This window comes from Notothenia rossii (assembly GCF_949606895.1).
Source record: "Notothenia rossii genome assembly, chromosome: 4".
Taxonomy (NCBI): Eukaryota; Metazoa; Chordata; class Actinopteri; order Perciformes; family Nototheniidae; genus Notothenia; species Notothenia rossii.
In genome coordinates, this window is record NC_136902.1 from 65619518 (window position 1) to 65763696 (window position 144179).

At 41.0% G+C, this 144179-nt stretch overlaps 5 protein-coding genes across 7 annotated transcripts; 3 read left to right on the forward strand and 2 right to left on the reverse strand.

Annotated features, from left to right (window-relative positions):
• Positions 1 to 602: 602 nt before the first annotated feature.
• On the forward strand, positions 603 to 5438 carry LOC307038235 (uncharacterized protein). Of its 2 annotated transcripts, XM_079679593.1 has the most exons (7): positions 603 to 872; positions 978 to 1002; positions 1288 to 1537; positions 1642 to 1794; positions 4092 to 4243; positions 4341 to 4373; positions 4728 to 5438. In XM_079679593.1, the coding sequence occupies exons 3-6, from the start codon at positions 1522 to 1524 to the stop codon at positions 4344 to 4346; spliced, it is 327 nt and encodes a 108-aa protein (XP_079535719.1). In that variant the 5' UTR covers positions 603 to 872; positions 978 to 1002; positions 1288 to 1521; the 3' UTR covers positions 4347 to 4373; positions 4728 to 5438. The 2 variants fall into 2 exon arrangements, with proteins under 2 accessions (XP_079535719.1, XP_079535718.1); XM_079679592.1 differs by lacking the exon at positions 4341 to 4373 and having other exon boundaries at positions 607 to 872.
• A 186-nt stretch (positions 5439 to 5624) lies between these two features.
• Positions 5625 to 15907, reverse strand: sdhdb (succinate dehydrogenase complex, subunit D, integral membrane protein b). The gene is made up of 4 exons (XM_079679594.1): positions 15778 to 15907; positions 14601 to 14711; positions 10960 to 11110; positions 5625 to 6987 (listed from the first exon to the last, which is right to left on the reverse strand). The coding sequence occupies exons 1-4, from the start codon at positions 15824 to 15826 to the stop codon at positions 6822 to 6824; spliced, it is 477 nt and encodes a 158-aa protein (XP_079535720.1). The 5' UTR covers positions 15827 to 15907; the 3' UTR covers positions 5625 to 6821.
• A 2506-nt stretch (positions 15908 to 18413) lies between these two features.
• On the forward strand, positions 18414 to 20154 carry timm8b (translocase of inner mitochondrial membrane 8 homolog B (yeast)). The gene is made up of 2 exons (XM_079678031.1): positions 18414 to 18710; positions 19588 to 20154. The coding sequence occupies exons 1-2, from the start codon at positions 18609 to 18611 to the stop codon at positions 19753 to 19755; spliced, it is 270 nt and encodes an 89-aa protein (XP_079534157.1). The 5' UTR covers positions 18414 to 18608; the 3' UTR covers positions 19756 to 20154.
• A 1690-nt stretch (positions 20155 to 21844) lies between these two features.
• il4i1 (interleukin 4 induced 1) lies at positions 21845 to 37922 on the reverse strand (the record flags this gene model as incomplete). Its single annotated transcript, XM_079673805.1, has 8 exons — positions 21845 to 22610; positions 27073 to 27209; positions 27298 to 27366; positions 27479 to 27680; positions 36718 to 36830; positions 36960 to 37174; positions 37551 to 37635; positions 37878 to 37922. The coding sequence occupies 8 exons, from the start codon at positions 37920 to 37922 to the stop codon at positions 21845 to 21847; spliced, it is 1632 nt and encodes a 543-aa protein (XP_079529931.1).
• A 2393-nt stretch (positions 37923 to 40315) lies between these two features.
• Positions 40316 to 92617, forward strand: snx19b (sorting nexin 19b). 2 transcript variants are annotated; one of them, XR_013807427.1, is made up of 15 exons: positions 40316 to 41121; positions 42561 to 42810; positions 42903 to 43097; positions 44009 to 45175; positions 46177 to 46375; positions 46521 to 46621; positions 46726 to 46845; positions 46959 to 47080; positions 49743 to 49836; positions 49934 to 50093; positions 53475 to 53604; positions 71885 to 72069; positions 72482 to 72569; positions 73575 to 73798; positions 87279 to 92617. XR_013807427.1 is itself a non-coding variant. In XM_079677288.1 (15 exons), the coding sequence occupies exons 2-15, from the start codon at positions 41084 to 41086 to the stop codon at positions 73696 to 73698; spliced, it is 2973 nt and encodes a 990-aa protein (XP_079533414.1). In that variant the 5' UTR covers positions 40334 to 40439; positions 40816 to 41083; the 3' UTR covers positions 73699 to 77728. The 2 variants fall into 2 exon arrangements, 1 of the variants encoding a protein (XP_079533414.1); XM_079677288.1 differs by lacking the exon at positions 87279 to 92617 and having other exon boundaries at positions 40334 to 40439; positions 40816 to 41121; positions 73575 to 77728.
• The last annotated feature ends 51562 nt before the right edge of the window (positions 92618 to 144179 follow it).

Below are 144179 nucleotides of genomic sequence, written 5' to 3' on the forward strand. Positions count from 1 at the left end.
AGGCACGAAACACATTACCAGTAGAAATACATTGCTTTTCGTGCTGTGCAACACGAAAAAAAGGAGAAAATCGTGTTGGTGAACACGAATCAATAAATTAAAAATCGTGTTGGTGAACACCAAATGCCATGAGACTGGGTTGGGTCACCACAATACGTTATACTTGCACTGCTTACCGTTTTTATACTTTATATATCTTAGCATATTCATACACACTGTTCAGACTGCTCACAGGCTGCTGTGTATACCTAGTGTATTCATACCCCTCACTGTTTATTCATCATTCACTTCATTCTATCTTTTATTCTGTAGATTGTGTACATTACTTTTCACTTTACTGCTTGTTGCACTCCTGGTTAGAAGCTAAACTGCATTTCGTTATCTCAGTACCTGTAATCTGTGCAATAACAATAGAGTTGAATCTAATCTTGAGCATGAACAAATGTATTTACTTAGGATATTTGACATTAACAATTAAACACATGTGTGCATTCTTTATAAATGCAAACCGAGTCAAGCCGACTCCGGAGGTGGCGGAATGCACCTTAAAGTGGTTTGCAATCCGCCAAAAAACTGAGAGAAGAAGAAGAAGAAGGCAAAGAAGAAGGCAAAGAAGAAGAAGAAGAAGAAGAAGCCGACTCGGAGCTGTCCGACTTCAGGCGAGCTTTTTGAGACCTCCCCCGGCTGCGATCGGCTATTCTCGTCTACTTTCGAGGCGAGCCGCAACGCGTCTCAAACAAGCCTAGTGACTCGGAAGACATGTGCTACCAAACAAACGTTCTCGACATAAACACCCCATGTCTCGAGGACACAGCTCGGGAGCAGTTTGTTCAACACCTCCAGAGCTGCAGGGTGCGGCGAGTCTGACTCAGGTGACGTGCTGATATGTTGAGGGGGCTTTAGCTCGACGTTTTGGCAGGAAGGAATTATTTTATTTGACAATTTTTTTTATGTCTGTTTTTCTTCTTTATCTACAGGGGGTTATACACAAAGTCTTCAAAGGTTTGTTACGCTTTCAGTACACACATAGGCTACAAGTATGCCAGTGATTACAATTATGAATGTGTTGATGTATTTATCATGCTGGAAAAGGTAGAACAAATGTTATTAACTGAAGTGACTTCATCTATAAAAAGCAGTAAATCTGTTCTGAAGAATTGTTTTGAAACAACATTTGGAGAAGTTGTTTGATTAAATGTTTCCGCTCTCTTATTTATCTTGCACTTACATCTTAAACCACCATGTGTAGAAAAGAAAACACAATTGTAACATTTTTTTTTTACCAAGTCTTCCCGATGGCGTCCTGTGACTACTCCCACGTTACTTTTGTGAATATCTGTGATGATGCCTTCTACTTTCAAGGTAACTGTGATTGTATTCTTTCTCAGTAGGTACTTGCTACTTTTATATGGTTTAAAATATTTGAACTATCATTTTTGATATAATCACTATCATTTTTATGTTTCTAAGTAAATCCTGAAATATATTTTTCTGTTCCCCTTTTCTATTTCAACCACAAAAATGACAGAAACACCAGGTGAGAAAATTGTTGTGTAGTTTTTTTTGTTGAACACAGTCCACATTGCATTCCTTTTCAACTGTAAGATGTTGCTGCTGTTATAACATGTTTTTCTCTCAAAGAGATGGGTGAAGATTTGACTGAAGATGGTTTTGCAAAGTCACCGGCGGAACCCGAGATACGCTGGGTCCGAAGCAAGTCCAACCAATTCCTGCAATTTCATGAAAGTCAGTTTGAAGTGAAAAACTTAGACGAGACTGAGCTAAAGAAGCCTGGTAAGATGCAACCAACAAACCAACATATTGTACTTTAATCCAACCTTTATAAACATGGATCCATTTTCATTTACAACTGCACAAATATCAACGTAGCATCTATATGGACACTTACAGCATTTAGAAACAAGTACCTTTCAGCACACGGCAATTCCAAGTGCTTGAAAAATTAAAATAAAAGACATCTAAGAATAAACACATCATAAAATGGCATTTAAAAACAGGCATTAAAAAGCAAAGATAATAAAATAAACACAACAGGTATAGAATACATGAATAAAAACCATGCTGCAGTGTGGATAGAAATAGCTCACTCATTTAAAAGTATTAAGAGTTGCAGTGGACCTGCAGGATTCAGGGAGTTTGTTCCAGATAGTCGGGGCATAGAAGCTAAACGCTGCTTCTCCATGTTTAGTTTTTACTCTTGGAACAGAGAGTGAATATTTGTGGGCTCCTACTGGCTAACAGGACTCATGGGAATACAGTGAATACAATGAGGATATACTGCTAACCGGGACCAGCTGTGAAGAGCTGAACCCTCCTCGAATTAGATGTCAGTAACATTCCTGCGGTCAGCCATAAAAGACAACAAATGTATGCCAGATGTCTTACATTAGATCAAACACCCTTATACGAAACGCAATGTGTGCAGAAGAAGCTTTATTCACACAAGACCGAATGCATATAACACAATCTGTTTCCAGTCTACATTTATATTTATATTGTGTGAGTGGTGCAGGAATGAGTCCTAAAACCTGGAAATGAGTTAGCATTTGACCACTTTAAGAACAGCGGTTGTGAAAAGGTGACTGAATGATATCGTCTTTGACCTCAAGGGATGCGACTGTGATGTAGTTTGAATCATAGGGTTAGCTTTTTACTTCTGCCGTTTGCAATTATGCTGTGAAAAATCACAAAGTAGTGTTAATATGTGGGATTATCCTGCTGAACAAAATGTTTCATAAATGCGCGTTAGCCACAGATCCTTTTTCCTACAACATGCCTTTTTGTCTAGGGAGCCCTTGTGTTGCTATCTTCAGGGTCTGTTTTATTCTGACTCAATATACCATGTACATGTACTGTATATCGTTTAATTATTTATGCATTTTACTTGCACTATTTTATTTCTTTTGATGTTTTAAGTATATTGTACTTGTTGAGATTAAAGGCAGTGTTCGGGGAGTGAGTTCCAGAGAGACCATAGTTGCAAGAGTGGAGCAGAGAAGGAGAGTGATCGCTGGAGACGGGATATCTTTTTGAGATGGAAGAAGGCAGTTTTGATGATGTGCTTAATATGGTTTTCAAGAGGTTGCTATCGAAAATGACTCAGAGGTTGCGGATGTGTGGGGAGGGAGACGGAGTGGAAATATCGAGGGCGATGGAGAGGTTATGATTGTTTTTGGTGAGGGATTTGGGAGCGACGATGAGCATGTCTGATTTATCACAAGCCGAGTTTGAGGAAGTTATTTTACATCCAGGATTTTATTTCAGTGAGGCAGTTGGTGGTGATGGATTTTGTTGAAATGTAGAGTTGGACATCGTCGGCTTAGCAGTAGAAAGCCTATAAAAAACACAATACATTAGGTCATACTGTGAAGGTATTCTCAAATATGTCAATTAGGGATGTCCCGATCACCTTTTTTTGCTTTTTTGACAATTTGCCGATACCGATTTTTCCCGATCCGATCTTTATGCAATGCATTAAGAGAAAAAAAAGAAAAAAAGCATTCAAGTTGTCCCTTAAAGTTATTTTTTTAATTTAAATTGGATATTCTATCCAACATGGATATAGCTTCTTTTTTTCACAGCAGCATTGGATCAGTTCAGTTGTGCAGCGTTGGATCAAAACAAAAATAAAGCTTATCAGTACTCGTTAGCTTACTGCTACAATTAGACACTGCGCCCACTCTGTTGCCAGATTTGAGAGAAATAAGCAACCAGGTCTATGAAAACAAGCCCCAAAGAAGCAACACATACATGATGTTGTGTAATTTGAAACCAAAACTAAGGCCTCACGATGACTTTAAGACTTGAACATGGTCATTTCTGTTTTGTAACATTGAATAAAAAAAATAAAAAAGTATTACAAATAAATAAATAAAAGATCCCGATCCCCGATTTTTTTCTCCCAATTCCGATCTTTTGAAAATCATGTGATCGGCTCCGATCCCCGATCACGTGATCAGATCGGGACATCTCTAATGTCAATCCTTGTGTTTCTATAACAACGATCCTCCATCATTCACAGTGTGCTGCTGTTTCCTCTTGCTTCTTGCCCTCCCTCCTTTACTTTTTAGACTGCCAATTCAAAATCCAGAATTACAATGACATGGAGACTGATGGGAGACAAAAAGGAAGGCCAATCATGCTGTATGCGAGTATCGGTTCTGTTAAAATGGTGGTGTGCTGCAAGCAGGATGGTATTTCTTCTGAAAAAATTGGTAATATGGTAAGAGTATTCACAAATAATTTACAGTTATTTACAATGTGTGGTGAAGATCCACTCTCTTCCTTGACTGTGATCAGGTTTCATTTGTTGTTTCCAGGGATGAAAAAAGTTCTTAGATCTGTTACTCACAGTAAGTAAAAGTAGCAATACTAAAGTGTAAAAATGCTCTGTTATAAGTAAAAGTCCAGCATTTGAAATCAAACAAGTACATAAATATTGGCTTAGGAATATTCTTAAAGTAAAAAAAGTAAAATTACTTTAAAAATGACTGCTGCCTTTGTTGGTAGTGTTTCAAATGGTAAGGCGGTGACAAAAAAGGAATTTCCGTCAAGAAAAACAGGAATACTGGGAGAGTCATTGACTTACAAATGATAATTTCCCTTAACATTTATCCCATACTCCTTCAGCTTTTCATTCTGTCAACTCTATTCAACTAACTGAATGCATAACTAAATCCGGTTTGCTATGTCTCTTTCAATTGAAGGATCTTCCAAAGAAGATTGATGAAAGTACCAGCGACAAATTGTTCTACATGGAAGAAAGCCAAGCATCTCACATGTACAAGTTTCGGTCCTCCAAGTTCCCGAATAAATACCTGGGATTTGCGTGCGATACAAACCTTAACTTGAATAAACTGGTCCTAAAGACGATCGAGGAACAGGATAATAAGTGTGAGTGGCATGTGTGTCGCGATCCCTAAATGTAATCATAAAAAATCCACCCTGATTGTCTCCTTAAGGGTGAATGGCTTTGGGGACTAACTGCAGTAATTGTTTTTCCTATGTGCGGTTACATACACTTTACCTTGTTTTTGAGAACTTAATAATTTAACAACAGCTTATCTTTTAAGCATAAGGGACCCACAAGTCTTATAGTATCAAACCACAAAGGCATAATAAATCATGATAAACATTGTTTTTAATATCAATCAAAAATAATTTGGGAAATTCTGAAATTGTATTTGAACATGTATTTTCTTAGTCTTATATTAAGACATGTTTCTTATTGAATAACTGCATTCTTTTATTTCAAAACATTTGAAATCTGTTTTTATATCATAATGGCATTTCCCCCCAAAGACACGCATTTGGTTTGTTGCATTATATTAATAGCTTGAGTTTATTGATGTACTATTGAACAGTTTGGTTGATGCATCAGTGTACTGTAATGGACTAAATAAATGATGTACCTTTGATACGACCAGCTTTTTTACTGCATTAGTTTCTGCCGGAGTATAAATTGAATGTATTGTAATTAATGTGTATGATTACAATATCAAATGAAGTATGTTTTTTCAGAATGTTTTATAATATGGTTACATACCTTTTGTACTCTACTGTCATTGTATATATTGTTAGGTCATAAAATGTCAAAATATGAAAACATCTGTAAAGCAAACTTTATTTTGCTGAGGCAGGAACAGTGCATTTTTCTTGCCATATCGCATTTTGTTCGTATAATCTGAAAAGTCGAAAAAAAATTGAACAGAAATTACAAATGGACAATTTGGAAGAATCAAACAGACCAAGACAAAACGTGTAAGCTCTCAGAAACATTTACTGCGTGAGCATTGAGACAACCAAATGAAGTTCAAACCGGTTTTAAAGCCAACAACCGGCGACACCCATACAAGCAGTACTAAAGATTATTGCTGGAATAAATGAAGGAGTTTGATTAGTCAGCCATATTGAATCTTATATAGGCTCACATTGATGAAGGAACACTGAAATTAGGTTTCTATTTTTCCCCCCAAGAGGTAATAAATAAATACAACTGCCATCAATACATTTGTATGAAATATTTTGAAGTTCGACATGTTTTTATTTTGTCTTCCGTTCTTGCCTATCTTTAATGAACCTTCAACAGGGCAGCAGTTAGCTAATGGAAGCAAAGGCAGTCTGCTCTAAAAAAAACAAACAGCTGGAGATCTGCAAACAGCGGTCTGTCATCAGCATACAGTGAAACTCGAGTACTCGAGGTGAGGGAAAGGCTAAGAGTGTAGCAACAAAAGAAACAGTAGGTGGATCTTCCTCGTGGGGGGGTTAGTGTGGAGGGCGCGCGGATCTGCTATGCTATCCCTGATGAGTTTGAGCAAAAGGTAGTATGTACACATTGTGAATGAAACAAAATACATTGAGCAACATACAAGACCCGAACAGACAGCACTTTTGTGTAAGACTTAATTGAAGTTGTAGCAGTTTATGCATGTACCCAGTAAATATAACGATTACATGCGAGGAAACTGGTAGCTCCTATTTGTAGAGTTGGACATGTTGTTGCTTATGATGAAAATCTACAGGGGAACGTTGCTAGAAGTCCACATTGAACAAACAAATCTGAATATCTCCCACATTTTAGAAAAGAAAATGGATGCCAGTTGTTGACCGAAAACTTAAAACAGAGACCAAGCCTGAATTGATCGACGTTAATTACAGTTACATACCTGTGAATCACTGTTATATTGTCAACATGATATATTTATAAGAATTTACATAGAACACCTTCAATCTTTTACAATCAGCCAGGACAAGATTTCTCTTCTCCCGGTGTCTCGGTCTTCCAAGCTTCCACAGTTAACTCATTTGCTCCAGAGCAGGGCGATGGCTTTGCAGAGGCCCACGTCGTTGTAGTTGAAGTAGCAGAGACCGGCGAAGGTGACCGTGGACAGGACGAAGAGGCCGGCGTTGGTCATCTTGATCTTTGCGTCCCCATGAACGTAGTCTGTTAATACCTGCCCGATACCCCTAGAGACAAACACAAGCAAACGCAGAAAAGTTTTAGTAGGCAAAACACCTTTTATAACATTACGTAAGTTTGTTGATAGCTAATTACTTTAGCCATCTGCTTTTGGAGATTGCATTTAGCTTCAATTGCATTTCGCTTTATATATAAATGTGCTGTTAATATGTGGAGATGGTCCTTGACAAAACGTCTAAGTGTCAAACTTGTGTTTGACAGGTTTGCAATATTGCAAAAATCAGATTGAAAAATGGCGCTGGCTTTTTGCAGAGGGAGCCCTAGCGATGCCAACTACTGGGACGGAATATAACAAAATGTTTGCTTAGGTGTTAGCCTTTGACCTAGATCATCATTCTTTAATCTCTGTTTCTCGTCTCTCATGGCTCAGGCATGAACCCTTTAGAGTTGCTGTTATCTCTCTCACATAGAGGCAGCGCTGTCTCTTTCTATTGACAGTTAAATCATAAGCTCACAAAAGATTTATTGTCCAAGGAAACATGGGCCCAGGAGTTCAAAACTTTAAATCTCAATCAGATTTTGAAATCCCATTTTTTGTGATCCAGGATCAGACAAATCGGCCAGATTTTGTCCCTGTAGTTCAAAGCAATTCAGGATAGGATCACCCTGATCCAGACTACGACTTTTCAAGATTACTAGATCCTGAATATCAGTGCTTTAATCCTACCGATCGCCATCCAGTGGATATGAAAAAGAATACAAGGAAGACAAGAGGCCACATTGCAGAGACATCTATAATGTCTAATTATATTTTTAAATTTGAAAGGTGATGAAAGATGATGGACTTTTTTTTTGTTGAAGATATTTTTACTTTAATCTAAATTACATTTGTGATTGACAATCTTTGTTGTGATACTTTTATGAGCATAAACATTTATGTCATCAACATTTGGTTGAACAAAATAGGCCACCACAAACGTGAGCAAAAATGGAAAAATAAAATTTATTTCCCATGAAGGCTAAAAATGGTGTATTATTTCAGTTAACAAACTTTGCCATCTTATTTATATTGAAACATATTTTAAAATAAAATGTACAGTACATTTTGCTCTGGTAATCCACTGCAAATCCGCCCCTCTGGTGGGATCAGGATAATCCAGTTTTTTGGGATCAAACTGATGTTTGAACTACCCGTTTTGAAGATTTGATCCAGATTAAAGCTTGGATTGGATTTCCTGATCTGATATCAAAGTGATCCTATTCCTGTTTTGTGGTTTTCAACTACCCAAAATCCAAATCTGATCTGATCAGATAGGGATTAAAAGTTTTGAACTCCTGGGCCCTGGAGGTCCAGCATATCAGATATCCAAGTCCCTTAAGTTTTGCAGAAACAGTTGTATTGCCCTGCTTGTTTAGTCTTAGTATGAAGAAATTGTATTTATTATTTCTGAACTAGTTAAAATCTCTGACTAGGGGAAAGATTCTTCAGAATTGGTTTGGGAAACCTCTGTGTCACCTCGTGGCTGCAGCAAATATCTTTGTCAAATCTCCCCGGCTGTAACTTAAAATAAACCTTCAGCTGTTTGCCATCAAGTTGCAGCTCTCCCGTGTTCCATTGTGTTATGACTCCATTGCTCCAGACGTTTTCCATTACAAGGGCAACCATAATGCTGATGTGGCCCGCCATGTAATTGAGTTTGACTCCCCTGGTCTATACTTATGAGACTTCATCCTCCATTGCTACGGCACGTCAGAGATGCAATTCAATACAATAGCTAATTTAAGACACTTTGTTGTTGCCGTTAGGAACAGATAAATGTACACAGTTTAGAGTAAATTAAGGGTAAATTGATATAAGCTACAGATGTAAAATGTGTTGTCTCAACAGCGTTATCTTCAACTTCCACCAGATAATGGTCCAAGTAGCAGAGCTTGGTAATTCAATGTTTTGAGCCCAATGCACCTTGGGATTTATAATTGATGCTTTATGTACAAAGGCTTTCCCGTCAAAGATTTTATTTTAATTATTTTAATAAATAACAGATTTGATATGAGAGCTTGGTTGATGAATTGGCCAGGCCTCTACCTCCTTAGATGAAATAGCCTAATGTCTAATTAAAGGCATTCAGTTCCAACATTCCTTAGTGCTGTATAATCCCGTCAGGCACAGCCTACATGTACTAGCCAAAAAAGAAGAACCTTTCCAACCTTCCCATGCTTCATCCCGGGCCTTCAACAATGCCCATGGCAGCATCAGGTTAACTGGTTTTGGACACAGAGGACTTGGCAGGACCCTTGGAGGAACACATTGCTTGACTTATCACTACTCATGACTGGGATTTGTGGCCTACACCTGCCAGGCTGTTAAGTCGGCGCTCAAACTGACGGAAGAACAGACCGCTGCGACGCTAAGCTAAAGCCACCCTCTCAAGTCTGCAAACAAAGCCAGGCCTAATCGAGGCTGAATTAATAGCTGCTGACAGCCGAGGCAGGATGGCTGAACCCCCCCTCAACAAAGCCCCATGGCATAACGTTTGCATTTTGTCCTGTGAGGGTCAGTGAGCAAGCTAATTCTATGACCTGGGTGGAGACGTTTGGGAAATAAGTTTGTGGAGGGTTCAAAGAAACTTTCATTCCAACTCCCCATACGGTCTATTTGTGTTAAATCCCAATCTGCTGGTGTATGACCACAGAGGTGAGGAGGGCTGTGACCGGGATGCTGACAAGTCTAATTAATACCCCATTAGCATTCGACTACAATTCCCTGTGAACCTCGAGACGAAGGGATTTACCCGTCACCTTTTCCCAGGATAAGGGAAGTCTATGATCCGCTCAGTGACTGGTCCCTCTGGAGGCTTCAACTGTTTAATGTCAAAAAACACCCTTTCAGCCCTCAAAATAACTACTTTAAAATAGGGCTGCTCGATTATTGCAAAAATCATAATCTCCATTTACTTTGAAAACATCAATTTATTAGAGAAAAAAAAATGTGAACAGTATTTTTTTAACAGTTTATTACCATGAACTTTAAGTATAATTTAACTGAAAAAAATAAATAAATAAATGTTATTTGAATAATAAAAAAAAAAGTAATAATAATAATAAAAAAATAATCGTTTTATTTCAATTACGTTGTTTTCGTAATCGTTGCAAGGCGTAATCGTAATTGCGATTAAAATACGATTAATTAAAATGTATTACCAAAAACTAAACATTATAATCTTCATGTAGGATGTAGCACCTGATAAGTTGGTAACAGGCAGTCAATAGAGCAATTACATTTTACAGAGATATACAAGACTGGCCAAACCCAAACTTTGGTGTGTAATTGCCAAGTCAGCAGGAAGTGAAACTATATCATTTCAAAGTTTTGGTCTAGAAGCATCGACGTGTAAAGAGAAGTAGATACTTCTTAAAGAATCGCTCAGTGTGCGTGAAGCCAACACGTCTCGACTCTCGAGAACAAAAATACTGGGATGTTGATGGAATCTTCCCTGGATATTCTGAAGGCCATAGAGCATGCTCTCTCGTCCATCTTATCCTTAATGAGATAATGCAGGCGTTTATAGCAGCAACAAGGTCAGAGTGAAAAACATGACTCACACAAGGTAAAAAATAAGATAAAATAGAACAGAATTTAAATAATAATAACAAAATGAAGCCCGCCTCCGAGCCGCTGCTTCACACCCAATCTTGGCACAGTCAAATAAATGAATGAAGAAAAATAACTCAATTTGGCATTTAGCACATTTTTAAGACTTTAAGGACCTTATTATTTAAATAAAGGCTCATTTGAGTACTAACGTTTGGCCACTACAAAAATGTGCTTCAACGCCTGGCTCACTTATCAGGGGCTTAGTTAGAAATGGAGAGTATGGTGTTCTATTCAATATGTTACACTTTAGGACAAAACTTTGACGCTTTTAAAACTGCAATATGGTTATTAATGAAAGCAATTGCCAACTTTCATCCTCACAAATAATGCCACCAAGGTTTGGGTTAGTGTTTGCCTGTCTCACCAGTGCCCATGCAGGGTCAGGGCAGCAGCCAGGGAGTAGTCGACGGCAGGACAGGGGCTGAAATAGGCTGCGGGTCCCAGGGCCAGCAGCAGGATGCTCACCACTCGCTCTCCTGTCCAGTGCAGAGAGGCGGCTTTGGAGCCAGAGCCCGCTGTAGAGGGAAACAAACAGCAGACCTCAGTATCTGTGGCTAAAAGGTAAAAACAGTAGAAGGAGTGTACCAAAGAAACTTGTTATATTACATTTGTTGGTGTAGTTCAGGGGTCGGCAACCCCTGGCACGCGTGCCAGCATTGGCACGCGGCACCGTAACCAGTGGCACACTAGGAATAAGTGGAATAAGTGTGCAAAATATTGAAATTGTATTTTCCGATCCTGAACGAGACCGCCGCCAGAGCGCGTCTCCCCGTTACCTGCAGAAGGAAGCCATGCATGCAACGCAGCCCCGCTCTCTTTATATCCAGGTGACTTTCTGCCGCTTTCCTCCGTGGTGCAGTGCTGATCGTTTCACCACAGAGGAATAAAGCACTTCACTAATTGCAGTACCCATAAGGAGCTGTACAAATGCTGCAGTTTTTTCGTGGCTGTGTATTTAGTTGAAAGCCCAGTGGCGATCTGCTCATCTGTTATCGAAATAATACGCTACAAAGGGGCGGACTGGCCATCTGTGTGTTGAACTTTCTTGTCGGCTCCCAGACCGTAGTCGAGGAGGGCAGAATCAACAAGCTTCAGGTTCAATAACCAACTTTAACTTAAATGACTGGAGAGAGGCGAGCTCTTCTTGGGAGGCCGTTGCATTTATTTAGCTGTTCTTCTGTTTCACAAAATACATCACAGACCTCTGTTTTTCCGCTTCCTCATTTCACTTCCATGAGCCTAATATCATAGAATGTGTGCTCTGGAGAATCACAGAACGGACGATCGTCCTTATTATTATGCCGTTTAAACCAATTATTTAAAGGTGTTTGTTAAATTCGGCATCATGTAAGTTGCGCTGACAGGTCCACACACTGCTTCCCCGCCCTCCTGCTGATAGTTCACGAGCGTCCAACACCTCAACCCCACCCCCCTCCGGTTGATAATTCTCGATCGTTGACACCTATGGTTGGCACGCTGATAACAATTCTTTTTTTTAAATGGCACTTCATATCAAAAAGGTTGCCGACCCCTGGTGTAGTTTATATCAAATAAAAATAAAGCACATAATCCAAAGAATGTGACACTTGATTCTTGATGCTGCAAACACAATTTGGATAGTCTTCAAAAGGTTTTGTAATAACTTGGTAACAATTGTAGTGTTCTGAATTCAAAAAATGTAGGGATGCTCGTGCCTATATGACACACGATAGCCATTTCCTTCAACGTTTCAATAACGCTTCAGTGTAAAGAAGTTATCAACCCAGTTTAAAAAATGTATTTCCTTAAAATAAACCTGGTGTATTAAATTAACAAAGTCTTGGTAAACACGATTAAGAATCGGGCGAAGCTGAGCGACACTTTGGTATTTGACAGATGGATTTCTCTGAACTTCTGTCTGACCTCCTAACCCGAATAGTGGGTAAGAGTGTTAAAACCGGTTAGCAAGAATCAGTCCTTGCATGAACCAGGTGTCAGATTACTACCACCACTCGAGTATTTAGGGTGCTATAAATGAACCACAAAACACCAGACCTACATCAGAAAGGCTGTCAGCCACCTGCTTTCAGGTCAAACCTTTTATATATAGTCTATGGTAAAACCAGAAAAACTGCACCGTGCTAGTTTAGAGAGACATAAACACATCACTATTAAGCAGTGGTCGTCAACTGGGCCGAGTGCCAAATCCACCCTGAAGAATAATAATGAATTCAAAAACTGCAATGACACTGGATCACAGAAAATACTAAATGAATACATATGGTGCCCTGCTGTGTGTTCATTCTATCAATCAATGTTTATTTATATAGCCCAATATCACAAATGTTACATTTGTCTCAGTGGACTTCACAGTTTGTACAGAATATCAGTATGACAATATGACACCCTCTGTCCTTAGACCAGGGGTGCCCAGACTTTTTTGGCTGGTGAGCTACTTTTGAAATGACCAGCTCACCAAGGTCTACCAACCAAAAATAAAATCCCAAATTGCAAGGGTTGCTGAATAACACGTTTTATTTATACATGGGATAACTACAATAGGGCTGCAACAAACGACTAATTTGATAATCGATGAAAACAGAATAGCTGAAACTTTAACAAAATAAAGAGTAACTCCGTTACCTCTAATCATTAACCCATGTTTGTATCATTGAGTTAACTCCGTGTGTTTTTAGCATACATAACACCTGACGTGGAAATGTTACTCGTGGATGGGGCTACAGAGCTGCTAGAAAGACAGTGGAACCCGGTGCATTCCTCCGTCTGAATGTGGTGCACTTTGGCTAAATGTTTAGACAAATTGCTCGTGTTACCGCCCTTACATGCTAAACACTCTTGGCAAGGAGCATTGTCCACCTCAAGACGGGTAACATTTAACCACACCTTGGAGCGCTTCTCTCCGCCAAACTCCTGAATTAAGTGGCAGGGAGGCCAAGGGAGGAGGGAACAAAACCTGTTTTTTCTATTTTAACGGAGCTGGATTTTTTTTTTTATGAATGACTCGCGATCTACCAGCATGGCCCCCGCGGTCGACGTACTGGGCACCTCTGCCTTAGACCCTCACACGTGTTCCTTCACATGTGCATTTTAGTCAGTCTGTTTAAACCAGTAGTTAAACCAAGTTAGACACCTTTACTTGTTCAGTGGTATTAATATTGGTCCATTCTCTGCATGTATCATAATGTGCTGGACTCTGACTATTTTATCAGATAACCTTTGGACAAAGCATTACTTGGTTAAATGAATTCTCATTTACAAGGTTGACAAAGTTTCGATTCAACAAGTGGTCATTTCTGTTTATTTTATGTAGGGCTGGGCAAGTTAACGTGTTGTTATTATCGCATGATTCATTAAAAAAAAAAAATTCCGCGCATTAACAGTTTTCTTTTTATTGCTATTATTATTTTGAAAGTCCGTTGCTCACTGGCTCTGAATACATACAGAGAAACCATGGGTCCCAAGAGGGGTGGGATGCTGATCAGTATTGGCTTAGGATGGGCGTCATCACGTGTCTCAACCAATGAGAGCATTTGGAGCGGGCCTTAGACTGCTGCAGCGCTCACATGAACCCGATCATGGTGAAAATTGAGAAAGGTAGCAAACTCTTACATGGACATTTTAAATCTTATCCAGACGGCGGAGTTGATAGAGCCAGAGTTATTTGTAACCACTGAAAGTTGAATTGCATTACCACTGGACTCTGAGGGTAACTTTTTTCTCTAAAACAAACTAGATAAAACGTTAATGCCCTGGCATTGGCAAATAACTTTGGTTTTATATTGGATTTGTTTACATTAATTCATGTTACAGTTGAGATTTACAAAAAAATACTACTTTTGAATTCATCATCGAATTTTGCGCATAACAATGTGATGAATCGCAGAAAACCAGTACTAATTTGATGTTCTTGGTTTGCGATATATAACGAGGTTTACCTCAGTTGTGTATTAAACTCCCGGTCTATTCTTTATGTTTTACTTCATATATCCATCTGTCAACACTGACCGTTCAGAGCCTGTGACGCATGGATCCTTGCTGTCAGCTGGTGGGGCTGCTCCTGGTAGTTGTGTGGTACAACCAGCGGCCTGGCCAGCAGAGTGCCTTGGTAGAACAGAGCTGAAGAGAAAAGACCACTTTTTATTTTATCAAATGGACAAAAATATGGAAATCTAACCACAGCATAAACTGTAGACCAATAAATCATGATACACAGCTATAAAGTATTTCATTTACTGCATTTCTCCTCAGCACACAACACATCTTTTAAGATAAAAACAACTATTATAACATAATTAACTGTTCTGTCCATTTACTAGAATAATGAAAAACGAACAAAAATGACTAAGTCATGTACATCTATGTTAAATAAATTATTATATTAACCTAATTTTGTTCTGACTTCCACACAATTTTTCACCCAAGTCACTCTAGCAGCATTAAAACTGATTTAGGGTCAAAACGATATAGTTATAAAATGTTTGCTTTAAGTTTCTGAAATAATGTTTGTCAATGTGTTTCCATTAGAGATAGGTTCAAATAAAAATAAACACAGAACGTGGTAAAAAGGAAACTGGCTTCCAAAAAAAAAATGTTTCACACTTGGTAACAAGAAAGTCAACGGAGGGCGGTGGCGAGCAGTCTTAACCTCAGATGAACTTTTAGTTATGTAGAATAAGTAATATACTCAAAGCTTTTTTGTTTATCTTATATATGCCGAATTGAAAACGGAGTCGTGTTATCTTATCAAAGGTTTGTCGGAAAGTTTTACCTTGTATGTAAGTGGATCAATAAGCGTGTTAACTTATAGTTAGTACAACTTTAAGTAGGGTTTGGCGTGCAGGTCTGCGTAATAACGTCATGGACATCTGATGTCATCATGGTCTTCAATTCCCCCTCAGTGCACAATACTGTTTAAGACATTGTCATAGCCAATAACTGGCGCTAACCAGAGATGTGAAGAAGAATACACTTAACATTACAATAAAGGCGTGCTTTGTAACTTATGGCTTGACTTGAAAATAACAATATTAGCCAGACATGGTGTGTTCGTACCATAGGTTCGTACATAGCTACTGTTCGACCTCCCGTCTGTCAAATCGCCCTGCTATCAGACTACTACACTATAGTAAGCATATATGTTTAAAAAAGGATGGACACAGCGAAAACAGACAGAAGTACTCACGTTTGACTCCTCTGCGAAACACAGAACTCAACCTGACAATAGCCGCCATGATGATGAACCAACCAAGGTCATCACAGTTACCCGGATGTAGTTGTTGATTCGCCAGGAAAAGATGTTAGAGGACTGAGGTGATCATGGACACGTCCTTTTTTTCAGAAGATCATGCAGCACTGGGGCCCCTGATTCAAATCAAACTTAGTCTTTAGGCCCTAAAGTTTGATTATGTAAACCCTAAAATTTAGGGTTTACATAATCCCAAAAGTCTCACATGATATAATGGTTTAAAGGGGTGTAAATACAGTCCGCTCTGTGCAAAACTACAAAATTAGTTTTATGTTTGAAATCCTGTCAAGCACAAAAAACAAAACAAGTTCAAATAATGATCAAAAAGAAAGGGAAATAAATGTAATTATTCACCGACTTAATTTCTACAATGTGTTTTTTAATATTGGATTCTGTTTGGTTTTATAAATGCATTCATTTATAATATCGAATCAAATCAAAGTTTTTTTTATATAGCCCAATATCACAACACACGTCCGTCTCAGTGGACTTTACCAAAACAAACAACAACATTGTAAACAATAAAATTACTGGAAAATAATGAAATGACAAGAAAGAGTGTAAAATACAAATATAAAAAAGTGAATTAAGATACAACAGAAAATACAATACAAATACATTAAAATAATACAATCAAATATAGTAAGTCATAATACAATTTCTCATGTAAATACATTAATTAAATCCTACCTAGAAGTGTATTCATCCATGCTTTACCTCAAAGGTGTTGTCTGACATGGACTGAGCATCACAACGGTTTTGAGTTGACACTTTTTATCTCCAACTTTGATACAATATATAATCGAGTATACAGCAAGTGAGCACCCATTGGAAAAATATAAATGATTCAAATAAAGTAATGACAAATATTCTAAATTCTAAAGATTGCTTGTGAGATATGTACAGGGGCGGTCATGGGGAGGTTAACAGGGGCCAGTGCCCCCCTAACCCTGACCTGTAGCCCCTCTCCAAGTGACAGGTTCACAATATTAAGATTTATTTGCTATAGTGCTAACTCAGCATTCTAGTCTGACCCCTTAGAGCAGTACACTTTAAGTTTAGTAACTTAAAGTTACCAAAACAAATACTGTAAATAAAAAATATAGCTACTGAAATAATGTCTTTACTGAAACAAAGAACTTTAACTTAAAGTTACTGAAATACATAACTGTATAGAATCAAATACAAATTACTGTATTTTATGTTCATTTTATGCAATTACTTTATACTGTCTTTGTCTTTTTAACTCGCATTTATTGTGCCCCTCTCATAAAATAACTGGCCCCAGTCTGGCCACCCAAGTATAATTGGTCTAATTTGTAAAGATTTGACCCGAATGAAAAATCTGTGAAGGAGTAGGTTGATTTCATATCAAACCTTTATTTATCCAGATTGTCCCTTGAGATCATAGATCTCTTTTTCAAGGGAAGGTTGATTGAGAAAATGCTTCTGGTCACAGTTTCTTTCCTCAGAGGCGGATCCTGTTCGTTATAAAACATCTTTGCATGCGTCACTTCCTGCTGATTTTTCACGCAGATTTACAAATGACTCAGAGGGTTATGGCTAGAAAGGATCCGTCTAGTGTAAATATGACGTCACGTTCTCGTTGTAACTCTCGTTGTAATCGGAGCGGCTCGGAAACACATCTACAGCAGTAACATGATGCAACATACACATTAATGCAGCAACAATATTAATGGAGAAACATCAGACATAATAGTAAAACACTGCAAGGGAACATTTTATTGAACCAGGAGCTATCTTGGGACTTTTAGTGCGACAACGTTGACTTGCCTGTGAATAAAAAATAAACCATAGTGTTGGTGATCTACAGTGTTTTCATTCTTCTTTGAACACCAGCAAGACCGCTAACACCCTATTTCAACAATCACACTCCCTGTAATTGACATAATTAATAGATAGTTTAGCTTCTCATCATCATTTGCTGTGGCCCACTGATGTTAACGATCGTAACTGAAAGGCTGCCTACCAAACGTAAACATTCAGCCATGTGACATTCAGCGAAACTCTCGCGAGAGTTTTACACAAGACGGATCCTTTCTAGCCATAACCCGCCATATTGGAGAACTCACGACGGCAACCCAGGAAGGACACTTGACACCTTGGCTTTTGGCAAAGCTGAAAAATAAAACGAGAGAGAGATGAGTTATTGTTATTACAACGTGACTTCACTGTTATTTAACAACTCTTGTTATAGGGTTCTTTTATTTGGGGTTAAGTACTTTGTCAGAATAAGTGAGAAATGGATGTAACTTCTGTTAGACAGCCATATGCAATACATGTTTGCATACATTCACAGTAAATATTTATTCAGTATGATAGCTGTCCAACAGAAGTTAAATTAATTTCACACTTATTCTGACAATGTACTTAACCCCAAATAAAAGAACCCAATAAAAAGAGTTGTTAAATAATAGTGAAGTCACGTTGTAATAACAATAACTCATCTCTTTCTCGTTTTATTTTTCAGCTTTGCCAAAAGCCACTGTGTCAAGTGTCCTTCCTGGGTTGCCGTCGTGAGTTCTCCAATATGGCGAACCATCTCGCACATGCGCAGTACCGATCGGGCAGGGGGACGGATCGGGTAGTGACAGGCGCCACTCTGTGTAGCGCATCCCATGGTTTGTAGATCAGTGGTGTCAGACACGCAGCAGCGCTCACTTGCGGTGAAACCGAAGGTCACCTCTTCTCAGAAGCTTCTTGTCAACAGGAATACAGACCTCGTCCTGTAACTATTTGAAAACGCAATGGACAATTTTGAAAATTTCAATGCGTCGGACAAAGCTGAGGCGGCGGAGCTGCAGCGTATGATCGCGATAGAGCAGCAGAAGGCGCAGTTCCAGGCCCAGGTGTGTATGCTAACCATGCTAACCAGTTCATCTGTGACGGGGAGGCCACATGCATCAGGGCAACTCTCTGTTAGGAAAAGTACTTCTCTTAACACGTATTACAATTCAAGGTTTCCTTTCTTCGGGTCCCATCGCTTAGCAAGCGTCAAATATTAAAGATAATATCATTTCAAAATGACTAGAGTAATAGAGTTTTGAAATTCAGTTTGACATGGGTGAACGAATGAATGAACGGCTAACACAACTGTAAAGCTACTGTAAGGACCACAGTAAGAACATGTCTGCTTTGAATATGACTGAATATACATTACATTGTTATGTTATCAAGTGATTTACAACCAGTCAAAGAGCCAGCATAGCCTAATTTTGCAATGAATTATCCCTGCTTAAACCATATCCCACACAGTAAGACTATTCTAAAATGATATTTTTTTGATACCTAATGTAATAGCTATTTTTATATATTTACATAGCTCAAAGAATTCACCAAAAAGGCAAACACACCAGAGTTTGTTTCATACGGGCTAGGTGTTAAGCCCCCCTTTAACAAATAATAATAATGACCCAGTAAAAAATCTGGTCTGCCATAATGTCTTCTTGATGCCTTAAGTGCTGTTCAAAGTAGTGATGGTACACAACAAGAGCATCCTTCTGAACTCTTTGTATCAGACTAACTCGCTCCTGAATAACAATCTGCATACACGTAGCCAAAGCGTAAGGGAGCAATTTGTCTTGACTGAGGTCACTTTGACATTTTGACTGAAGGCTATGGGGATCAAACCACTGAACCTCCAATTGGTAGACCCTCCCCTGAGCCACAGCTGCCCCCCTTATAGTTCATATCAGCTGTTGAACTACTTTTTTATATTTCTTTCAGGTGCACACCTTCACTGACGTCTGCTGGGACAAGTGTGTGGACAGTCCAGGCTCCAAGCTGGACAACCGGACGGAGACGTGCCTGGTGAGCTGTGTGGAGCGATTCATTGACACCACCCTGACCATCACCAACCGCTTCACACAGATGGTGCAGAAGGGTGCTCATTAATAATGGACTTAAGATGCCAGTCGGACTGTCTAATGACATCAATAAAATATTTAGTGTTTCAAACATTCTTATGGAAGATAATGTGAAGAAGACATGTTTTTTACTGCATATTCTTTCGAATGCTGCTTCTGGAAGATTACATGGAAACTGAATGGCTGTAGCTGCAAGATGTACCCGTTTGAAATGAGGTCATGTCGTGTGACATGTTTATGGTCCTTATGTCATTAACGAAATTGAACAGATTTCAGTGTTCCAATCGAAACTGTGTTAACAGATCTTGGTTCAGTGTCAAGTTGGATTTTTCACTTCAGAGGAGCAAAAGTAATATCATTGTACAAGGATATAAAACGTATGAGATGTTTTTCTTTTTTCAGAAATAAACACCCACAACAACATTGATTTCATATACATGTTTATTAAATGATAAATAAATTGTGAAATGCATCAAGGCACTCATGAATATTGCATGTTGGAGTTACCCTGACAGAATACAACTATAAGTACATGTTGCTAATTAATACAGTAAAGTATATAATGCTTTATAATACAAAGAAAAACAACATGGGCCAGTACGATATGAAAAGTACCCAACAGTATGCAGTCTAGAATCTCTTGCTGCTGCAGTACTTGTGCATTAGATGTCGGCTTTGTTAGATTTACTGTTAAAAGAATACCAAATATTGACAGAAAAAAAGTTATGTCATATGGCTTTGTTATTGTTGCAATAAAACTTCATCTAATATCATAAAACACAGTATATAATTACTCACATTTAGCAACAGTAAGTTATGAAACACATTAATGCATGCGTTAAATAGCTAAACATTACACTGTTTGTTTTGTAACCTTGTGTTAGTGTTATACCCTCTTAAAGGGTTGACAAAGGGCCCGTGTCATGCATAGCAACACAGTGGGTTAGAAACGTGTTAGCATAAAACAAAAAGCATAATTACCATTTGAGCAGATCTTTAAGTGTATTTATTCAGTAGAAAACCATTGCTGTATGAATTTACACAACAACTTGTTTTAACTATTATCTGAAGCCTTCATGGGAAATCGATCTAATATCTAATCAATAGTCTGTTTATATTTTTCCATGATATTAACATATAATCTACACAATTGGACTGTCATGTTATACCTATAAGATATCTCAGAAGTCATCCGCTTTATCTTGGATATGTACACATTTTCTCAAAGCACATTTCATTTAAAGTACTTTATTCAAAAAAATGTTTTAATTTCCTCAGCCTAAAGTAAAACAAAGTAACTGAAATACAGTATACAAAGTAGCTTAAATGAAAGAAAACATTTAAAAAAATTGATTATTGTTAAGGTTTTCCAGAAAAAATGCAAATTTTGCTATTTCAATTAATTAGAAAATAAATAAACAAATGAATCCTTGACTCACCGTTCAAACAACATGCCAAACATCTGCTCTTTGACTTTTGTGCATTTAAAACTATTTGTTTCGGGGGGAAATTGAACATTTCACTGACTTTTTTTATTTTGATATTTGAGTTAGACAATTTAAAAGTTGACTGAAAACAGAGTTAACTTTCAGCTCTAATTCAGTAATAAAATGATTAAATATTCTCTAAAACACAACATAGATAGACCATGCATTAGTAAAGCCCCACCAAACTCAGATGGCCATAGTTATTATTTTTAGATAATACAATAATAAACTTAACATATACATAACTTAAGGGACCCAAAGAACATACTTATTTTAACCAAAACCATGCTATATTTCGAAACCTGCTTCAATCTAACCAAGTAGTTTTGTTTCAAATCCCAACATTCACCACTAAAAATGCAGTTCCACCACGTTCCGTTAGTTGCAGTCTAAAGCCTTGTACAGGATAACAATGTAACCGTATTCATGCAAATGTTGGACTTTCCAATAGAAAGACCTTATACTGCTGATCAAAAGATGTACCTCAAATGTACCTGACATCATATCAGGTGGATACACACTTATACATCAGTGTTTACAAGTTATACTGCTTAACCAACACAACAGGCACATCCTATAGGATTGATCATTAAGGAAGAAATGTAAGCTAAATATATGCTACACATAAAACTAAACTGTTAGGCCATTGATATTTCTAGCTGCCCTGAGTGCAGACTTCATGGCAGTCTCTATCCAGCCATGCGGCACAGCTGTGTGTTCTCCTGCAAAGTGCACGCGGCCCTCACTCTGGAACAGTTCTCTGGCGTAGTGTCCCTGGTAGGGTGTGAACAAAGCGAAGGCTCCCAAACTGTAAGGATCCAAGCCCCACTTCTTCACCAGCCCCCCTGTCCACAGAGGCCTGATGTCCTCTCCGTGGATCTTCACCAGGTCTTCCAAGACCACAGCCATGAGATCCTCCTCGCTCATCCCTTGGAAGAGGGTGGAGTCGTCGGAGCAGGTGTAGGACGCCAGGAGGGCCCCTGCGGCGGTGCCGGGGAAGCTGTGGCTGGGGTAGTAGATGAAGCGAGAAGGCTGGTCCGTGACACTCTTCCCTCCTCTGATGCCCTCTTTCTCCCAGAAGCGCTCCCTGAAGCTGAGGACCACCTTGGTGGAGCTGGTGTAATGAACCGAGCGCAGGGCCTCCGTCTTGTCCCCGGAGAGAGGAGGCTGGAAGTCAATGAAGATGGCAGCCTTTGCTGTGGTGGTAACTAGGACATAGTCCGCTGTCATGCTGATCAGGGAACCTGTGTTGCCCCGGTCCTGGTACGTTACTGTCACGTTACTGCCGCCTGTTTGATTGATCAGCTTGACCTTGGAGTTCAGCAGGACCGTGGCATTTAACACCCGTTGGAAAGCCTGCGGCAGGTGTTCAAAACCATCTGTCACTTCAAAGTACCTGGGAAACATAAATATGTTTAATCACAGTTCATCATTAAAGCTGCAATAATACATATTTTAATTCATGAAATGCCCTCTCTGAAGAACCAGCACCTTACCGTGGTAGAGAGGTTTGTGTGCCCTGATGAACCTGGGGGCTGTGTTGTCTGGAACCTTGTGTTCCTGGTAGGGTCTCCCATGGCAAATTGGTCTCAGGCAAGGGGCCAGACTAAGATTGGTTCAAATACCTCATGAAAGAAGACACAAGGAGTGAGGATACCCGGCCCGGAGGAAGCTCGGGGTGCCCTTCTGGAGCCAGGCCCAGAAGGAGGACTCGTCGGCGAGCGTCTGGTGGCCGGGCTTGCCACGGAGCCCGGCCACCAGACACGAAAAGGCACAGCCCGAAAAGGCAACGTGGGCAACACCTCCGCTTCTCCGTCCCGCGGGCCCACCACCTACGGGAAACAGCGATGGGGTCGGGTGCGCTGCCAGAAGGGTGGCAGTGAAGGCAGAGGGTCTCGACGGACCAGACCCGGGCGACAGAAGCTGGCTTTTGGGGACGTGGAACGTCACCTCTCTGGGGGGGAAAGAGTCGGAGCTTGTGCGGGAGGTGGAGCGTTACCAGGGCGTATGTTTTGGACACTCGGGTAAAGAGAGGGGCGGAGTTGTCAACTGATCACCATCTGGTGGTGAGTTGGGTCGAGTGGCGGGGGAAGCCTCTGGATAGACCTGGTAAGCCCAAACGTGTAGTTCGGGTGAACTGGGAACGTCTGGAGGAGGCCCAAGTTCGGAGGCCTTCAACTCGCACCTCCGGCGGAGATTTTCGGGCATTCCTGTGGAGGTTGGGGACATTGAACCAGAGTGGTCGTTGTTCAAAGCCTCTATTGCTGAAGCCGCGGCGGGGAGCTGTGTTCTCAAGGTCCTAGGTGCCTCAAGGGGCGTTAACCCTCGAACCTCCTGGTGGACACCGGTGGTCAGGGAAGCCGTCCGACTGAAGAAGGAGGCCTTCAGGGATTTGTTATCCCGGGGGACTCCCGATGCAGTTGCAAGGTACCGACAGGCCCGAAGGGCAGCAGCCTCAGCCGTGGCCGAGGCAAAGCAGCGGGTGTGGGAGAAGTTCGGAGAAGACATGGAAAAGGACTTTCGGGCGGCACCAAAGTTGTTCTGGAAAACTGTCCGACACCTCAGGAGGGGGAAGCAGGGAACCATCAAAGCTGCGTACAGTAACGATGGGACGTTGTTGACCTCAACTGATGGAGTGTTAGGGCGTTGGAAGGAGCACTTTTAGGAACTCCTGAACCCGACAACTCCGCCCTCTATGTTAGAGGCAGAGCTGGAGTATGACGGGGGATCGACACCAATCTCCCGGGGGAGGTCACTGAGGTCGTCAAACAACTTCACAGTGGCAAAGCCCCGAGGGTGGATGACATCCGCCCAGAAATGCTGAAGGCTCTGGGTGTTGAGGGACTGTCATGGTTGACACGTCTCATCAACGTTGCGTCGGAAACAGTACCGAAGGAGTGGCAGACCGGGGTGGTGGTTCCCCTTTTTAAAAAGGGGGATCAGAGGGTGTGTGCCAATTACAGAGGCATCACACTACTCAGCCTTCCCGGGAAAGTTTACTCTAAGGTACTCGAAAGGAGGGTAAGGCCGATTGTCGAACCTCAGATTGAGGAGGAACAATGCGGATTCCGTCCTGGTCGTGGAACGACGGATCAGCTTTTTACTCTCGCAAGGATCCTGGAGGGGTCCTGGGAGTATGCTTATCCAGTTTACATATGTTTTGTAGACTTGGAGAAGGCGTATGACCGGGTTCCCAGGGAGTCACTGTGGGAGGTGCTGCGGGAGTATGGGGTGAGGGGGTCTCTACTCAGGGCCATCCAATCTCTGTACTCCCAAAGCGAGAGCTGTGTCCGGGTCCCCGGCAGTAAGTCAGACCCATTTTAGTTGAGGGTTGGCCTCCGCCAAGGCTGCGCTTTGTCACCAATCCTGTTTGTAATATACATGGATCGGATTTCGAGGCGTAGTCGTGGGGGAGGGGGTCTACAGTTCGGTGGACTAAGAATTGCACCACTGCTTTTTGCAGATGATGTGGTTCTGATGGCTTCATCGGTCTGCGACCTTCAGCACTCACTGGATCGGTTCACAACCGAGTGTGTAGCGGCTGGGATGAGGATCAGCACCTCCAAATCTGAGGCCATGGTTCTCAGCAGGAAACCGATGGAATGTCCACTTCAAGTAGGGAATGAGTCCTTGCCCCAAGTGAAGGAGTTCAAGTATCTCGGGGTCTTGTTCTCGAGTGAGGGAACAATGGAGCGTGAGATGGGTCGGAGAATCGGAGCAGCGGGAGCGGTACTGCAGTCGCTTTACCGCACCGTTGTGACGAAAAGGGAGCTGAGCCAGAAGGCAAAGCTCTCTGTCCACCGCGCCATTTTCCTTCCTACCCTCACCTATGGTCATGAAGGATGGGTCATGACCGAAAGAAAGAGATCGCGGGTACAAGCGGCCGAGATGGGTTTTCTCCGCAGGGTGGCTGGTGTCTCCCTTAGGGATAAGGTGAGAAGTTCGGTCATCCGGGAGGGACTCGGAGTTGAACCGCTCCTCCTTCGCGTCGAAAGGAGCCAGTTGAGGTGGTTCGGGCACCTAGTTAGGATGCCACCTGGGCGCCTCCCTAGGGAGGTGTTCCAGGCATGTCCAGCTGGGAAGAGACCAAGGGGTAGACCTAGGACCAGGAGGAGGGATTATATCTCTTCGCTGGCCTGGGAGCGCGTTGGGATCCCCCAGTCAAAGCTGGTTGATGTGGCCAGGGAAAAGAACGTTTGGGGCTCGCTGCTGGAACTTCTACCTCCGCGACCCGACCACGGATAAGCGGGAGAAGATGGATGGATGGATGGATGGAAATGCCCTCATAATGACAACTCACAGAAAGTTATCACCTGATTCTAAAGGTGTCCTCAGGTCTGGGGAAAAGTATAGCTTACTCCAGCAGAGGAGAGAAGTAACTAAGTAGATTTACTCAAGTACTGTACTTACAGTAAGTAACATTTTGAGATATTTGTGCTTTACTTGAGTATTTCCATGTTATGCTACTTTGTACTTCTGCTCCTATACAACTCAGAGGTAAATCAAGTACTTTTACTGCAATAAATCTATTTAACACCTTTAGTTACTTCGCAGATTTTGATCAATGATTTGAAAGATATTCACCACTTAAATCAGACTTTAGTTCCACCTGGAGTAAATTCACAAGCTACCCTGCAGTATACAAAGTCATTAAAAGTAGCATCCCCTTTACCAGCTTTGATAACACTTTAATGATCAATAATTATAATCAAAACATTTAATATATATTACTCTGAAATAGGCCAATAAGATGAATCTAATGAGTACTTTTACTTTTGGTCCTCCCTTAGGTTGTGTTTGGGTCTCCCGTGACCCGTTTCAAGTTAATTATATAATAACTACGCTCTAGTTTTTTTTTTACAGCTATATAAACACTACAAAACTGATTTTGACAATTTTAGCCAAGTCTGAAGGTCTCTAAAAAAAAGTGTATAATTTGGTGTTCGGGTCTGGGAAGACCCAGCAGCATTGTTGTCGGTGACCCGAGGTCAAATTTGGCCCAATCAAGATTCATCTTTGACTTTAGACACCCCACCCCATCATCCACTGTAACAATAATTTTTCGCAACATGCTCCTGGTCTCCCATCCCTCTGGCCCCCTTCCCCCCACGGGAACTCGACCTTTCTCAAAGAATATGTACACTTACACTTGAACCTGAACACACACATGCACGTGTGCAATATGTGGTGTAATGTGTTTTGGGTCCATCCAATTAAATTACAACAGGATTGTATGGTTATGAATGCATAATAAGTTTGTTATGATGTAGTTAAAACAATATTGGATGATAGTCATTATCTTTTTGCGTTTTGGACTGAAATAAATCCTGGGTAAAAATTGGCCCGCGAACACCATGAACGGTAACAGCTTTTGAACACAACACAAGGGTTAAGTATATTTTGATGCTGATACTTTTGTACTTTTACTTGAGCAACATTTTGAAAGCAGGACTTTTACTTGTAACAGAGTATTCCTACACTCTGGTACTTCTACTTTTACTGAAGTTCAATATCTGATTACTTCTCCCACCTCTGTATTCCAGCACATTGTATTGTTTATACATTACACTTTTGCTGTTACTGTTTAGTTTGGTTCATTTATTTCCAATCAGCTTAAACTCACTATAAAGCAAAGCAGTAAAAAAGCAGAGGGGAGGTGCATATTGAGATGATAATTCATTGTATACAAGTATAATATAATATACAAGTTCATACCTAAAAGGGGATAGTATATAAATGGCATCCTTGAGAGACCCTTAAAAAAGCTATTCCGGCTCCTGCTGAGATGCTCTACTACGTCTAACAACCACCGGTGAGCCGATGCTGAGTCTGAAAACTGTAACATTATTAATTCTCACTCAGTGTTGTCATTGATGTCGGACTGTATGTACAGCATCTCTATGAGTGATGTGTAGAAGAGGCTGTTTTCATTCAGGATGTCCCCGATCATCCTCAAGGCTCCACGACTCAGGTTGCCCTCCTTCACCAGATATTCCTGTCAGCAATGGAAAATGTCTCATGTGATTTTTCATTCAGATTTAAACTGTGGCATATGTGACAATGTCAAAATGAATCATCTTTACCTTTGTTGTGTAGGAATCATATTTATCCAACATGGCACTGCAGCCAATGGCATTGAGGTCATGCTTAACCTATGCACGGATTTAAATAGTGAAAAAAATACATTGATGTCGTCGTGCAATTAAAAAACAAATGTGTCCAAAGGTATTAACGATGACTTTAAGGGTTGGGATGTGTACAAACCTTCCAGAGTGTCTCGCTGAAGAGTTGAGCAGCGGACTTCCCCCTCTCACTTTCTTTCAAGCTATAGTTGAGTACACCAGGGTTGTTGTCCACAGCAGTAGTCTTCTGCAGCACTCCATTGATCAAATAGTAGGTGTTGATGTCGTCTTGGATGAAGGGGTTAAGTGAAATTTGTAATTTGGAGACAAAGGAAAGCAGGATTCTGTGGAATAGATACTTCATATTAAATATGTTGTACTTGTAAGACAATTTTAACATTATTATTTTGTGGCAAGATCAGTTGTAGATGAAGTACATAGAACATATAGTTATTTGTGCGCCATTTTTAAAGCTTTTACTTGGATGCGTGTATACAGTGGGGAACGTGGATTCCACAGAAGGTTTTCAGAGGTTGTTGCACAAAAACGTCATGATAAAATCTTTCCATTCATCATATTCCAGAGTAGCTATCAGGAAATTATAAATAACCATGAATTAGATATTGGCAGATGTTAAGTAAATCTAGTTAATTCAAAATAATTTCAATTTTCTTCTTGAGAACTTATAGTCTAGCAGGAAGGGCCCTCAGATTCTGAGATACCCCTACCCGAGGTAGAACAAATGACATCAATGATTTTTCTTATTGATAGGACTCACTATTCTCTCATTTATCAGAAAAACAGAAAAAGAAATCCCCTAAAACATATGCCATTACTGAATTGTCTAGGGTACTATTGAACACTAACCAGTAGTTGTATGGAAATATCTGGTACAGTTCTATTGCAAATGAGATTTCTTTAGACATAGGCCTACCTCTTCTCTGATACAGTCAAATTCCGAATGGGGGATAAGTGGCACAATAGCCTATAAGTTAAGAATGCTCACTCTGATGGTCATTATATTTGGAGAGGGAAATACCAGGTGGCTGAACTACATCACCAAATAGTTAGAATAAGAGTAACCCAATACAATCAAGTGTATTAGTTCTAAATTACAACCCTCTAAAACATAGGTGTAAATAGTACAGGTTGTATTGAAACTGGAACCTTAATTCAAAGTACAGTATACAAATCATCAAATAATCCTGTGAGAGGTCAAGTATATAGATACTAGAATATAATGTTAAATGTCAGGTTCCTCAGAAACGTTGAATGGCCCCATCTCCGACAATCCACCCCCTACCAACAGGACTCCATAACAAGGGTTTGGGTTCGGCTGTGACACCATATCGCTGTCTGAAACATTGCTCTTTACATGTTGTTGAAATGCATCCTCTGTTGGCGGCAGATTTTCAGAGGCTTCATCTGTTGTTGATGCAATTATGAACCTCAGTTCATCCAATTTTGTGCACATCAGTCCAATTTCCTTTTTTTCATATAGCAGAAGCGCAAATTCTCTTGCGACTGGCAAAGACTCTTCCAAGCTGGCAAAGCGTCCAAAATGGGCCAGATCTTTGAGCTCACTGAGATGGGTCTTGAGTTTGGTGAATGCTGTTGTCTTTCCTATTCTGTACAAACTACTTGTTGTGCCACAGCAAGTGAGTGCATGACATGCTGGTAGACATCATTGTAGTTGCCGCCCAGCTTCAGGACCATCTCCAACTAAACGGCCTCTTTGAGAAATTCCAGTCCGGTTTTCGTTCCGCCCGCAGCACTGAAATAGCTCTGGTCAGGGTCACAAACAACCTGCTGATGCTGTTGTCTTTCCTATTCTGTACTACTTGTTGTGCCACAGCCAGTGAGTGCACGACATGCTGGTAGACAGTTAGAAATGTCTTTTCCAATTTTCTCACATATGATGTTGATGGGGACATATCTCTCTCTCATTCCATGGCCTGCATGCATGTACACTAGAGATGAACCAAACATTTCTTTGCTTGCATAATATATGAGCAGTACTTCCACACCTGTGTCATCAGACCTCACAATGATGCGGGAATATGACTCTGCAAGATGTATGGTATGGAGCACCATCCTTGTGTCTGCCTCTTCCTGATCTGATGTCAAACTGCTGACTCCTGCTGTGCAGATGCTCTTCACCTCCTCCCCTTCGTCAAATCCTGAGTGCAGTCTCTGTGGGGCAGCAGTGGCAATGTAGTTGCTCACAAACATGCACAGTGCAGTCTTGTTTCCACTACTCCTCAAGTACTTCCTGTAGTTTGAGACATTTGTTTTAGCTTTAGGTTATAACACTTTTGTTATTCTTCAGAGATGGGTCCTCATTACAGATCTGCACTTTTGCCAAAACATTTGTTTTTAGGCCTTTCTTAAAGGCTTCAGTGGTCTGTGGAATCCTCAGGTGGTCTGGGAGGGAATTCCACAGGTGAGGAGCAGCTGCACAGAAAGCCCGATCCCCCATTGTGCGGAGTTTGGTCCTGGGGGGGCGAAGCAGATGGTTTGTTGTGGAGCGGAGGTTGCGTGTGGAGGTTTGTGATGTGAGAAGTTCCTTCAGGTATGAAGGAGCGTTCCCGTGGATGCACTGATGGGCAAGCAGTGAGATCTTCTATTCAATCCTGAATGAGACAGGAAGCCAGTGGAGGGAATGAAGGACGGGTGTGATGTGGTTGTACTTTCTCACCCTCATCAGGATCCTAGCAGCACTGTTCTGTACGTATTGGAGCTTCTGAAGGCTCCCGCTAGGAGTCCCGATGAGGAGAGCGTTACAATAGTCAAGCTTTGAGGAAACGAAGGCATGGACCAGTTGTTCAGCATCTGACAGGAGTTTTGCAATGTTCCTGAGGTGGTAGTAGGAGGATTTGCACAGGTGTTTGATGTGGGTGTCAAAGGTCAGATGTCGGTCAAATCTTACACCCAGGTTGGTAACTGATGTGGAGAGTGTTACGATTCCAGGCACTTAGTATGTAGGACCCAAATGCAGACAGGGAGGCAGAGGTAAAGTATTGTGAGATACTTTATTTTTCCATGATTTAGCAAAAAAAAAGAACAAAAAGGTAATCACCAAAACTCCAGTCGAGATGACAAAAAAAACAGAGGACAAAAAAGGAAGGCGCTCACGCAGTGAGGAATCAAAAACCAAAGAGTTCCAAAAGCATAGACCTGACATGACAATAGACAAGACAAACTGACATTGAACACTGGGAGACAGGGGAATTTAAACACAGGGTAACAAGGCACAGGTGGGAACAATCAGGGGCGGGGCTGACACTGATGGGCACAGGAGACACACGAGGAGTGACAGGTGAAAACAATCAGGGAATTAGAAACACCAGGGAACTAATGACAGACATGAAAAACACAGGGAAAAGGACCAGAAAATAACCCAGGAGGAAAAACATGACCGCAAACACCCACACCTAGACAGACAACACTAAAACCCGTGACATAAACCTGGGGGTGTGACAGAACCCCCCCTCAAGGGACGGATGCCAGACGTCCCAAACAACAAAGTCCAGCAGGGTGGGTGGAGGGGGTCCGGAGGACGGGTGGAGGGCGGACGGCCCGGGGGCAAGGCAGAGTTCAAAAAGGGGGTCTCGGGCGGACGGCCCGGGGGCAAGGCAGAGTTCAAAAAGGGTAACTCGGGCGGACGGCCCAGGGGCAAGGCAGAGACCATGGATGGGGTCTCGGGGGGACGTTCCCGAGGGCAAGGCAGAGTTCAAAAAGGGGAACTCGGGCGGACGGCCCGGGGGCAAGGCAGAGTTCAAAAAGGGGAACTCGGGTGGATGGCCAGGGGGCAAGGCAGAGTTCAAAAAGGGGGTCTCGGGCGGACGGCCCGGGGGCAAGGCAGAGTTCGAGGAGGGGCGAAGACCACAGCTCTCAGGGGACCGGGCAGGAGCCGGTGTTGATCGGACAGGAACCGGAGCCGGTGGAACGGGTGTTGGCAAGATTCTCCACGGAAGAGGACAAGGAGTTGGCAGGACCCACGGCGAGACAGGTGATGTCGAGGCCTCCAACGAAACAGGACACGGGGTTGGCAGGGCCCCCGGTAGAAGAGTAGTCGGTGGGACCCCCAAAGGGACAGGACACAGAGCCGGCAGGACCCCTGGCAGGAGAGCAGTCGGCGCGACCTCCAACGGCACAGGACACAGGGCCGGCAGGACCCCCGGCAGAAGAGTAGTCGGCGGGGTCTCCAACGGCACAGGACATAGGGCTGGCAGGACCCCCTGCAGAAGAGTAGTCGGCGGGGCCTCCAGTGGCACAGGACATAGGGATGGCGGGACCTCCAACGGCACAGGACACAGGGCCGGCAGGACCCCGGGCAGAAGAGTAGTCGGCGGGGTCTCCAACGGCACAGGACATAGGGCTGGCAGGACCCCCAGCGGAACCTGGGAGAGTAGGGACTTGAGTGGAGACTCGAGAGGAAACTTGAGAGTTGACTTGAGAGATGGCTTGAGAGGGATCTTGAGTGGAAACTTGAACGGGACTTGAGAGGAAACTCGATAGGGAACTCGACAGTAGACTCGAGATGTGACTCGAGAGGGGACTTGAGAGGGGACTCGAGAAGTGACTCGAGAGGTGACTTGAGAAGTGTCTTGAATGGGAACTCGAGAGGTGACTCGAGAGGGGACTTGAGAAGAGGCTTGAGAGGGGACTCGAGAGGGGACTCGAGAGGGAACTCGAGAGGAGACTCGAGAGGGAACTCGAGAGGTGACTTGAGAGGGAACTCGAGAGGGAACTCGAGAGGTGACTCGAGAGGTGACTTGAGAGAGAACTCGAGAGGTGACTTGAAAGGGAACTCGAGAGGGAACTCGAGAGGGAACTCGAGAGGTGACTCGAGAGGGGACTTGAGAAGAGGCTTGAGAAGAGGCTTGAGAGGGGACTCGAGAGGGGACTCGAGAGGGAACTCGAGAGGAGACTCGAGAGGGGACAAGAGAGGGGACTCGAGAGGGAACTCGAGAGGTGAATCGAGAGGGAACTCGAGAGGGTACTCGAGAGGTGACTTGAAAGGGAACTCGAGAGGGAACTCGAGAGGGAACTCGAGAGGTGACTCGAGAGGGGACTTGAGAAGAGATTTGAGAGGGGACTCGAGAGGGAAATCGAGAGGTGACTCGAGAGGTGACTTGAGAGAGAACTCGAGAGTTGACTTGAGAGGGAACTCGAGAGGGAACTCGAGAGGTGACTCGAGAGGAGACTTGAAAGGTGACTCGAGAGGGGACTTGAGAAGAGATTTGAGAGGGGACTCGAGAGGTGACTCGAGAGGTGACTCGAGAGGGGACTTGAGAGGGAACTCGAATGGTGACTTGAGAGTTGACTTGAGAGGTGACTTGAGAGGGTACTTGAGAAGAGACTTAAGAGGAGACTTGAGACGGTTGGTTCACCAACAGAACACGAGGGGCTGGAGTCGGCTGGAGAGCCAACAGGAGACGAGGTGCTGGAGTAGGCCGGTACGCCGACAGGACTCGGGAGCTGGCGTCGGCTGAACAGCCAACAGGAGACGAGGTGCTGGAGTCGGCCGGTATGTCGACGGGACTCGGGGAGCTGGCGTCGGCTGAACAGCCAACTGGAGACGAGGAGCTGGAGTCGGCCGGTATGCTGACAGGACTCGGGGAGCTGGCGTTGGCCGGTAAGCCAGTCCTGGAGCCGAAACTAGAGTCGGAACCATGGGTACTGGGGCTGCTACTGAATTCAGAACCATGGCTGTAAGGTCCGGTTCTGGAGCCGGAAACATGGCTGTAAAGTCCGGTTCTGGAGCCGGAAACATGACTGCTGGGGCCGGCACTGGAGCCGGGACCATGGCTGTAAGGTCCGGTTCTGGAGCCGGAAACATGGCTGTAAGGTCCGGTTCTGGAGCCGGAAACATGGCTGTAAGGTCCGGAGCTGAAGCAGGGGCCATGGCTGCTGGGGCTGGCACTGGAGCCGGAACCATGGCTGCTGGGCGCGGAACGGAAGCCTGGACCCTGGCTGTGTAAGCCAGGTAATGGAGTATGGAAGCATGGATGCGTGGGCTGGTACTGGTGCACGGATCCATGGCCTTGTGGGCCGGTTCTGGAGCAGGGAACATGGCTGCTGGGGCCGGCACTGGAGCCGGAACCATGACTGCTGAGCAAGGAACCGGAACACAGGTCCATGGCTGTGTGGGATGGTACTGGAGCACGGAACCATGGCTGCTGGGTCCGGCGCTGGAGCCGGAACCATGGCTGTTGGGCGCGGAACCCTGGCCTTGCGTCTCTTAGGAGTTTTTTGGAGGCTTCGTGGACCCCCAAACGCCAGACCAGACCCCAAGAAAGGGTCAGAAAATGAGGACTGGCACTCAGGGCTACGTGAAAAAATCCTAAGCCACTCGGGCAACAAGCTCCAGAGCCGGGGCTTGCGACCAACCTCCTGACATGCCTCCTTCAACGCAGCCTCTCTACCCCGTCTAGATGAGGCGCCTTTCCACATATAAAAAATATACTCCAGAGAATATCCAAGACGTTCCGCCTGTAGCTTCAAAAGGTCTGCTGGGTCCATTTTTTTGAGTTACGATTCCAGGCACTTAGTATGTAGGACCCAAATGCAGACAGGGAGGTAGAGGTAAAGTATTGTGAGATACTTTATTTTTCCACGATTTAGCAAAAAAAAATGAACAAAAAGGTAATCACCAAAACTCGAGATGTCGAGATGACAAAAAAAACAGAGAACAAAAATGAAGGCGCTCACGCAGTGAGGAATCAAAAACCAAAGATTTCCAAAATCATAGACCTGACATAGACAAGACGAACTTACACTGAACACTGGGAGACAGGGGGATTTAAACACATGGTAACAAGGCACAGGTGGGAACAATCAGGGGCGGGGCTGAAACTGATGGGCACAGGAGACACATGAGGAGTGACAGGTGAAAACAATCAGGGAATGGGACACACCAGGGAACTAACGACAGACATGAAAAACACAGGGAAAAGGACCAGACAATAACCCAGGAGGAAAAACATGACCGCAAACACCCAAACCTAGACAGACAACACTAAAACCTGTGACATAAACCTGGGGGTGTGACAGAGAGGGGTATGTTTTGGCCAGGAAAGGTGATGTGGGTTATGGGGGATGACTGGACCTGGTTTGGTGTGCCAACTAAAATAGCTTCTGTTTTGGAGCTATTTAGCTGCAGGAAGTTTTGTTGCATCCAAGCCTTTATCTCCTCAATGCAGGTGTTAAAGGATGTTGATGGGAACGGTGATGATGATGGTGACAGTGAGGAAGCATGTGGGATAGGGTCTGTCTTTATATATAGCTGCATGCCATGGAATGATATTCCATGCTGGCTAATGACACGGCCAAGGGGCAGAGTGTACAGGGTGAACAGAGTGCGCCCGAGAACAGACCCTTGAGGGACACCACGGGTGACAGGGTGTGTCTGGGACCTCGAACCTCCCAAGGAGACGTACTCTATTCTTCCAGACAGGTAGGACTGGAACCAGCTCAGGGCGGAGTCAGAGAGTCCGATGGTGTATTGGAGGCGCTGAAGGAGGATGTTATGGCTGACAGTGTCGAATGCTGCAGTCAGATCCAGGAGGATGAGGAGAGATGGGGAACCAGGTTCAGACGCCATCAGCAGGTTGTTTTTGACCCTGACCAGAGCTGTTTCAGTGCTGTGGGCGGAACGGAAAACGGAATGGAATTTCTCAAAGAAGCCGTTTAGTTGGAGATGGTCCTGAAGCTGGGCGGCAACTACAATGATGTTTACCAGCATGTCATGCACTCACTGGCTGTGGCACAACAAGTAGTTTGTACAGAATAGGAAAGACAAAAGCATTCACCAAACTCAAGACCCATCTCAGCGAGCTCAAAGATCTGGCCCATTGTGGACTCTCTGCCAGCTTGGAAGAGTCTTTGCCAGTCGCAAGAGAATTTGCGCTTCTGCTATATGGAAAAAAGGAAATTGGACTGATGTGCACAAAATTGGATGAACTGAGGTTCATAATTGCATCAACAACAGATGCAGCCTCGGAAAATCTGCCGCCAACAGAGGATGCATTTCAACAACATGTAAAGAGCAATGTTTCAGACAGCGATATGGTGTCACAGGCCGAACCCAAACTCTTTTATGGAGTCCTGTTGGCAAGGGGTGGATTGTCAGAGATGGGGCCATTCAACCAGTGCTATTTACAAAACCCCCAGCACCTACAGAAGTGAGAGACATTACTCACTTTTGATGATTTATATACTGTACTTTGAATTAAGGTTCCAGTTTCAATACAACCTGTACTATTTGCACCTATGTTTTAGAGGGTTGTAATTTAGAACTAATACACTTGATTGTATTGGGTTACTCTTATTCTGACTATTTGGTGATGTAGTTCAGCCACCTGGTATTTCCCTCTCCAAATATAATGACCATCAGACTAAGCTTTCTTAACTTATAGGCTATTGTGCCACTTCTCCCCCATTTAAAATTTGACTGTCTCAGAGAAGAGGTACTGTAGGCCTATGTCTAAAGAAATCTCATTTGCAATAGAAATGTATCAGATATTTTCATACAACTACTGGTTAGTGTTCAATAGCACCCTAGACAATTCAGTAATGGTATATTTTTTAGGGATTTCTGTTTTTCTGATAAAAAGAGAAAAGTGATGGAGTCCTATGTTCCTATCACCAAAAAGTACAATTTCTGTCTAAACTAAAGCTAAGTTTACAGGACTATAATTCAGTATTGTCTTAGTTAAATAATTGTCTGACTAGTTGGTGATGTAGGACAGACACCTGGTTCATACCTCAGCAAATCTGAAGAAGAAAAGAGTGGTCATTCTCAAGTTATGGGCTTTTTTGTCACCTTTCCCATATTCGGCCTGGTCTAATTTGGCTCTTTTTCAGGGATTGGGGTAGTTCTAAAGAACAACCCAAAAAACATTTTTTCCCCCAAAATAAAATTTGACAACAATCAATTTCATTAATGGGAGACCCTAAAGATAAGAAACATCATTGTTGTCATTTGTTCTAACTCGGGTAGTGGTATCTCAAAAACTAAAGCCTTTTTTGTGGACTTGCTGCTGGACTATTAACCTTTGTGTGGTGGGCTTAAATTGAACCATAAAAAAAGTTACTCAAAGAAAAATTATACAAACATTTAATATAACATATTTTTTTACGTAAAGTATAAATTTATCATAGTTGACACTTGCTTGGTATTTTTCTGTAGCAGAGAGTAATTGCAAATATGAATTACATACTGTATGTTATCTATACATTGTTGGGGATAGTGGGTTAGGGTTAGGGTTATGTCTTTTGCTGATGAAACAAAGTGCCTTCAACATTATTATGTCACTATCAAGTTATGGCGTGCCAGACAGTTGTAAGACACGCCCCGGTCATCACTGTACTCACTTATGAAAGCTGGGGATCCTCATGGCGCCAATCTCTGCATACCAGCCCTCTCTATTATTCCTGAAGGTCTCCACACGTCCTCCAATACGGTTACTGGCTTCTATTATGGTCACCTTTTGGTCCACATAAACAACTATTGAATACACATCTTCTCAACCCATATTCCAGGTATCGTCTCCAGGCTATCCCCTCGGAAAAATGTAAGTTATCCGTATCATTTCCAGCAAAGGTCTTTGTTTTACCTTATGTCCGGCATCTTCTAAGATCTTTGCAGCAGTCAGTCCAGCGATGCCCCCGCCAACGATTGCTATGTGACGAGGTGTCTTAGTGGGAGGCAGACCTTTATCCACAATGTCCAGAAGCTCACTGTAGTCTGTGTCTTGTAGGCACTCATACAGAGGGTCTCCAAAGATCCCACTCACAGCGAACACCACAAGCCCGATGAGAACCAGAGGAACTGATGGAACAATAAACCGTGAATTCAAGTGAATTCCAAAAATCATGAGGCAAATTCAGAAATGGAACAATACTTCCATGCTGTAAAAGTCAGAATTGAACAGCTTGCACTGAAAAAAGAAACAAAGCGTCCAACTTCCAGTTTCCTTTCCTTAATCCTGAGCTCACAAACACAACACACAGCGCAGCTCTAGCAGAACTAAGGATGTATGACCAATCATTGATTCCTATTGCACCTTCACAATAATCCACCTGTTTGGCAAAACATCTCACTTTCAAGATGCAGATTCAATGATTAAATCCATACCAAATAATAATTGTAAAATATATGCAATACACTATTAATGTAATGTAATAGCAGTTTAATTAGTACTTACATAATTTGCACAGTGCCATGTGAGGGATCATCTTGAGAATGGTACTCCACTTCTTCCTTCTGATACTGACACTATTAGAGGAACCCTAACAATGACGACATGTTACAAGTTAAGTAGACAAATGTTCAGGAAGTACTGTCAAAGCAATTACTAGATACAAATATCATAGTAGTACTGTAAATGTGTTCATTTGAAACTGTTTTTTTTCTTGGAAAATTATAGATTCTTAGAATTTGGTTCAAAAGCGACCAATATCATGCACAAATAATCTTAAATGGGTGAGAAATTCTCCTAGTTCAGACAGGACTATCTCTGTGTTCCACTCACCTTTGACAAAGGTAATGTCTTGTAGGTTGTCATAAGCCTATGCATGACTGAGGAGAAATGACTGAGTCCCTGCTAAAACTCAACTTTCTAGTCTTTGTCTCTCCATCCATAAAAAGCCTGGAAAACCCGGACGCGTGGTATGTGTGAAATCCCACACAATGTAATTCTAATGAGGGACTGAGTGGCTCCTCAGGTCTTCCAGAAAAATGTTCCCACACCGGCTCAAGAGTCAACCACACTGAACAAATCAGATTAGTGAGGGTATACTAGTCACTAGCATACCTCATTTCCTCCATCTTCACTTAATATCTGACCTGAAAGTGAAAATGTACTGGTATCTAAAAATGTGAAACTTAATTTAAACTTAAAAACGTATTTTTTTTTGCTATTACAGATAATGCATTCAAATAGATTTAACTTCTTACATAGTCTTTTTGCCAGATTAAAGCACTCATCTAACTTAATCTTAATCTGTCAGCAGAGAGTGGCAAATAAACAGCTTTTATAGGCTGTAGGAAAAAAAGCAAAACCAGGAAGAAAAAAAAAAGAAGCCAAGTTTTATTTTCCAGACAGAAGCAGCCTACATTGAAATGGTTTTGTGTTCAAAGCACGCAGGCAGAACAACTACTGTTATGGGAATTGAAAGTGACAAAAGTAAAAGAATGAGAACATATTTTATTCAAATGGACAAAAACAAGCAAATAGATATAAGACATAAAAGTCCAGTTGAAGCCTCGCAGACACCTATCCTAATGAAGATTGTGCTGTCATCATATTTCAGATAGTTTGTCATTAGGATTTACAGGATACTTATTTCCCCTTATATTTACAGTTTAAATGTAACTTCATCAGTTTATGCTGCTCTACACACTGCAGGTATAACATATCATTAATGTTTAGGGACTTAATCCCTCATTTTCTGCATCATCATCAGAGGCTTGGTCCATTAGGGTGGTCTTAGTTTTTTTCTGCATATGTGACTGATTTATTCTTTCATACTCTTTATGTTATTTATTGAATGCCATACCAAGGGGGCTCAGTTACAGGTAAAAGTCGTGCAATCAAAATGTTCCTCAAGTAAAAGTACACAAGTATTAGTCAAAATACGTAAAGTACCAAAAGTAAAAGTACTCATTATGCAAATTGGCCCATTTCAGAATAATATATTATATTTATGGATGCATTAATGTGGTTATCAAAGCTGGTAAAAGATGATGAAAGCCTTTATGACCTGATTTTTTTTCAAAACTGACTTGTACAGTGATGTGTGTGTGTATGACCATTTTCTTACCATTGAACAACATATCACATGAACCTCAGCCGCCAACAAAGCATCATGGGAGCTGTAGTTGTTGAATGTCAACACAACTATCTGTCATTTATCTTTTTAAACGGACATAGGTCATCATTTTAGTTTCAATTTTTTCTTTTGTTTATCTTTAAACCTAATCTTTCGAGTTTCTAAAGCACTGCGGTTGGTTTGGAGCAACGGGGAGGCTTTTTTCATTCTAACATACGCATACAGTACATGCCAACCTTTCCAAATCCAAAAGAGGTAGGTTTGCGCGCGGCAAATGTGCACGCCCAAATTAGGTAATCAGAAGAAATGGAACCCCATAATTACATGTATAAACCATGTATTTAACATATATTGCATAATTCTATGCATTTTTCAGAAAAAGTGGTAGTTTGGTAAACAGTGACTCAACGACATGTTTGGTCTGTAAAATGCCCGAAAAGTAAAAGAATGGGGGATAAATATCCCAAAGTCTCCACATTTTATTATATTTTTAATGTGTTTGTGGTCCTCTTCCAGTTGAGACACTGTAGATGAAGGATGTGTCAGGATGTAGAACTCTTGTGTGAACATTGGATAAAGCCAGGTTCATATTCTTGTTTTATGTTGTTGATATATTAGAGTCAAAGTTTTGCACCATCTTTGTGTTGCGCCATAAATCAGAAAATACTGCATTAAAAAAGTAATTTCCTGCATTTTTCAACTGATAAAGTGAGATATAGATAATGTACAGGCTTTCAGATTGCAGTAGCTCACTAAACAGAGACATTAATTACATGTTTGGTGTTGAAAATGTCAGAAAAAGTGAAAGAATGGGAGATAAATATCCCCAAATCTCAAAATTGTATTATATTTTGTGTGTGTTTGTGGTCCTCTTTCAGTTGAGACACTGTAGGATGCTTCCGGAAATGACCAAACACTGGATGTCTTCCAGTCGCCAACATGTGTTTTCGAGACATTAGGCGTGTTTGAGACAAGCGAGACCTGCGCAATTTCGATCAACGTCTTGCTCGTGCGTTGCATGATGGTTAGTCATTTTTGGCGACTTGCTCTGGAGGCTCGCTCACATGAGACGTTGAAATCTCGCGGGACAAAGATGCCTGCGGCCTTGAGAGCGAAGCGCGGCGAGGCGGCGCAGTTCCTCTCCACGGGCTGCGGAGGCGAAATGCTTGATGGGAAACGACTCGCTGGTATCTCGAGCTGAGCGCTCATTGGTGGTTTTTACCCCGTGCTGCTGATGAAACTCTCCAATTGGCTCGGCAAAAGTTTGTTGTTGTGTGGTGTCAGTTTTACGTCGCCACTTCCATTCACATTTTTCATCATTGTTCCACAATGTTTATCATCATGAAATTAATATCTATATATGTTATCCTATACTTGCACTGCTTACCGTTTTCATACTTTATATATCTTAGCATATTCATACACACAGTTCATACTGCTCACAGGCTGCTGTGTATATTCATACCCCTCACTGTTTATTCATCATTCAATTCATTCTATATTTTATTCTGTAGATTGTGTACATTACTTTTCACACTACTGCTTGTTGCACTCCTGGTTGGAAGCTAAACTGCATTTCGTTGTCTCAATACCTGTAATATGTGCAATATATGTGCACGTTGTTTGTTTCTCTTTCAGAAACACAGAAGACTGTTTGTATGATGCGATCACAGACACGCTGCAAACGGTGTCCGCCAAAAGTCGAGTCCAGTGTCTATGGAGTGTCATTTTTATTTGTTATAGTTTGGGAAGGTTTGAAAATCGGTAGGGAAAGCCAGCCAAGTCGGTAGGCGGTAGAAACATGTCAAAAGCGGTAGACTACCGCCCAAATCGGTAGGGTTGGCAGGTCTGCATACGTCATGATACGGGAAGTAAACAAACCAGAGAAGCAGTTGTCATCACGCTCATGAGACCTCACATCCCGTGCCATGACAGCTCGTGCAGGTTTGTTATTATTTATTTTATTGATAGCTATGGACAGATTTATCTCGGAAAGGATGACGCTTCATTACGCAGGACTTTGCACTGTGCCTGCGATGTGCTCTGCAAAGTTGTAACGTTAGCTAGCTGGGTCCTAGCCAAACGCAAGACAAACATGTACAAATTTAAGGTAGTCATGATTATTGGCAAGAAGGCACACTTTACACGACATTACTACAGACCTCAAACAAATGCTCAGAATGTTTTCTTCGTTTCGGCATGCATTCAGCACACCAAAAAGCCACAGTTTTATTTGATTTTGATTTATAACGCCCCGCCTTACATCGAGTCCTGTTCCACTAGTAATGAATTAACACCAGCGTAAAAGTGAAAGGTGTAGACGGAGCAGGATTACAACGTCAAATTAATCGCAACATAGATATCATTTGGAAATATATTGTTCCATTTCGAAACATCTGTGTGCAGTTACGTTCATCTATTGCATATAATGGAGCCACATCTCTTAAAAAACATGTTTTCCCGACGTATACGCCATGCCAGAAACCCCGAGTAAATGGTCAAATATGTAAGTGGAGTTTGGTGGCGCGTTTTATCAACCAACATGATAGCGATAGGACTATACTAATTCAGACACGTTAGGTAAATGGTGGCGTTATAATAAATGATAAATACAGTCTAAAAATAATAAATGTGTGCCAAATACAGGTTGTGCTAATGTATAGTCAAGCTAATACACATTAGCTGCCGAGACAGCTATCATCAATATATTTGCACAATTTTTTTATTTTTAGCTTTGCAAAGGCTGTCCATTTAAATTAGTTATTTATGATCAATGAGGCCAACCGAATGTCTGGTAAGTGTGCAGCACGAGGTATTGATAAGAAATTCGCGTAAAATGAAAAATCAACTTTTATTACAATTTATAAAACACATTCATAATAAAGACTATTTCAATTTACACAGTACACATTCGGGTAGAAAATTAGCCTAGTAGCAGCAGCAGCAGCAGCAGTATTTATAACATAAAGTGTAACATGTAGAATGTAGTGTGGTAGAAGCTAGATAACAGAGATACTTACAGAGTCTTGTTACAGCATTTCACTTGTCAAACAAAGAAGAAAGCCAGTAATAACTGGCAATATTTACATTTAAATAGGTACATATTGCATAACAGTGATGTCTTAGTCTTTAATAAAACTATCAAGCATGAGTAGTAGTTGGTTTCTGTGGTTTAAGGAAAATAACTTAAAACCTGCCATTTGTAGGCAACACTGTTCTCATAATTCATGAAAAACTAGTTTGAGGAAAAGGGGTCAGTAGAAATTACTTGATGTCACTCTCTTTAGCCTAATTTAACTTCTTCAGATTCTGTTTTTAATATTATACATAATCTGTATTCTTTATTTTTTTTGACATGTTGCTCTGGCATGAATGATCTCCAGATCTCCCATTGAGGGTGTCAAACCGGACAGTAACCCCCGCAGTGCCATGGCTGAGGTGTTAGGACATAGGAGCTTGTTGGGCTTTGGTGTTGTGTTGGCATGGCTGGTGCTGTTCCACCTGCTGGTCAACATCTGGCTGCTGTGCGTGTTCACCAGCCTGCTGGTGGTGCTCGGGGGCTGGCTCGGGTCACAGGCCGTCCTGGAGTCCAACAGTGTGGTTCACCTGGAGAGGTTCATCACCATGGAACGGGTAAATGTGAATTTGACTTCCCATGTTTTGGGCAACGGTGTATTATCACTCCAGTATTACATAATTTACACTTTGTCCTCGCTAAATCATAGGTTCCACCAACTGTGGAGGATGAGCACAAATTGGACAAGGAGATTCACAAAACTGTGAGGAAAATCATCAGGGACTTTGTCACCTCCTGGTACTCCACTGTGTCCTCTGAGAGTGGGTTCGAAACAGAGGTTCAAGAGGCTATGATCTCTATGGCCATGGAACTGAAAATACGTGCTAGACAGCTCGACAGGAAGGTAATTTGATTCAAGACATCATTGTTGGAAAAAAACCGATTAGGTAGATTTTGATAAATGTTTAGGAGGTTAACATGCTGTCGATACTGTCAATGTATGAATAGAGTTAGGTATTCAGGGTTTTATGTGGCTTCCCTGCGGATACACCACTAGTTATGTGTATTTCATATCAATTTTAAATAATCAACGCGTTTTAATCAGATGCACAAGGCCACATCTGTCTGTTCTGACTATGATCATATTTAATCGTGATTACAGCTTTTTGCGTCTGTGTGGACATTAGCTTTTATTAGCTCATCGAAACATTTAATGTTTCTCTTTCAGTCTTATTTAAAATATTTTAAGATGCCTGGGGAGCTGATTATTTAAAAGAAAACTTAGTGTCAACAGTTCCTTTTAGTATCGGCTTAGTTGGAAACATTACAGTAATTATAATTTCAACATTTTAAACTACCTATTTATTTGCATCAGCAAAACACCATTTATACTTTCTTACATCCACCTTATATTGCTTTTTTTTTGTAAACGCATTTGATATTATAACACATTGAACCATGTTCTTTAAAATGAAATTAGAGGAAAGGAAAGAAATACCTAAACACATTAATTTGTATCAACTACAGAAGTCTAATCATTGACAGTGTATTGCTAAACGCCATGTCTTCTGCTTATTATATTTATATAAACATGTATATATATATACAGTAGTGTGTATATATATATATTATGATATTTATAAAAATAGTTCTATCATGCAACAAAGAGTTTTTTGCAGCTATCAGACAAAGAATATATCATGTGTATATCATATATGCTGTATATTGCACAATAATGGTAACAGATAACAGAAACTGTTACCAGATTAACTAGATAAAATTATACTGGTTTTATATTCTTTTGGATGACTTCAGGAGCTGACCCAGAGGATCCTGGATCTGTTTGGCTGCCACCTGCAGGACTACATCAGAGCCAAAGAGCTGCTTACCGAAACGCCTCGGACAGCAAAGTACAGCGGTGAGAGCGAGCAGCTGTGGAAAGCGTATTCCATGGTTACCATGCCTCATCTCGCCTTGAGAAGTGACGCGATGGAAGTCAACTACACCAGAGCGGTCACAGATTTGTTGCTGCATGTTTTGGTTCCTCCTCCTCACTTAGAGACCCGTACCGGCCGCTTCGTTGTTGGAGAACTAATCACCTGCAACGTTATGCTCCCTCTCATTGCCAAACTGTCGGACCCGGACTGGTTAAACTTTCTCGTGATCGGCATATTCAACAACTCCTGCAAACCACAGGAGCCAATTAAATCAGAGCTACTTGCTTCATCCCCATCTCTACCACCACCGCCTGCTGAATCCGAGCTTGCTCCACCGCAAGAGACCACATACGTTCCCAAGAAGAATAATGAAGTTTCTGTGACTGAAGCTGTCAAAGATGCAGAGATGGCCTCGCCTGAGCAGGCAGCCTATGATGTGATTGACTCCGAGGAGATGAACGAGAATATAACTGAAGAAGAAGAACCCACTCTACCCTTTTTGAGGCGTTTCACGAGAGGAACCAAGTCAAACCCATTTTACCAGGAGAACGACTCTGACCTGGACTCTCCTTCCGCTGACTATAAGCAAAGTTCCATTGATTCCCTAGTCATGATCAGCCCAGAGGACAACAGTAATGGTGGGGACCTGGAGGATGTTTGCCCCAGTCCAGTGGATGGTTCTTGTCCTAAAGTCTTGGTGAATTCTGAACCGGTGGGGCATCCTTATGATCTGTCGTCAGGTAGGATGGCAGAGGGGACTCCTGGTAATGGTAGACTTCAGGACGTGGACAAGGAGGGCATTTCTCCTTTAGTAAATCCAGCCAGAGAGTTTCTTCTGGGACTAGAGACCCCTGGGTTGGGGAATCCCAATGAGCTGACTGTCAGTCCGTTACAGGGCTCCTCCCCTATACAGTCCTTCAGTTTTGAGCCCCTCAGCAGCCCTGATGGACCGATCATGATCCAGAACCTTCGCATCACTGGCACCATCACAGCCAAAGAGCACCGCGGCACCGGATCACACCCCTACACCCTTTACACTATCAAAGTAAGAAGAATCTAGTTCTGCTTCTTCATCATTTTTTCATTATTCTGGGGATTTTGTCATGCAGCTTTTCCATGGTGGCATTAAGCTGATGTAACGTCCAAAGGTTACGACTGAAAGACTAATTCAAAGTTGCAAATGAAGAATTGTTAAACATGTGAAGTTAGCCTTTGGAGATTTCTGCACAAGCAGCACAAATGCTTTTATAAACAGCATCTCAGCACCAGGGTTCCTTGATTCACTTCATACAGTATTGCTTTTAGGATATTCAATCGGCCAACATTTGTTGGTGGAAATGTACAAACAACACAGCAATGCACCAGCTTAGGCCTCGAAGAATAATTGTGATATATGCCCAAGGTCTGTATGATCCAATCATTTGTCCAAAAATCAAAAGATATTTACATTAGAAAAAAAGAAGAAGAGAAAAGCAACAAGTCCGCAAAATTCCTAAAATTATAATCAATTATCAAAACAGATCCCAATTAACTTTCTACCAATCAACTTACCAATAATCAGATTTATCAATGTTAATCATATTCCGTGTAGGAAATAACAAAGCAGAGACTAGCCACCATTTATTGTTCATTTGGTTTTATATTATCTCCAATGTTTAACAGAAGGGAAAGAAAGGTTGTGTTCACTTTAAACTGTGTTTTCTCAGAGCTGAAATATATCTTTCACTCTAAACTACAATTACATAATTGAGTCTCAAAGAATTTGAATATGAAATGTATCAAATGTAAAAAAAAGGATTTATAAAATATGAAAAAAGGAACCATTTTATGTTTGGATATTGATCCCATTTCTACATTTTAATATATTTGTATATTGCATTAAAATTGTGATATTGGATAACTATTGAATATTGGTACGTGTACTTAAACTCCTGACAGTAATTGTCAGGAGTTTAAATATACAAATCTCTTTCTTTTACCAAAACATGGGTTGACCCCAATATAATGTATGTGACAAGTCTTATACTCTGTTGTCTTGGTTTTCAGTATGAGACAGCAATGTGCTGTGAGAACCCAGAAGGGGTCCAGCCGGGCTCTGAGGAGGCTGAAGTCCCCCCCTCAGGCTGTGACAATCCATCGCCCATTCAGCAGGTGGCCTATCACATGGTCAATAGACGATACAGCGAGTTCCTCAACCTGCAAACACGGCTGGAAGAGAAAACTGAAGTACGGAAACTCATCAAAGGTAGGAAGGATCTGGATAGTTTTACGCAAAAAAAAAATCTAACCATGGCTTACAAACAAACCTGGTTCAAATCTTGGCCGCTGCTGAAATTCAGTTTAATAAATGTTTGGTACTTGAGCTAGCATCCAGGATTGTTATCTTTCAGGTGTGAAAGGTCCAAAGAAAGTCTTTCCAGACATGCCGTTTGGAAACATGGACAGTGACAAGATAGAGGCCAGGAAAGGACTTCTGGAGACCTTTCTTAAGGTTGGAGGATTGGTATTTTATACCATTTGAATGTATTTTTACACCAAATGTACAATGTCATTTTGTTTTAAAGTTGTAGAAAAACATTCTATCATCTTTTTCAGCAACTTTGTTCCATCCCTGAAATCGCCAACAGTGTGGAGATGCAGGAGTTTCTGGCTCTCAATACAGACGCCAGGATTGCCTTTGTCAAGAAACCTTTTATTGTGTCACGCATAGACAAGGTTTGATCCTGAATAGATTTGTTATGGTACTTTTCTTCAAGTCATAAAGACCAATATACACATGATCATTTGTTTTAATGCTTGTTCATTGTTCATGGGTTTTGTGTGTTTAGATTGTGGTGAATGCCATCGTGGACACTCTGAAGACAGCGTTTCCTCGTTCTGAACCTCAGAGCCCGACAGAGGATAACGAGTCAGAGATGGATGGAGGGAAAATGAGTACAGACAAAAAGAGGTATGACTACAGAGACTAACTTTTATCCACATTCCTAAAAATAACCCAGAAAATTCGGTCGGAGTGGCTCGAGTTTTTGCCGATTCGCCCCTGCTTTACCTCTTCTCCATAAACTTTGAGTCAGCTTTTGATCCCGATAGCAATTCTGCCAGTTCTGTCATGTGTTTTAAAAACAATATTATCATTTGACAGAACCTCAATATCTAATAAGTTGATGTTCTGATCCTGCAGAAAATATCACATGAACTTCCTCAGCAGATGGATTTTGCCCAGTTAAGGAAATTAAATGTCTTATTGTTTTTATCAAGCACTTAAAGACTTCTTGTCCAGACAACAGAATTATGTTTTTAACCTCAAGTTCTGACCATTTCACTGGATGGGAAGCCTGTGAGGGGTCATGTCCCACATGGAGGGGTCTAGGACGGGACTACTCAGTGTAAAACTTCCTCTGGCAGGTGAAAAGAAGCAGGGTTTTTCTTGAAGCAGAGTGTTTAGTTTAGTTTTTGTTTACTATTTGTTTATAGTGTCGTGGACAGTGACTGTCACAAAAAACAGTAAATGGAGCAGCTTTAGCAAGCATTGCTAATTTCCAGCTGTTGTCCCCGGCCAGATGATAATAGACACCCTTAAAATCGCAATACATCAACCGCATTTGTTATAAAAAAAGGACAAGTAGATGCAGGCGAACGGATAAAAGATAACAATAAAATGCAAACAACACATGCTACTACATACAGTGGGGCAAAAAAGTATTTAGTCAGCCACCAATTGTGCAAGTTCTCCCACTTAAAAAGATGAGAGAGGCCTGTAATTTTCATCCTAGGTATACCTCAACTATGAGAGACAAAATGAGATTTTGTTTTCCAGAAAATCACATTCTGATTTTTAAAGAAATTATTTGCAAATTATTTGCAAATTATGGTGGAAAATAAGTATTTGGTCAATAACAAAAGTTCATCTCAATACTTTGTTATATACCCTTTGTTGGCAATGACAGAGGTCAAACATTTTCTGTAAGTCTTCACAAGGTTTTCACACACTGTTGCTGGTATTTTGGCCCATTCCTCCATGCAGATCTCCTCTAGAGCAGTGATGTTTTGGGGCTGTCGCTGGGCAACACGGACTTTCAACTCCCTCCAAAGATTTTCTATGGGGTTGAGATCTGGAGACTGGCTAGGCCACTCCAGGACCTTGAAAAGCTTCTTACGAAGCCACTCCTTCGTTGCCCGGGCGGTGTGTTTGGGATCATTGTCATGCTGAAAGACCCAGCCATGTTTCATCTTCAATGCCCTTGCTGATGGAAGGAGGTTGTCACTCAAAATCTCACGATACATGGCCCCATTCATTCTTTCCTTTACACGGATCAGTCGTCCTGGTCCCTTTGCAGAAAAACAGCCCCAAAGCATGATGTTTCCACCCCCATGTTTCACAGTAGGTATGGTGTTCTTTGGATGCAACTCAGCATTCTTTCTCCTCCAAACACGTCTAGTTGAGTTTTTACCAAAAAGTTATATTTTGGTTTCATCTGACCATATGACATTCTCCCAATCCTCTTCTGGATAATCTAAATGTTCTCTAGCAAACTTCAGACGGGCCTGGACATGTACTGGCTTAAGCAGGGGGACACGTCTGGCACTGCAGGATTTGAGTCCCTGGCGGCGTAGTGTGTTACTGATGGTAGCCTTTCTACTTTGGTCCCAGCTCTCTGCAGGTCATTGACTAGGTCCAGCTCTCTGCAGGTCATTGACTAGGTCCCCCCGTGTGGTTCTGGGATTTTTGCTCACCGTTCTTGTGATCATTTTGACCCCACGGGGTGAGATCTTGCGTGGAGCCCCAGATCGAGAGAGATTATCAGTGGTCTTGTATGTCTTCCATTTTCTAATAATTGCTCCCACAGTTGATTTCTTCACACCAAGCTGCTTACCTATTGTAGATTCAGTCTTCCCAGCCTGGTGCAGTTCTACAATTTTGTTTCTGATGTCCTTTGACAGCTCTTTGGTCTTGGCTATAGTGGAGTTTGGAGTGTGACTGTTTGAGGTTGTGGACAGGTGTCTTTTATACTGATAACAAGTTAAAACAGGTGCCATTAATACAGTTAACAAGTGGAGGACAGAGGAGGCTCTTAAAGAAGAAGTTACAGGTCTGTGAGAGCCAGAAATCTTGTTTGTTTGTAGGTGACCAAATACTTATTTTACCGAGGAATTGACCAATTAATTCATTAAAAATCAGACAATGTGATTTCCTGGATTCTTTCCCCCCATTTTGTCTCTCATAGTTGAAGTGTACCTAGGATGAAAATTATAGGCCTCTCTCATCTTTTTAAGTGGGAGAACTTGCACAATTGGTGGCTGACTTTTGCCCCACTGTACATGTCACATATAGCACATCACAATCACATAACAGAAACGAGGGGCAACATGCATGATCACAATATCTAACACACACGCCACATCCAACACAGACTAGTGTGTGTAGGTGTAGTTCTCACTGAACCATGTGTTCACCGTGTTATGTATTCCAACTTATGGCGTGTTCTATCATACTTTACATGATGCCTGTTTCAGTGTGAACTCATGCAGTCATATTACATGTTTAATTATTGCACAAATGACAAACAAAATATTTGATTTATGTGCATATTAATGTGTCTGTATGATCCCAGGTCTCGTCTGAAGTTCTCCAGTAAAAGCATCCCCTTTATGAACGGCTCAGACATTCGACCTCCGCTCTTGTTCAGTTGGGACCAAATTAGCACAGTAAGTAGTGTAACTAGCATGCACCTATTTGACATTTAGGTAATCAAATTCCTTTTTGGCTTATTCATTTAATACTTTCTCCTCTCTGCTCTCAAAGGTGTTTAGCGGGATGTCTTTTGGAGACTTGCAAGCGTTTATCACTGATCAAGAAAAACTGTCTGTCAGAATCGAATCAGAGAGGGAGGGCAGTCCTGTGAGACGAGAATTCGGAGGTGATATTTGTGACCGCATGAGAAGGAATCACAGTCAGGAACCTGGTAAGAAAGGAGCTTTCACTGTGATTGATCTCAAGTTCAGTCAGGTTGCTAGTTGGCACTCCATGTGTCAAATCGGCTGTTGGTATTTTTAAAGAGATCAAGGACAGACCTGAAAAGACAAACAAAACTAGACACCCTATCATCACAGTCACACCCAAACAATAATTACAATAAAAAATAAAGGGGTTCTACTTAAATCTATTAAATCAAACATTTTATTATCTAATATTAATTTTCTTATCTAATTCTACTAGTCATTAGAAAAAAGAGTTTTATTGCCAGGCTTATGGGTTTGGTTGTGCAAGTGCGTGTGTGTATCGGTTTGTCCATCCACGGATAATCTTGCATACCACTCGTCCCATCAGCCTAATATCTTTTGTGAGAATGCATGACCGTACGCTCAAGGAGATCTTGTGGTTGTGAAGGTTATCATTTGTGGTTGTCAATCACAAATGATTGACAACTGCTTCAGTAACAAAAGGAATATCAGACCATTGGCTAGGCTTAGAAAAAACTCTTACCTAGTCGTTTACTTTTACATTTTGGCCTTTGTCTTGGCTCAAAAACTGTCATTACTTGAAAAGTCTGACCTTGAACCGGATCTTTTCCAGATTAATTCAATACCCGAAATGTAAGAATTCACTTAAATAAGGCACGATACAAGTTGAATAAATCCCTGCTTTCTAATCTTCAGTGGGGAAAGGAAGACGCACCTGGCGGTTATCTGCACTCTACTGAGTGCAGATAACGCAATCATCATGTCCTTTTCCTGTGTCTGCTTAACTCTACCGGTTTCAATATAGTATCTCACCACGATTACAGCAGGAATAACTGATTGAAACTGGCTTGTTCCATATTCACAAATCAGACTCTTCAGACTGGGTTCATATTTTGAAAGCCCTTGTCATGCTGGTATAGCTTAAGAGACAAAAAGCAATGAATGTGTCTTAGTGTTTTATTTTTCCTTTCTCAAAAGCCTCCATTAAACACCAAACACTGACATGGGTTAAAACTAAATGGTAAAAGTATAGAACGCCAAACAGTTCACAGCGTCTTTCAATAAGTGACATTAAGATTTTAAATCAACATTTAAATACTCCACATTTGAAAGCTACACTGTCAATTATGACTTACCACTTTTTAGTGGTTCAGTTGACTAATTCCTTGTTTTGGTGTTAGTCAACAAAGATTTATTGAGTCTCAAATCATTTGATCGATTAGTCAACTGAGAAATTGTTTGGACAAGGACAGCACTAATATTATTACACTTTTTGTAAATATATATTCCGGTGGTGACTGTATTGTTCCCCTCTCCTGTGATCAAAACATTACCCTCTGAGTGGAAGGAATGTCCAAAAGTCAAATTCTATTGAGAAAAGGACAGGTGTTATAATTTCTAAACCCTGCTCTACCGCTTGTCGCTCAAATGGGAGGCTATTGTAACAGGCTATTACTGTTTGTTAGACACAAAGATTTGGGTGATGACATCAAATCTAAACCTTTATTCAAAAAAATCTCCATAGAAGCTTTGAATACAAAAAATGGGTACTGTGTACAGCCCTTAAAAAAGCACTACACCTACATGTAGGGACAAGTCAAATAGAACCCCATGTTCAGTTCACCCTGAAGTCTACAGCGCTTCATGCAACTTTCCAGGTTTGCGGGTTGGTGTGTCTCTAAACTAAAGGATGCCTCTCCATACCAGTGGGGGATCGGGTTTTTCAGGACATTCACACCACGTACCCTGAAAATCTCTCAGACTATTCATGTTTGATTCTTTAAACCAACAGGAAACATTAAAGAAGTACCTTGCTATTTCACATTGCCCTCCTATAACATTATGACATAAAAAGCAGCAGAACAAGATATATTTTATTTTTTTAATTACACACATAATTTTTTTCCTTATGAAGTGAACCCCTGCCCATTGTTAGCCCTAACCGTATCCCTTAAGGTCAGCTGTCCTTAACTAGATTGTATCTCACCATCCACCATATTGCATCACGTATCATCACTACTATTCCATCTTTCTCCATCACAGGGAATCTCCATAGGAAAAATGCATGATATCATTAACGTCATATGGGAACTATCTTTGCATTGCTAGACATTGGAATTCAAAACATTCAGCGTTTAATTAAATCCAAATTGCATTTCTTCCTTGTTAGCCATCTGGTCATTGTGATTTTGAAGGACAGATTATTTTTCCAGACAGTCAAGGTGAATGAGAAGTGAATAAGCGCGTGGTCCTGACCAGACTCTGAAATGTTCCACTATAAAAGTTACTGGACTGACAGTTTATTGAGAACTAATTGGATGCTTTCACATCAGATGTATAGATGTCTGAATACCTCAATGTTTCAACTAGTGCATTTTCAGTATGTTGAATCTCTAAAAAAAAAAAAAAAACTTATTCCGTACTAAAATATTCCAAAACTACAGTTCTTTTTTTGGACTAAATTGTAAAACTCATATACCATGCACTCAAGCTTGAATGGAATTAACTTCTGTACAGTTAGGTCACTTTTATAACGCAAAATACGGATTAATGCCTGGAAGTAATACAAATACAAATGTTCACATTTAGAAATACAATGACAGAAATCTTGTTATATAACATTAAGTGTCCTAACGTGAGCATTTAACTGGAGAAGTTTCATTTTGATATATATTAGATCAATCTTAAAACTACATATTCCGCAGACGGCAATCCTCCTTCACGTCGAAAGGAGCCAGTTTAGGTGGTTCGGGCACCTAGTTAGGATGCCACCTGGGCGCCTCCCTAGGGAGGTGTTCCAGGCACGTCCAGCTGGGAAGAGACCAAGGGGTAGACCTAAGACCAGATGGAGGGTTTATATCTCTTCGCCGGCCTGGGAGCGCCTTGGGATCCCCCAGTCAGAGCTGGTTGATGTGGCCAGGAAAAAGAAAGCTTGGGGCTCTCTGCTGGAACTGCTACCTCCGCGACCCGACCACGGATAAGCGGGAGAAGATGGATGGATGGCAATAGAAACACATGATACATCTATATTTAATGAAGAGTGGTTGAGTGCAATAATTACTCTTAGCAGAACCAGCAGCTTCTCAGTGTGACCACATGAGGGCAGTGTTACTAAATATATGAAGCTTATGATATTACTGGTCCTTCATGTTCATCAGGTGCAAACAGAATCAAAATACCTCTTTAAACAGATTACTTATGTTAGGTCTGAGATATACATACATGTCCCTCCATCTGTCTACCAAGTGCTGCTTTTGCATGCTAAACCGACATACAGTATGTTGAGTATGATATTTGAATGTAGAAAAATTATCTTTGTCTATAACAAAGTCATTCTCTTGTAATATTGAGTTTCCAAATTTGTCTTGCATTTTGTGGTGTAGCCTCTGAGATGGAGCTGGCTGAGGTGGCTCTGAACATCCTGTGTCTGCTGATGAAGGAGCAGTGGAGGTGGTTGTGCACCGAAAACATTCAGAGGACCATCAGGCTGCTGTTCGGGACCCTTATCAACAGGTGACGTGATACATTTGTTGTAGAATGCCACAAAAAGTTACTATAAGTAAGGTTTTTACATTAGGGAGAGATACAGAGACACAAAACCATTTTTAAAGCTTGGATAAGTAACATTGTAGAAGCCAGCAAGAGTAAGTTTGATTTGAAAAAATCCAAACAATACAGCCTTATGTTTCCAACTTTTTTCCAAAGAAAGTTGCAATGAGCACAGGTTCCAGTATTCTTGCAAGAAAATAGCAACACTGACTATATTCAATAACTATATGACATATAGACTTTAGAAAGTAAAGAACAGTTAAGATATGTTTGGCAATGCAAGATGTTGATTTTTGATGGTATCCTAATCTTAAATTATCATCCCCTACACAATAGGGATGTCGCAAGAACCGATACTTGGGCAAATCAATACCAAAATAAAAAAAATGTAACTTCCTAATGGGATCAGGTCTTGAGACCAACGGTATCGTATTGTCCAGCCTAAACTCACTATCCACTATCTTTCCTGATAAATCGACATTGTTAAAAACAAATTTGTTGAATTTGGCAGGACCAGAGCTAGTTAACGTTAGCTGTTAGCTGTTAACTGTTAGCTGCTAGCTGTTAGCTGATAGCAGCCGGCAGTAGCTCTATTGTGTAAAACTCTGTTTTAGGTGAAGGTTAATTATAAAGTCATTAAGATGTGTTCAAATAGAATTTTGTGAAATTTTGTTTTTAGTTAATCTTGTTCAAGAAGATATTTTCACGGCAATAAATAATAGATTCAATAGAGGGAACTATGACCTTTTAACTTCCCAGCAAAATAAACAGGATACAAACGGTAATATGTAAGTGTGTGGTGAAATACAGTGATTTATCGGAAATGTTTCTTATGGTGGTATTTAATTGGTTATCGAGAATCATGGAATTTCACTGGTATTGGAAGCAACTAATACTGTAAATGTTTGGTATTGTGACAACCCCATTTTTTGGACTTCGCAGGTCTTTTAAAAACACTTTGGTTGAGTCATAATGACACTTTTATGGCTATCCACTTGTACATTTTGTTAATCCTAATGATAATGGATATTATTTATGTAATATTGCTGGGACACAACTTTACTTGGAAAATGCAGACAATTTCCCCATCCTCATTGACTTATTATAAGCAGATACTGGTACCAATTTGAAACCTACTAATATAGATCTTTCCAAGTGAACCTGGCTGACGCTGCCACAACAATGCAAATCATTTTTCTCTCCCTTTAACAGCAGTAGCCTCTGGTTGACTCTGTCTTCTTAAAGTACTTTTACGAGGTTCTATGCTACGAGCTTTCGGCTGCTAAGAAGTGATGGAAATGTAGACGTAGTGGGACTTTGTGGACTCAGCCATTTCAGGACATGAGAACAAATGGTTCCTAGTGGAGATTCCACAGAGAGGACTGTTTATGAGCTGGATAGGGGACTCTGGCTCATGTACAGTCGTTAGTCAAGAGAGTTGATATTCAGGCTTGGCCACGAGTCTTTGCAGTGGTCCGTGTTTTAAAAGGAGCATTACTTGCCATGCACTGTATTAACCACTTTACAGAAACGAAAGAATCCGAGAACTTTGCTCTTGCTAAACAGTATGTGGTATTTTTATTATTACACTTGTTGTTTAATAGTTTATGTGCATACGTGCATGAATGCTCACCTATTTGGCACTATAAAGAATGCCTGACAGCAACTTCCAAAACATTTGTCGCAGATAGGTATAGCTCTGACTGCCAGTAAACTGAACATGCAGACAATGTTCTCGGGTTCTAGTGTTTATGGTGTCAGTGCTGTGACCTCACGTTCCCCGGAGTGTCAGTACCGAAATATCGTTTCTTCACATTGATACTGGGCCCTCTATTTTAAGAAGTTCCACCAGCCAAGTATGAAAGGCCTTTTGTTTGGTCTTGTCTATATGAGGCTGCTGTCTGTCAACATTGCAGTGAGAGCTCTCAGTGTGGCAGGTATCTCCTCTCATCGACTGGTTTCTCTGTGAGAAGGAGACAAGATGCTCTGGACGGCCCTTTACAGAAACACTACCTATGCCATTGTGTCACTAAAATAGCTCTGTTCATGTATCATTTTTCAACAAAGTTTAAAACAAATGCGGTATTATATGGTAAGAACATGAAGAGTACAACATTAAATGTAATAGAAAAGCAGCATTTGCTTGTTTTAAATCTAAAACAATACAAAAAACGGCCATTGAAGCAACAATGGACACCTTCCGTTTCAGTCCCGTGATATCATTGGGCTCCAAATAACTTTTTGCCATTTACTTTATTTGGAAAGACACTCCTGTTGGCATACGCTAAATGAACTACCTTGTACAAACAACCTAGTTTGACAACCTAAAAGTTGTAAAATGTGCTTAAAGCCAAATCCAAAGCTGTTTTCAGTTTCCAATCGTCTGACAAAACAGAGACCGGACGTGATGCTGTCGTGAGGGTTTGGTTTGGAGGCGGGGTTTAAGGAAAACGTAAGTGACCATGCTCTATGGGCCCAATGATGACAGAATATTTCCGGAAGGTCCAGGGAAGTATTTTCAGGCCATTTTGTAACTCACATAGTAATGAACTGGCCTCCAACACTGTATTCAGTTCTCTTTATACATCCGTGGTCTCGACCCACAACCTTTGGGCTTAAGCCATGATTTACTGATGCTTACTAGAAAATATGCCTTTTTATTTTGGGATTTCCTCCATTTGATTAAGACATACAACATATTTTGGGTCCAATTCAAGAAGAATTTTAGCCTCTAACAAAAAAATGTTTTAGCCATGCCAGCGTGACTTCGAGGGTGAGAATAATGCCTGGCCAGTTGATCTATCACTCTGGTCCAGACTGCTATATCAATGGATTGCTTTGGAGTCTGTCACAGACACTCATGACTCCCAGTGGAAGAATCCAAATGACTTTGTCGATTCCCTGGAATTTAATTTGGGAACAGGCCCGCCCCTCCCTACACGCAGATCACGCAGACTGCGGAGGGGGCCTCATCTTGCGGAGGGAGCCTCATCTGATGCGCAAATGCGGCGCGCTTATGCGCAAATACGGTGCAATTAAGCGCACCACAGTTTGGGCGCTCACAGTTTGCGCACGTGCTACGCTAGCACCCCCGTCGACGCTCGCGACACAGAGGGCCTCATCACATAACTTTGAGTGGGGCCACAAGTTGGCCAGGGCCAGCCCTGTCTGGGAACATCAACAGCTCAAAAATGTAATTTGTAACACTACAGATTCACACTCTGATACTAGTCACCTCGGTGGTGAAACAGAACAACACAAGTAGCAACCACCTGAATTTTTATTCTAACATGGAATCCAACAGCACTGAAGACTTTTGGTTAGAGAGCCTTCATTGTTTCAGTTTTGATCAGTGATTTCTTTTAATAAATTGATCCACACAATAGGATCCATACAAATCTTAATGTTTTTTAGTGGGACTAGCAGTTTATTTCAAGTGCTGGGAAGTTTATATTTGTTCGTAATACAATCTGACAGTTGTTTGGTGGGAGACAAGAAGAAGAAGCTGCAGAGAGAAACCATATCTCTGTGTGTGTGTGTGTGTGTGTGTGTGTGTGTGTGTGTGTGTGTGTGTGTGTGTGTGTGTGTGTGTGTGTGTGTGTGTGTGTGTGTGTGTGTGTGTGTGTGTGTGTGTGTGTGTGTGTGTGTGTGTGTGTGTGTGTGTGTGTGTGTGTGTGTGTGTGTGTGTGTGTGTGTGTGTGTGTGTGTGTGTGTGTGTGTGTGTGTGTGTGTGTGTGTGTGTGTGTGTGTGTGTGTGTGTGTGTGTGTGTGTGTGTGTGTGTGTGTGTGTGTGTGTGTGTGTGTGTGTGTGTGTCAGGTCTGGCTGGAAGAGCCGGCTCTGTGCTCCTATAAATGGGGTCCAAGGCAAAGCTCTGGTTTGGGAGATGTCTGAGTTTTATGGACTGGAAAGTGGGAAAGTTTAGGATGAATATAGTCTCTTTCTCTTAGACAGCAGTCTGGATGGAAAATCCAGATGGAGCCAGATTGTTGTCAGTGTCTAGATGTAGCAGCCACTCTATGTGAACATCACCAGCATTATTATGTTCTGGTTTTAAGTTAAACGTAATGCTTCCTTCGTTTGCCAAATAAAAAGGTTTATCAAAAATCACCTCGAGTTAATGCACTTGCGTTTAATCTGTAAACCTGTAAACATTTATATCGCTTATTATTAACGTTACCAATTTGACCCCACTTTTGTCCTGTAGAATGTAATGCACTGACTTGAGTACATCATATTTAAAAAATATTTTTTGCTAAAAGATGCTCTAGCCAGTTTCTTCAAATTGTACTGGAGGAGATAGGGGGACACAGTCACCATTGCGGGAAAAGACAGTGCGCGCAATATGTTAGCATCAGTAAGAAAACCCCCCATGATAAATGTTCCGTTTAGCGTACATTATACAGAGGGGAATCACAGCTGCTCTCCGTGACTCTGGGTCTTCATGCCAATAATTCAGAAATCATCCAAATGCAACTCAAATGTTATAATGAAGTACAAAATCCTCTACTTCCTCATACCAGCTTGTCATCCATGTCTTCACGTGTATTTGTTTACAACCCCGCCCAAAAACGGAACCAGCAAATACTAAATGCAATTAAATTATTTTATCCATTGACACGACTACCAATAATACAAATAAGTCAATGAAAGATTCAGAGCGCTGATACTTATGTCAGCCTTTAAAATGTGTGATGTAATTTCCATAAATGCTTGCGTGAGTGTTTAGGTTGCCCGACTACAGAATGAAATGCGCCCTCAGAGTCTCTGATATTCACTTACAAGCACCAGACAACCCTGGCTGCAGCAATGCGGTGGAGAAAGACAGTTAGTCACAATGATGATAGAATATAATGATTGTAATTAATCTTATTGCATCAAGTGGTGCAGACTTTCTTGGAAAGCTGTTTTGCCATTGGCTGTGGTTACCAACACACTAAGTTTGGAACATTTCCCTTGAGTGAGTTGACGTCATTCGGGCTGATGGACGGACACATTTACCACTCCAACTTATCGGAGAGTCCACCTGCTCTACAGTGCTGTTGCTGTCTTTGTTCTTGTTTTGCAGTCGGTTGTCTGTAAGTTGGACCGGCTTCCTTATTGCTTTTCAAGACATTGCGACGCAATCATTTCCATGTGCCAACTTCATTCTGCCCATCTTTTCTGCACCTGTCCCACAATGACATGATTCTTTATTTTTACTCACTAATACAGTATATTAATACCTCTATAAACAAATCAAATGGTAGCACAAGTTCTTGCTGACAGCTTGATGATGGAGGTGAGGATGAAGGGAGCATGGAGGATTTGAAGCTTGTCAACAGTTGTCATATAGAAGGCTCTCACTCACTCAATCTTTGTATTTTGCCCTCTCTGCTTCAGCTACACTGTTAGTTAATACCAAGGGATCTCTCTCTGACATACAGTGGCCTGCTTGGGTTTCAGCAGTGGTGAACAACAAGTTGTTTGGCTTCAGGAAGGTGGTTTTGGTCTCACAGCTGCACTATTTAGCTCGTGACCACATTGTGGCATTTGGAGAGAACTCAAAAAGATGCGGTCAGAACTCCAACATTACCAACATACAAAACACTTTGTTTTATAAGTAGTATATTTTATTCACTACGACTCCACTGGCATGTTATTTCATAATTTTGTTTTTCAATGTTTAAATCTGGCAGTTTCACTGGCAGGTTCGGGATGTATCCAATAACAACAGTCTTCAATGTTAATCTGGTTTAATATAGTCTTTTCTAGGTTATTCAATTCAGGCTCATGAAGATTACATTGTGAAGACCCTGTGATTTAACAGTTGTAACAAAGCCATACACCAACATCTCCAAACTAAAGTGTTTTTTAAGGCACTGTAAAACCATAATCAGGGCTTTTTCACCGAACAATATTAACACATGAGCCTCTCACTAGTTTTTGTCTCAGCTTTTTTATAGGAGTATCTCACAGTGTTCATCAGCAGACTTTATTTCTTACTGAATCAAGTCTTCAAGTCAAGAGATTGTCTTTTAGTATTTAATAGGCTTTCTGCAGAAAGGATATGTATACTCTTTATCTGTTCTTCGTAAGCTTTTAGAAACACAGAATCGTTGGGACTCTTAAACAGTGTAAAAACAACAACTTATCTGTATTAGTACATTTACCGTACATTAGGGTTATGCACTGGGAGAAAATACACACAGCAAAAGAACATTCAGTGACTTTCCCATTCTTGCACGTGATTAATCAAACGCATCAATATTGCAATTTTCCATTACAATACAACACATCTATAACATGAATTATTTATATATACAGTTGTCACTCAGTAAGAGATAGGATGTGATCTCTTTGACAATTGAGCAAAAAACTCCTAATGAAAAAGACTAGGAAACACAGGTAAAAGATGCAGAAAACATTAGTTAGAAGACCTTGCGCTACGATTGTTTTTGTTAATGATATGAAAAAAAAATTGCATCTCAAAAAATAAAAGTAAATGATGGTCACATTTAGAGGAATATATACCATAAAGCAGAATATGCTACAGGTGGTCTGGTTTGGCTTTTGATCTGTCTAAGAACTTAACCCATTCACAGTGTATTTAAATTCATGAAAGTCAATTGTACTTTCCACATTCTCCTGTCAGTACAATTTAGACCCAGCTTAAGTTCATCCAAGTTTGATGCATGCTGCCATATGCACTAGAGAGAAAAAGAGTAGTACAACAAATTGGTAAAGGCACAGTGGTCTTAAATTACTACATATGCAAATATGTATCAGCAGATATTTAGTTTGAGGTATTAACAGTAGAAGAAAACAGTCATACAGTACGTGTCTGGCTTTGAAGACTATTATATATCTTCGATAGTTATTACTTTAGTAAGCGTTCCCTGAATGTATTCTTTTGGACATTGTGTATCATTTGGCACGTATGTCTGGCTTCCAGAGTTTATTTTTTTGTCATGTCCTTACATAACAGAAAGCCTCATGCAGTATGCAGTATGAATACTCTAAAGACCCTATTATTCTCAATGATGTGGGGAATCCAGGGATTTAGGTATTTGGATTCGTCTAAAAACCATCCACTCTGGATTGTTTTTAACACTGCTGTTTGTTTCCACAGTGAGGAGGTTATATCCTTCGCCGTTTTCCTTTTCCTTGACATATGGGTCCCGGGGCCAGGCGTGTGGTGTAAACAGAACACCCTGCTGGGAGCTCCAAGCTTCTCCTGTCAGCAGGAATTCACTCTCAGGCCCAGTGTGCTGGTGGTCAGACGGGTGGGCTACACAAGACAGATCTGGTATTGGTGGGAAGAAGAGGAGGGAGTGTTGGATGGAAAGAGGCTGTTACATAATGGAGCTGGGCTATCTATCAGGCTCTGTTGAGTGGAGTCAGTGCGACGACCCTGGACAGGCTGTTCCTGAGAGGAGACAAATTCAGACTCACCCCGTAAAGTGGGATCAGTCTGTAAGTGGTTTCTATCTCACCCCGTGTTTCAGTTGGCCGTGTGCCCTGTGTCATGGCACTATCACGTTCGCAAGAGGAATTATTCCCTTTTTACATCTACAAGCGTTTCTGAAGAATAAATATTGTCTTCTATTACAGGCTAATAGTAGTCTGCAGTTGCTTTCCAATTCTTACAGACCTATGTAATCCTCTCAAGGGGACATAATAGGTCAAATACTTAGGTCACTTTTCTTGAAGGTTATGAAACATACTTATCCCCGGGCCCCTGGGTGCCATCAGTTCAAGCTTGCCAGCCTCTGTGTTCATTTATCCTTATTTAGTGTCAGCGAGTTGAAAGGACGACAAAAATCCTCCCTCCCCAGGACATGAAAGATAATATGTCTCATTATTATCCACACTCTTGGGAAGGTTAGATGAAGAACAAGTGTTGTGTGCTTGAACACCGGATGTTTGCATGATGAACTTGATAAGCGACCCTTTGTCCCCTTCACATCTCCGGTGTCTGTTTTCCCCGCTCACCTGAGCCCGGGGGCCTGAGATGTGGCTCCAGAGTTTGTCTTCTGTCTCCCGGGACATACTTGTGCAATGACATCTTGTCTGTCGAAAACTGTCTGTAGGCTTATTTTAGCTCCAATGGGACCTGGTTATGCTTGTCTGTGTTTACCATTGATGGTAACTCAAATAAATCCCACTAGAGTTCAACACATGCATAGTTGTGCGCCAGCTCAGCTGATGTTTTATGATTTTTTTGGATTCTCTTGCGTCACATGTTATTGATTTCCTGCCAAGTCATCGAAGTATCTTTCTTCCTCTTTTAGCTTGGTTGCCATTGATTGTGTCAGTTTCATTGTTGGAGTTGAGCCCTGTAGTTCATTGAATCACTCCTTCAGACCCATGAGCCTGTAAGGGTAACTGGACTCTATCTCAGGACTTTAAGTGAGGATCTTTTTGAGGCTAAGACTACATGTGTTGTCACAGCTAGAGGAACATGCTAATGCTAAGAAATGAGCATGAATATATGTGGTGGCTTTTTAAAATTGCAATGTTTCTGCAGTGTTAACACATTCATATTTATGTTTCAAACAAAAAGTAACTTTTCTCTTCTTGTGAGTCGACATTTGAAAGAACAATCATAATACAGAAAAAATAAGACATCTTAGAATAATTATTGTTCAAGTATTGCTATGATGCCTTGCTGAAAGAGGGGGAAAATGTCCTTTGGCGATGTTTGTGTGATATAAAGTATGACATTGTCAGTATTGCACCACAAAATGTGTCAATGCCAACCCTCAAATGTCAGTAAACTTCCACGGGACGGAGACACAAAAACAGTTTTGTCCCCATTTGAAAAGTGGAAAAACATGCTCAATAGAATATCTACAGTTTATCCTTTCTTTCACAGAAATACATGATTATTCAAATATTTAGCTGTAAACTGGCAATAATGTTAACAAAGAAAAAATCTGTCAGTTATGTAAATGAACGACATTTAGCTGAAAAACTAGCTCAGGTAGGTTTCACAAACTAAGAAGTATTACCAGTTAGTCCAGATGACTTAAAGGAGTAGGAGGATGTCATATTTGGAGTTGTCAGGGATCTTCCTCTGAGCTCATCCTGGGTTGGCACTGCCTCCTCTCTACGCCTGCTACTTGTGTATCTTTGGAAACTCAAGGGCAATGCTTGAGGGTATTTTCCTCCAAAGGATCTCAGTATGTCACCTGCACTGTAAACATCTGTTTCCTGGCAGCACTAACACAGTAATCATTACCACAGGGAGAAGCTGGCTCTCCTCTCCTGTGAGCTGCTTGTTTTTCACCCAGCAGTGTTTGGTCGGCCACTCTGTGTACAGCACTGCTAGACTGTTCAGATTAAAAAAACATAGCTGTAATATACATTTATTTTCTTTATGATAACTGCTGTTCACATAAAACAAATCTAAATGCCAGTGAAGAGAGTGAAGTTTGTTAAACTTCATGCTGATAGAACCGACAAACTTAGGAAACTTGTCCTGACAAGATCTGTACTTGTGTGTTAATGATAATTTAATTTGTTTTTTGATCAATTTAAACCTCATCAATCCCCCAGGCAGAGAACAAAACATTAGTTAAATGTGAGTTAGAAAAATATTCCTCTGATGGTAGCTGAAGGGTAGCTGGAAAAGTACTGGTGGTTTTCATGGTAGTAATAACTCTGTACACAGTCTAAAACTTTACCAGACCACAATCCCTCATATAGAATTACTTGGCATTTGCCAGCTCTAATTGGTCGAAAAGCACTCTGTTTGTGAATGTGTGTGTGTGTGTGTGTGTGTGTGCATGCGTGCGTGCATGTGTGTGTATGTGTGTGTGTATGTGTGTGTGCAAGGTCTAAATCCGTGTGTGGTAGCATGGGCCAAAAGGAAAAGTAATCTCTTCGGTGATTGCCATAAGACTGCAATGGTGATGACAGCAAGTTCGAAGGATGTTAGTGTAGCATAGGCAAGAACCTTGACCCGTGTGTGTGTATCTTCTTGATGTTTTCATGCACTGACCTATCTCATTAAGCATGTGCTAAGATGTGACGTGTGGTACCCAGACGGTGTTAATGCAAACCTCTGTGGGCCATATGGGATTAGATGCTGGCTCAGGTCTGTAACGTCACATGTCTGTGTTTTGACCAGCCATGGGGAACACGGCGCCATGACAGTCTCTATAAAACCAGACCCGCACACTCAAACATACACAGAGAAACAGTGCTGACTGTAGACAGAGGGGCGGGCGGCTGTAAGACGGCACCATGTCCTGAATGGAGGTGCTGATGTGATGAGCAATGTGCCGGAGGGCTGCACTGAGGTGTACGCCTCGCTGGGAGCAGACACATCACACAGTGAAAACAACTGTTCCCACTGCTGACATCTGTGTTCCTCTCAACTGGAAGTCTGGTCCTTAGATAGGGAAATTCTGCAGGAATGGATAATTCTGTAGTATGAGTAATACTGTGTGGGCTGTTAAAGGATGAAGAAACCCACCTTCCTGTAATTATATTTGCCTTGTCACTGCCCACTAGTGTTAGGTCTAATGGTGTCATCGTGCCTTTTGCATCTGTTTGTGCTCTTCCTTGGCTGATGTGTACAGTACACGAGAGTGTGGATACGATATAAGACAGATGGGTTGGGCCGAGTTTTTAAAGTTTTATACAGATTGTGTCCGGGTTCGTCCTACTTGACATGGTGCTTCAAGCTGTTTTCAATTGAAAATCGAGTATAAAGATAAATAGAAAGGATGGGTTTTCTGTCTGTATTGGGCTTCCAGTTGTTCAATGATTCCATGGTTTTTTAATCTTTATTGACAATGTATACTTATATTTTACACTTTCAGATTTCCTGTAATAAACCTCACATTTCAAATATCAAATTATCAAAAATCACTTTTCCAATGTAAGTATTTATCTATGCGAATATTCATATTCATGACTAAACTAGCAGAAATCTTAGTTAGAATAGGTCAATAACAATGCCCTCTCAACATCAGCCTGTTCATTCTTAGCATGTCAAACTTTAATCTCAATTCTCTCAACCCAGCCTTGTCTTTTCAAGAAATGTACATGATCTCATTGAAAAGTAAAAAAGCCAAAGTTAAAAGATCATATTTATTTGTTGAGTTAATATGTGAACCTTTTCAGTGGAGCAGCCCTGCATTGCTAGGTGGTTAACGAGGAAATGAAACATCATAATTTTACCCATCAGGAAATCCCTTTAAATGTTATTCAAACTAGACTTACTGGCATGTCTGTCTTAATTTTCCTGATTACTTGTGTTGAATAGCGTTTATCACACTTTTAGAGATGATTGTTGGTCTGGTGCAAATAGCGCAAGTTGTATATAAACAGGTAGCGATTTTAATCTTAGTCACTTCTTCTTTCTATATCGATGACTGTTCTAAGTAAAGCTTGGCTGTAAATGCTGGATAATTAACACTTCATCACATGGAATGACCTCTAATGTTATCCCTGCTTCTTAAATTGAACAGAGCAGGTTTTGGTGAGTAGCTGGCACTGACTTTATATTTGCCATGACAGGCAAGTTTCTCTTAGAAGAAACATGGACTACATTCCCTTAGATCTGTACTTTTAACATTGGCTATAGGTATCAAGACAATCAACATGTGTTTCTCTATCCAATCATACCTTACTTGCCAAAGTGAAGGATGGCCTAACTATTTATCTGCGTTTTGCGCTTGGGGAGAGCTAATTTCATTTCCCGATCTGAAGACTCAAGATAAAAAAAATAGGACAAAATTGGTCTTTAGTCTTAGCCAATGAAGCCATGCTTACAGCACAGCTTCAATGCTCATGAAACGTGATGGTGTGTTCCATGAAGAAACTCTGCCCTGACCATTTTCCCAGGAAATCTTTGGTCACGGTCTTGCACAAAGATAATTTCCACATGACTCCTGTCTGCCACACAGCCGTGTCCACATCATGACTTTTGATTTCTCCTTATTGCTCACAGGCTACAGACAAATGATCTCATATGTGGGGATGCAAACTATTCATTATCTCCATGTGCTCCTGCTGTTCATCTCTCTGATGTAAAACCATTTACTGACAATGGAAGTCTTAATGGGAACCAGTGTAAACAGTATGGTTTCCCAGCCGTCATACACTTACCTAAGAAATGAGGTCACAGATAAATCAGGTTTATGTTACAGATTTAGAAATTCATACTTATTAGTCACTTTCTTCAATATGGAACTCTGTGTAAAATGTCACCTTTAGAAATTGCTCATGCTTAGACCCAAGACTAGACATGGTGTAAGAAGTAAAGACCTTAATGTGCCCAGTTTAGATGTGGTATCTTTAGGGTTGGTAAGCGAAACTCTGTACCAAATTAGAAGCTAATCCAAAAGTACCCAATAACATTTTTAATTAAGCTACCTAGCTATCTGGCAGGACCAGTAAATATAATTAAACTCACTTTGTAGATGGTTAGTTAACACTAAAAATATCTATATTTTTTCTTATCTGAACATTTGACCTCTGGTATTGTTTTCACGATTTGGAAACGAAACGTAGATTTGATTAAAAAAATGATTTGGTAAGCAGATTTGGAAACGATACAATTCATACAATCCCTGACCTTATGTTTTTAACAACTCTGTATTCTCAATAATGTAGGTCAGTTTTATGTCATCCATTTTTTACTAGAAACCACACAGTACTTTTTAGTCAGTTAAACATGAAAAGGTATTTAATGGATGATGCACACAGACTAAGTTATCACATTTAAAGAATGCCTTTTTCCTGGGATTTTATATTTTCACATACATTTCAGGTTCGTTCAAACAGAACTTCAAACCAAAAGCCTGCAGCGAAAAACCATATGGAGGTCATTTAGGATAACTGACAGGTCTGTGTGAGAGCTGTAGTGCAGTAACATACAGTAGACCATAACCATGTTTATTCATTTATTGGCTGCTTTTTACTTCACATCCTGCCTGGAGAGTCTGTCTTTTTAAAAAATAATAACTTACTATCAATTTATTCTATAATGTTTGGATTTACAACAGTGCAGATAACTGTTAAATGAACCTATAGTTCTAAACCTCTAGTAGCACTATGGAGCTTGTTTTTCCATGAGTGGCTGCCTGCTTTGTTTACCATTTGCACGGGCTGGAGCATGCACATGCACGCACCAATTTTTTAACACTATTCCTCTGATCTACTGGTGGCCAATATGAGATCCTCTTACATTAAATGCTGTAAGCCAGTAAGCTATATGTGACTACTTTTAGATCCCAAAAAATGGGGATTTGATCTGATTCCCAATTTGGCTTTGGCTATCACTCGGGAATGTTATGCAGCAGTAGAGGTTGCAGATTTGGGATCCTAATTTATCATCTTAATATCTTTAACCATGAGTATTATAATAAATAGTTTCTGCTTGGCCTTGACATGTTGCTGCCAGGTGTTCCTGCCTAGAATTTGGTATTTTCTTATTTCATTATCTTGATTATGTTTTGATGGGTCTCAGCCGATGGAAACTTGGAGCAGTCTTTGACTGCGTGACCTCAATTAAATCTGATCACAGACCAGACTGTGTCAGCGTGTTAATTAAGACTGAAGTGTGAAGATAGATTGGGACACTCTGTCTTTAACCAGCGGGTTATTTATAGGAACATAGTGCATAATTCCGGCCATTAACACAGACACAATTTATGGGTACCAAACAATATTTTTTATCTGCTTTGCTTTCTTTTTTTAAGGTCTTAAAAACACTTTCATGTTGTCCACATTTAACCACACACAAAGTTATTGTCCTCATGTGTTAAGCAAGAGCTTCTGGAGAGTAATGTTTTTATTTTTTGAAGTGTTTTCTACTTGGGACAATTATAATCATTTTTTGCATAGCATGACGGAAGTTTTGAAGTTAATTTCACATTGCATTGTATGTGTTTTTAGCTAAGTCACCGAGTGATGCAAGATGCTATATTGGGAGTGTGTTTGGCATTCAAAAACTACAGGTGTACAAGATTCCCTAAAAAGTATACTTATTCAAAAGATGTTACATCAGTTCTGAGCAAAATCTGCAATTATCTGTCAATTAGCCCATATATGTATTTGTACCTTTGTAATTTACCATTTCAAAAACCGGTGCGATATATCCATGTTAAATAGCTCCCAGTCTTCTTCTTCTCCTTCTTTGCTGTCAGATTGCTGTACACCTTGGCACGTTAACACCTCCTCTTGACCACTGCATTGGTGAGCAAGTGTCTGGAATGTGTCCCAAGTGTGTGTGCAAATGCCTCCTCATGCACTAAACAAACTAAACAGGTTACTAGTCTAAAACTCCATTGGATACCTTTTTATTAGACCATTTATAGGTGTAAATGTTCCCTGCCATTCATTGTACGATTAACACAAATAAATGTAAGCTTGCAGCTCTTTCTTGACCTTTGAAACCACAGCTGGCAAAACAATCTCAACTCGAGGTCCACTTGTTTGCTTGCTACGTGACGATTGTTTGATAGGGTCAACTGAGTTGAGACGGATTTCTCGGATTTTCTGTATTAGCGCAATGATTTACTCCGATAGTTTATCTTCTGTCTTCACAGATTGAAACTGTGTGTAGCTGTGATTGCACTTGCTTTCATTGTCTTCATTTTACACAGAGTCTTTATCAGCCTTGACTATGGCAGACTGGTTGTATTGGTTGTCCCGCTGTACACTTCTAGCTTTCCTTCTTTATTTTTTTATCATGGTACCACAACAATTGCACTGCAGGAAACCTTTAAGGAGAATATCCTGAAATGCATGATGTCTCAACATTTGTGTACAATTACATACAGGAAAATTGGTCCCACGACTTGTTTTGTTCAAGGATATCCAAAGTGTAAAACTAGAAAAGTTGCTTCCGGTCCAAATCCAAAACATTCAAATGAATGTGTGGCAGTCACTGGCCCTTCAAGCCCATTAAGGAATGATCAACACTTTTCTCCTGTAACACCATGTAACCATCAGGTGTTTTAGGGATTTATAGTTGTAGCTCTTAAGACATGATTGAATACCTGACAAAGTGTAAATGTCCAAATAATATTTTGTTACTATTATGCTGTCAGTGACTGTAGGTCTCTGTTTCCATATGTTCCTGTTTGCAGTGGCCAGTCATAACCCAGTGATTTAGTGAGCTTGTCTCTGACTGGTATGAGCTGGTGAAGAGGCAATCTTCATTGTCCACCTGCTGAGCTTTAACCAGCCTCGACCAAAATACACTGTTACTGGGGCTGAGGCTAGACTTCAGAGGACAACATACTCATGTAATCTGCAACAATGTGTTTGTGTATGTGTGAGGGAAGAATTTACAACCTAATTTGTTTCCCTTTAAGTTCTTTTAAACCCACCCAAACTCAACTCATTTGAATACATGTCTGTCTAATATTTGTGCATTTCGAACAAGTGTTTAGCTTCAGTGGTTGACTGAAGAATCTTTACAAAAAAATTGAAACTTGGCTTTTTTTACTTTAATTTTGTCCACATACAGTATTAGTTTAGTTAAAAGCAAAAATATAAAGTACAACACAAGTGTTTTGCTTTTATCTAACCTAAAACAATTACGTGAAACCTTTTGGCAAATTAAATTTGATTAAAGTCAACGTTTGAACTATTTGAGTTTTACAGCCTATGAATTCTGATAAAACATTTTTTTTTACAACTGTTTTGCAAATCCCAAATCGATAACATTAGCACTTTCCTTTTACCACATCGTACAGTAAGTGTCCAGTTAGCATTAGCTGTATGATTATAGTTGGTCCACCTGTGGTCACCTGTTACCTCAACAACTCTTTATCCTAAAATCAAAACATTTAGTGCACCGAGTGCTTGAGTCACAAATGAGACTAAACCTCTGACTAGTTCTGAGCCCTGCTAATGGCCTGTTTTGTGTTTGTTGGGGCTGAAGTTGTGATCTGTTTTTCCCGGAACATAAATTAATACATCATTATCTGAGAAAATGTCTCCCGCGTCTGTTTTTCCGCCGCAGTTGAACTTAAGGAACAGAAAATACTTTATTATTAGTATTACATATTTGGCACCCCTTGTGCTGTTATAAAACACTATGGAACAAAAAAGTGTAAAGTAGTGAAACCTAAAATTCCGGCTGGCACAACTTGTCCATCCATAGCTTCTCTTAGAGTAGCCCGGCAGCGTGGTAACTGGCCAGAACAAGCTAATGAAATAACTTAATTTTGGACCAAATGAAGTGAGCAAAAGAAGCCGAACATTAGGACCAGAGGGAGGTCCCTGTTTTTTTTAACAGAGCTCTGAGGTTTGGACATAGCTGCATAACAGCATCTGCATGGTGTTACGTTTTTAGGGTCTGTTAGCCCTGTGAATCTTTTTATAATACCTGAAATGATATTTTTCAAGATTTATTGGTGTTGAACACCCTCATTTTATATATACAAACTTTGTTTTATTTTGACTAATTCCAAATGACTAGTACCTCCCACAGATTGATGTTCCTGACCTGTACAATGCTTGAATACTTGAGCTACATCGAGATGTTGTTTTTAGCTTTTACTTTGTGCTTTTAATAACCTCCTCATCCAGTCTGGGTTGTGACTGGCTGTGTTTTCAACCCCCTGATGGTAAATCTTGGCATGACAAAGGTCACAGAGCTACACAGAGCCTATTGAATGTACTCATCACAAGACTTTAAATCCACCAGTTATATAGCAGGCTTGAGGGTGATGGCCTCAGTTTGAGATCACTTCCAGTGTGAGACTGCGCCAGGCTGGACCCCTGTGATGCATTTTTTTGTTTTAAAATCTGCGTTGGAGTGCAATGAGGCATGGGATAAGTTGAAGGGATTGGCCGGTCTGAGACCAGGATCATTGAGAAATGGTGAGGTCAGGCAAAATGGCAAGGTCACACCACATTGACTGACCGACTGAGCGACCTTAAAGTCAAGAAGTTAACCAACTGTAAACAAGTTCTTTGTGCTGTGACATGATATACGCTTTTAGGTAAAGCAGCAGTGACATAAGTATTGGGAGGGCCGGACGCTTGGTGATGTGATGACTTCTCACAGGGCTTGTTTGTGACATGCGGTATCTGAAGAGCTAACCGCTAACGTTCTAGCTGGCCCATCTCCAAGAGCTTCTCTTTATTTACTTTCTACTGTTGTTTTCTTAAAGGTGACCTATCATGCAAAATGCACTTTTGTACGTCTTTTATACATGAATATGTGTCCCCGGTGTTCCAGGGAACTCACCAAGTGTCAGAAAACACAACCCTCTCTATTTTCCTCCATACCCAAATCTCTTAAAAAGGGGCTGCAACGGATCTGATACAGACTGATCCAGATTTGAACACTTCTGTGACGTCACAGAAGTGGCGCTACGGCTATTGGGCCAACTCCACCAATCAGGAGGAGACAGCCACGGACATTGCCGTTCGAAAGTGCTGGAGACGCTGTAGTACATATGCCAGGCCTGTAGATGGTGCTGTTCTCACAGAATCAGCCCATGAAAAGACAGTGTTAAATTGAGCGAAATGAGGAATGGCTAAAATGCATGATCTGTTTGGTATTTTGAAAAATAAAAAGTATAAATATGCCTTATATAGGTATGGTCCTACACTATATTATTCAAATATAGCATGATAGGTCCACTTTAACATAACTGGCTGGCATTCTGTTAACTGTTGCACACAATTTCTACGAATAAAGTTTATACAAGAGATACAATTATCCTCCTGAGCTTGGCTGAATTAGCAGTTTTCATAAGATATATTTTTACCATGAACATAAGTCCAAAAACTGCCAGCAAACCAATCCTTTTTTTCTGTGGGACAGTGTTAAGTCTGATTGATTAAATGAAACTGAATAGCGCAACACATCTTAAAATGCACATCTGAAAATGCTAGCTTCTAAGGGTGCACTGATCGAACAAATTGATGTGTCATCAGATTGACTACGAAGACTGTTGGGTATATATAGAGAAAGCCTATCAATCTATCTACAACAAAAATGATGTTAATGAACGGTGGCTGATTGATCCAAACAACGGTTCATCATTTTAGGGGTTGAACTGACTATGCCCTTCTAGCAAGTGCACTGATGGATAAAATTTGCAGTAAAGTTTAAATACTACTGACCGTACTTTTAGAAAAAGAAATGCAAATATATCCCAAAATTGGATAAAACAAGGATGTTGAACCCCATCAAAAATGGCTGACTTTGAAATTGGCCATTTCTAGACACTTCTCATCAACTGTTCTAACTCCAGACCGCTGTTGTGTGTTTGTGAATTTCAGATGGCTGGATGTGAACGTAGCCAACCTGACAGCCACTGCATATTGGGTGGTGTACCTGCAGGTCATCCAGGAGTCTGTGTGGCCAGGAGGAGCCCTGCCCACTGCCCCTCAACTTGAACGGAGCCAGCAACAGAAGGACAGCACCAGGCAACAAGCCTTACACTGTCTGATGAGCCTCCTACCAGGTACATGTACACCCAAACAAAAAGTAAGAATTTTGAACCAAAAATGTGTATTTTAGTACCAGACCAATTAATTTCAAGGCCAGTATTATTGCACCATTTCAGATTATCGATCATTTTGTTGATATTGTTTATGATGATCGGGTATTTGTAGGCTAATAATGATCAAAAACCTTTTTTCTTGAAAGACATGTTTGAGGTAAATTAGAAACTGTTTCGTAGAATATATGTCATATTCTCAAATTTCAGTATAAGCCTCAAAACTCAAGTATCAGCCGTGCTCTAGAAATTGTTTTGCTTTATTCAAACTATACAACTAGTTCCTCCCTATGCAGTCATGAGAAAGGGATGGACGTAGCCAACAAACAGCTGGTTACACTGTGATAAATAATCATTTTTGTCTTTGTGACTTTAGATCTGGTCTCTGACATGTTGGGCTCAAACAAGTACAAACTGAGCTGGGAGACTGCGCTGGACTCTCTTCAAAACCCCTACATTAACAGGTTAAATACACTATACACTCAATGGCCTCTTTTTTACAGTCAGTCGCCATTTACAGTTTAGGCAAATTTACCCAGGGCATCAGTGCTTTGGGGATGCATGGAGAAGGGGAAAGAAACGCTGGGTGGTCACTCTGCACCCCTACTTCTCAGATTCTTATCTCAGTCCCAAATCTAGCAGACCAAACCCCCAAAGCATGATTTACAGTTTCTGTAAATAAGCAGAACAGGAAAACGCAATCATGAAGTGTGGACTAATTTATTCACTAAACAACAACAAGTTGAATGAACAGCTGGAGAGGATAACGGTTTACAGATGTAGAAACAAACTGTCATGTAGTGTTTTTATTTGTTACACACAAACCCAGACAGACATCAGGATGCAATGAACAAAACCAAACAGTTAAGAATCTTAACTTTTCCCATATAATGTTTTACATAAAAAAAACATTTACATTTGTATTTGATTAAGGTTTCTCATTCATGGTGTCTGCAAGACAGAGAGCGGTATAAGAACTCATACCGTACTTAGTATAAACTTGTTCCATTTGATATTCATTATGGAGCACATTGTGCTCTTGGGAGATGTCAGTTGAGCCTTCTGACCCGTATGACCTTATTTATGTATATCATTAAATGTGAATTCAGCTTATTTAGACAGGTATATGCCTTATTGAATTATGTCCAGTGAGAGGAAGTTTGTAACTCAAAGAGGTTACAGAGCGCCAAGTCTAAAGAAAGGGCCTAACATCAGCTATCACAGCATAGCGTCTCCTAACCAAGTCTTGTTCAAATTAATGCTGAGTTGCATCAGCAAGGATTCATTTAACCCTTCCTCAACTTTAAATAATCTAAAGCAACATCTAAATTAAGAACAAATTCTAAATGAAAGTCACCTTAGTTTTTACTCCTAATAAAACGTATCCTATTTGGAATTAATACTGTATGGTCAACTGAGCCAAAGTCCCTAAAGAAAAGATGCTGACTGCTAGTGCTATTTTCTCTCAGACATCTGGTCTTCTGCCTATTTGATGTTCTGTTGGAGTTCCTGGTTCCTGAAATACCCATGGAGGGTTTCCAGAGGAGCCTCCTGCACAGTCTCTCCAAGAACCCCGAGAAGCTGCTGGCATGAGAGGAACACCAACACACCCAGATTAAACCTCCATCATCTGGACTGATCTTTCACCAATGTTGACCGCTCCTGTTCTACAACGTTCTACAAGACTGAGAGTGTAAGTGAATGTTTCTGGTCCACCAAATAGTCTCTGTCCCCTCTTTAATCTTTGAAGTTTCCTCAGGCCTGACTTTAATTATGTGTTGATGCATCGTCATACACACACAATAGCACAAACTGCAGATGAAACAGCTTTGATTACATTGAAACACCTGGTTTGTGTTTGATCTCAGAACAGCTCTGAAGTACTGGTCAGATCCAAACATGTGGCAAAGCCTTTTCCAATCTCTACATCAGGGCCTTTTCCTGCTCGCTAAACTCTCCGGCTTTAGTGAAACTCACTTCAGATGGTCTTTGCACTCTGCCCTCATTCCCTCTCGGAGTTTTGGGGTAAAAAAGATTTGCTCTAATCTCGAGAAGGAGGATTTGCTTTTCACCCCCAAATTAAATCTCAAAATGCTCAATTTCTATTCTCTGTTGAACCATTCCACAATATCCTACTGGCTCTGTATCAAGACAGACATGTCATTATGACTTAATGTGATCTATACATCCTAAATCTGAGCCTTCCTGAGGGATTGCATGTATCTGGCAGGGTTTTGTTCTTTACTTCCCCAGGTGTAGGAAAGTACATACTGTGGTGTAGTGAAGAGTTGACCATAAGATATTTGAATGGCTTCACAATGAGTCACAGTTCTTTAACAGATCCCTCTGAGAATGATATGTGCAGTTAATGTCTGAATCATATAAGAACTGGGCTCCACTAAACCGGTATTTGAAGGATTTAGGATTGGTTTTGGTCCACTCAACGCGAACATTGAACTGCTGGAGTTCCCTCACTTTTTCTCCCCTTAACTTTTAGTTCTATAAATCCATGCTATCCAGTCCAGAAATGTCTGTGTATACCCAAAATGAAATACCTTTGTGGTAGTCAAAGCGTTTAAATATAAGTTTGGAAAATGTCAGTCGATGTTGTCCCTGTGATGTTAAACCAATGGTTTGTTGACTACGGTATTCAAGCCTTAAGTTTTCCATTTTGGCTGTTGGCATATTGGCTTTCTGGAACCATCAGTCACACGAAGGGGTGTGAGCTAGGTACAACTAAACGCTAAAATAACATTTAAATGCCAAAAAAGGTTACAGTTAACGGAACAAACAATAAATGGGTTGAAGTTGTAAGACAGAAACACGGACAACACCCAAACCGGACAACATTATTGTAGCAACCTGCCCAGCCCTAAAACAAATGTATTATTATTATTATTTTATAATTATTGTGACCATCACTTATAAAGTGAACATCATGCATTGGTGAAGAAGACTTGAAACTAGTGATTGAGACTATTACGAGAACGATTACTAAGTTAATAAATCAAGTGAGAAGTAGGGTCGATTTTCACAGATACATTCATACTTGTTTTGCAGGCAGGGAAGTTGCCACCTTCTGGCTATTAGAGACAAGAGACAAGTACATTTTGGATCTGATCGGCAGTTATATGGTTATTTTTGCATCTCACATTTCATTTCTCCACCTTATTGGTGAGTCATTTGCCGCAGCTTTTCCAAAAGTGGAAAAGGATAATTAATTTTTTCCTGGTTATTAGAAAGTCCTGAAAATACAGTTTTCTCAGTCAGTCGATCCCTGCAAACAGATGGGCTGGATTAGACAGATTCTGTTGTGGATATATTCAATTACTCATTCCAAACATCCACCTTTGCTCTTCAAAGTCATACAGTTTGATAACTGTGGTCATTATCTATTCAACTTAGAAACGTTGTGAAAGGTTTTAATGGTGTAACCACCCGGTAAAGAGAAATGTTCAACATATTGTAGAAGGTTTTTGCATTTTGTAAATATGCCTTACCGTCTTACTGCCTTCATGGTGGTTACACAAACATTCAGCACTTCATTTCTCAGTTGGATAGAGACAATGAACAATAAACTGTTGTAGTTTGCTGACGAATATCCCAAGTATGTTACAACAAAGGTTATCCTTTATATCAATTACAGTGTAACCATAATGTCTTATCACAGGCTGTCTTAACATTCTTCAGTTGCAGCTGGCCTGAAGGATCATCAAGAGTTAACCTTTTCTGGAAACATTTTAAGGTTCCAAAATGTTATGTCTTGAATTTGGACAGGTTGTTATGTACATTATAAAGCTGCATTATTTTGTGTCCAGATTGGTCAGGCTGATATTAAGATATGCAGTACTTTCTCAAATATCAAATAAGTCTCCTGGGACTGAATCTACATATCCAGTTAAATCATGTGGAGTTCTGATTCCAGGTTCCACAAATGTTGCATTCCATCTTGGAAGTAAAAAACAAGTTTTGCGTTCCACTGTTTTGCACTCGTATCATGGTCCAATTTGTTTCCTTCCCGTTGTGTAATCTTGTGATTCAGCCTATTTATTGACCTATTTATTTGTTTGATTTACTAAATTATGACTTTTCCGAGGTGTCTGCACTGACAGAGAGGTGCGTCCTCGTTTATGAAGTGCTTTTAACTGGATCTTGCCTTACAAGGTGACTTGATAACGTTTGTTTTGCCTGTCCTGCAGCCTCTGTAGGACATAAGCACTAAGTTACAGCTCTCTGTAGTAAAACCTTTTTTTTTTTAATCATGTCACATTTGCATAAAGCTGTTACAGTTATTTGTTCAGAAGATTTTCTTTTTACTTGCGTGTACATTGTCATGAAGGAATCCTATGTATGTTGCCATGTGAAACACAACACATAATCATGCTTGCATTTAACATTGCATATTTCTGATAATTAGATCTTGGTCTTAACTTTATCACTTTTGCTTGTTATAATATTATATGGTTGTAATGAGAAATCAAAGCAATGCCCATATTATGGACGGTGTAGCCTGCATTGACTTGAAATATTGACAGTGAGAAAATTATATTTGGTCATGTTTTATGTAATGCCTGGGATGAGACGGCCAATGTACAGTATAATACAAAGTTAGAATAAACAATGCTTTGCAAGTATAAAAAAAACTACAACACCCATCAAGTACTCCATTCTAAATGTTGTGCATATTTAAATGTTTTTCACTGAATTTTCAGAAAATCTGCATAAGAAAATTCATTTATGCATTTTCATCCACTACTGTTGCACGCAGCTATATCCATAAGTTCACCAAAGTAATTTTTGAGAACTTCCACAATATGACCAATGTCAACATGATGAAAGTTTTTCTACATCTAGAACGCGCAAAATATTATATGAAAAGAGTTGATCCCATAATACATAAATACTTTTAGAATGACTGATTGCGATATCTCTTTTTTACAACATTATACCAACTTACTATGTTATAAGAAGAAACGTGTTTAGCCCTAATGGAGTGTTTTATGTAATACTGAAAATTCATTGATATAGCAAGATAAAAAACATGTTACAGCGTGAACAAAATAATTGGTATATGTAGCAATGGATTAAAAGTTGTCAAAATAATGAAAAATGTCTTAACATAACTCGGAAAATTCTGCTCGACAAGTGTTTGACCAAAAATGAATACTTATTTTTATTTTAATGGCAGCAACATGCTTCCGTACATTTCTGTTTTATAGATGTGAAATTGCTTATGTTAAAAATGCACAGTGCTGTTTGTCTTTGGAACGTCACATATTTATGCCAAATGTTACTTACCAATGTTTTATAAACACTGGCCATATAGATATTATCTGTTGTTGAGAAGTATATTTGAGTAAGCATAGTATATAGGTATAAGTTGTACGGTGAAACTGTAAGCTGTAAGCCTGTTCTCTTTCACCTTTACACTCTTTCTCACCCTTCTGTCCCGTGTCTGGTGTTCATCTCCTCTGTCACTTGTGGACACGTGGCATTGTGTTGTACACTGAAACTCCATTTGCTAGCACACATTGTTTCACAGTCTTTTCAACATTTGCTGGGTGTTCCTGAACATATTTGCAAAAACAATAAAGATACCAAACATGAGTTATTAAACCTTCAACTGTTGTTCACACTCATTATTTTCTTGGCTTGCGGTGGGCGATGCAGTTTACAAGAGGCTGGTGAGTTGCTCTGTTATCTTTTATGAGATTTCACTTTAAACATATCCCAGGCTTGTTTTAACTGTCTGGAGGTTCACCAGAAATATACTGAGCCTCCTCGGGGTCATTTATACATTTCATATTATTATTTTCTTACCCGTCTGTATGGACCCCATTCAAAATGCCCTATCATCTCCCGGCTCATTTGCTACAGCCTGCAGCCTTGTGGTTCACGTCCAACAACAACAAATAAAGTGTGGATGAAGACCTTTTAAATACCCCATAATAAAGATCAGACCCATTTCTTGGAACAGTTCCTGTTAAGCTCCAATTCTCTAACAACAAAAGCTGAGCTGAGGGTTTGGAGGGTGGCTTTGCAGTGCAGAAGAATCCTCTTAAATCAGATTTACACATAAAACTGTAAGCAACACTTGAGATTAGTGAAGCGCAGAGGGATATGAATGTGATCACTGCATGATATTATTTATATTCTTAAATAAAATGTACATTGAATAAATTATATTTCTTAACGTCAAATATAAAAGTCTCTTAAGGCTCTAACACAGCAAGAAGTAGTATCTGTCTGTTGGCCAAAAAGACACATTCGAACACAACGCATAGACTAAAGCCTCCTGCCAATTATCAACAAACAAAAGAAACGTAGAGTGTAGAGCTGTTGTTTGGATTCATACATTCAATAAAGCAGCGCTTGTCTCACTACAGCTACATTTCAGTGAAAATGTTCATGTATCATAATAAGCAGATGAGGATGAAAGCTGAAAAGAGCCTCTGTATGTGTCTTGAATGATGACGCTAGTGTTTCTCCTGTTTCTTTCTCTAGTTGCTCACTGATTCGCTTAAGCCCCTGTCACACTGTCCCGAAATTGACACCCGATGGACACACGAATATGGAATTGTGAATTTCGCACGAAGATGGCCCCGAACCACACACGAAGGCAACATTTACATTACATTTAAGACATACAACTGCAACGAAAGTAACACAAACAATTATGTTAAAGTATTATGATACTGTACTGATATTTTCCGACTTTGTTCTTTACTTTCTCCGTCTTTATATGTAGAAGATATTAAGTTTTCTCCGTCATGTTGTTTCCATAGCAACAACAACTTCCTCGCCTTCAAAATAATATATTATATCATTTTTAGTTTCACAGAACACAAATTGGGTTATTTACATAATATGTTTACATGATTTTGTTGTGCAATAAAACAACCAGATGGACACACGATAAAGGAAATGTTCAAATTCGGCTCTGATCGTAGCAACATCGGGCCATTCGTGAGGGCATCTTAAGCCATCGTATGGAGCGGTGGAAAATTTGGCATGCCAAAGATTTTGCCACTGCTCACGAAGTTGCTGCCGTAACCTAATAAATTCCACCGGCGGTCATACGATGGCTTAAGATGCCCTCACGAATGCCTTACGAAGGGCAAAATGGACACACGAAGTCAACACGAAAATGAACCTTTACAAGGTCCTTCGGCAATGCTTTGTGATGCCAAAGATGTTGCCACCGCTCCCGAAGTTGCTGCCAGAGCCTGAGAAACTCCACCGGCGGTCATACGATGGCTTAAGATGCCTTCACGAATGGCCCGATGTTGTTAGGATCAGAGCCGAATTTGAACATTTCCTTAATCGTGTGTCCATCGGTGGTCAATTTTGGGACAATGTGACAGGAGCTTTATGCAATACGCACAATCAGAATTATAGATTTAGCAAGCAGGTTCTGCTGTTAATTCAATATGTCAAAGTGGCAAAGCATGCCAGGGCAAAAAGTAAGGATGGTGCAGGACATAACGCAAAAACATGGCCGCCATATGCTCACCATGGCTCCAACTTGACCAATTTACATGGGACGTCAGTCCTTGGCAAAGTTTCATACAAGTTCAATTTCAAGATCCAGATTGTATTAGATTTAAGTCATTTAGATATGATAAGGCCTTCTAACTTTGATGAGCGCCACCATCTGATACAATGTGTCAATACTTTGGTTTAGATTAGAACCTGCAAAACTAATGACATTCTCTTCAGCCAAAGCTTGTTTCCTTAATGTTAGCATACTAACATGCTAAACTCAAACAGTGAACATGGTAAACATTCCTGCTTAACATCAGCATGTCAGCATCGACATTGTTAGCATGTACCTCAAGCAATGTTGTACCTAAATATACAGCCTGCTAACATAGCTGTAGACTTGTAGTCTTATTTATGACTATTGACTCTATTTAGTTTCTTCTTCTTCACGGATAATTGCATCCGGATGGAGAATCTGACCATGCTTTCTCGTCCAACCAATATATGCTAGTTGTTTACTCACTTGGCAATTCTATTCAAGTGGAGAAAAAATATTGCATATTTGACTTTTTGACTGTTAGTATTTCACCATACTGGTACTCATATTATGACTGCATCTTGTCATACATCTCATTGTTAACACACTTGTGCAAATAATCAATCCTGGAATATTATACAGAGATGGAGCTTACTGATCAGAGTTCTCAATGAAACAAGGCAACAGTTATATCCATCTTAGGCCGACACTTGTTTAAAAATCAAGTGATTTAAACACTTGATGTTCTTTATTGTCTTCAAATAAAGCACAATTTATTTGCAAAAAAAAGTATTCTGTGTTTACCCTGCATTTTAATCATCAGTGTGGAAAACCCTCAAAAGCATCCCTCTACATTAAATGTTAACTGAAATGTTTGTTTTGTGGTTTGGCCGGCCATCATTCGGTAGCAGGAGACCTCTGGGATCCATAACGGCTTTTAAATAAAGAAGCACTATAAATCGCCAAAGCAATATTGCACAATTAAATGAATAAATGCAATTTCCAATGGAAATAAAATGTAATTATGAGATTCCCAGACTTCTTTAATGTGATTGTGGTTAAGGAGGCGCCTGGTGGCATCATGGATGACACAACACTGTAGCATCAGCACTGTCCTCTCATTCCTGAAGACAAAGTATGAAAGATGTGCATCGTTCCTGGATCACTGGATCGACTTCTCCTCGGTCCGCAGCGGCAGGATGCCCTCGGCTGAACGCTCTTTGTGTTTTTGGACTGTGTTGGAGAGATGCCAGGCCTGCCGCCGTCACACACACATGACCAGACCGACTCTCAGGGTCGCCGTAGCAACTGCACCCAGACATGGAGGAGGGGGGGTGGTGCTGACATAGTCAAGAGCAAGTCACAGATTGCTATGGTGACAATCCATCCCATTTTAAGCTTCTTTATTACTTCCTGTAAGAGATCATCTAATGACATAATAATAATATTTTGTATTATAATTATTGAATTACATTTTATTCAATTGTATTACATTTTATATGTTTTTATCTATTTGTTTTAATTATACTTGTGTTGATTATATAAACATGCTTTGGCGACATTGTCTTGTATGCAGTCATGCCACTGAAGCCACTCAATTTCAAATTCAAGTAATTCAAGTTAATTATAAATCTTACATGGAAAGTGTACCCCGAATCCAAAATCCCAAACCTCTTTTTTTCTTTTTTTTTACTGTAGTGCCATTTTTCTGAATGTTTTGGTGTGAGCTGTCAAAAAACTGTCCCTTTAATTTGGTGAATACAAACGAAAATACACAAAGCAGTACAAATATTCAGTGATAATGTAACTCACTTGTTGAAACACAACTCAATGTGCTCTGGAAATATAACTAGATCATCAGCATACAAAAAATTGAGAAACGATCAAACAGAAGTTCCCACTTAGTTGTAAAAAATGACTGCACGTGCCCGACTGACAGGGCAGCATACAGACCGTTTTTGTGGGTAGTAAATAAATTAAGATCTTTCACGTCAGCTTCAGTATGCGGCCAGGCTGATTGACATGGAAACCACATGTTCTTCTTCCTCAACAGGTTATGCAATCCTCTCCCCTAACCACCCCCCCACTCCCCCCCACACACTTTGGTCTCTGGTTGTTTTCCACCTCTGCTCCCTGTCAAACTCTTGTTTACTTTTCTTTTCTCACATAATAAAATGCAGACACACACACAGGCCTGCAGCTCTGAGGACATATAAGTTAGGGCTGACTGCTTTTCAGAGGACAAAACCTCAGACTCAACCCAAAGAACGTATTTTCACTGACCTGACGTCCATTTTTTGGAGGCCTCATTAACTGCTCTTCAAAATATGCCACTAGGATATTTGGATGAATTCCCCATTTTGGTTTGAATGTGTTGTAACAAAAACACAAAAAACATGTTAAATTCATCTCTGAACGCTGTGGACAGCCAGACGAAACAGCTCAGCGGAGAGTGGTTGCCTTTTTAAAATCAATCTGTCCAACCTAATAAAATCAGTGTATGCAAATTCTTAGAAATGGCTGCTCTCACACACACAGACACCTGTAACACATAAACAAGGACAGAAACAAGAACTTTTTGTCCTTTTTGGAGTGAACGTGTTGTGTTCTTTTCTTTGCTAAAATGAGAAGCAGAGACACCTAAATTAGAAGCTCTTTCTTATAGGAACATCTCTGTGTTATGTCTACAAATGTCACCTTTTCTGGAGTTCTAGAGGTGAAAATGCAACTGTTATATGTCATCTCACTTACTTTTCAGACAATCAGATTGATTTGTTTTTATAAATTAGGCCAATCAAATACAAATATATATTGGTAAAGGTTCAATAATAGTAAGGGGGCACTGTGCTGCAATACTCTGCCCTCTTGTGGCTCATAGGCTAGAACACTTTTCTTTCACAGCATATTTTGAACACAGTCAAGTGTCTTACATAAGCTTTACAATGTCATATAATTAAATCTAAATGATAATTTTATGCATAATTAATCTTCAACTGCAACATGTGCATTAAAGTGTTTAAGCTGTAAGGTTTTGTCCATTTGCCATTTGGATATATTCATGGTATTTTGGTCATTACATCCAGAAATATTCATTTCACTTTATTTCTAAATCTCTCACACACAATTATAATAAAAAAAATGTAAGGCATAGGCTATTTATTTAGGGCATTTCATAGGAATGTTCGGGCTTTGTGGATCCTTCACCTCTAGATGGCAACACAACCAAACAGCTGATTTATGGTCCACTTTAAGAGTGACCACAAGGAGGCGCTACATGCTAAACTAACAGGGATCCACCTGTTGCTGCTCTGAGAGGAAAGGGAGGCTGTGGATGAAGCAGAGTCAATTCTGTGTTCTTTTTTAATATGAATAATAATAACGTTTACTGCTAGTATCACTGCCATTACAAAGTCTGCTGAAGTAATCAGTTTGTATGCGACACAATTGTATTAAATCATGTAAATTAACAAGTTTTGGTCCGGTTGAGGAATATGGAGGGAACATGTTAAGAGAAGAGCAACAACAGCTGGAGGGGTTGACTCCCAGTCCAGCCAGTTGTTTACTGGTAACCAGCTCTCCGCCTCGCTGGCTGCAATCCAGCTAAACCGCTGAGCAGTCAAAGCAACCACCACAGCTGTAATTGCACCCACAATCCTCCCCTTCCTAATTCGTTACAACTGCCTGTATAATTGGCTGTGTTCTCTGTATTTGTTATTGTTTGAGGATGGGGAAATAAGCCTCCATTTGTCAAACCACACCAAACGTTTTTAAAAGGGGATTTTAACAGTGCTGCTTGTTCTGGATTCTATCTCATATACTTTGTTACAGCCAGTGAGGTCATGGTGAATTAAAGAGGTGAGGAAAATGACATGCAAGCAGTGTTCAGCCGAAATTAAAACTATTCCTACAAGAACATTCATTTAGGCTGTATTCCACTTAACAGCAACCGTTTCAGTGAAAAGACTGGAAAGAATCAACGCTGTCTTCTAGAAAGTGTGTTCATTCTACTCATTTGCAACGGCAAGGACATTTTAAGAAAACGTATTTCCACGAAAATACAGCTTTAATCAACAAATGAGGAAAGATCTTTAATAGAAGTATCAAACAATAATTGAGGACATCATATTTTGTATTTGTTTTTCTGGAATATACACTCTCAATATCCACAAAACTAAATCATGTTTCATGTTTTACATTAGCTAAGCTTGCAGCATGACTGGAAAATAATCAATTGAATCAGTCTGTCGGTTGGTCAGCCACCACTTTGGTCAAGACTGAAATACATAATTAGGTTAACATGTTGTAACATGTTTTGGCTCTATGAAACCTGATGTACTTATATGATTCTGTTTTCTTCATGTTTGTATCTTCTTGGTCGAATGCACTTATTGTAAGTCGCTCTGGATAAAAGTGTCAGCTAAATGCAATGTAATGTAATGTAAAGTGTAATGAGATGGACAACTCACACACATTTGAAAATGAAAACGAATGACATTCATTGTACATCAGCTATATTCAATTAACAATTGCTAGCATGCTAACATATAGATCTGAGATGGTAAACATTATTCCTGTGTAAGATTGGAAAGTTAGCATCATGAGCATGTTAGCATGCTGACTTTAGTCTTTTATAGTCCTAGCGTAACTGCAGATGCCTACATCTTCACAGAAGTTCTTCCAGAAGCAGTTCTTCCTGAAGCTACTTCAGTGCTGCCAGATTAGACAACCTTTTATTCAATGGGTCAAGTACAACAACAATGGGGGTGGTCGTAGACATTTTGGGCATCTTTTATATCAAGGCTCTTCCCACACCACAAACATTTAGGATATAGGCCTAGATTGGAGGTGCTATGATTGATTAAGAGTTGATTAAGCCCATCTTGACCTAGACTGACAACCTGGAAATGACCACATTTGAGATCATTCCAAGTTACAGCATGAATGTTGTTTTTACCTTAAAAATAATGACGTAGCTCTGTGATAAAAAATACAGAAATTACTGGAAGTAAAAAAAAACTGTTTTCTGAAGGATTAGCATGGGACCAAAAGTGGCCCCGGTAAAGACATGCAACGTGTTTCCCATGCCATCTCCACATCCCCAAAAGCGGCCAAGCTCTGATTGGGTTTTTTGGCATCAGTCAAATTTGGCCAGATGGATAAACAGCTAGCTTCTCCCCCACAACAACAGTTGTTGTCCACAAAACAAGAAAATCCACTCACAACATAGGAAATTGTCCTTTTTTAAATTAGTTTGTGTGCAGGTTAAACAAGATACATTTTTAATGGGAGCATTAGAGGGACTCTTAGGTGTTTATTGAAGTTGGCCAAAGAAAGGCTAGCTGTTTCCAGACTTTACGCTAAGCTCGGGTAACCACCTCTTGGCTTCACTACACAGACATGGGACTGAGAAAAAATCAAAGTATATTTCTTCTAATTAATTTAAAGTAATCTAAGTCATATACACATTGTCTGTTTTTATTAAGAAACTTGATCTTCTCAGAAACATAATCATTTTTTAATATGTCTGTTATTATCTGGTGCGTATCTGCCTTGCCATGTAAACGGTATTCATATTTTTATTATATTGCCTTCATTGTTCACCATCACTTACATTATTGTCTGTAGAGTTCTCTTTGTTGCATAATTTGTTGATTTACTGAGCAATAGGAAATATAACATGGCTTCATGCCAAAAGAAGGGTGAGTGTGAAACTGCCATTCCACAGACCTTTACAATGCTGGCAACAAAAGCACACACACGGGACTGGTGAGACACACCTTCACACTCAGTTGCAGTGCTGGTGGTGAACCACACACACAAACACAACCACACACATGGCGTACACATCAACACACCTTCAGAACATAGAAAAATAAGTAAGCTCTTTGGCTCCTGTGATGCTGTGAGAACTTCAAATGAACAGTCTGCTCATCACATTGGAATATCTGCAAAGAGGAACACACACATTTATTTCTTTCTTTCTCACACACACACACACACACACACACACACACACACACACACACACACACACACACACACACACACACACACACACACACACACACACACACACACACACACACACACACACACACACACACACACACACCTAAAAGGGGCCATTAAAATCCTTTCCTAAAATGCTCTCCTTTAATTGTGGTTCAGCTGGAAGGATGTGTAGTAAAGCTGGGGGCCGTGAAGAGATCTGACCTGATGCACAACGCTGAGGTCAAAGTCAATACACCTCGTGAATCAACATTTTATGACAAGCGAGTTGTTGTGATTAAAGTTGCATAATAAGGCATTGCAACGTCAATAAATCAATAAGTTTGATACCTTTTAATATTCATTCGTACAAATAATCCTTCATTGCTACTGTATATCTGCCAGGGGAAGTAATAGAAGGAAAAAATTACTGTATTCTCTTTAAGAAGCCAAATATTTTGCTATAGGGACAGGTTGTTTTTTAGGGGAAATATAGTTTTAAATAAAGCAACAATATTGTAGCATTTTAGGGTTATTAATAACACAGGTGTAAAATAGAAGCTATCCATGTTAGGAACGTGACAGTAGTGGAACTCAAATGCACGACTGAGACGAGGTTTCAAAATCAAAAATGTCTTTACTTTTAAACAAAGTTCAACAATAACATCACTAATAAAGAGGCAAAATACAGAAAAGCAAACGGGCAAAAACATGGAACTAACTAAACTTCGCTGTGGAATATCAATACAAAGATTCTTGGTTCCAAGGCTAGCTCTGTTGACGACACAAGAAACAAGACAAACTGGCACAGGACAAAGGGAGATGAGGACTATATGTATATGGTAATGGGACACAGGTGGCAGCAATCAAGGGAGGGGCTGACAATCACATAAAACATACAATGGCAGGAAGGGCTCTAAAGGTGGTCACTGAACTCAATCAACTAAAAGTGAAACAATTGAAAGATGTCTCTCTATAAACTGCACATTTCCCTAACATGTAGTAGTAAGTTACATACTGTAGTTTTGTATATGACCAATTCAATAATGAATAACATTTGTACATCATGCCTAGCAAACTCTCTGGAGTTGAAGGCAATATGAAGTTATCAAGTCAGAAAAAACTGAGCATCACTTAATATATTTTGATCAACCTTAACCAAATTAGCAGAAACTAAAGCTGAACACAAAAAACTAAACAAAGATTAAATATAATATGTACGTCTGCTCCATAGTATATTTATGACCATTCCTTTTTTGCATATGATTTTAAAAGCAGGTTTTTTGCAGAAAACATTAGAAAATACCACTGTATTGTTCTCCAGTGGTCTACCAGCTCAATAAAACAGATTTTAAAGGTACATAATGCATTCAAAAAAAGACTACAGCCAAGAGTACAGAAAGAGGGGAAAGTAAAGTGATAAACTGTGAGAGAAAATGACTTCATTATATTCTCCTTTTATATATTTATAATACTAAGGTTTCACCATTCATTGGACAGTAACAGATTACACTGTAAGTCTATAATCATGTCATTTGTACTTGAATTAATTTGCTTGGGATGTTATGGAGCAGAACTGACCTCAGCCCTGCATCAGTAGCTGAGGGTTAACCGGCCTCTCCTGGTCTTACATGGATCTGTTTTGACTGGGTTTCTTTGTTTATAGGACTACCTGCAGCTCCAGACTCTGCTGGCAGCTGACTGTGTGATCTTCGTATTAGTGGATGATCAAAGGCTTGACCCCTGTGTGACCCCTCAGACTACAGTCTGATCCAAGCCTTCTCGAGGTGATGTTTACACACAGTCCAACGAGGCGGTCTGAGTGGAAAAATTAGCAGCAATCTTTCTCCATGATGTGATGATATGTGATGTTCCAGTCACATATAGAAAACATTCTTTTTTTAAATATAACAAATGTTAAGGATTGTATTTTTCAAAGACCACAAGAAAGTCTCTATTGTAGCATGTTGTTATAGGCTACAGTATGTCTTGTGTAATTGTCATCTTTATAATATTACCTTAATGTTCTACATTACAAGTGTTGACATTTTTTATTACATTTTGCATTCAATTGTATTGTGAAACCCTCTGTAAGGGTGAAAGGGGTTGCTTGTATTAATACCTACCCATGGCTTTACAGAGCTTTAAATAGAGCTTATTGTTAACTTTCCTTCCGCAAGATTTTTGATTCCAACTTACCACTCTTATAGCGTTGTTTCCGGCCTTGGTCAGCAGGTGTTTTCAATGAAAACGTTTATAAAAAACCTACTCTATAGTTGCCTGCTTTGTCTCAGGAGTTGGTTTTAACCAAAATAGAGTGTACTGGTTCCAGAAACCTTCTTTTGATCGTCGGGCATAAATCCAAGGGAATGCGTATGTTCCTCCATTTCTGCTGGCGAGTTGATGTCACCAAATTCATTTTGTTAAAAATATAAATGTTATGTTCCCATTAGTTTTTTCTAATGGGAACATAACATTAGCTTTTTTCTGCTCTTAACTGTCGATACAATCAGTAGAATCAGTAGAAGCAGAATCTGCACAAGTGTGTTAACACCATACACCAAGCAAATAAATTACTGCGCTACTTGAACAAATGTAACTCTTCCTATTCATCATCACATTATTCGCACCGCCCAGCGCCCATTTGTGTCTATATGCTTCTTTGCATGGACTTTACATTTAATTATCTTCGCTTATGGTGCGAACGCACCATTACAATGCAGTAAACATTATGTATACAAAATGGTATTCTGTTTATTTATAGTGCAGCTCACATGAGGTCTATTTTGCTGTTATGATTCGTATGATAAGTGGTAATCAGCTCCATCAAAGTACAATATGAATATTTTAAATCTTGACAGTGTTATTCCACTTTTGTACACGGACAATTGGTAGATTGGGTTGATCTGGCAGTCCAAAAGTTTGAACTTGCACCGATTGTTAAACTGAATAGGATTTACAAGGATGCAAATTACATTATTCATAACCCGTAACTGCCATGTGCTCTTTATTCTTACTATACTTTGTTAAGTAATAATGAGGATTAATGCCAACCTTCTTGTTACAAACCTCGTTATAGGTTTAATTTTCTAAAATAAGAGTTGTTTGATTGATTGAGATTGCACATTGACAGATACTGAGTTCAACAAGACTATCACAAGAGGATTGCTGAACTATTTTGCAGTCAGCCATGATTGGATTTCAAGATGGTTAGCGCCTGCCTGTCTTTCTGCCTGTTATTTAGCATTTTAATGGATAACCTCTCTGTGTATCCCTCTGTCTTTTTCCTTTTTGCTTTCTTTCCCAGTACAACAATTGCTACACTTACTAACTTTCAGGCCTCAGCTGCTCTCTGAGATCTAATCATTCACAACTTCGATCTCTGGTTGTGATTTATGCAAAACACAAAAGTTTTCTCATCTCCCAGAAAGTAGCCCATCTGCTTCTCTCTAAACAAAAAATGATTAAGTTAAATCTCATCTTATTCTCTGGGAGAGTATGTGGCAATTGCTTCTGTGATGATGCAGAAAACACAATTCCATATAAACTCAAGTGCTGAACTTTTCTTTAAACTTTTCTTTAAGTGCCCTGACTCATATTCGGTATAATTAGATGTACCAGGCACTAGTAAGCTGTTTATAACAAACTAGGTTATATGACACAAGTCGAAGGGCAAAAGAACAAAAGATGCACATTAAAATGTGATCAACAACAGCTGTTTTAATCTTTATGTCTGAAATCCATTCACTCTTTCTAATGATGATTTTCTACTTGTATCTACTAAATCTTTATTATGATATAACACTTGCTACTTTTTTATTTTTGGATAAAAATGTTAGCATTACTGTAGGTGCTTCCCAGGTAGCTGAGCACGGAGCCTAGCCAAGAAACTAGCTTAGCCCAAACAGTAGGCTAGCTTTTTGTTAACTGTTCCACCTTCGCAGTTAGGGTTTCACTTCTGGAGAGACATGTCTGTCGTCCATATCAGCAAATAAGCCAATAATAAAGCAAACAGAGATCAGAAAAGCTAGCATAGCCAGCAGTGACATTAAATTCAACAACTTTGATACAATTAATAAACATACTCCTAAACGCACTAGAACATATATTTGGTGTCTCTGGCACTGCTAAGGTCTTGTTTTATATAGTAATACAACCAAAACATAACAAAATAGATGTTGTAACCCAACGCTCTGTTGTTGGTTCTCTGCTTTTCACTCTTTACCTGCCGTGATGACTCTGAGTTGTATGTGCTTGTAAAGGTGGATGATGCCAAATTATTAAATCAAAGGCCTGCTTTGTGTACTGTGCAAAAACGGGATGTAACGTTATATCCTGGTTCTGAATTCTGAATCTGATATGATTAGCCCGGCATTACATGGATACCCTTTTTTTTAAAATCAACATTAACCCTAACTGTGTGATTTCCTGAAGTTCACCAACCAAGAACCCTAGTGTTACCAGAACAAATCGATTTACACCAATTGTAGCTTCTGGTAGGTTGTTCTCAGTCTCAATGAATAAGGCCTACCAACGAGAATACTGTAAAGTTGTGAACATGAATGCATCTGTCTAATCTTCAGGGGTTTTGTGGCCCATCTCTCCTTCTCTTCCTAGTTTCTCCTTTTTGTCACTCCTCTCTCTTTTTTTTCTGTGCCAGACCATCAGCTGTCCTGGGACTTCTCTCTCTCTTGGCTGTCGGGGCCTCATTCCAGATGTTTGGATCTGGATCTTTTTCCTCCAGGAGACTCAGCCCCCTCCTCTCTCTGTCTCTCCCTTGTTGCCGTTCTCTTGTTCTTTTTCTATGTGTTTGTCCCCTTTCTCCTATCTCCTGTTTTAAAAGAGTGCTTGAACTTTGCCCTTGAGTCTTTGTGTGGTCTTTCTAGGTCACAATGGTGGAATGAGGTTATGTTGCTTGTGTCCTATCTGTTCAGCAGTTCCTGGCAGTTTCTTGATGTCTTTTTGATCATTTTGTATTCATGATCTATCAATCTATATATCATTTTGTCATGCATACTGTAATTTTACATTGTCTATTATGCACAAGTGACAACTATTGCATGTCTGTCTGTCCTTGGAGAGGGACCTCTCCAAATTCTCCTACTTTTTTTTTACCCATTAAAGGTTTTGTTTTACCATTATCGAGGATCAAAGATAGAGGGTGTTATACATGCTGTACAGATTGTATTGTACAGATGAGCGATTTGTGAAATGTGGCAATACAAATGTAACTTACTTGCACACTTTTGGACAGTTTCTCCTCAAAAGTATAAATGGTTGTGAACTTCAGTTGTACACAAGTAAAATATGAAATTATGCAAATCACAACATTCGCAATACAAAAATATTGTCTTTTTCACCGATACATTTCTGTATTCTTATGTAGATGTCTGTTCACAAAGAATGTGGCATGCAGCCTCCCCCAGTTCCACCCTCAGAAAGGAGTCTTCCAAAAAGCATTTTCTTTGGAAAAGTCCTTCAAAAGGCATCTGTTGAACGCATGATGATGTAGGTTTTTCCTAAAGAGGAAACACAGCTAGACTTAGACAGCTTAATGTAACCTGATATGCACTGCAACTGATATTTCAACATGACTTTCATTTATATGATCATTGACTTTGTCAATACAGTATCTATTGGTGATTACGTAAACACAAAAGGTGTCATGGCATGGTCCTTTTTATTTCAAAATGTGTAATCAGCAGGAAATATTGTCTTTTCAACTTGAGATATGATTTATGTTTCTGATGGCAGCAACAGCATGTTGGCTTGATATAAATGTAAGATAACTTCAGTGAGATCTTGAGCAGATAAATAATCTGCGGAAGTGAGTGCTGAACACTTGTCGGCTCCAAACTTGATATCAATGACAAGGTGACGTAAAGTGTTTTATGTGGGTGGCTCCATCAGATGTTGAATGCATTACTGTGTCTCTTCTCATCTCCTTTGGCCTACCTAGCAGGGTCGTGGGTTGATGTCCGCCAGCAGTATTTCTTATTATATCCTTTAAACACTGATTTCCTCATCATGCCATTAAAACAATTCTGTATTCAATTAAAATGTCTGTGTGCAAGACACACAGTAACAGTAGATTGATATTGGTACTTTTGAAAGTGGAAAACTTTGAAAGTTGCAAAAAATAAATAAAAATTTAAAACAATAAAAAATGTGCCAGAGGTGTCAGCTATCAGAACCCTAAGTGGCTAACTTCTAATCTCATGTCATTTTCCTTTTACTCACTTGCTGTGTTCTGACAACTGCCATAAATGTTAACGTCTTACTCACTCAAAATTGAGTTGCCATTGTAAAGCCATCTTATATTCTACAGTTCATTCACATAACATCACCTCGAGGACCTGAAGGCATCTTTGAAGCAACAGACTCAGAGGTCAGGAATACATTTAGGACCTTTCAGCATGAGTAAATCACTGCCGCTGTCACTCTGAGACATCCCGGATTGATTACTGCAATGCACTTCTGAATGGCCTTCCTCAATAGACAGCAAATAATCCAGAACTCTGCTGCCCGGATCATCACCCGCACCAACTCATCCGACCACATCACCCCCATTCTCACTCAACTACACTGGCATCCTGTACGCTACCGTATTGAATACAAAAACTTTCTACTCACATATAAAGCTCTCCACAACCTACATCTACATCACCGAGCTCCTTCAGGAGTACACCCCCTCCCGCTCCCTCCGCTCTTCCTCCCTAGGAGTTCTCACCATCCCAAGCTCTCGCCTCAAAACCAGCTTTCAGCTGCTCGGCTCCCAGACTCTGGAACTCCCTGCCACTACATATCCGACAGTCTGAGTCCATAACAACATTCAAAACCCAACTCAAAACCCACCTGTTCAAACTGGCATTCTCATTATAAACTGTACCCTGTGTCCTTCTGTAGTCCATTTCCTGTTGTTTGTCTTGTTTTACCCCGGCTGACATTTCATTAAATGTCCTAATGTTTTAAATTTCCCTATATTACACTATGCCCTTAGGGCAGTGGTTCTCAAAGTGGGGGGCGCGCCCGAGAGACCAGGAGGAAAAATGGTTATGAAAAAAATATATAAAAATAAAAGATGAAAAAAATAAATAATCATAAACTGAACAATTATTGATTCGAAAATAATATGATGAAGTACAATACTATTACGTCTGTGTCTCTGTGTTTCATTAAAGCTCGGCTCTGTGTGTGTGTGTGTGTGTGGAACGAGCCATTTTGTGTGCGCGAGCGAGAGAGAGAGAGAGAGAGCGCACCGGTACCGGAGATCGTTGTTGTTAGCTTCTGGTGCTAGCGAGCTACGCTAACAGATTTAAGGAGTTTTTCCAACAACAAAGTCCTCTCCTCTCAGAATGAGAGACTCAGTGAACTAAAGGACTCTCTCAGTGTTATCTCAGTGGGTCTCAAACATTTTGGTCACCATTTATGTAAACAATTATTTCTGAGGCACACGTTTATGTGATCATTATACTTATAAAAAAATAAGAGAATAAATGAAAAACAGGTATGAAATACTATATGACAGTAACAAAAGAATAAAGTTTAAAAGGGTGATTTTTAAAATATCCATAAAGAAAAAGTAAATCTGTTTACAGTTCATATGGGTTGAGAGAGGTATCCATAGATCTCTTCATTTTGCTCTCAAAGTGCACCAGATTGATGCTTTTAACTTCAATATTTAATAAATCTTCCCGGGGGAGCATCCCCCCAGACCCCCTATGTGAGGTCCACACACCACCTATAAAAATAGCACTTTACCCCTGCTTACACCTATATGCCGTGAGCTGGTTATCGAGCCTTCATTGTAACAGTCGCGGGTAAACTGTGTATTTGCGTGGGGAGTGTTGCAGTAGAAAACTCCACTGTAGCGACCGGTACATTAATGGGAAACCCTAAATGTTTGAGCACCCTCTATGAAACGTCAAGCTACCCCACAGCACCCCCAAAATAAATCTCTGGCGCCGCCACTTAGCCTGACTATTTGTGTTGGGGGGGCCCGACTTTTTTTTTTCTCCAAGGGGGGGGCCTGACAGAAAAAGTTTGAGAACCACTGCCTTAGGGTAAGGTGTCCTCGGGTGCTATGAAAGGCGCCCCCCAAATAAAATGTAATATTATTATTATTATTATTATTATTATTATTATTATAGTAATAACCATGGACAAGATGGATGGGTAGAGCTGCCTCTCCAATGTATTTTTAAATCAGTATGTAGCTGTTAATAATGTTATCAGTTACACACAACTCTAATGGCCTGATGTAAGAGGTTTATATAAATGGTGTATTGTCCGGTCCCCGAACAAACTAGGTAGCTTGCCATCAAGCAGCAGCCATTTTCATAACAAAAAAGCACAGAGACATAATTACTGTTATTTGTAACTCCTGTGCTTAGCAATTAAAAAAAAAAGAAGAAATATTCCTGTTTGTCAGTCAGTGAAATTATACTTTTCGGCTCTTACTGTATCACCATGCCAACTCATACCTGTGATTAACACGCAGTTGAACTAAATGTAGAAATAAAATGAGTGTTGTCAGTTCTGGCATTCTATTAAAAAACATCATTGCTGGCATTCAGTGAGGGAAAACAACTTTTCCTCTTTGCATTTGTCCTTTAAAATATATGGAAAGAAATCGTAGTTATCTCATTTAATATTTGCAACATGTGTCCAGCTAGAAAAGTACTCCATTCAAGTGCAAAAGCAGATGAAAGATAATAAAACTGAGAATGCTCTATGGTTTTTGGAATCAATGCATACCACTGTTTCCATATATTGCACATCTTTCTCGCTTTCACAGCTTCTAGCAATACACAAACTGCACATCATTAAGCAAAAATAGTGACAAGGGCCAGTCAGTCACACAATGCTGGCTTGTTTATTGGTAGCAAATCATGTCAACTAAAAGCCTCAAGCTAACATCAGCCAGAAACAATGTTCTCTTTGCAATTGAAAAGACAGAGGCTATGGGAAATAAAAGCTTCATGTCAAGAAACACAAGCTGTAACAATGCCACTGGTGTCTTTAGGTTTCAGTCATCCACATTGTGTGATATACTGTATATCACTGACGTAAAGGAAGAGCATGCAGACTTGCTGTTTTAAGCTTGAAGACATTTCACCACTCATCTGCGAAGTTGTGTCAGTTCTACTGAAAGATGGGAAGACAGGCGAGACCAGACAAAAACTCCAATCTACAATCTCATGACAAGACTCAGCTCAGTTCTCACTGTGCAAGTCCCTGACAAGAAATACCCTCACTATGAAATGGTTTGAAAGAGGCTGTATCTTACAATTTATTGCACATCAAGGTGGAAATAGGAAAGTCTATAATGTAATCCATCTAGTAGTCCTACTCCCATTGATTTGAACCTTACCATCTAACCTGACCACTGAATGAGTGAAATGTCCTTAAGATCAAATCCTAAGTCCACTTTCTTTGGCTTTCTATTTAAATAACTATGTTAAGGGTCACAGAGGTCCTTGTGGTGGCAAACTTATAGAATTATCTCTAAAACTGTTAAAATAATTTGCCAGTGCTGTTTAAACACTTCCGCCAACTCCGGTGGAAGTGTTTAACAGCGACACAGAGGTGTCGATGAAGCAGCATGTCCTGCTCCGGGCTGTCCTCAGACTCTCCATCAGAATCAGCTCCGATTAGACCTTTCTGAATCCCGACAGGATGGTGTCGGTCGTCACTGAAGCCCATGCTGTTTCGATCCATCCCAAAATATCCTGGAAAATTTAGTGACGCATCCTCCCCGTTCTTATTATACATCCCAAAATGTCCCAACTTCTGAGAGAGCGAAACGTCACAGATTACCCGTCATGCCTGGCTGTCAGAGCAGAAGAACCCGTATGTGCGCTCACAGAGCATGCGCCCCTTAAGCCCCGCCCTCCAAGATCCCACTCTCGGCTCACTAGAATGAATGGAGAGAGAAAATAAATCTAGATTCGGCTTTTAGTGCATTTTACAGCTTTAAGGACCTAATGATACTAATAAGGGCTATAGTTCATACTGGGTAGTTTATTCAGTTAAAAAAAAAGTATCCGCTGATTTGCAGACGTCTCTTTCCCCAGGTTAGTCAATGGGACAAAGTATTTCTGGGCCGGGTGACGTCACGAACTGATACGGAAATTGTAGTACCCCGTTTGGACACACATTTTTTTCCTCAGAGTCCGGAGCACTTCCTGGGGACTTGATACATCCATGGGCTGTTTCTCAATGGCGAGGAAGGCTGCTCCAGAGCCACTATTTCAAGCATACTACGTCATAGAGTGCAGCCGAAGGACTGTTCCAATGTCCAGCACACTTGGAATTCTACTTTGGCGGAAATCGCGCTCCATTTGAGGCGGGGCCTTGCATATGACGCACACCTGCACACCTGTTAGCCGGTTCCACAATTCTTCGTTTTCCGAGGCTAGGAAAGATTCTTGCCTCGCTTCTGAAGCAAGTGACTCGGAAGACATGTGCTACCAAGCAAGCGTCCTCGACATCGAGAAACACCCATGATCCTCCCGGTTGCCGTGACTTTTTTCTTCTTCGGTGGTACAGCTGTTTTCAGTTGTCACGATTGTATACAATGCCATCTATTGGCCGGAGTTTGAAAGCAGTCAGACAAAATTCTATATATAAGTCGCTTCGGAGTATAAGTGTTAGGAATCGTGGAAAAAGGTAGGACCCAAATGCAGACTACAAAAAATGGAAAAAGGTCTTGAAACAAAAGCGAGCTTTATTTAAAAGCTGATTAACAAAACATGGCATAACTTGAAACAGTAACAGAAAACAGCTACACAAAAAGAGACCATGAGAAACATGGAGGAAGACCGGAGAGACAACCAAGAAACATGATGTGAAGGGAGGACAAACAAACAATGAACCGACAGGGGAACACAGGAAGAGATAAGAGGTGTTGGCGGGACCCCCAACAGGCGGGACCCCCAACAGGAGTGCCCGGATCATCACCCGCACCAACTCATCCGACCACATCACCACCATTCTCACTCAACTACACTGGCATCCTGTACGCTACCGTATTGAATACAAAAACCTTCTACTCACATATAAAGCTCTCCACAACCTACATCTACATCACCAAGCTCCTTCAGGAGTACACCCCCTCCCGCACCCTCCGCTCCTCCTCCCTAGGAATTCTCACCATCCCAAGCTCTCGCCTCAAAACCAGCTTTCAGCTGCTCGGCTCCCAGACTCTGGAACTCCCTGCCACTACATATCCGATAGTCTGAGTCCATAACAACATTCAGAACCCAATTCAAAACCCACCTGTTCAAACTGGCATTCTCATTATAAACTATACCCTGTGTCCTTCTGTAGTCCATTTCCTGTTGTTTGTCTTGTTATACCCCGGCTGACATTTCATTAAATGTCCTAATGTTTTAAATGTCCCTATATTACCCTATGCCCTTAGGGCAGTGGTTCTCAAAGTGGGGGGCGCGCCCGAGAGACCAGGAGGAAAAATGGTTATGAATTTTTTTTTTTTTAAAAGATGAAAAAAATAAATAATCATAAATTGAAAAATTATTGATTCGAAAATAATATGATGCAGTACAATACTATTACGTCTGTGTCTCTGTGTTTCATTAAAGCTCGGCTCTGTGTGTGTGTGTGCGTGGAACGAGCCATTTTGTGTGCGAGAGAGAGAGAGAGAGAGAGAGAGAGAGAGAGAGAGAGAGAGAGAGAGAGAGCGCACCGGTACTGGAGATCGTTGTTGTTAGCTTCTGGTGCTAGACTACAAAAAATGTGAAAAGGTCTTGAAACAAAAGCGAGCTTTATTTAAAAGCTGATTAACAAAACATGGCATAACTTGAAACAGTAACAGGAAACAACTACACAAAAACAGACCATGAGAAACATGGAGGAAGACCGGAGAGACAACCAAGAAACATGACGTGAAGGGAGGACAAACAAACAATGAACCGACAGGGGAACACAGGAAGAGACAAGAGGTGTCGTCGGGACCCCCAACAGGCGGGACCCCCAACAGGACAGGATCAGGTGTTGGCAGGAAATCCGGTGGAACCCCCAACGAAACAGGACATCCTCATCCTCCTGGACATCTCTTTGGCATTTGACACAGTCTCCCACACCATCCTACTCAACCGCCTATCCCTCTACCTTGGCCTCTCTGGTACAGCCCTCTCCTGGTTCCATTCCTACCTCTCCAACAGGCAACAGTTTGTAACCATCAGAAAATCCAGCTCTCCCCCAGCCCCTGTCAACCAAGGTGTGCCGCAAGGTTCGGTGCTCGGCCCCCTTCTATTTAACATCTACATGCTCCCCCTCGGTAAAATCATCCGCCAACATGGTCTCAACTTTCACTCCTATGCCGACGACACGCAACTCTACATCAGCACCAATCCATCATCCCAGCTACCCCCACCGTCAGTAGTCAACTGCCTCCACGAAATCAAAACCTGGATGTCAACAAATGTACTTAAACTCAACAATAACAAAACAGAGCTCATGGTTGTGGCCCCAAATACACTGCTCCGGAAGGTCGGAGATCTCCTCCTCACCATCGATGGCTGCTCCATCCACCCTTCCCCTGAGGTTCGCAGCCTGGGCGTCACTCTGGACTCTAGCCTCACCTTCAACTCCCACTTCAGGTCGACTATCACAACTGCGTTCTTCCACCTTCGAAACATCTCCAGACTCCGGCCCTCTCTCCCAGACCCCGTTGCAGAAACATAGCTGGGATGATGGATTGGTGCTGATGTAGAGTTGCGTGTCGTCGGCATAGGAGTGAAAGTTGAGACCATGTTGGCGGATGATTTTACCGAGGGGGAGCATGTAGATTTTAAATAGAAGGGGGCCGAGCACCGAACCTTGCGGCACACAGTTGACAGGGGCTGGGGGAGAGCTGGATTTTCTGATGGTTACAAACTTTATGTAATTCATACATTCTTCTCCTCACGCCTGGACTACTGCAATGGAGTCCCGTTCGGGGTCACCAGCAAAGCCCTGGACAGGCTCCAGTACGTCCAGAACTCTGCAGCCAGGCTCCTCACCCACACTAAGCCCTGGCAACACATTACCCCCACCCTCATCCACCTTCACTGTCTCCTGGTCAAGTCCCGCATCCAGTACAAACTCCTCCTGCTAACATACAAATCTCTCCACTCCCTAGCCCCTGCTTACATCTCTGAGCTCCTTCAGCCCTACACCCCCTCTCGTCAACTACGGTCCTCCGACAAAGGGCTGCTCTCCATCCAGCGCTCCAAGCTAAAAACCTTTGGCAACAGGGCTTTCAGTGTCGCAGCTCCCACCCTCTGGAATGCTCTCCCCTCTGCTATCAGGAATGCCGACTCTATGGACACTTTCAAAAAACAACTCAAACACCATTTGTTCACCCGGGCCTTTGGCCTCAGCTAAAATACAGTACCCAGCAACCGTTTTTTTTTTTCTTTTTCTTTTTTCTAACCTGTGTATCCTTGTGACTATTATTATTTTGTTGTTTTGTTTCCCATTGTAAAGCGTCCTTGGGTCTCTTGAAAGGCGCTATACATTTTTTTATTATTATTATTATTATTATTATTAGGACATGGAGTTGGCAGGACCCCCGGCAGAAGAGCAGTCGACGGGACCCCCAACGGCACAGGACATAGGGTTGGCAGGACCCCCAGCGGAACCTCCAACGGCTCAGGACATAGGGTTGGCAGGACCCCCAGCAGAAGAGTAGTCGGCGGGACCCCCAACGGGACAGGACATGGAGTTGGCAGGACCCCCAGAGGGGACTTGAGAGGTGACTTGAAAGGGGACTTGAAAGGGGACTTGGGAGGGAACTCCAGAGTAGACTCGAGAGGGAATTCGAGAGGAGACTTGAGAGGTGACTTGAGAGGGAACTCGAGAGATGACTTGAAAGAGGACTCGAGAGAGAACTTGAGAGGGAACTTGAGAGGGAACTCAAGAGGAGACTCGAGAGGGGACCTGAGAAGGAACTTGAGAGGGGACTCGAGAGGAGACTCGAGAGGGAACTCGAGAGGAGACTTGAGGTGACTTGAGAGGGGACTCGAGAAGAGACTCGAGAGGGGACCTGAGAAGTAACTCGAGAGGGAACTCGAAAGGAAACTCGAGAGGGGACCTGAGAAGGAACTTGAGAGGGGACTCGAGAGGAGACTCGAGAGGAGACCCGAGAAGAGACTCGAGAGGGGACCTGAGAAGGGATTCGAGAGGGGACTTGAGAGGGAACTCGAGAGGTGACTTGAGAGGGAACTCGAGAGGAGACTTGAGAGGTGACTTGAGAGGAGACTCGAGAGGGTACTCGAGAGGAGACTTGAGAGGTGACTTGAGAGGAGACTCGAGAGGGAACTCGAGAGGAGACTTGAGAGATGACTTGAGAGGGGACTCGAGAGGGGACTTGAGAGGGGTCTCGAGAAGAGACTTGAGAGGGGACTTGAGAAGGAACTCGAGAGGGGACTTGAGAAGGAACTTGAGAGGGGACTCGAGAGGAGACTTGAGAGGAAACTCGAGAGGAGACTTGAGAGGAAACTTGAGAGGGAACTGGAGAGGTGACTTGAGAGGGAACTGGAGAGGTGACTTGAGACGGTCGGCTGGCGTCGGCCGGTACGCCGACAGGACTTGGGGAGCTGGCGTCGGCTGGAGAGCCAACAGGAGACGAGGTGCTGGAGTCGGCCGGTACGCCGACAGGACTCGGGGAGCTGGCGTCGGCCGGAGAGTCAACAGGTGACGAGGAGCCAGAGTCGGAACCATGGCTGCTGGGCCCGATACTTGAGCCGGAACCATGGCTGGAACTGGAGCCGGAACCATGGCTGTATGGGCTGGTTCTGGAGCAGGGACCATGGCTGCATGGGCCGGTTCTGGAGCCGCAACCATGGCTGTGGGAACCAGAACTGAAGCCTGGATCATGGCTGTGTGGGCCGGTTCTGGAGCCGGAAACATGGCTGTCAGGTCCGATTCTGGAGCAGGGACCATGGCTGCTGGGGCCGGCACTGAAGCCGGAACCATGGCTGCTGGGCAAGGAACCGGAACACGGAACCATGGCTGTGTGGGATGGTACTGGAGCATGGTACCATGGCTGTGTGGGCCAGAACTGGAGCACGGAACCATAGCTGTGTGGACCGGTACTGGAGCAGGGAACATGGCTGCTGGGGCCGGCACTGGAGCCGGAACCATGGCTGCTGGTACCGGTACCTGAGTACGAGATGGCTTCCTGACCTTGCGTCTTTTGGAGGCTCCGTGGACCTCCAAACGCCAGGCGGGATCCCAAGAAAGGGTCAGAGAATGGAGACTGGCACTCCGGGCTACGAGAAAAAACTCTGAGAAACTCAGGCAACGAGCTTCTCAACCATGGCACGTTGTCCACCTCCATTTGAGCCTTTTTGAGGACAGCCTCTTTGTCCCTTTTAGCCGAGGTTCTACTCCATTCAGCATAATGACACTGAAGAGTGTACTCTAGGGAGACCAAGTCCAAATAAAAAATAAAAATCTGCTGTGTCCATTGTTGGTCAGTTCATTCGGTTAGGAATCGTGGAAAAAGGTAGGACCCAAATGCAGACTACAAATAACGGAAAAAGGTCTTGAAACAAAAGCGAGCTTTATTTAAAAGCTGATTAACAAAACATGGCATAACTTGAAACGGTAACAGAAAACAACTACACAAAAACTGACCTTGAGAAACATGGAGGAAGACCGGCGAGACAACCAAGAAACATAACGTGAAGGGAGGACAAACAAACAATGAACCAACACTGAACACAGACAAGACTAAATACAGGGAGGGGTAATCACAAGACAAGAAACAGCCGGGAAGGGGAGGCAGAAACACAAGGGCAACAGGTGAACACAATTAGACAATCAGACACACCTGGGAAACTAACGAAAGGATAACAAGACAGGTGGGAACAGAACAGCAAAATAACACCCAAAACAAGACAGACTAAACAAAAAACGTGACATGACATTAGGATTGTGACAATAAGTCACAGGACCACCCAGACAGGTAAAAAAAACACGACTTATAGTCCGGAAAATACGGTAGGTTATCTAGTGACACCAGGTCTATCTGATTCATTTAAATAATGGGTGTATTAACTAAATCTGGTGGAATTTTTTTTTCACAAATTGAATTCAGGACCCTAAGATCTGTGCATGCATATTGCTTATGTGACTCAGGCCCTTGGAAAAAAACCATACTTTAAGTTATGGTTTCACTGCTGGATATTTCCAAGCCTCTTTTTTTCGAACCAGTTACACGCTATAAATATTGTTGAGTCACGCCTGCAATGGACCATCCATGCCTGGGATGCCGACCCACCTCCTTAGCCAACTTTTAAAAGTCCTAGACTCCAATCCCTGCTGTGCTGGGCTGACATGCCGAGTCAAACCAATCCAGCACATGTGCATGCAAAAGGTCTATATATGACTTGAACACTACACATGTTATGGTTGTGTCTTTCAACTTGATCTTGAGCCCCATGCTCATAAAAAAATCAATTATTGCAGCTTTCATTCTACCATTTGTCTCTGTGATCATGTTTACATCAAACATATCCAGGTTTAACAATTGGACTGACAATGATATGCTGATGATACGCTATCCTTTTAATGGCACGTACAAAAACAAACAGCTGATACTGATTAAGCTAAACTGAGGGAGATCTGACATGGTTTCTTTTGTTAAATACTCCAATAAAACCTCAGTGGACGGTTTTCCCTGGAAAAGTTGCAGTTTCAGACCCTTAAACATATAAACACTGCATATGTTGCCAACAGGACCACTTCATCGTTCCTTGTTCTCCCTGCAAAAGCTAATCACTGTGAAAAAAGCATATTGCTATCATTTGGTTGCCAGTGCTGCAATTACAAGAACATGTTTATATTATATTTAACAGAGGGAGTGTTCTTGAGCCACAGCTGGATTTAGGTAACAATATCACCGCCAGTTCTACTAGGACAAGTAAGGAAGAAGTAGAGGGAGGAAGGAGTGGGAGGGAGAAACTAGGAGAGGCATTATTATGACAAGGGAAGAAGAAGGAAACAAAGAAACTCCCCCTACATACCCTTTGATTTATGAGGGCTGTAGGTTAATTTAACATCTATTTGTATGTCGAGGAACCCCACTGGTCTAGTAATTCCCAGAACAGAGATTATCAGCAGAGCCATTCATTTCCCTGTTCTCATCTAGCCTTTTGTTATTTTTAAAGGAATTTCATAGTGTGATATATTACAGGAATTCTATTAATTATAGCCTTAGTTTTAATATTATTATTGTAAGTAGAACAAGTTGCATTTGTAAAACATTGCCAATTTTACAACTGTAAATTTCCCCACTACGGGACTTTCAGTAAAAGGGAGATCTAACTCTAATTGATGCAAAAGTGCTTCCATAGTCATAGAACTCTTATTACCACGTCATGCTGGATCACAGGATCCAATCCCCAAAATCTGTAACAGACTTTCAAAAGACACATTTTAATAAAAACTGGTTGAGTGTATTGCTCAAACGTTTTTACAATTACCAGGGTTGGTATTGATAGCAAAGCACCATAAACCACATCCTGTTGAAATATGATGTCATTCTCAAGTTTATTGAAAAGCTATATAATATCCTCAGCGTGACAACTGCTCACAAACCAATTACGGACTCCATTACTGAGTCCAGGAGGCTGATGGAGGAGAAGCGTCTAACCAGAGAACAGCTGAGATCTCTATTCTATCTGGACCAAAGCCAAACGGACGAAAAGCAAATGTTCCCACTGGGAGAGGAGTGGAGTGGAGTTTTTCCTCTTGCAAAATTCCTCTAAGAGAGAGGGGGATTAGTTAATCAGCTGCACCTGTTGCCGTCTCAACGACCGCTTGGTGGGAACACACACACACGGTTTTCACACACATACATGTATGTCCACACACCAATGTTCATGTAAAAACACAAGCACGCACAAGACAGCCAAGCACACACAGATTCAGATTTGTGGGAACCTGCCTGTGTGATTGGTAAACCTCTCTGGAGGTAGCTGAGGTCAGAGGCAAGTGTTACGCTGTGTTGTGATCATTGCTTTCAGATATCACCAGAAACAGAGGGACTTTCCAGTGTTGAGCGCTCCAGCACAAAATGGTTTATGCATTCATGATGTCATCTTTCAGTATGTCACAGCACATTTGGAAGACGTTAGCACTTGAATCGTGCTGCAGCCCGTTTTCAACACATGCAACTCAAGTGAATATTCAAATTTAAAAGTTTCAGAGAATTATACATAGAGGTACTTTTCAAGGTCACTTAAAAGGTTCCTGCTTTGGCCTACACTGAAGATTTCTTCAATGCTTTGCTTTGGCTCAAGCCACATGACAACAAGCCAGTGGATGAATAGAGGACGCATATCATTTTGATGATAACGTCTCCAAACAGTTGTGCGTTTGTTCATGCTCAGAACGAGGGGCTAATATGGGCAGCACTTTCCTGCCCCCTATTAATCTGATTATATGATTGGTCATTGTACTATTTCTCTCATGAGATTAACATTCCTCTTCTGTTTGGCTTGATTGTCACCATCCATTCTGGTCAATACATCGGCCAAAGTGCTGAGAAATTTCTCACTATGACAATCAAATATCTAAGAGGCGGGGAGGAGGTTTTTCTTTCAGTGTTTGGCCCATGAAACCAGCTATTTTGTGCAGAATACTCATGCCATGTATATACATATATGCATTATGTAAATTCAAAAGCAAAGGTTTTTTTTCTTATGACTCAGTATAGACAGTAATAATGAGCCTGTAGCTGTACTGTGAACTCTTTACGCCACAATGATCACCATCCAAATAGATTTCAAATGTATTGTCTCTTTAGTTACATAATACACTGCACAAATGTAAAGTAAAGACATGTTCTGTACTTCTTAGAGTGCACACAACCATGTGGCCCTTCAAAAACATTGTTTTTGCCCTAATGCAGTGGTTCTCAAACTTTTTCTGTCAGGCACCCCCTTTGGAGAAAAAAAAAAGTTGGGCTCCCCCAACACAAATAGTCAGGCTCAGTGGCGGCGCCAGAGATTTATTTTGGGGGTGCTGTGGGGTAGCTTGACGTTTCATAGAGGGTGCTAGGGTTTCCCCTTAATGTCCCGGGTGCTACAGTGGAATTTTCTACTGCAACATTCCCCACGCAAATACACAATGTACCCGCGACTGTTACAATGAAGGCTCGATAATCAGCTCACGGCATACAGGTGTAAGCAGGGGTCAAGTGCTATTTTTATAAGTGGTGTGTGGACCTCACATAGGGGGGTCCGGGGGCAAGCTCCCCCCCGGGAAGATTTATTCTTAAATATTGAAGTTAAAAGCATCAATCTGTTGCACTTTGAGAGCAAAATGAAGAGATATATGGATAAATTACTCAACACCCATATGAAACAGAACTGTAAACAGATTTAATTTTTCTTTATGGATATTTTACAAATCACCCTTTTAAACTTTATTCTTGTTTTACTGTCATATAGTATTTCATACCCGTTTTCATTTATTCTCTTATTTTTATATAACTATAATGATCATTTAAACGTGTGCCTCGGAAATAATTGTTTACACTAATGGCGACCAAAACTTTGAGACCCACTGAGATAACTTAGACTAAAGTTAACTATCTAAACACTGAGAGAGTCCTTTAGTTCACTGAGCCTCTCAGTCTGACAGGAGAGGACTATCCTCCACTTTTTTGTTGAAAAAACTCCTTATATCCGTTAGCGTAACTCGCTAGCACCAGAAGCTAACAACAACGATCTCTGGTACCGGTGCACTCTCTCTCTCTCTCGCGCACACAAAATGGCTCGTTCCACACACACACACAGAGCCGAGCTTTCATGAAACAGAGAGACCCAGACGTAATAGTACTGTGTATCATATTATTTTCGAATCAATAATATTTCAATTTATGATTTTTCTTTTTTTAAATCTTTTTTTTCTAACCATTTTTTCTCCTGGTCCCTCGCGCCCACCCTGGCATGCCTCTGCGCCCCCCAGGGAGGCCGCGCCCCCCACTTTGAGAACCACTGCCCTAATGGGAGTACTAGCTAGCCGAGATGCTAATGCAGAACATCTGCTCTAGCTCAGGTCCTGTGCTCAGCTTCCAGCATATTGGCAACAACATTATGACATAATTGACTTCAACCCGGAAAAGCGTGCAAATGCAGCGTACGTATTGAATCTATATTTGGAGCGCTCAGACCTGTCAGGGTAAATGTGGATGACGCCGTTAGCGCTAAGCGACAATGAGGAAAAAAACAAGCACTCTGGATCCATGTGTGCCTTTTTAGTGTTGCGTTACCTGGAACGTTCAGATTGAAAATATGAGAAAGATGGACCGAGGGGAGGTGGAGGCAGTAGATGTTGGGTGTGGTGGTTGGATGCTGGTGTCTCACTGAGCATTAAAGTCAGCGAGGCATTGCAGCTGTTAGTGTTGGCCAACATGCTGTGTGGTTACTAACTAATGTGGTGGGTCTGGCTGCTAGAGGGGGATTTATTTTCTCTCCCCCCGTCTCTCATTTCTCCCTCAATCTGACACACACACACACACACACACACACACACACACACACACACACACACACAAACACACACACACACACACACACACACACACACACACACACACACACACACACACACACACATACACACACACACACACACACACACACACACACACATGCCCCGAAACCCCAGTCATACACATGGTGCACACATGTCACTCACACACACACACAATCAGGGGTGTAGAGTTGGAAGGTGAATCCAGTTCATCTTATAGTGTAAATTAAAGTTATTTAGTAATTAGTTTCACATTTATGTTTAATAGCTATTATTATAATTTTGAGATAATAGATGGATTTTTTATAATGTATGTGTCACGATCTGTCTGTGTTGTGTTTTGTCTTGTCTAGATCTGTCTTTTGTTTTCTGTCTGCGTTGTGTTTTGTCTTGTTTAGATCTTTCCTTGGTTTCCTGTCTGTGTGTGTACTTGATTGTGTTCACCTGGTGCCCCTGTGTTTTCTCCTCCTTGTGTGTATTTAAGTTCTGTTTTTGCTGTCTGTCATTGTTGGTTTCTTGTTTATCTGTGACTGTGTTCACAGGGTAGTGTTCTGTTTGTCCGCGTTAAACCTTGAAATAAAGGTATTTTCTCTGTTCAATCTGCATTCGGGTCCTGCCTGTTTCACTCACCCTAACAGAAGAAACCAACCAAGGATGGGCCCAGCAGATCCTTTTGAGCTGGAATTACTCAGTTTTTCCTTTTCTTTGGCTGGCTGCTCTGATAAGTCGAGGGGAGCGTCCGGAGTTCAGCAGCGAGAGGCTGCTCTTGCTGAGGCGCATCAGATGGCTATGGAGAAAACCAGGTTTAGTGAAATTCTTACCTGGCTGGATTTTGGACTTCCTCTCGGTGTGTGATTCCCGGCCTGCTAGCCCCAGGCATGCTTGCTCCCTGCCTCCCAATTCCCAACCTAACACCGTACGCCTCGGTGTGTTCCGTCTGGAGTCAACCTCTGCTTCTTCCCCAGTTCCTGCTCCTGTCCAGGAGCCGTTCTCTGGAACTCGTCTGGCTTTTGGAGGTCCACGGATCCTCCAAAAGGCTCCTAAGAGAGGGAGTCGCAAGTCCAGGCTAGCAGCCCGAGCCCCAAGAGCCATGGTTCCGGCCCCAGTTCTGGCCCCAGCAGCCATGGTTCCAGCCTCAGTCCTAGCCCCAGCAGCCATGGTTCCGGCCCCAATCCTGGCCCTAGCAGCCATGGTTCCGGCCCCAGTTCTGGCCACAGCAACCATGGTATCGGCCCTGGTTCTGGCCCCAGCAGCCATAATCCCTCCTCTAATCCCTTCTTTAGTCCCTTCTCTAGTCCCTTCTCTAGTCCCTTCTCTAGTCCCATCTCTAGTCCCCTCTCTAGTCCCCTCTCCAGTCCCTCCTCTAGTCCTTCCTCTATTCCCTTCTCTAGTCCCTTCTCTAGTCCCTTCTCTAGTCCCCTCTCTAGTCCCTCCTCTAGTCCCTTCCCAAGTCCCTTCTTTAGTCCCTTCTTTAGTCCCTTCTCTAGTCCCTTCTCTAGTCCCCTCTCTAGTCCCCTCTCAAGTCCCTTCTCTAGTCCCTTCTCAAGACCCCTCTCTAGTCCCTCCTCTAGTCCCTCTAGTCCCATCTCTAGTCCCCTCTCTAGTCCCCTCTCGAGTCCCCTCTCGAGTCCCCTCTCAAGCCCCCTCTCCAGTTTCCTCTCGAGTCCCCTCTCGGCCCCCTCTCCAGTTTCCTCTCAAGTCCCCTCTTGAGTCTCCTCTCAAGTCACCTCTCAAGTTCCCTCTCGAGTTCCCTCTCAAGTCTCCTTTCGAGTCTCCTCTCGAGTTCCCTCTCAAGTTCTTTCTCCAGTTCCATCTCAAGTCCCCTCTCCAGTCTCCACTCAAGTCCCTACTCAAGTGCCGTTGGAGGTTCCGCTGGGGTTCCTGCCAACTCTATGTCCTGTCCCGTTGGGGTTCCCGCCAACTAGTTTTCTGCCGGGGGTCCTGCCAACCCTATGTCCTGTGCCGTTGGAGGTCCCGCCGACTACTCTCCTGCTGGGGCTCCTGCCAATCCTATGTCCTGTCCCGTTGGAGGTCCCGCCAACTAGTCTTCTGCCGGCGGTGCTGCCAACCCTATGTCCTGTGCCGTTGGAGGTCCCGCCGACTACTCTCCTGCTGGGGGTCCTGCCAACCCTGTGTCCTGTCCCGTTGGAGGTTCCGCCGACTACTCTTCTGCCGGGGGTCCTGCCAACCCTGTGTCCTGTGCCATTGGAGGCCCCGCCGACTACTCTTCTGCCGGGGGTCCTGCCAACCCTATGTCCTGTGCCGTTGGAGGTTCCGCTGGGGGTCCTGCCAGCTCCATGTCCTGTCCCGTTGGGAGTCCCGCTGACTGCTCTTCTGCCGGGGGTCCTGCCAACCCTGTTTCCTGTGCCGTTGGAGGCCTCGCCGACTACTCTTCTGCCGGGGGTCCTGCCAACCCTATGTCCTGTCCCGTTGGGGGTCCCACCGACTACTCTTCTGCCGGGGGTCCTGCCAACCCTATGTCTTGTTCCGTTGGAGGTCCCGCTGAGAGTCCTGCCAATCCCATGTCTTGTTCCGTTGGAGGTCCCGCCGCCACCTGTCTTGCCGGGGGTCCTGCCAACTCCTGGTTGTCTTTCGTGGGGGTTCCTGCCGAAGCCTGTCCCACCGGCTCCGGTTCCTGTCCGGTCGACACCGGGTCCTGCCCGGCCTCCGGAGCTGTCCCGTCAGCGCCTTCCTGCCCGTTCTCCGGAGTTGTTCCGTCGCCGCCTGCTTCGCCCTCGAGCCCGGCCCCCTGAGTGCCGCGGCCTTCGCCCTCATGCTCGGCCCCCTGAGTTCGCCCGCTGTGGTCTTCGCCCCTCCATGGACTCTGACTTGCCTACGGGCCCTCCGCCCGAGACCCCCACCATGGACTCTGCCTTGCCCCCGGGCCGTCCGCCCGAGACCCCCACCTTTGACTCTGCCTTGCCCCCGGGCCGTCCGCCCGAGTCCCCCTTCTCGGATTCTGCCTTGCCCCCAGGCCGTCCGCCTGAGATCCCTTCCGGGCCCCCCGCTGTGCTCCTGGGCTGTCAGCCCAAAACCCGTCCTCCAGACCCCCTCCATCCACCCTGGTGGCCCTAGTTTTTCAAATATCTGGAACAAACTCCCAGAAACCTGCAGGTCCGCTGCAACTCTTACTACTTTTAAATCCAGGCTGAAGACTTTTCTTTTTGCCGCCGCTTTTAATTGAACTATTCACATCTTAAACTGCACTGTAACTTTTTATCCATATATTTTTTCTTTGAATGTTTATTTTATTATCTTTGCTTTTTAATAACTGATTTTCAATGCCATTTTCTGAATGTCTTTCATTTTTTGTAAAGCACTTTTAATTGCCTTGTGTTGAAAAGGTGCTATATAATTAAACTTGCCTTGCCTTGCCTTAATCTTGTGTTGTGATTGGTCAACCACTTTGAGATTTTTTTGAGTCCTGCCCCTACCACGTCTACCACGTAAAATGTTAAGAACGCTAGCCAATAGAAGAACAAGTATTACATCGTGATGTCACTATGTTATCTAAGCAGGCCCGCCCCTCCCTACACGTAGATCATGCAGACTGCAGCCTCATTTTGCGGAGGGAGCCTCATCTGAATCGCAAATGCGCCTCAATCAGGCGCGCTACAGTTTCGCCGCTGAGAGGCTCCGGCGCTCGCAGTTCACGCGTGTGCTCCACTATCACCACCCCCTCCCCCCCCCCCCCCCCGACATTCGCGTCAGAGGGCCTCGTCACATAACTTTGCGTGAGGCCACAAGTTGGCCAGGGGCGGCCCTGTGCGTAAGTAAACAAAGGAGTCCAATGAAGGCGTTTACGGCAAGGAGGAGTGTGTGTGGGAGAGAAACACCCTCTGGAGGTTACACAGGGATTCAAACCTTTGCAGACCATTTAGGCACAAACCTATAGAACACACAACAGGAAAGGGAAAAACCCAAAAAGCATATTAGGCCCCCTTTAACAATTTCATACTTACATTACACAAGTACATACACACACGCACGCATACAATCACACACTGCACCTGGACTGTGATTGACAGCTGGGTGGTGGGTGACTCTCTGTGAAAGCAGCGGTGACCTCACACCGGTCCACGTCACAGCGGCCGCAGCTTGCTGATGCTGCCAGATGTGAGGCAGCAGCAGGTTTTCACAGCTGTTGGGGGATAGAGGCATGGACAGTGTCCAGTAACAACCTGCTCTAGTCCCATGGTCCCCTCAGACTCGTGGCTATGTAAAAAATACATTTTTACAAGAGCAGGGGGGGACAACTGTTAGTGTAAGCTATGGCGCATTACCAGGAACAACTAAGCCTTTGTCGTGAGTTAGGGTTTGACAAATACGGACTTTTGAAACCACTAAAAGCAAAAACCCAAAAGCTGAATGGTTTGAGATAACTTTTTTTGCAGCATGCAACATGTACTGTAATAAGTTAAGCTGTATCACATCCATAATTTTGGAGCGGAATCATACTGATCGACCAGCTATTTTTCCATGTGTATGGGCCAACATTAGCAACATAGTTTAGGGTAATTGTAGTTCTTGAGGGTGGATGTTTTGCACTTCACAATGTTTCCTGGGACAAAAACTCAGCATGGCCAAACAATGTTCTCTGTCAAGTGATTGGCGTTTAACTATTGGTTGTTTATTTGTTCAGGATGTGAAAGAAATTAAGTGGAGCTGATGTCATGTACATTCTTCACACTGGCGCAGTCCCAGAGTGAATATTTTTGCCAATTAGGTGTCTATTAGCACACACATACTGTGTGTAGGCATGTTTGTGTGTTTCTGTACTGTAAGTGTGTGCGTGCATGTTTCTGATTTGTTTTGTCTTTCTAATAGAGGGTGTTCTTTTTCAGTATAATGTGGATGAGATATGGAGCAGCATTAACTTGTATTTGGACAGCTGACTTCATTTAGACACCTCTCTCTCCCCTTCTGCGTGACATCATGTGATTCATTATAAAGTGATCTGCATGTTCTTTTCCAGTGAACTCGACTTGTTCTCCAAAGAATATTGCTACACAAAGTGCCTTTATCCTTTGACCTGAACTTGAATCCATCACCAATATAATATTTATATATTTTAGTACTGAAAAAGGCTCAGCCATTACAAAAAACAAAGGCTAGACTCTTCTACATTTATCCTTGAATGAATTATGTATCGCTCACTAATAGAAAACATAAGTAGAACTGATTTAAACATTCAGAAATGGACCAGTACTAAATGGCCAACATTTGATCAGTATGCCAATATAAATAATAAAACATTTCTTCGAACAGCTTTCAGGTTGCCAAGTCGGTAAACTCCCTTTTGCTGGTGCATGTCTTTCTTCAGCATAAAATTATTATGTTTTTAGTTACCTCTTTAATTTATAAGTTTGACAACTTACCGTGTTGACAAGAGTTGTACAGCATCTGGACATGAATCTATTTATTCAAATGTTCACAGGTGAAGGACCTGAGGTATAATGTTACTGTTAATGTATTTAGCTACTGGTTGGTCAGTCTATCACTTCTTCGATGATCTATAAGTATCTAAAAAACTTTTGATGGACCGTATTGAAACCTTGTGTGGTTCATCCTACTGACCATGGTTATCTTTTTGTTGTGTGCCATCATCAAGTCTGAATTACAATGTGCCCAATACCTTCAATTATGACCACATACCTGCAAAACTATTGTGATTTCCATCAGCCTTGAACGCCCTTGTGTTGACGCCAAATTAGAACACTTTAGCAAGCTAACATGGCAAATTCAGATGGTAAGACTCCAGAACTATATGCTTGGAAGCTAAGGCCAGCATGCAAACCTGATCACACTGTTATTACTTAAAGGGGACCTATCATGCAAAATGCACTTTTGTACGTCTTTTATACATGAATATGTGTCCCCGGTGTTCCAGGGAACTCACCAAGTGTCAGAAAACACAACCCTATCTCTTTTCCTCCATACCCAAATCTCTAAAAATGGGGCTGCAACGGATCTGATACAGACTGATCCAGATTTGAATTATTTTCTACGTCACAGAAGTGGTGCTCCGCTTAGTGGTCAATTCTCCACCTATCAGGGGAATGTGGGGTTGGGCAAAGGCCGGCCATTGCCACTCGAAAGCGCTGGAGACGCTGTAGTACATATGCCAGGCCTGTAAGTGGCGCTGCTCCCCGTCGAGGCAAGCACTGTAATTTTCGCACTGTAGTCCACCGGCAGATGACAAACACCCACCTCTCCGCCTCTTCCAAGGAGCGAGGGGACCGTGCGGCAGAGTTTCAGATAGATTTTTTTTCGCCTTTCAACATGTCCGTTAAAGTTGAAATCTTCCGGACAAAATTAGAAAAGTGCCGGTCAAAGGTCTTCTTTGTTATTTATTGAGCTTTAAAACAAATGCATAATGACTCTATATAATCATATATAAGAATAAAACAGGGAGGACGCAGATCTCTTTTTCTCCCCCTCTTCTGACAGCCCAGCAGCTGATCTCAAAGCACGCTCCCCTCTCCTGCAGGGGGGCGTGGTCAGCTGCAGCTCACAGAATCAGCTCCCTGCAAAAACAGGGCTGGAAAGAGCAAATAGAGCGAAATGAGGCATGGCTAAAATGCAGGATCTGTTTGGTGTTTTGAAAAAATATATATATTTATATACTTTATATACTGTAGGTATGGCCCTACAATGTTGTTCATAGCATGATATGTCCCCTTTAAATGCTGATGCTAAGCAGGTAGCATATAATGTTTGGCATCTTATTTTGGCATTTCATGCTAAAATGTGCTAATTTGTTGAGTAGTCTGAGAAGTACTGAGAGGACCGTGAGAGTAGATATAAAAGGTACTTAGAAAACATATTCTGGAAAAACATGAATCACCATTTATTCCCTTTTCTCTCACTCAACTTTCCATACTTCTGTAGCATTTAAACATAGAGTACATTAAAAAGCAGGGTAAAATGAACTGATGTTGCTCCAAAAACGTGTTTCACAGTGGTTAATTGTAAGAGAGGCTAATGTGTTGCAACTCTGGTTAAACATTGATACCCCACACCATGAAATCATAGTCCTAAAAGCAATAGATTGGTGCACCTAAAGAAACATTTCAGACAGTTATTATGTGTCCTGAGTTGGACAAGGTGTTGAGCTGCAGTTCCTTTTACCTCTTTGGCCCGTCAAATGTTTTTTTTCTGGTTATAGCGAGGCCCTTTTTCTGAGAACTGTTTGTCCCCTATCTGCTCCTTTCATAGGACACAAGGAAAACATCAGTGGACTTTATCACAGTAATATGTAACAGCAGATGACTTAACTGATAATGGATGGATGGAAATGCCCATCCATTATAAAGATTGATAAGTACATGTACCAGAATTTTGGGTGATATTAAATTATCATGACCTGTTGGTTGGATGAGTAATGGCGAGTTAACACAACACACATGTGGAATAGTGAAGAATAGTGTTCTAATGCACTCTTGTCCTTCATATCAATCCAATGTATGGAGCTAATGCGTCCCTTATGACATAACAATATTAGCTTTTCATTGTCACCTCCAGGGACATGTTAGCCCTCCAGTTAACATTTCTGAAAAACATTTACACAATGTTTCATGGGATATCAGGTGACGAGAGGACGTTAGTCATATTTTGAGTGAAGGTGCGCTCGAAGGTAGCGCATCTTATTAAACACAACGACATACTGAATGAGTGAAGTCAGCTTGAAGAAAAAAAAACCTGTTTTCCTTTGTTTTTTGGATCTTAAAGAAAATGCATGAGCTCATTCCATCTTTGCCACCCACATGCTGTAATGTATTTTCATCATTAGGCTTATTACAAATATAAACAGACTAACTGAGGGCATGGTGAGTGTGCAGCCAAATTATCTTCTTCCATTTTGTCACCTCTGTAAGTCCTCAGTGTGACGCTAGGAAAGACCAAAAATAGATTATTTTCTGTGTTAAATCATGACAGATGTTAAAACTGTATCCAAAGAAAACCCCAAATGAATCCCAGAATTGTATAGAATGAATGCGCAATTACTCTTAATCCCAAGAACTAAAAATAAATGACTTACTTTTTCCAGATATCCCGACTCACATTGAAACATTTGAAACCCCAAATAGCTGCTTTACATTAAGTTATATGTTAGAAACATTTAAAGAGAATTTACATTTTATGTTTTTTCAGGTGAGAGGCATTTTCTTAAGGCTCTGTTTTTCGTTGAAGTTATATTATAAAGTTGAAGCTCTTATTTTGAGTTTGGTTTGAACAAATTAAATAATTACTAACTTGATTGCACTCAATATTAATTTAAAAAATGGTGCCGTTGCAAAAAGAAGGTGAAATGTTTCTTTGTTAATTGCTACAAAACCTTGTATTTTATGTCACACTAAATATTGTGTCTTTCTTGAACAAATTCCACATTTGATTTAGTGATTTGTATTTTTCCAGTAATAAATATTTAATTATGTTTCCATCTATGCAATTGGGAGCATAAAAATAGTTTTTAATTGTCAAATATATCAGGATCAGTTAGTAGGTAAGTGAATGGCTAACTAGCCCTGATACATGGCAGTTATACAACACATGACACAGTGAGTGCAGGGTGAAACCTAACAGGACCCCTCAGTGCAGACCAGACTAAACATGTTGAGGCCCATGTTGCCTCATCCTGCACAGAGGAGTTTGCCCTGTAGGCAAACCCAAAGGGGGCACAGCTTTGTGTTATGAAGCATTTTCATTTATTCATGTTGTCCCATGTGCAACTCAGGTAACCTTGTGTAGTCTACCAATGACAGCATGGGTGTTGAGTCTGAGGCCACTTTAGATCATGAACACAACTTGGACTAAACAACTGTTTTGCATAAGATTTTGCATGACATGGGAGTATCAGTAGTAAGGGTCTCTTGGTGGCATTAAAGTGTTGAAAGGTTTAATAGGGCTTATCCAGTCTATGAGATATCTTATTATAGTGGCACTTGGTTATATATTAGTTTGTGATTAATTCATTGGAATTTGTCGTTTTTTCCATTCCAATACAACCATTAAACTACTTTTCTGTTACATGAGATATGTTTTCTTACCATTCATTCGATATTACCATTATATGAGAGTTGCTTTATTTCACTTCTTATCATTCACAGTGATCTTTGCTTGGGGAATTTCTAAAGCTCTTTAATTCCCGGCTTCTTCTCATTTGGTGAAAAGTCACCAGCAGAAGCAATGTGTAGATCCGTATTCCTATTTAAAACACATAACGAAAAGAGACGGCCCTACTGAGGATACATTATTTCAGCAAATGTCTAATAATGGCATGTTCAAGTGGTAAAGCCCTCAAGCTGCCATAGAGATAATGACCTCCTGTGATTCGGAAACCATAGGAGGAAGTACCGGGACTTGGTTTTACGGATGAGTCAGCAAAATGTTAGACTTAGACACTGGAAGACATTGTTTTGCTGCCATTGCAGCAGTCAAAGTAGGTTCCTGTAAACCGGAGGTTCCCAAACAGTTTTTGGTTTGAAGTTAAGGATCTGGGAACGTTGGGGCGGCTTTAAAACCGTGGCCACAATCGTTTTCCAACCTTAAGCAATGACTTCTTGGAACCATGATGACAAAATTCCCTGAGCCTTAAAAGAAATGTAGTGAAAACAGACATAACTCTTTCCCTTTATTCTAACCCCCTTTATCCTAACAAAGTAGATATTTGAACACAAACAATGCTTGTAACCATAATGGAAAAGTGATGTTTCACAATTTTGAGAGGCATGACAAACGATGATGAAGTGTTTTTCTCGATGTCAGTAAGAATTAAATGATTCGTTGTGTCATTTCGAGGACTTGTCGCTTAGTAACTCAACAACACATTCAAAGACCATACAATCTGCTATTCTTAGTTAAAAATATTGAAATATCACATTTATTGAATAGTTTATCATGACAAAAACTGATACAGACCAATCATTCTCATCAGGACTTTTCACTTCAGTTAGGGGGTCAGGGCGCCACGAGGCAAGAGTCTTTGTATGAAATGACTCATATTTCTTGTTGGACATTACACGATGGATCATGAGGTCAGCTAAGGAAACTTCATCAGGCATTATTTCTAATGTTGTTCCTCTTAATGTTATGAAGAGGGAATGTAACACAACTTAAAGCTCTTTCATAGAAGGGGGCGTTAAAAAAGACATGGCAGGTTCATACAGGCTATGAATTGGCACAAATTGGACTAGTGGACTAAACGCCGGATAAACTGTGGCGCTTACACTAGTTACGCCGCATAAACGCATAATAGTGCGCCGCATTTGCGCTTCAGATGAGGAGGTCATGCCCCCCCTCATAACTGCATAAACCCTTTGTTTCCCTTCTTTCTTTTTCAATGCCATGCGATCTACCCACACTACCGGTCGATTGCGATCGACGTATTGGGCAACCCTGATATAGACGGTTCGGCCACACGAGGCCGACAGGGAAACGCTGATAACGATCTGCGGACTAAACACTCTGGGGGGCCAAACGGCTCCGTGTCTACGCCCTATACGATCATTTTCTGATAACGATGAAGCAATAGTCCCGCGGCCGTCTCTCCCCACATCTCCTGCTCAGAGATTAGCTGCTGGGCTGTCAGAAGAGGGGGAGGAAAAGAGAGGCTCCGTTTATTATTCTTATATTATTATATAGATTCGTTATCAATTTGTTTTAAAGCTCAATAAATAACAAAGAAAACCTCTAACCGGCACTTTTATAATTTTGTCCGGATGATTTCAACTTTAACGGACATGTTGACCAGCGAAAAAAAAAAATCTAACTGAAACTCTGCCGCACGGTCCCCTCGTCCCTTGGAAGAGGCGGAGAGGTGGGTGTTTGTCATCTGCTGGTGGACTACCGGGGAGATTTACAGCAGGAGCACACGGGCGAGGGAGGGAGAAAAAGAGCCAGAGCCCTGTCTCTCGCCACCTCTGCTGCTAAATCCACCACGGAGAATAAACAGAGGGGCAACCAAGGCAACCATGCTCGGGAAGTTGTCACGATTCTTGTGTTATGTCACGTTTTTAGTTTTGTATGTCTTGTATTGGGTTTATTTTTGCTGTTCGGTTCTCCCTGTCATGTTTTCCTCCTTGTGTATTGTCTGGTCCCTCTCTCTGTGTTTTTCCTCCCTGTCGTTAGTTTCCCTGGTGTGTCTAATTGTCTGATTGTGTTCACCTGTTGCCCTTGTGTTTCTCCTCCCCTGCCCGGCTGTTTCTCGTCTCGTGATTACCCCTCCCTGTATTTAGTCTTGTCTCTTACTGTGTTCAGTGTTGGTTCGTCTTTTGTTGGTGACTGAGTTCACCGGGGAGTGTTCTGTTTGTCCGAGTTTAATTCTTATCCTTGAAATAAAGGTATTATCAGTATTATCTGCATTTGGGTCCGAATTGCTTCACTCTACCGTAACAGAAGTCTTCTTCGCTGCTTTTGGTGTATTTTGTGGCGGAAGTACAGCGCCACTTACAGGCCCGGCATATGTACTACAGCAGGGGTCTCCAACCTTTTTCTAACCGGGAGCTACTTTTGAAAAAAGAAAGTGGCCAAGAGCTACTCATGTTATTTTATATAGATTTCAGTGCACATATCACATTCGTGACTCAAGAGCAGAAACATTAACATTAACATGAATAAACTTGACTTTCTCATGAAGAGAAAAAAAGACAAATAATCACCATGCAATACTGAGTTCTGCTTTAACATCAATAACTACAGTAAACAGTTTTACAGATAAGAGTGCAAAGTTCCTAATTGTAATAATAACATTTCTAGCTCTATAATTTAAATTATTTCAAGCATTTCACAAATTTGTTTCACATGTAAAAGGGGAATATGGCTTGTGCTTTTCTCAACTTGCATTAAGCAAACATATGTCTTCAAACATTCAGTCTGTCACTGCATTGTTGTCTTTCTCCTGACTCAGCTAATGTGACACCTGGCACTGCATAGCATCCACCAGAGCACTGTACTGGGGTGTGTATCCTGAAAAATTCACTCTGATTGAGTCATTGAGGTGTTCATCAGTAAGTCTTGTCCTGAATTTGGATTTGATAAAGTTCATATCAGAGAATGCTGATTCACAGCGATATGTTGACCCAAATAAGCAGGACAGTTTCAGTGCAGCAGTTTGAATGTTTTTGAATTTCTCTGGGTCCAATAGCTTCCAGAAATCTTTGTCCATCTGATGTGCTTTCAGCTGAATGTCATTCTGGAGATTGATTATCTCCAGCTCCAACTCTGAAGCACTGAGACTGAAAAGGCTGGCCAGTTGCTCAGACATGTCAGTAACATCCACGATGTTGAATGGGTTAGCAAGGAAACTTGCACAGGGCTCAAGCTGTTTAAAGTCAAGAAACCTGTCCTCAAATTCCTGCCCAAGCTTAGTTAAGCAGTCACAGTACTTTGATAAGTCAAGAAAGCCAGCAGCAGCTTTATTCTCCTGCAGTACTTTTTGAACAGAGGGGAAATGATGCAATTTATTTCCCTTTACTTGCTGGAGATATAGACACAGATTTGCTTTAAAGGCCTTTGCAGCACTAATCATGTCACATACTGTTTTGCCATTGCCTTGTAGCTGGAGGTTAAGCTGGTTTAATTTTCCTGTCAGATCAGTCAAAAAGGCCAGGTCAAGTACCCAACCAGCATCAGATAAGATGGAGGTGTCCTCCCCCCTCTCTTCCATGAAGAGCTTTACCTCATTCAGCAAGGAGAGGAAGCGCTGTAGGATTTTCCCTCTACTCAACCACCTCACCTCAGCATGGAGAAGGAGATCTCCATATTCAGCTGACAGTTCCTCAAGAAAAACTTTGAAGCTCCTGTGTTGCTTTGCCTTCGCTCGGATAGAGTTTATTATTTGTATCACAGGTTTCATGACGTGATTGAAGTCCATAACTTTGGCACAAAGTGCTTCTTGGTGAATGATGCAATGTTAACTCAGGAAACGTGGGAAATATGGATCTGACTTACAATTTGCGATAAAACCGTTGTGGCGACCTCTCATAGCCGGGGCTCCATCAGTTGTTATGGATACAAGCTTCTCCATTTGCACGCCTTTATTTATGAAATAATTCTTAATAGAATTATACACGTCCACACCTCTTGTTGTTGTTTTGAGTGGAAGCAGTGTCAGAAATTCCTCTTTCGCCGTAAAATCCTCAAACACCATCCGGATGAACACAGACAGCTGAGCTGTGTCGCTCGCATCCACCGACTCGTCGCACTGTATGGAGAACCACTTGCACCTGACCATGTCCCGCTCCAACTGTCCCATGGCATCCACTGACAGCGCCGACACTCTCCTCGCCACAGTGTTGTTTCCCAGTTGCACATCGTCAATGGCAGACATTATCTCCGACTTGCTCTTGTGGTCTCTGAACAAAGTCTCTGCCATAACAGACATCGCTCCCTTAAGAACACCGCCATCAGTGAAAGCTTTTTTGTTCTTTGCCAAATACTGAGCGACTCGGAACGATGCTTCTGTAGCTAGGCTAGCTTTCTTGGCAGGCTTCGTGAACAATGACTGCTGCCTTTGTAGCGTAGCTTTTAATTGTTGTACCTTCTCAACGCGAAGGCAACTGCCGGCGGGATACTCCTTTGAAAAGTTTTCGTGAAGTTTTGTGAAGTGCCGCTCGACATTTCCCTTCTTCCCCACCGCAACACTCGAGCCACAAATTAAACACACACACTTGTCTTTGATGCTCGTAAATAAAAATTCATGTTCCCACTCGTCATGAAAGTAGTATATTTTAGATTTCTTCTTTGACGGACCTTCCTCAGTTGTCATGACTGCATCTTACATCTCTTTTTCTCTATCTTTCTTACTCTCAAAATATACTACATAAATAAATATGTCTCAACATGTCAACTGCACTTTAGCGCCCTCTGGTGAGCTACTCGGAAAACCTCCGCGAGCTACTGGTAGCTCGCGATCGACGTGTTGGCAACCCCTGTACTACAGCGTCTCCAGCGCTTTCGAGCGGTCTCGTGTGAACGGACACATTTCTGGTGATATCGAATTCGGTTTGTTTGCGTTACCGTTCTCGTGTGGCTCCAGCCACAGTGTGCTGCATGCATTCCAAAACAGACCCTCTGTTTTGCCCACTGTGGGCAAACACAGAGACATGAGTAAAAACCTTAAAACCACATAGAACTATTTTCCTTCAGTATGACATCAACAGGCAATTGATTGTTTCCTTTACAGAAGCTGTGGGTAAGTGGGCAGGTGAGTGCATGTATATGTGTGAACGGTTGATGTCCTGCATAAATAGAATACCTTGCATCCCCAAATGTCCCCCATCTCCTAAGCCAGACAGTGTCTGTCAGCAGAGCCCTGTTTTCTGCAAGACATGCAGTCATAACCCCCTTGGTGGGTAACCATGGTACTGAGATACACCGGAGAGAAACAGTGTTGTCGTCTAATGTTTGCACATTCCTCACCGAACTTTATCTCAGGCACAGGGAATTAACTAAGTCAATACTCGAGAGAGGAAAAGAAAACTAAACATCACATCTTGCTTTTACTAAGCTTTAGTTGGTTTGAGTTTCAACCCAAGGTAGTACTTTGTCAAACAATACTCCCTTAACAATAACTACCATTACATAATTAATGAAAAGGCACAGGAGGTGAAATGTTGCACTATGGGATATATGTAGAGTGCAGGTATTTGTTTCCCAAAGTTCACCTTTGATTTAAGCAGTAGATAGTAAAGTATTTCTCAAATATTTGCTCATGCATCTTCCTGTGTTCGGTTGGAAGTATATTCACTTTATGGATTTCAGGCAGGGGTTAAATTGGAGTGTCACTTAGTTACTCAAGTCACAGTGGGAAGAGGAGAAGAGGCAGAGCCAGGTGGAAAAAAACATATTTTAGGAACTGTTTTTGCTGTGGAGATTAGGTTATACTTCTACTTTAGCGTCCTCTGTTTGTGTTGTAATTTAAGATTTTCTGTGCTTTGTTTACGTAGCCAGGCTGTGTGCAAGGTATGTGAGTCTCTTTTTGTGTGCCCAACTGCCTAGCTAATGTCCAGCACTCTGCGTTCATTCTGTAAGGTGGTTACCTCTTATGATGACAAATCCCTGATCACCAGCTTTGTTTCCGAAATGTTATGCTCACCCCTGGGTTTTCGCTGATATTAACAAATGAGCTCTGTCAGCACTGTTGGCTGTAAGCACCGTTCGCTGTTAGCATCGTTAGCATCGTTAGCTGTTAACACCGTTAGCTGTTAACACCGTTAGCTGTTAACCTCTTGAAAGCCATGTTGAGGCACTCCTTCAATCATAGATACATTCTCAATATCGTATTGAGGACCTTTTAATTAAATAGATATACAGGTAGATAGATTAGGGAAATTATTTTGTCACGGCAGCATTTTGACAGTTAAAAACAGCAATAAGACAGTTTGACATTCCCTAACCCTAAAAACCTTCTGTAATTGCCATGAGCAGATGTTGTAAGAAAAAGGAATGCAATCTGTTGACAGTGTGGTTTGCAGAACTTATTCTTGTTTGTGTTGCTAAAGACACAAACCTGTCAGCATCAGATTTCTTCCCAAATTCATTCACTGTTGCAAATGAGTAGTATACATTCACTTATTAGGAAACAACTTTTGAGTCTCTTACTGAACCTAAAGACAGCGTTAAGATGTTTCCTCTAAAAAAAAAAGGAATCCTGTTGAGAAAGAATAAAGACACATTACTCAAAGAGCATGCATTTGTGCCAAAACAAAAGATCAATCATTAATCACTGTCTGTCCTCAGGCATAGTTTTTTTCTTCAATGCAAATAAATCACTTTGTTCTTGATGTATTAGGCCTGGGTGCCAGAAAAGGTTTGGACCATGAAGGTACCTAGTTCAAAGCCGACAGAGGGTAAAAAAGGAGTTGTTTTGGCTTACACTAAATACAGTACACTTATAGAGTCAACAGTTCAACTTTATCTGTGCTAAGCTAAACATTGAGGCACACATGCATGCCTGGACACATTCTCAGACTCACAAACAAAAGTCTTTCTCCTCTTTGCTCTTCTTATTTGTCCACTTAAGTTGCTCGGAAATTGCAACAAGTTCTTACACACCACTTGTAGTGCTGTAAACGGCTCAAATTAAGCGTTTGTGTTTTCCCAAGGTTTAAGCAAAATTAAATTTAGAACAGCTGCAGCTCCAGCCTGGCTCAGTTTGAGACTAGAATAATTCAGCAGGATACATCCCATAGCACTGAACAAGCCATTGGTCAACAGCTACATTAATTTGTCTTTGATGTCGATTACTATCAGTCGTGAGAAGCTAGTCTATCAGAGAAAAATGCAACATAACACTGTGTTCTCCCAATATATTATGCAAAATTAACAGTTATTGACACTGATGGTTTTCACATTTATGGCAGCATAATGTCATTAATGATCCACATGGATATTTTTGAAGTTTCTACTTAAGCATCTAATAAGACCTAAGTATGTTAGATGCTAGATGTTGTGCAGTTGAAAAACTCTTTCAAAGGTATTATTTTTTATGGTCGCCATCTCAGTTTATTAGCATGCAGTTTTTTAGTAGTCTGAAAAACATCTCGATATTTTAATCTGTGATAAGATAACATCCGCTAATACAAAATGGCAGACATATGAAATTAGCTGGTTAACACAGGAGCATTTAACAGCTCAAGAGACACATTTTGGCAGCTGTTAATGGGGACAAAACAGAGCATATAGCTAAGTGAATATAAGACTTTGCGGGTGAAAAGACATTTGACTCCAAAATAAATGTACATGTTTGTATTGGGTTCAAAACTAAGCAGAACCTTTGACTAAATTTCACACACAAAACAGCAGTTTTTTCCTCATTTAAGTAAGGTACTGTTTTTGGACACTATCTAGAATATGTTCCTCTCTGCACTTATAAAAAAACATGTTTGTGTCATAACCTGTCTCGAAATATCAAGCCAATTTTGAGAACAGGCTATGATAGGCTTGATCTATTTGGTGCATTATAATGAGCTATGATATTATTATGTACAAGTATTAGGAGTTTTGGACACAGTTTTAACATTTCTACATGGTGGCCCATTCATTCCACTGTAAATTACGCATGCGAAGCATTAGTGAAAAACACTTCATAGGCCTCTGCGTTTTTTTAAAACTTTATCCTAAGACCAAATACGCTCAAAGCTCATTCCCACTATCCACATCTGTACTTAGTTAAGTGCTAATGAGCAAATGTTAGCATTCTAACAAGCTTAACTATGATGGCAAGAAATGTTAACATCAGCACGTTATCACAGTCATTGTGTGCATGTTAGTATGTTAACAGTATTGTTTTAGTTCCATACACCAATGTGTGCCTGATTGGATGTTACTCTGACAAGAATATAAAGACGGCTGAACCCTGACAATCCCTTTTGGTTATATTATATTTAGATTTAATTGCTCTAGGCTATCTGTAAGAGGCAGAGCCACATATACAATGTCATATAAAATTAAAAATCCAAGCTTAGCAGTGTGTATAATTGTAGTGGAAGGAGGATGACAAAATGGCGGCAGCTTGCGCAGGGTGACTTTGTAATCAACCAGATGTTACATATAAATAGTTCCCTCTTGGCTAACTGCAGCATTTACAGTAATGTTTATTAATGTACACTGCACCTATAAACTAAACAAAAGAACACAACTAGACCATCACATGTGTGCTATCATTTTGTGTGCTGGCTGCGAAGCACATAAAACCAAAAGGATCATGTTCCTTTACTTGACAGATCGTGGATGTTGATAGGTAATTGTGGTCTGATGCATCTAAATACGTTATCTGAGCATCCAGAATCACAGTTTCAAATGATTGGAACAGTAAGCCTCACAGACGTAATTTTTTTCCAGCACAGGCAACATTTCAAATAACAGAAAAACGTGTATTCTGAAATCACAAGTTATTATTTCAATAACTCCATCATCCTTGGGCCACACATCATTGTAGTTCAGAATGAAAACATATTCAAAAATGTACTTGGTGGATATGAAATAATCTGATTTACACATGCCACATCATATAGTATGTGGTTGCCTTTTAAAACCAGATTATGCAATAGCTGTTCCATTGACTCATTATGCTGGCAGGAGATTATATTAGGGACTTTTTGGAACGATAATCATCTGTGCTCAAATCAAACCTTTAAGATACACCCATAAACCTGAATTGATGTGATGCCAAACCTACCCAGTCTAAATAAGAACCAGACATGTTGTTTACAGTAATTTAATATCTTACAGAAACCTGTGGGTACAATGCAGTGGTATGGCAAAGGAAATAAGCATAGATGGTTTAGATTTTGATGTTTTCATGTGTGAAATTGTAGAAACATGTAAGTAAATGTGTTTATGTCTTGTACTTTGTAGTGTTGCGTGCCACTACACAAGCATACTACCTCATTTATCCTGCTTTTGGAGGAATGTAGAGTTCCTGGCTTGGCAAAATTGTGGCATCATCTAGTGCAGCTGAGGTCTGTGCCAATGGCTCTGCTACCCATCAGTCATGGAGACCTAGTCGGCCAGCAGCTGACCAGGCACCACACAGCACCATGAAGTACTCACACATGCATTAAGAAAACTGACAGAACAGTGATGTCATTGCATTTGACCGGACATAACAGCAGCAGCCATTGGCTTGTCTGTCCTCTGTAGTTGGTGGGAAATAATCTTTAGACATATACAACAAGCATATCTACATCCCTACAGCCTGAAACTCTCCTACATATTTTTTATTTGATCACATAACGTGTGTGTTTATTCTAGTCTTGATACGCTTCGCTTGAAACATGATTAGATACATGATAATATATTTTTGTAGGAGACCAAGTTGAAGAAAGTGAACAAAGCATAGCCTCAACAGTAAATGTATGAAGACTTTCTGTTTGTGTAACACTTCTAGTGTATCCAAATGTAGTGTGTCCTAGGATATCAGACTTTCAAGCAAACACATTTGATTTTGATGGAGGACTCAGTTTGTGGTTGAGCCTTTGAGGCTGCTGTGAGTTAGCCCCTCATGTTAGCTTGCAAGATAGCAAACTATTAGCTAGACAGTCACCAAACATCCATGAAATACCATAGCTTACCCTCGACACCAATAGAAAGAAATACAAACAAAATGGTGAAGAGGGTCAAATTAGTAAGGAATAATATCTGTAGGCCTACTACTGCTATAAAGGGGTGCAATGAGACGTATTTTGTAGGCCGACCCGGAAGTTAGCATCGCAAGCCCTCCCTCAACAAAAAGTAATGGCATTCCCCCATTGGATGTTGGTATATTGCAGAAAATAAGCTTGACTTTTATGAAATGTAACAAGTTTTGTTCGGCAGGATAATCTCCACAAAAGTGTAAATGCAATCAGCAGAGTATTTACTGATTTAATCATGTCGTAGAACCAAATGTAAAAATGTTTAAAGCTTGTGTTAATCACAGACTTATTTTAGGCTTATAACCAGTGCTTGAATTGGAATAAAAAAGGTGCCAGTACTCTAAATCAGCAACAAGTATTTGGCACAAAGTCATAGTATATCCTATAATGCTGGTGGGTTTGTCTCTTTACTGTATATTTTAGAAAGGCTCACTGTACTTAAACAAAATGACTCAGGGTGCATCTGAGATTAGAGGGGGTGCAGTGGTAAAGTGCTATTTTTTATAAGTGGGGAGTAGACCTGACACCCTCTAGTCTAGGGGGGTCCGGGGGCATGCTCCCCCGGGAACATTTTTTTTTAAATATTGAAGTTAGATGCATCAATTTGGTGCACTTTGAGAGCAAAATGAAGAGATATGGATACCTCTCAACATCCATAATGAAACAACTGTAAACAGATTTACTTTTTCTTTATGGATATAAAAGAAAGTAAAGCTTGACTCCTACTGGCTGGTTAAATGACTCCTCGTCCCTGAGGCCACTACCAGTTTTTTGTGCCATTTTGCTGGATTTATTTGTCAATAGCGTTGCTGCACAAAGTGATAGCCCTCTAGTTTAAATCTACTACCCAAAAAGAAACATATGGAAATGGGTTACTATTTAAAAAAAATTGCAAATGTATTTGGGAACAGTAGGGCTGGGCCTCAAATCCTATAGGGGGGTCCGGGGGCATGTTCCCCCGGTAAGATTTTTTTTTAAATGTTGGACTTAAACTTATCAATCTGGTGCCTTTTGAGGGGGAAATAAAGAGACTACACCCATATGAAACAAAAATGTATACATTTAAATAATAATACAATCATAAGTACATGGCCATAACCAATAACATACAATATCCAATATGAAAAAACATTGAAACTTGTTTATTTATTTGTTTTTGGTTCATTTATAGTTGTGAGTGTGTCTGGGCTCCTGAATCGGCCTCTCCTGTCTCCCTCCTCTCCCCCTGCTCCTCTTTGAGGCAACAGCAAAGACTAGTTTTAGCTCTCAACAAGTTTATCTTACCTTTTTTCACCTAGTTAACATTTTGTTTGTATTATTCATGCATATTTTACTAATCACTACCCCCTCAAATGGAAATATGTGTTTACATAAATGGTGACCGAACCGTTTGAGACCCACTGAGATAACTTAAACTAAGTTAACTATCTAAAGACTCAGAGAGTAATTTACCTCACCAGAGCTGTAGTTATCAGCCTCTCAGTCTGACAGCAAAGGACTCTCCCTCCACCTTGTTGTTGAAACAGCTCCTTATATCCGTTAGCGCAGCTAGCTAGCACCAGATGCTAACAACAATACACGTAACCGGTGCGCGCGCTTTCTCGCTCGCTCGCGCCACACACATACACCAACACACACCCTCCCGAGCTTGAATGACACACAGAGACCAATCGAGGGCATTAGTATGATCTGTATGAAAGTGGCAATGTCGGCAGGCCACGTCATGTAGACAGCCAGTCACCCTCTGTGAGGCAGAGTCAGACCCACATTTGCGCTGCGTTGCGTTTACAATATATACGTATATTGCCGGCGGCTGAGTACCGGCATTTTACTGAGTACCGGCACCTTGCCGGTACTCAGTAAGAAGTGCCGGTACCACATGGGTAAAAATCAGAAGTGCCGGTACTGCGTACCGGTGAGTACCGGCCCAATTCAAGCACTGCTTATAACACCAAACTAAGTAAAAAATAAAGAGAACCGGTAGTGGGTAAATGCTCTTTTCACTCTATGACGCAGAGAGTCTATACATCCAACCCAGTCTCATGGCATTTCGTGTTCAACAACACGATTTTTAATCTATTGATTCGTGTTCACCAACACGATTTTCTCCTTTTTTTCGTGTTGCACAGCACGATTTTAAAAGCAATGTATTTCTACTGGTAATGTGTTTCGTGCCTGCAGCACGTCTTTTTCTCCGGTCGGGTCGTGGAAGACCGGAAGCTGTGTGGTTCATAAAAACATGTTCTTACTCAATATCAAGACACAATTATTGCTTTTATTTTAAATCGTATAATTTCAGACTTTTGTTGCCGTCTGTGAGGAAAATAAATGGGGCTCAGAGCCTCAGAATACTGAAATCTGTATTTTTAAATCTTTCCTTCTAATTTTTTATTCTTTTCAAAATAACACACTGTTATTTACTCACCAATAACACACAATTATCCTTGCTTTTATTTATTGGTTTAATTCCATAATCTCTGGCTTTTTTGGCGTCCGTCAGGAACTGAATTTCAAAATAAAAATAACCGGAAACAGACGTAGGCCTCTAGGAGTTTAGGATGGCCGAAGACACTACACTACCCATAATCCCCAGCTATCGTTTAGGACTACAGTCCCCGTGATTAATCTTCAAGCGCTGGGATCGGATGTTGGAGTGGCAGTGCGCCAAGGTTACGCCGAGCGTCAAACAGCTGTTTGAAATGGAACAAAACCACGCCAGACTATCCAAAACTGGAATCGAACGCCCCCCCCCCCTAGAACTATACATGCTGGCTAATGTGTTTCGCAAAATGTTCCATGGGACGTCTCTACTGAACGTTTTCGTTTTTCCCACAATTAGAAGTTGCCAGTATTAAACACATTGGCGTTATCAAATGTAAAACATATAATTAATAAATGGGTGAAAATCGCTTGTGTCCATAATGCGCAGCATTAATATATACCCACGTGACAGCTCATTGTTACTTTGTAATTCTACTCCACAATACAGATGTTAACCTGATTGCCAAGTGCCAACAATCAGGAGAGATATTTGATAGTTGGTGCTTGAGAAGACTAAACATTTATCTGCAATTGACATGAATGGAAACGAGTAATAAAGTATATTCATTACTCGTTATTCTCTACTAATAGTTAATTAAAGACTGTATAATGGCTATTTTGCACATCCCTTTCAAGATTTCAAGATTTTCAAAGGTTATTGACTTATCATATACACAACTACGGTGTGCAATGAATGAAAATCTTGGGTCACAGGTTCCTCAACAGCACATTACAAGACATCTATCAATATGTGTTTGTACCTCCACCATTAAACCGTCATATTCTGCACATTTCTTATACTATCTACATACATAAGAGTATAATTCATATGTATAATATCAGATAAAATAAGTGCTTCAACATAGTTAACATTGCAGGAAAGCAATATATTAGACGTTAAGTACTTTGTCAGGCTTAATATTTATCTGTAGATACCCCCAAAGCTTTTTACATATTTAAAAGAAGACCTTAATCTAAAGTATTATTTAATGTTTAAATAAAGGTTAATTCCTTTTTCTGTGTTGCACCTCCTCCTATTAATATCTTTGTACATCCTGCTCTAAACTGTTTTATTGTAGAGATCACTTACAGTATCTTCTTGATTTTTTATATTCTATATTTCTATCACAGACCTTCTACTTTCCCCCTATGAAAGTATGTACTCTTAATATTTTTTTTATCAAATATAACACATAAAAACAATAATTAAATAACGTGCTTTAACCACTAGGCGGTGCACACAAGGTACACACAGCTATAATAACTTTGTATTATTAGTGTAGGACACTTTGTATGTACAACATCTGAAGATGTGTAGTTTTATTCATGTTTTCACATAATTTTATAGCATATTGCTATACTATTTCAGACTCAGTATTTACATTCTTATATTCAAAGAAAATCAAAGTCCTTTTATTTCAGCTGTGCACCGTTATGGTGTAAATATAACCTATCTACGAATTAGATCAAATATAAAAGTCCGCCGAATTAAGGTTGATACTGCAAGGAGACGTATTGTGTGAAGAGAAATTGAAGATGTTGTTTAATTGTTGATATATTTATGATCCACGTTAAGTATTCAGTTTCGGCTGCATTTCTTCCAGTTTTTCCAAAGGTCTTCTCATCAGGGCTCTATAAATAAAGAACTACGACAGATCTGTAATATGTAATGCAGCCGAACCGTGTATTACAATGCCGTTATGTGATGACTTTCAAAGAGAAAAGCAAGAACACTCGGAATTAAGTATTATTTTATTCTTTTAAAATGTTTTCCGGATTTCATATCATATAAACACCAAATCCCAGAATGCATTGCGGCTAAACCATCCAATCAGCTAGCTTAAACCATAGCTGAGGATCTTGGGTAATCGCTCGAAATGCCTACGTCTGTTTCCGGTTTTTTTTATTTTGAAATTCAGTTCCTGAAGAACGCCAAAAAAGCCCGAGATTATGGAATTAAACCAATAAATAAAAGCAAGGATAATTGTGTGTTATTGGTGAGTAAATAACAGTGTGTTATTTTGAAAATAATAACAAATTAGAAGAAAAAAAGATTTAAAAAATACAGATTTCAGTGTTCTGAGGCTCTGAGCCCCATTTATTTTCCTCACAGACGGCAACAAAAGTCCGAAATTATACGATTTAAAATAAAAGCAATAATTGTGGCTCGATATTGAGTAAGAACATGTTTTTATGAACCACACAGCTTCCGGTCTTCCACGACCCGACCGGAGAAAAAGACGTGCTGCAGGCACAAAACACATTACCAGTAGAAATACATTGCTTTTAAAATCGTGCTGTGCAACGCGAAAAAAAGGGGTAAATCGTGCTGGTGAACACGAATCAATAGATTAAAAATCGTGTTGGTGAACACGAAATGCCATGAGACTGGGTTGATACATCATAACTTGCCAGAAGTATGAGGGTAGGGTCTACACCAGGGGTCGGCAACCTTTTTGATAACATTTTTATCAAGCGTGCCAACGATCGAGAATTATCAACTGGGGGGGGGGGGGGGGGGGGGGGGGGAGGGTAGAGGTAGAGGATCTTGACGCTCGTGAACTATCAGCAGGAGGGGCTGGGGGAGCCTCGCTGCGGGGAAGCAGTGTGTGGACCTGTCAGCGCAACTTACATGATGTCGAATTTAACAAACACATTTAAATAATGGGTTTAAACGGCATAATAATAAGGACGATTGTCCGTTCTGTGATTCTCCAGAGCACACATGTTATGATATTAGGGTCATGCAGAGTGAGATGAGATCGCTGTCCCTTTAAGAGAGAGAGAAAGAGGGGTGCGGCTTGTGCATGTGTGTTTGTGGATGTTAGAGCGACAGTGAGGGAACGTGTGTTTGTTTCTGGAAGTGAAACGAGGCAGCAGAAAAACAGAGGTCTGTGATGTATTTTGTGAAACAGAAGAACAGCTAAATAAATGCAACGGCCTCCCAAGAAGAGCTCGCCTCTCTCCAGTCATTTAAGCTAAAGTGGGTTATTGAACCTGAAGCTTGTTGCTTCTTCCCTCCTCGACTACGATCTGGGAGCCGACAGGAAAGTTCAACACACAGATGGCCAGTCCGCCCCTTTGTAGCATATTATTTCGATGAGAGATGAGCAGATCGCCACTGGGCTTTCAACTAAGCACACAGCCACGCAAAAAACTGCGGCATTTGTACAGCTCCTTATGGGTACTGCAATTAGTGAAGTGCTTTCCTCCGTGGCGAAACGATCAGCACTGCACCACGGAGGAAAGCGGCAGAAAGTCACCTGGAGATAAAGAGAACGGGGCTGCGTTGCGTGCATGGCTTCCTTCTGCAGGTAACGGGGAGACGCGCTCTGGCGGCGGTCTCGTTCAGGATCCGAAAATACAATTTAAATATTTTTGCACACTTATTCCACTTATTCCTAGTGTGCCACTGGTTACGGTGCCGCGTTCCAATGCTGGCACGCGTACCAGGGGTTGCCGACCCCTGGTCTACACTCTAAACTACTGGACATAAGAGTACATTGTTTGGCTTGGATATTGCTCTTGCTTGAAGAGCAGGCAGGAAATGTGAAAGAATAGATGTGCACACTGGCAGCATGCACGCTGTGTGAACTCCAAATAAACAAAGTCTGTTCACCACATTAAAATCTATACACACACACTCGGTAGTACTTTTTCCACTGCATTCCAGTGCTGATGAACACATCTTGATGGAAGCTCAGAGCACTTTTGCGACACTTGAGAGAAAAAGGCAATGAAAGCTCGTTTGGAATTGTCTAAATTAATTTTTCAGATCCAGGACAGTGAAGATTCATAATGACCTGCTTATCCTTTGGCTCTGAGGATGGTGTCAACACTTCCCGATAGCCGGCTTCTCTGACGTCAGTGTTTTCCAAAGTTTTGATATTCAGTGCACTGACCTCATATCAATTTCACCACAAAGTACTCGAAGTGTTTCGAAGATGCAGAAAGATAATACCTACCTTACCCACAGCGCATCTCCTGCATGTCCCTCCAGGACATCATTCCTCACCTATCATTTAGGGAAAGGATAGTTGCAGGTTTTCAAAATGACGAACTGAAGTATTGTGCTGTGGTTTTGACAGTACCCTCCTACATAAGTAACAAATAGACTTGCTTCTGCCAAAACCCTCATGTATGGGGCGTTTGTTGCTGCCAAATAACTCCAATTAATCCTTTCCTCTTTGACAAAGAATGCTGTGTACTCTGCATTCATGCATGAGGGACTGTCATCAACCCCTTCTCACTTACTGTTTAAAATTGCTTTTTGTTTTTACATTACTTTATTGGAGTGTAAATGGAATGGTATGTTCACCTCAGTTTCACAATTATTTATATTGCACTGCCTTATGCTGTATTCAGATACATTCAATTACATTTCCCTTTAAAATTAGTGCCTTAATCGTAACCGTAACAGTAAGTTATACAGTATGAGGGTACTTTTCATGCAAGTCGCTTGTAATGCTGAACAAATTTCATAAGCAAGAGTTCCGCCAGCGGACTAATAAGCCAAATGCCGTTAGCATGAAAACAGATTGGCGTGCAAATCAGACAAACTATGACGAGCACAAATGAAATGCCTGAGCCTGAAGTCCTGTCAGGTTTTTAGGAACAATTTGTTCCCAGTCAACCCCCTTAGAACATTTGACCCATTGTTAAACCAAAGAAAACTTGGATTACTACAGCTTAAAAGATAGTAAACTATATTTTCAATGAATTTGGCAGAACTACAAAATGCTGCCCCTGTGTGATTTAACATACAAAATAATGGATACTCATAAATTGTTATAAGCATCAAAATCTTGATCTTTTACTGCTTCTCACAGAAAACATTTGTATATTTTAACAGTATCCGCCAACATAACAATGGCCTCATTCTCTGAAAGTATGTTATTTTATGGTTTGGCTTTCTTCAAAGCCAAAAATGTAACGCAAAACGCCAGTGTTGTTTAAATGATCCTAGGGCCCTTCATTGACACATACGTCTAAGTGGCTTTAGACATGGCTTTTCCCAGGTTGCACCCATTATGAGTGGCTGATCAGTCAGTCAGCTAGTTCACAGCTGTCTAACATTTGATGGGCAGCTAACAACTGAAGCAGTATTTTGGCTTCTCAAAGCTACTTTGTCCTTTGGCTTAGTGAGACCAAGTACTGGCTGTTGACTAAAAGAGGAATGTTAGTCCTGTCCTGCCAGTCAAATCAACCCCCCACTATTCGTCTAATTGTCAGTTTTGTGAAGTTTAATAATTGCCTCTTCTCAAGCTAGGCTTTTCTCTCTGCTCTCTTCCCAAACACTAAGTACAGTGGAGCTACTGTAGAATATATCTTACAAAAACAAATCTTTATTCATACTTGCTTCATTTTTGATAGACATAAATAAAATAGACACAGACAAATCAACTATTTTGATGGTAAATTAATCATAAGGATATTTTTTTCATAGAAATAATAATAAATAGGACTTTGGGGTGGATAAAATATTTGTCCGAATAATTGACAAGTTAAATGTCAGTTGCCTGCCTCATTTCAAATTGAAAACTTATTTTAAATATATAATGATCACATATAAGCCACAAACACATGCCTCTCACATGTACAGTAGGTGAAACATAAAAACAGTGTAGAAATATCATGATTCGCCAGTGGTGTAAAGTAACAATTGAGCCCTACTTGAGCAGGTCTCCCTCGAAAAAGAGATCAATGATCTCAATGGGATACACCTGGATAAATAAAGGTTTGAAATGAAATGAAAAACAATGTGCATTTACTCAAGTGCTTTAGTACAATTTTGAGGAACTTGTCTTAGTGTTTACATGTTTTGATAATTTATATTAATTCAGAGGTAAATTCTTTACCTTTCTTATTGATTTATTTGTAGGTATTTTTGGGACCAAGAGGGCCTTTATTAGAGATGTATACAGTTGAAAGGGGGCGACAGAGGGGAGGAAATTGCTCGAATGTTAGGCAGGCTCGGGTTTCGAACCGGCTTACTAGGCAACGGTTTACGCATATGGGCGCACATGCGTAAACTGTTTGCTTTTACTCCACTTCATATATGTTGTACCTTTAACTACTTTGCAGAATTGGATTAATAATGTGGAATATAAAACTTAAATACACCTGGAGTAAATTCCCAAGCTACCCTGCAGAATACAAAGTCGTTTAAACTAGCTGCTTTATACCATCTTAGATAACACTTCAATGCATCAATAATTATAATCAAACATCTGATACTGTATGTATTATTCCAAAATGGGCCATTCTGCAACATTTGTAATTTAACTTTGGGTATATTTTGGTGCCAATACTTTCTATTTTTACTTGAGTAACATTTTAATTGCAGGACTTTTACTTGTAACAGAGTATTCCTACACTTTGGTATTTCTACTTTTACTTAATTAAAAGATCAGAGTACTTTTTCCACCTCTGTGAATCGCTCTGATAAGCTGTATAAAGAATGCAGGACTCGCCACGTGCCAAGTGAGCTGTGGTTCTCTGGGTTAATGGTGTGGTTGGAGAGCAGTTTACCTCTGGCCCGTAAGGAGCAGGTGCTAGTTGTAAAATGTGTCCGCTGAGCTCCCCCCTGGTGTTAACTAGCCCAGCAGGCCAGGCCAGACGTGAGCCCTGCGCTAATTGTACATCAATGCTCAGCTCTACAATAGGTAATCTCTACCAGGTGCTGTCATTCATGCGAACATGGGCATGTGATCATTTAGAACTTCCATAGACACCGTGAATATACTGTAGAATGTTGAGGCATTAGACACACACAGACACACACACACGCGCGCACGCACGCAAACACACCCACACACACACTGTGCCTGCTTGGATAAAATCCAGGCACAAAGACCTTATTCTATTCTGGGCTCTATTTCAAGGAAGTTACGCTCCGACGCTAATTATGAGAGATTTACAACAAGCAGTATAATTGATTGACTTAATTGAAAACAGTGAGAGAGGTCATTTCTCACTCACTCTTTAACAGGTAGGAGTGGATCAGGTGGCCGGAGTCGGAGTTTGGTTAAAGTAGATCTGCAGACTAAACATGTTGTACCTTATTTACTTACGACCGTGACCAAAATACACAGTATTAAAAAAACAACGTTATCTCAGTTTTGTTCATTAGTAGCTCTACTTTTGCTGTGTTCACACCAAACGCAAAGCAAATTCGTTATAGACCCAAATTAAAGAATTTTTGCTGTTGCTAACTAAAAACAGCAAGAACCCTGCAAGTACATTAGCATCAAATTAGCTCATATTAAGTGCTCGTACTGTATATGGCCTTCTGAAATGCTAAACAAATGTAAGTTCTACATTTTTTTTTTTTTGTGTGTTTTATGGCCAAGGTGCAGTCAAAACAAAAGTGTCCTCCGCCTACGGCAGATGTGTGTACTTTCTGCAGACTGATATCAGTGGGGGAGCTCGTTCCACCATTATAGAGCTCGGATAGCAAGCTCTAGTTTGGTTAGTTTCTGCAGTGACGGAATAGCAAGCCGATTGGCCAATGAAGAGCGGAATGCACGTGTTGGAGTAGATGTCCTTGATGTAGGAATGCCCTGATTCATTCACACCACAATATGACAGTGTCTTGATGCGTAACCAGTAAAGGGAGTGGAGGAGCAGTGTAGATTGTAAAGCGCCCTAGAGCAAATTTCTTATTTATGACGTTGGGCTAAACTGTATAAACACAAATTATATGGAATTAGAGATAATAATGATGAGGTTTCAAATCCCTAGATGTTGCCGTCTAGTTTTGTTAGAGGTAAGTCTGGGATTTAGCTGGCGATAAAGCTAACGAGAACATTTGCCAATATTTAGAATCACTACCTCAGTTTAGAAGTGACATCCTTTCCAGTTCAACATATATTCCCTAAGCTTAGCTATTTTTTATGTTTACCACCCTGAGTATGACTAACATCAAACAGGCTGTCACATTAACAACATCAATGACATTACTCAGTGACACACATTAACAAGGGGTCAGTGAACATGCCATGCAGTACAGCTACGTACCATGCCAACCAGCTACACTTTTATTTTCATTGCACTCAGCATTTTATTTGTTATAAACTCCTGGGAAAGAACGTAAGAGAAGATAGGATTTTATGACGTGAATACATTTAATGGCAGAGGATAATGCTGGCTTGAATCTGGTTATTTAGGTAAGGATGAGGTTATGATCAATTTCACAATGCATCATATCATTGAGGTGGACAGGGGATACGTATCCAAGCCAGTGTTCAACGTTCTTATAATGATAAGCCCACTATGTTTGATTCCATAGTCACATATTGTATCAAATCACACATACCAGAGGATTGTAGTGATGATTTAAAGTGGACCTATTATGCTATATTGGAAAAATATATTGTAGGGCCATACCTATACAAACATGTCTGTGAAGTTGTTTGCTTAAAATCCCAAACAGTTCACCCATTGTAGCCATGCCTCATACTGCTCATACCCCTCTTTTGCAGCCCTGTTAGAGAAACGTGGATTTTGGTTCCTTAGCTTGAAGAAAAAAAAAGAGGAGGCAGGGCTAATGCCTGATCAGAATTCTACCAGAGATAAAGTTAAATTCTGCTGTGATAAAACGCCATCCTGTTCAAACAAAGATTATTTCTGAAATAGTATTTAGCTCAAATGCTTTTTCTCTTGCGGGTTTATCACAAGGTGAGTTCCTTTTTTTATTTCCTGCTTTTTAAACACATGTGCTCTAGTCTACAGTACAGGTTACCTCTGAGTGTTAGCGAGGCTTGCTAATGTAAACAAAGACGAGATTACGTCCGAAACACGTCAGGCATTGTTTCTGATAGCAATTTTCTGTGGTTCCGCTGCCGAGTTGACGTCAGATCGGCAGCAAATCTGTATCCGCTCGTTGTACACCTGTTTTTAAAAGATTTGGGTGAGGAAAAGAGAGAGGGTTTTATTTTCTGACGGTGCGTGAGTTCCCCGACGCACCGTGGACACATATTTATGTATAAAAGACATCACAAAGTGCATTTTGCATGATAGGTCCCCTTTAAACATGATGATGTGTGTGTGTGTGTGTGTGTTTTTCCCCTCCCACATGCAATTTAGTATTTGTGAGTCAGGGATCTTACCGTCACTAATAACACCTCTGTGTCATTATTACAGAGAAGAGGGGCTCTGCTTCTGCTTTTTAAAAGGCAACATACCGCTCTTCACTGGTATGTTTGTCAAAGTTTTTCACAAGTTCTTCTAACTCCCGAAACGTATAGAGCTTTTTGGATGGGATTACTTATTTGAAGGATAAAACCGGCCAGGTTGGACAGACGGTCAGAGTTCTACTGATCTGACAACTAATCACTTAAACATGTAATTCTTAGAACAACCAACATTTTTGGGGAGTTTACAAGCTTTCATATAGTATCTAATTGATTTCCCAGTTTCCAGTAGTTGACAACGGTTTATCAGCTCAACAGACTAGTACTGTCAGATTCAAGCTCAGGCTTATTCTTGATTTAAAAACAGCCCTTGAAACAGTGTTCTGGCATTTGTATTCTTTTTTTCATGCTTGGATTGGATGTGAAGAGTCTGGTTTAACCATATGGCTTCATGTTTCCAGTGATTTGAGCAATATACAAACTGAAAGGGTTTTTAATTTGTGTGTCTTGAAAATGTTTTGGAGTACTTAGCCACAAAATGCTGCTGGCAAAAGGCACAATAAGTTTAAGACAGACTTTTATTTTTCCATTCAATGACTGGATGTCTAATTCTACACTGATGGTTTCAGCCCCAAAGAAGTAAATATGAAGTACATCAATTCAAGAGCTTAGAACACAAGCTTGTCAGTATTCAAACACTTTTTTTTCCTGGTCAAATTGCACCCAATCAATCAACCAATCAATCAATCAATCAATCAATCAATCAATCTATCAATCAATCAATCAACCAACCAATCAATAAATCAATCAATCAATCAATCAAGCATATCTTATTGTTGTCCTTATAAACGTATCCACGCTTCCTTTTTCATTAATTACATTATAAAAAGATAACATGATTGCAAATGCACACATATATTATCATCACTAAGTGTTCTAACTGACTCAAATACAATCAGTTTAGGGAAAGCTGAAAAAGAGTCCAATAAGTGAGCAAAATATATGCAAAATGTTGAAAGGTCATTGTTTTCCAACCACAGCTCACTAATACAGAACATATTATTGGATAAGTGGCTGTATTGTTTAATCTTAATTCCAAAAAGGTCAATATAAAATACACTTTTTCTCTTGGCACCAAGAGTTTATGCGATTGCATCAAATTAATGAACATTTCAAACAATACTTACATGTACCCTAAAATTGCTGCTATGAATAAACTGATCCTGACCAAAGGGTTCTTAAAAGTGAATTGAGGATACTTCAGAGTGAAATAACGCAGAGAACTCAAGCAGTACTCAAGTTCATATCGGAGAGATTTCCGGTTTTCCAGAAGCATCTGGCCAAAGGATAGTTTCATAATAGCAGCATATTTCTCCATCTGGCCTCGAGATTCTACATTGAAGTTGTTGTCAGAACAGTATGCAGATGTTTTCCAGCCGTCTCACTGATCCAGTACAAAGTGTAAGGTACGTAAAACGTGGAACAGAGAGTGGCACCTGTGCTATTGCTGTTGGTTTAGATTTAATTAGAAAATCTTGTGAAGTATGCAGGCAATCCATCAGAGGCTGTCCGGGCCGGGCCTCCACTTCTCTCCTCCCTGCAGCTAACACATTCTACATATGGAATCTGAGAATGATAAATGGATCTGGAAACTGTGAGGCAGTCAAACACCCCTGTCACGCCCACGCTTCTTTATTTCAGCTCCTCGTAGCATCCTCACACCACTGGATCCTATCTTTCAACAGTGGCAGTTGTAAGAGGGAGATTGCATTGGCTTTTTCTTCATCTTGTATAAACTTTGGTTTTCATGTTTGGTTAATATTTGGATGTACATGGCAACTAATCTACAAAGGCAGAACTTCTGTATTGTACAACCCATAACTTTCAACAGAACACTGGGAGTATGCATAACTCATGGATATTATGTTCTCTTTGAGACGGTTGTGCTTTGCTCACACGTTCTATTGAGTGCTGCTCAACCTTCAAAGAAATATTCCAATATGTTTCAACCTGGTATGTTTAAATGCAATCTTTGCACCCGCCAGTGTCCTTGTTTAGCATAAAATGTACAATGAAAAGGTGAGTGCAAGGTTAGCATGACCCATAGAGTCAGCTTTCTCAACTCAATTTTCAATCCAAGGAACATAATCACATTTCATTTTACATTAAAGCATTAATGTAATCACATGTTGATTTAAGTCCGCCCTGGCCACAATGGTATTAAAGAAGCAGAAGTTGAATAATTGCTCATGTCACAACATCTCTATCGCAGTCTGATAAACTACTCCCAGTTGGCCTTCGTGGGGATATTTCCACATTACAGTCAATGGAGCTGATAGATTAGAGGGCTGAAGCTGTCGATGAAGTCTGTCTGATGGATGTCCAACTCAGACAGTCGTGATGTTAGAGTGGGATATCAGTCTAGATGTGCAAATAGCGCAGCCATCTTAATTCTTGACTGATCTAGGGTCAATAATGATGGGGGGTGTCTGTCTATGTTTGTTTTTCTTTAGTTGGACTCCTAGTCTATAAACTATAATAGATTGCCACTGAGATCAGCCAATACATTATTGATTGTTAGGAAATAAATATGTGTTCTTAGCACAGCTGTTCTAAGTAAACAAGTCAGCATTGTGGAACCAATTAAAGTGGACCTATCATGCTATATTTTAATAATATAGTGTAGGACCACACCTATATAAGGCATATTTATACTTTTTATTTTTCAAAATACCAAACAGATCATGCATTTGAGCCATTCCTCATTTCGCTCAATTTAACACTGTCTTTGCATGGGCTGATTCTGTAAGAACAGCACCATCTACAGTCCTGGCATATGTACTACAGCGTCTCCAGCGCTCTCGAACGGCAATGTCCGTGGCTGTCTCCTCCTGATTGGTGGAGTTGGCCCAATAGCCGTAGCGCCACTTCTGTGACGTCATAGAAGTGTTCAAATCTGGATCAGTCTGTATCAGATCCGTTGCAGCCCCTTTTTAAGAGATTTGGGTATGGAGGAAAATAGAGAGGGTTGTGTTTTCTGACACTTGGTGAGTTCCCTGGAACACCGGGGACACATATTCATGTATAAAAGACGTACAAAAGTGCATTTTGCATGATAGGTCACCTTTAAGTTTGCTGTTTTATGTACCTTTCGATCTGTATGATCCCAACGATACTGCACTTACTGCAGTGTCCCATGCTTGAGATGTGTATGGATGTCTCCTATCATGTATTAAGGACATACATCAGGGGTACTCAAACTTTTTTGTTAAAGGTCCTCTTGTGAATCTTATACAAGGTCAATGGTCCGGATCAATGCCAGTAAAGTCCCCCCCCCACCCCCGGAGCGGAGCAACGAAACTGAAATTAAGAAGCAGTTTTGGCGCGCAATGCCTGGGGCACCCTTGAGGGGGTTTCCCGACATATCGTTGCAGTAAATTAAAGGGTGTTTCATGTTGTCGTTGCTATGGACCTTCTTAATCTTTTTTTATGTTCTTTTTTTTTTTTAAAGAAAATTACATTTTGAAATTGTTATGTTTATTCTGGTTTGTTTTGTGTTTGTATCTTTTATTTTAAATTTATTTATTTATTGAATGTTTTGTGAGCTGAGCTGTGTGGTTTTATATTTTATGTATCTCTCTGTACAGCACTTTGGTCTGGAGGTTTTAAAGTGCTATATAAATAAAGTTGGATTGGATTAATCTACCTTATTTGGGGGCCCCCTTCTGGTCCAAGCACTTGCCTGTCGGTAAACGGCGCCCCTGTATACACACACACATTCAATACATACATACAGTATGATGGCTTGAACTACTGGGAGAAATGGCACTGTTTGTCTGTAGCCAATGTCTTGAACCTCGGCAAAAATGGCATTAGAAAGTCAAGGTAAACTTGCGGTTAACTTGCGGTCTTCAAAGCGTGTCACGCTCGCGCACACAAGTAAATATATATGCACGTTCATTCTCACAACGCGTCAGACAATGCACTTTGTGATGTCTTTTATACATAACTGATTGTGCTGTTATGTTAAATGTTTGTTGTTTGTGTTTGTTTTTGTGATGTTGGACATGGTTTACATTAGCAAGCCTCGCTAACACTCAGAGCTAACCTGTACTGGAGAGCACATGTGTTTAAAAAGCAGGAAATAAAAAAAGGAACTCACCTTGTGATAAACCCGCAAGAGAAAAAGCATTTGAGCTCCATACTGTTTCAGAAATAATCTTTCATGTGGTTTAGAACAGGATGGCTTTTTATCAGAGCAGAATTTAACTTTATCTCCGGTAGAATTCTGATCAGGCATAAGCTCCGCCTCCTCCTTTTTTTTTTCAAGCTAAGGACCCAAAATCTGCGTTTCTCTAACAGGGCTGCAAAAGAGGGGTATGATGAGCAGTATGAGGCATGGCTACAATGGGTGATCTGTTTGGTATTTTAAGCACAAAACTTTACAGACATGTTTTGTATAGGTATGGCCGTCCAATATATTTTTCCAATATAGCATGATAGGTCTACTTTAATTTTCATCAGATTCAGAATTTCTTTTTTCTTTTTCTTTTTTTTTTAATAATTGGACACAGGGTTCGTTCCGGATTGATTTGCAGTTCGGTCCGGATCCGGACCTTGGTCCGGAGTTTGAGAAGCCCTGATGTACTGTATGTACAGATACAAATGTAGCTGTTTTTAGATATTGTCTCAGCTGAGCTCTTCCTTTAGCTTTTTGGAGCAATCCATTAACACCAACGGCTATTTCTCAATTCTGTACTTCGTACTACTTGTTGACACAATGTGCCACTATATCTTTTTAGTAAATTGTTAATAAATATACAATAGATGAACATATTAACATTCATAATGATAATCTTTGGTAAAGTTACTACAAAGAGATAACAAGTTGTTGAAGGATTTTCACTTCTTTTTTGTATGCATTGTATTGCTGGACCAGGGTTTACATCAACCAAACACTTAACAATACGTCATCTTATTTTGTTAAGGGATAACATTGTGCAGGACTCCTTTAACATATCTCTACATTTAAGGTAATAAGGTGCCTCAGAGCTTTATACCCATCTATGAGTCAATACAATTTCATCCACAAAACAGTGTTATTATAATTTAAATCTCAATTTTCACAAAAGATCAACCAGTTACACAATGGATTGATTTGTAGATTATGTATGTCGAACTGGATAGTGATCACTGTCAATAATGATTCAAAGGACACGAGAAAAGGGTCAGCGGGTTCCTTGCATTGTCTTAATGGAGCTCTTTATTGAGTTACACATATATGGATGAATGTTAGATGATATCATAAAAGCGGGGCTGCACCAGATGTTAAGCATGGCATTTGCACAGGCATTTCTGTGGCTCCAATTCACACAGAACAAATAAAGGGTCCGCTCTGGATTTTGTCCCGCATGGTGAAGTGGGTGAGTTGTGAGTTATTTTAATATTCATCTCAGCTTAATCTTTACACATCAAACCCATGTCACTTAAACATTCACCTGGTATTAATGTGTGACTGAACACCAAATGCTTGATCCTAACTCCTCTACTTTTGTAATATATTTTGGTTGCTTCTCAAATAGGGATACATTACCCCTTTTTACATGACCAAGGGTGTTTCATTTGTACAGGCAAAACCTATTTTAAGGAGAAGTGCAATCATAGGTCTCGGGGGTACTTTGGATGAGAGCCCCTAGATTACAAATGCTTTTTGTAACTGTTACGTCCCCTCTAAGGTCTAGGGGACCTGGAGACAATAACACAACAACCAATAATTATGACGGAGTCAGCCTAAAGGATGACAAAAGGTTTATTTCTTAAGCCCTAACTGAACATAAATTGAACAGAAATACTCTTCGTGTGAGGAGGAGGAGGAGGAGTCAAAGGAGATTGTGCCAAACAAAAGAAACAAGCATAACAAACCAGGCCTATCTCTACATCTATCCTTTGAAACCAAAACTCAAACAAAAACCCTCACTAACTAAACTACTCAGAACTGGACAAAACAGAAATACAGGGGTGGCAACAATCCGCTAACCTAGTGTGCCTTAACATTAGTTACCTACGTGATGAGAAATGTACAGGGTACCCCAGACTTAGCTAACTCCCCCACCTCTCAACACACACACACACACATTTACAAAGGTTAGAACAAACAAAGTAGAATGAGCTTCTAAACAAGGCAGTCAATTCAGGCTCCTCAATCAGCAACAGGCCCAGGGTGAGAGAGAGCGAGAAGACTTCCTGGGAGCCTCCTTTATGGTGGGCCCTGGCCCCTGGCTGCTGATAGGCCAGCAGAGGGTGAGAGGATCCAATCAGCCATCAGACTCAGGTGCACAGGCAGATACCGATCAGCTGCTGATTAGCTGTGCAGAAGACAGGGAGAAGAGAGAAAACACAGGAGGGAAGGAAAACCACACAAGTACAGCCTGCCTGGCACATAACAGTAACTTTGTCAAAAGGCAAGTTCAGGCGTGTTTGCATATTGCGTTTTTACACTGTAATTTTGTATAAACTGATATCCCACAGTTATTTTAACAGTAGAGAGTGATGGATGAAGCCTAACTGACTGTATATCGATGTTGAAGTGATGTAAAACCATGAGAAAGTTAGATTTTTTCATTACTCATAGCTGAAAGGCAGATGAAGAAAGTTAAACTGCGCATTGTATTAACAAGCATTTCCCTAAAATAAAATATAGTCATTACTTAACACCGGACTGGTTCATGGTACTTTCATCGTAAGTACAATTATGAGAAACTACAAGTTAATAATTCCAGCCCAAAGTACCTTTTTGCAGTTGTCATGTTTACATTTTCCCTGTACATACATGAAAACATTCTTCTTGTGAAGTCCTATTTTGGCTGAACAACTGTTGTTTGAATTGTACATGATTGAGTTTGTAACTATAGCTTCCGTATTCTTTTTTTCTGGCAACCTAATTGTATTTTTTCGATGTCCTTATGAATTCTGCTTTACATCTTTCACTGACATCATGATATTCTTTATGGAGGTATTGGAAAAGTTATTAGGTAAATGACAGAATAATGAAAACTCATAACAGTCCAATTATTGTTGACAACAGTATTTCATAATTTGACTTTCGATATTTATTATTTCATGTTTTGCCTTGCGTCATTCCTTCTTCATCAAGGAAAACATCCTTCAAAAGTTACATCATTGCATTAATATCCAAACAAT

Excerpts from the sequence above, each read along its gene's own strand:
- timm8b (XM_079678031.1), top strand. The coding sequence starts at position 18,609 with ATGGACAATTTTGAAAATTTCAATGCGTCGGACAAAGCTGAGGCGGCG. Across the intron at positions 18,711-19,587 it reads AGGCGCAGTTCCAGGCCCAG|GTGCACACCTTCACTGACGT; the intron begins GTGTGTATGCTA and ends TATTTCTTTCAG.
- LOC307038235 (XM_079679592.1), top strand. Across the intron at positions 1,795-4,091 it reads GACTGAGCTAAAGAAGCCTG|ACTGCCAATTCAAAATCCAG; the intron begins GTAAGATGCAAC and ends TTTACTTTTTAG. Across the intron at positions 4,244-4,727 it reads CTGAAAAAATTGGTAATATG|GATCTTCCAAAGAAGATTGA; the intron begins GTAAGAGTATTC and ends TTTCAATTGAAG.
- snx19b (XM_079677288.1), top strand. The coding sequence starts at position 41,084 with ATGAGACCTCACATCCCGTGCCATGACAGCTCGTGCAG. Across the intron at positions 46,846-46,958 it reads TTGTGTCACGCATAGACAAG|ATTGTGGTGAATGCCATCGT; the intron begins GTTTGATCCTGA and ends TTGTGTGTTTAG. Across the intron at positions 53,605-71,884 it reads TTCGGGACCCTTATCAACAG|ATGGCTGGATGTGAACGTAG; the intron begins GTGACGTGATAC and ends TGTGAATTTCAG.
- sdhdb (XM_079679594.1), bottom strand. The coding sequence starts at position 15,826 with ATGGCGGCTATTGTCAGGTTGAGTTCTGTGTTTCGCAGAGGAGTCAAA. Across the intron at positions 11,111-14,600 it reads TGCGTCACAGGCTCTGAACG|CGGGCTCTGGCTCCAAAGCC; the intron begins GTCAGTGTTGAC and ends TTCCCTCTACAG. Across the intron at positions 6,988-10,959 it reads CTGACCCTGCATGGGCACTG|GGGTATCGGGCAGGTATTAA; the intron begins GTGAGACAGGCA and ends GTTTGTCTCTAG.